The 109,629-nt window shown below is 49.4% G+C and overlaps 1 protein-coding gene across 4 annotated transcripts; it reads right to left on the bottom strand.

Moving 5' to 3' along the window:
- Positions 1-6,021: 6,021 nt before the first annotated feature.
- LOC140398578 (gasdermin-A2-like) lies at positions 6,022-97,748 on the bottom strand. Of its 4 annotated transcripts, none has more exons than XM_072487397.1 (10): positions 97,464-97,748; positions 42,673-42,884; positions 35,962-36,154; positions 33,212-33,362; positions 31,035-31,143; positions 27,990-28,052; positions 22,798-22,922; positions 16,832-17,006; positions 14,219-14,292; positions 6,022-8,032 (listed from the first exon to the last, which is right to left on the bottom strand). In XM_072487397.1, the coding sequence occupies exons 2-10, from the start codon at positions 42,881-42,883 to the stop codon at positions 7,814-7,816; spliced, it is 1,320 nt and encodes a 439-aa protein (XP_072343498.1). In that variant the 5' UTR covers position 42,884; positions 97,464-97,748; the 3' UTR covers positions 6,022-7,813. The 4 variants fall into 4 exon arrangements, with proteins under 4 accessions (XP_072343498.1, XP_072343501.1, XP_072343499.1 ...); XM_072487400.1 differs by lacking the exon at positions 97,464-97,748 and adding an exon at positions 58,070-58,141; XM_072487398.1 differs by lacking the exon at positions 97,464-97,748 and adding an exon at positions 46,479-46,562.
- Positions 97,749-109,629: the final 11,881 nt, after the last annotated feature.

Raw genomic sequence — 109,629 nt, 5'->3', positions numbered from 1 at the left:
GTGAGGCATCAGTGCTAACCACTGTACCGCCCCTGAACACAATATTTAACAAAATTGTAAACAGGTTCGGAGTTAGGGAAAGTGTTTTTGCTGTTTTTCTAAAAAGAACCAGAGGATAAATTTGCAGTGTCATTTCGGACTCCTCTTCCTCCAGGTACTATGCCCCCATGTACTATGCCCTAGTTAGTTGGCAACCATAGACTCCCATTGGATTGATCCGTGATTATCCTCAGCAAAGTACTGCAATGGTTTGTCGTTCCCTTCTGTAGTATGTCTGACCAGGAAACTCTCTTACTCTTGACACTCTTATTGGATGGATTCAAAGGTCGAGCGTAATCGCACCTTCCGTGGCCATCAAGTCCTGAAGTGGGATTCGAACCCGGAGCGTCTGGCCCAGAGGTAGGGACGCGCCACAAGGCCCACCACCACATCGCCCCTGTTTTAACTTCCATAAACTCTGCTGCTTGGGCCCTTATCGCACCAAATCCTGGACACTCAATCATCCCCTCTGCTTGCGACCTATACCGGCAGCATCCCGATTAGTTTTAAATTCCTTCCATGGTATCACCGTCTCTGCGATCTCCTCACAGCCTTCTGAGGGATCTGGAACCCTCGAATTCTGGCCTCAATTGTAATCACTCCATTATTGCCGGCTTGCTTTCGGCTGCCTGCGCCCGGAGCTTTGAAACTCCCTCCAAACTTCTCCAATGCTCTCCCTCTTGCTCTTTCAGGACACTCCTTAAAACCTCGCTCTTAATCAGATTTTTGGTCAATTGATCTCCTTATGCGGCTCTGTGTCAAATTCTATTCATAACGGTCCTATGAAACACCCTATTTACTACATTAAAGGCACTATACAAATGCAGTTGCTGTTGGCTGCTTTTCTGAACGGTGGGATGATGGCACAGGTAAGGAGTAACTTTACTCTGTATCCATCTCCCAAACTGGGGCGGGTTGACGACAACCCCTTGTGCAAATTATACCAACCCTCAAAAATAAAACAAATCCTCTCTATTGTAGTCACGAGGAGTCCTGAAAAGGTCAGGCCAAATTATTTTCAAACAAAGTAACGCCCCAAAGCGTTGGAGGGCACAACGTGTCCCAGCCGGGACCATCCGAAGATGCCGGTTCCCTTCTGGGCCGGCTTTTATTGGGTGAAATTAACGAGTCCTGCTGCTGGGCCTCGGCCCCGCAGCGAGGGAGCTTGTGTTTCATGAGCCCCACGGGGAGATCAATTGGGTCGTCCCTGTGGGTCTCGTGGAGTTACAACATTCCCCCCCCACCCTCCCTCCTGAAGTCCACAAGCCCCTTGGGGAACATCGCCTCCGTGCCGATGTCTTTGGGGGGGGGGGGGGATGCCAGCAGCCGCTTCCTGGCGAAGCTGTCACCCGACATCATGGACGCTTGTGTCTCCATGTCGGAACCAGAGCCTTCCACCTCATACATCTCAGTATCTGGGTGCCTAGGGGGTGTTACCCCTTGGGTGACGGGCAGGAGGGATGAGGGGCTGGCTCCTTGCTTCGGAGGTGGTCTAGATGCTGTCGCACCATCCACTTTCACGTTTTCACCGTGTATGATCCCGGTCCAGTCCGTTCCACCACACTCCCTACTATCCACTGGGCACCAACTCCGAAATTCTGGATGTTGTTGTTGCCTTACTGACTGACCACCCCTCCCACTGACCACGTGTCCATTCTCCCACAGGTCCTTCAGCTGATGGCATGGCACATCCCGGGTGGCCCCTTCACCTGCCTCCCAGGAGGACACCTCGGAGGAGAGCTCCAAGGATGCCATGATCGACACATCATAGCTGTCATCCCCACCCTCCACCAAGTCAGATACGCATTCCTCGGTGGGAAACGTTAGTGGACAGGCTTCTGGGGCACAGTCTGGTGAGCACCGCACAGTTTTGGATGTACATCAGGTGAAGTCAGCAGCCCTCAGGTGAGACAGCAGGCAGAGGTCTGCTGGGTGCCAGGACCCAGCTGGATCCCAGCCTGATGCTGTGCCTCTGGAACAGGTTTACCTGAAGCTGATGGAGATGTTCGGGAGTGGTTGGGACATTTAGAGGGTGATGTCAGCGACGCTCCAGCAGGTCCATAGCCGATTGGAGGAGTCCCAGAGGCTGCGGGCACAGGAGATGTCACCGGCAACGCGTGGCACCGAGGCCAACACCGCAGTGTTGAAGGCACGGCGCAGTCGGTGACGGCCATGGCTGAGGGATCCGGCAGACTATCCAACTCGCTGGGGGATGTGACCCAGTACCAGGCTGACCTTGACGATGTGCTTTGGGACATGTCCTGCTCTCAGATGGAAATAGCCGAGGAGCTGCGGAGTTGTCCCAGTCGCAGCCCAGACCCGTCCCCTTGAGTGGGGATGGTGGCCACCAGCTGCCCCGGGTTCCGCCCCTCTGATGAGGCCGCGGCCCGAAGTCAGCACAGGGGACAGGGTGGCTCGTTCTGCATGTGCCATCGACAAGTGCGCCTGGGCCCTCTGGCCCCAGAGGACAGGGGCATCGAAAGCCGAGACGTGGTAAGCAGCTGCCTGCCTCCACCTCAGATGTGCATCCTGGGGACACACCTAGACGTAACAGTAGAGCAAGGAAAGGTGAAGCACGTTGAGGATCACTGAGGGAATCAGGGGGGGGGGGATATTGGGGCGGCACCAATGGGAGAGTGGGGTATTGTGGGACACCTTTGACCCATTAAAAACCCATGACCACAAGCAGTACGATGCCTCTGCCACTTCCTTCCGCAATGCAGGCTGACCTCCGAACCCTTGGCTCATCTCTCCAGCCATCTCCCCCTCCCCATTTCACTCACCCACCTTCCGGCTGTGGACAGGTTCCCGGAGCTGTGTCCCATCTCCTGGGTGTTCGGATGTTGGTTCTGTGGTGCTGCCTCCATCATTGTTCAGGCACAGTGTCCGGGCATCAAAGTGATTGGGATGCTAGGTGACATGCTACATGACCCGCCCACCCACAGGAATCCACTTGGGTTTGTGTGAAGTGCTCACCTAACCGCGATTGCCAATTCCTGATTAGCGATAGCCTTCAGCCGCAGGCCAGAGGCCTCAGCAGTCGGTGGGGGTTATGAGTGGTTGGTGGGGCAGATGGGCAGGGCCTATGGTAGCCCCCAGAATGGATACACATGGTCTGGGCGTTGGCATGCTGGTGCCCACGTGGTTGCCCCCCCCCCCCCTAGCGCCTCCCCCTCCCTCCCCTTCGCATGGCGGCCCACCCCTGCGGAGAGTTTCCCCCCTCACCCCCCCCAGGCGAGGGTCTCCCTCCCTCGCCGAGCCACTGGGGCGGCAAGCCCAGTGCTCCTGGGCTCTTTGTCTGTGACCACTTGCTGGAGAGGACGCTAAATTATGGGAGGCCGCTGGATATGGGGACGCTCCCGTTAATTGTACGGAAATTGGGCTTAAGTGGTGATAATTGTCTTCTCGCCATACGATGGCGGGATCCCAATTTCGCCTGCAGCAGCCGGCCGGTTGCATCGCAAACTGTTTGGCGCCTGGCGCAGTTCTCATTTTCGGCCTCGCCCGCTATTCACCGGCCTCTTTGTGCTTGAGCGAGAGCGCAGCGAGGCCTGAGAATCGTTCCCGTTGTTTGTATGGATTTCAGCAAAGCCTTTGACAAGGTCCCACATGGGAGACTGATAAAGAAGCTAAAAGCACACGGGATCCAAAGAAACGTGGCAAGTTGGATCCAAAACTGGCTTAGTGGTAGAATACAGAAGCTTGGTAAAAGACTGTGGCTGGAGACTGGTGTGTCTGTGGCGCACCACAGGTGCTCGGTTCCTTATAAAAACATAGAAAATAGGAGCAGTAGGCGGCCATTCGGTCCTGTGAGCCTGCTGCACCATTCATTATGATCATGGCTGATCGTCCAACTCAACAGCCTGATCCCGCTCCCCCCCCCCCCCCCCCCCCCCCCCCCCCCGCCCCCATCCTTTGAGCCCTTTCGCCCCAAAAGCTATATTTAACTCCTTGAAAACATGCAATGTTTTGGCCCCAACCAGTTCCTATGTTAACGAATTTCATAGGCTCACCACTCTCTGGGTGAAGAAATTCCCTTTAATCTCTGTCCTAAGCGGTCTACCCCCTGTTCCTCAGACTGTGACTCCTGGACCGGGATTCTCCCCTACCCGGCGGGGCGGGGGGTCCCAGCGGGATGGAGTGGCGGGAACCACTCCGGCGTCGGGCCGCTCCAAAGGTGCAGATTTCTCCGCACCTTTAGGGGCCAAGCCCTCACCTTGAGGGGCTAGGCCCGCGCCGGTGTGGTTGGCCGTCACCAGCCGGTCAGCGGACGTCCACGCATACGCAGGAGCATCAGCGGCTGCTGACGTCATCCCCGCGCATACGCAGGTGGGGGTCACTTCCGCATTGGCCATCGCGGAGGCTGTGGCCGAGGCGGAAGGAAAAGAGTGCCCCCACGGCACAGGCCAGCCCGCGGATCGGTGGGCCCCGATCGCGGGCCAGGCCACCGTGGGGGCACCCCCCCCAGGGCCAGATCGCCCCGCGCCCCCCCCAGGACCCCGGAGCCCGCCTGCGCCGGGAAGAGAGGTGGTTTGATTCTTGCCGGCGGGACAGGCATTCCAGCAGCGGGACTTTGGCCCATCGCAGGCCGGAGAATCGCCGGGGGTGGGCCCACCGACCGGCGCAGCGCGATTCCCGCCCCCGCCGAATAGAAGGTGCTGGAGAATTCGGCAACCGGCTGGGCGGGATTCACGCCAGCCCCCGGCGATTCTCCGACCCGGCGGAAATACACTGGCCGTTCCGCGCATGCGCGAGATCACGCCGGCCGTACTCGCACGGACCGTTCCCCGCCGGCTGGAGCAGCGTGGACGACTCCGGCGGCAACCTAGCCCCCTAGAAAGGTGGGAATCCCTCACTTACGGCGGCCGTTGACACCGGAGATGTCGGCGCCGTTTTTCCTGCTGGCGTGGGGACATAGCCCCATTATTAGAGAATCCCGCCCGTGGTGTTTGGGACGCTATCCAGGATAGTGGGGGCTGAGGTCAGGCCAGACCCAATGGTGTCGATCTTTGGGGTTTCGGAGGAGCTGGAGCTGCTGGAGGGGAAAGGGGTCGATGTCATGGCCTTCGCCTCTCTGATTGCCCCCCTGAATTATCCTGTTGATTTGGAAGTTGAATACACCGCTGGGGGTGGCAGCCTGGCTGGGGGACTTGTATGACATTGTTCGGCTGGAGAAGATGAAGTTCGAGTTGAGGGAGTCAGAAGAGGATTTCGAGGAGCAGTAGAGGCTGGTCATGGCTTTATTTGAGGAGCTTTTTGGCGTGGGGGTGGAGGAGGGGTTGGGGCGGGATTAAAACAGGAAAAACTGTACAAATTGTGAACTATATTTTGATGGACTGATGATGTGTATGTTTGGGATAAAATATCTTTAAAAAAAAGATGATGAGGGGTATGGATAGGGTGGCTATGAAGCAGCTGATCTCCTTAGTTGAAGGGTCAATAATGGGGGGGCATAATTTTAAGGTGAAGAGCAAGGTCTCGCTGGGATTTGAGGAAACACATTTTCACCCAGAGGGTGGTGGGAGACTGGAATACACTTCCTGGGAGGGGAGTAGAAGCGGGAAACTTCACAAGCTTTAAAACGTATGTGGAAGAGCACACAAAATGTCATAACCTTCAAGGCTATTACTGGAAAGTGCAATTAGTGTAGATATACTGTAGTTTTGGTGGTGAAGAATCTATGGGCCGAAGAGCCTCTTCTGAACTATATGACTCTATGGCTGGTAATCCAGAGGCCTGGACTAATGATCCAGGCACGAGTTCAAATCTCACTGCAGCAGCTAAATCTGGAATAAAAAAGTTAGCACCAGTAACGGTGACCGTGTAACTACAGATCCATCTGGATCACTAATGTTCTTCGGAGCAGTAAATCCAGGAAATAACCTGGGATTAATGGCCATCATGCCATGTCTAATGCCAAGATATACAGCCATGAATACTGTGAGGAACACGAAACAACCCAGTGAGGAATCAGTTCAGTCATTGTGTAAATAATTAATAAAGAATATTTATTAAAGTAAAAGAAAAAAACACACAACAAAAGACTGTGCTATGACACTTAAGTATATGAATAAACTAAACATACCGTGTTATCTGTTGCTCTTGTTCCCAAAATATACCCACCTTCCCTGAAATGACTGAGACACCCTTTCCCAAGCAACATCCAATGTTATTAAATCTATAGGTCAAATCCAGCTAATAGTTACCACACAATATCTATCGCATAGGTGACCAAGTCTGGGAAAACGTCTCTTTCTGGTTCAGTGAAGGCACAAAACTGTGTCTGCAATCTGCTGTGGCTCTAAATGTTAGCTGGAACATGCTTCCATGGCTTGGATCTTAGATGGAACTGGCCTGGCTGACTGTTGGAGGGAGAAGTAGCCAGCTTCCCCAATAAGGGTGCTAGCAGTTATACTGTTCAATCTCTTTGATATTCCCCTTTGTGGATTCTGTCTACCTTTCTCAAATTCCTTGCCTTTAGAAGTATTCATTTGTATAGCCCCACTGATCTCTGGTAAACAATGTTTCTGATATTCACACCTCAATGTCTCTAGACTCCTGCTAATCTTGTTAAATCACATCTCATTATTCCTCTAGATGGCGACTAATGTCGCTACTTTTCTGTTATTTGTTTTTCATCTCAAACTCACTGTTAATCTCGTTAACTTCCCACATTCCTGATACATAGTTATAGATGATAACTTACAGAAGTTGTCTCAAGGTTTTACAAATCGCCATTCAAACTACACTTGTGTGCTGTATTGATAACAATGTCACAAGAAAGATACATATGAATTGGAAGGGTGATGTGCCCTTCAGCATGAGGAATTATATTTCATTCCCTATCATTTTGATAGATGTAAAATGCAATGCTTACTCAAATGGTTGAAACTAATTTAGGAAAGCTATAAAACCAGCTATATTGAAATGAAATGAATGAAAATCGCTTATTGTCACAAGTAGGCTTCAAATGAAGTTACTGTGACAAGTCCCTAGTCGCCACATTCCGTCGCCTGTTCGGGGAGGCTGGTACGGGAATTGAACCGTCTGCTGGCCTGCCTTAAAAGCCAACGATTTAGCCCAGTGTGCTAAACCAGCCCCTTATTATTACTCAATATTATAGGTTATGTTAAGTTAATGAATGCAAGTTAACTCAACTTGGTAATTCAACTCTGCCAACCAATCTGCCCCCTTTTTCTTGTGCAGTACAAATGTTGCTTTCTTTGAAATTTGGCATTCTTGTGTGTGTCCTGATGAGTGCGAGATGAAAAGATTCAACAGCATTTATCTTTTTCATACTCCAGAGAGTTGTCAGAATGTGGACCTCACTATCACATTCAGGGAATGGTTGGGGTAAATGGCATTGACATATTTAAGGGGAAGCACATGAGAGAGAAGGGGACGGAAGCTTATGGAGTTGGGTGAGGAACTATGGGTTATGGGGGGAGGCTCTAGTGTTCCATAAACTCCAGGGTGGCCTCTTTGGGCCGAATGGTCTGTTTCAGTGCTGTGTATCCTTTAGAATTCCTCGTGGATGAACTTATTTCTCTTTTGCAGATGGGTTTCCTGTTTTATACTTCTCCGAGCACTGCGGAGGGAATTTGATCATCTATAATGTCCCTGTATTGATAAAATGGTATCCATGAAAGACACACAGATTATCACTGCAAAGGTAGAATCAATGCAAATATAACAGTGCACATGGATCTTCTCTGAGCTCCACTGCAATAAAAAAGACAAATCAGTGCATTAAATATGTGAGGCATTTACTCTCTCAATGGTTGCTCAGTGCTTCCAGACAGTACAACGCGATGGTCAGTTCATGGAGGCTTGTTTTTCTCATCTTTTGAACACCTTCTCTCTTCACCTGAATTCCGATTTCATTCAGCATCTCTGCAGTTATTCCAAAAGCAGCCTCCGTCAAAACCCGGGTATCCACTTCCAGGAACTGGCCCACCTGGCTACATTCTAGATCATTGACGATGCTGGTGACCTTCAGAAAGAACAAACGGGTGAGTGAAAGGGTTGCACCTTTTCAGTTCCACAAGCAAGGTTTACAGGTTGGTCCAGCACTGAGGAGCCATTGCGGTTATAAAGGGCCCAGCCATGTGTTTACTTCCCGACTAAGCTGAGCGCTAAACCGTCGCACAGTCAGCCACTTACTGCCATTTTCATGTAGCCCTCACACCAGCACTCTCAGAAGGGTCTCCATCTGTCAGGGGCCCCCAGTACAGCTACTTGACCACGTTTATAAAACGCTCTGAGCTGCTGATTTTAGTTTACCTGTTATTACTCCTGCGTATCCATTGTTTTCAATTTAGTTCACTCCCAGATATTCATTGGTCAGAGTTGCTCATCGTGTGCGCAACCTGGGAGATTGTGAAATCATGCTCGAAGACATCAGACGTGTGTCCCATCATCATCCCGCCCTCGAGCAATATTTTGGTGGGCGGGGGGAGCACGACAGTCGGAAGCATGCAAGCCTACAATCTAGCAGGCAGTTTAGCCCATTAAGGGGCGAGTTGAACACACATTTATGCGGTGTAGCGCACAATGACTTACGAGAGACAAGAAGTGATGAAGTCGATCCAGGCTTTATTAAGCGATGCTTGTCCCCAGCAGCTCAGCAACAGAATGAAGCTGCGGGGAGAGGCTCGGGTTCTTATACTCCGCCTTCAGGGCGGAGCCAGGAGTCGGCAGCCAACCAGGACCCGGGATCTGTCAGCCAATAGCATCTCGGCTTCACAGTCCCACATGACCCCTAATACATACCACCACATGCGGCCCGTCTGCCTTCATGATTGGCGGGCAGACCAATTGGCCAGGCGCCTTTATACTTTACCCACAAGCTCGATCCAGGGTGGAATGCAACGTCAGGACTGAAATAAAATTCACAAGGTTGTCCGAGGACTGGGGGTTGTGTGTGATCGAATGCACTTTGCACAGGTTTTCCTTCACTGTTTGTTTTTCACTGGTCTGCAGCTCCCTGACACAGCTCCGCAGCAGCTGCCCCCTAGAGGGGGCACATTAGAAACGCCAGCACGCACCCTCCCTTACCTCAGCGCACACACTCTTCCCACAGAGCCATTAAGTGGCCCTGATGCGACCATCAATTCACTCGAGACATGAGTAAACCGTGGCTTTAATCAACTTAGAACAGTGCCTGCCTGCGACTGATCCAATACTGAGAACCGCCTACAGGTTGACTGCTCTTTATACCTCCCTTCAAGGGGAGGAGCCATGGGCGGAGTCCATACATGCCCCAACATGTTCCCCTATGGATAATGCCATACAATGGCTCATAGGAGAAACCCACAAGGGCAACAGCATAGCACAGATACAAATACAAGGGCAACAGCACAGATACAAATACAATGGTGGATTATTGGTATAATACATTCACCACATTCACCCCCTGTCAAAAAAATGAAGTCCGGCAGGGGTGACGGGTTCATAAGTTCAGCCGGTCCGGCGCACGGATTGTGCGCTGTGATCGCCGAAGCTCTGGCGTTGTTGCTGGCCTGGGTGTCAAACTCGTCCATCAGTAGAGAGGGCGCCGGTGCGGGTACAGACGTGGACTCCGGGAGCGTCTCTTCTGGTGCTTCATTCCTGTGGATCGGTGAAGGGGGACAGGCAGGTGGGAGGGAGCGCGGGAGCCATGTCGGGGCGGGGGCACTGGTCATCATAGGTTGGGCGGGATATGGTGGAGGGACGGTGGTGGTGGTGGTGGAACCGGCGGGCGCCCGGTCCCGGAGGGAGACCGTATCCTGTCGGCCATCGGGGTGTTCGATATAAGCGGACTGGTGGGTTGGAGTGTAGGAGCTGGACCCTCTCTACCGGACTTATGGCTCCTGACGTGCTTTCTGAGTAGGACTGGCCCCGGTGCCTTCAGCCAGGATGGAAGCGAGGCCCCTGAGGTGGATCTCCTGGGGAAAACGAATAGGTGGTCATGAGGGGGTCTCGTTTGTGGCCGTGCAAAGTAGGGACCTAATAGAGTGGAGCGCATCGGGGAGGACCTCCTGCCAGTGAGAAACTGGGAGAGCCCTGTACCGCTGGGTCAGTAGGACGGCCTTCCAGACCGCCCCGTTCTCCCTCTCCACCTGCCCGTTTCCCCTGGGGTTATAACTGGTAGTCCTGCTCGAGGCGATGCCCTTACTGAGCAGGTACTGACGCAGTTCGTCGCTCATGAACGACAAGCCCCGCTCACTGTGGACATAACTGGGGAAACCAAACAGGGTGAAGACACTGTAGGGCTTTAATGACGGTGGACGTGGTCATGCCGGGGCAAGGGATTGCAAAGGGGAAGCTGGAGAACTCAATAATATTGAGGAAATATGTATTGCGGTTATTGGAGGGGAGGGGCCCTTTGAAATCGATACTGAAGCGCTCAAAGGGCCGGGATGCCTTTACCAGGTGGGCCTTATCCGGTCGATAGAAGTGCGGTTTACACTCCGCACAGATCTGGCAGTCCCTGGTCATGGCTCTGACCTCCTCGGTGGAGTGGGGCAGGTTGCGGGCCTTGATACAGTGGATAAGCCGGGTGACCCCCGGGTGGCAGAGGTCATCGTGGATAGCCCGTAGTCGGTCATTATGCGCGCTGGCGCATGTGCCGCGGGACAGGGCATCTGGGGGCTCGTTGAGCTTCCCAGGACGATATGCTATATCGTAATTATAGGTGGAGAGTTCGATCCTCCACCTCAAGATCTTATCGTTCTTGATTTTGCCCCGCTGCGTATTGTCGAACATGAAGGCTACCGATCGTTGGTCGGTGACGAGAGTAAACCTCCTACCAGCGAGGTAGCGCCTCCAGTGCCGCACGGCTTCCATGATGGGTTGGGCCTCCTTCTCGACTGAGGAGTGCCGAATTTCGGAGGTGGTGAGGGTGCGCGGAAAAAACGCTACCGGTCTGCCTGCTTGATTGAGGGTAGCGGCGAGAGCGACCCCTGATGCGTCGCTCTCCACCTGGAAGGGGACGGAAGCTCGTCCATCACGCACATCGTGCTTTGGCGATGTCCGCCTTGATGCAGTTGAAGGCCTAGCGGGCCTCAGTTGCCAGTGGGAAGATGGTGGCCTTGATTGGTGGGCGGGCTTTGTCCGCATAGTTGGGGACCCACTGGGCATAATATGAAAAGAACCCGAGGCACCTTTTCAGGGCCTTGGGGCAGTGGGGGAGGGGAAGTTGCAGGAGGGGGCGCATACCGTCAGGGTCGGGTCCTAGAACCCCATTTTCCACGACGTAGCCGAGGATGGCTAGTCTGGTTGTGCGGAAAACGCATTTCTCCTTGTTGTAGGTGAGGTTGAGGGTTTGGGCGGTTTGGAGAAATCGGTGGAGGTTGGCGTCATGGTCCTGCTGATCATGGCCGCAGATGGTGACATTGTCCAAGAACGGAAATGTGGTCCACAGCCCGTAGTGGTCCACCATTCGGTCCATTATTCTTTGGAACACCGAAACCCCATTCGTGATGCCAAAGGGGACCCGGAGGAAGTGGAAAAGGTGGCCGTCTGCCTCAAAAGCCGTGTAGTGGCGGTCCTCCGGGTGGATTGGGAGCTGGTGGTATGCAGATTTCAGATACACCGTGGAGAACACCCGGTCGTGTGCGATCTGGTTTACCATGTCTGCAATCCGGGGAAGGGGGTACGCATCGAGTTGCGTGTACCGGTTTATGGTCTGGCTGTAATCTACAACCATCCGGTTCTTTCCCCGGTCTTGACGACCACCACCTGAGCTCTGCAGGGGCTATTGCTGGCCTCGATGACTCCCTCCTGCAAGAGTCACTGGACCTCGGACCTGATAAAAGTCCTGTCCTGCATGCTATACCACCTGCTTCTGGTAGCAACTGGTTTGCAGTCGGCGATGAGGTTTGCGAAGAGTGGGGGAGGGTCGACTTTTAGGGTCACGAGGCTGCACATGGTGAGTGGGGGTAGGGGCCCCCCGAACCTCAGGGTTAGGCTCCTGAGGTTGCATTGGACATCTAGTCCCAATAGGAGAGGAGGGCAGAGGTCTGGGAGCACATATAATTTAAAATTGGTGTACTCGGCGCCCTGTATTGCTAGGGTTGCGGTAGTGCACCCTCGGATTTTCACTGAGTGTGACCCAGAGGCGAGGGGAATGGTTTGGTGCGCTGGGAAATTTGTGAACGAGCAGCGTCTTACCATGTCTGGGTGAATGAAGCTCTCTGTGCTCCCGGAGTCGAAAAGGCAAGGCGTCTCGTGCCGTTTACCTGAACGGTTATCATGGAGCTCCGGAGGTCATTGGGTCGCGACTGGTCCAGGGTGACCGCGCTGAGTTGCGGGTAGTCGGCCTGGTCGGAGGTGCTGGGGTGGTTCCAAGATGGCTGCCCTTGTTGATCGTACGCGTCGAGTGGTGTAGCAGATACGGGGCATGATGGCGGCCCCTGTTGGTCGAGTGTGGTGGGCAGTGAGGAAGATGGCGCACAAATGGCGGCCCCCATGGATCGCACGTGGCCGGCCACATGGGGAGGGTGGCCAAGATGGCGGCCCCCGTGAGTCGCACGTGCTGTGAGGGCTGGAAGACGGCTGCCCCCACGGGTAGCACGAGGCTGAGGATGCATCTGCAGGGGGTGGAGTCGGCAGACACACTGCCACACTGCGGGGTCTGCGGGCCTGTGAGTCTGAGGATCGGGCCGGTGAGTTAGAGTTCTTTGACCTCGCCAGGCAAACTTTGGCGAAATGTCCTTTTCTCCCCCAGCTGCTGCAGTTCGCGTTGCGGGCCGGACAGTGCTGCCAGGGGTGTTGGGACTGGCCGTAGAAATAGCAGAGTAGCCCCCCATGATGGGCGGGCGGCCGCGCGGCACAGGCCTGGGGTAGTCTTTGGTCGGGGGTCCACAAGGGGTCGCGTGGTCAGCCGGGAACGCGTTAAGGCTCTGGAACGCAACTTCCAGAGCGGAGGCTAACTTTACCGTCTGATCCAGGTCCAGGGCCCCCTTTTCAAGTAGGCGCTGTCTCACATATTTGGACCAGACTCCCGCAATGTAGACGTCTCGGACGGCGAGTTCCATATGTTGAGTGGCCGTAACGGCCTGGTAGTTGCAGCTGCGTGCAAGGACTTTGAGGTCGCGTAGGTAGTCTTCTAGCGATTCCCCCGGGATGCTGGTGGCGAGTGGTGAGGATGTGTCGCGCATAGACCTCGTTCACAGGCCGTACATAGAGGCGTTCGAGCATCGCAAAGGCGTCTGCGTAGGAGGAGGCCCCGTCGAGTTGAACAGAGATTCGATGGTTCACCCGTGCGTGGAGGAGGCTCAGCTTCTGTTCGTCGGCGACGGAAGGCGTGGAGGAGGCAGCGAGATAGGCCTTGAAGCAGCGGAGCAGGTGCGAAAAAACTTATTCCGCCTGAGCAGCCTGCGGATCGGGTTCCAGTCGGTCAGGCTTGTGGGCCGATTCCATAGTTGCGTTTAAGTTGATTAAATTGATGCGACCATCAATTCACTCGAGACATGAGTAGAAGTAAACCGTGTCTTTAATCAACTTAGAACAGTGCCTGCCTGCGACTGATCCAATACTGAGAACCGCCTACAGGTCAGCTGCTCTTTATACCTCCCTTCAAGGGGAGGAGCCATGGGCGGAGCCCATACAGGCCCCAACATGTTCTCCTATGGACAATGCCATACAATGGCCCATAGGAGGAGCCCACAAGGGCAACAGCATAGCACAGATACAAATACAATGGTGGATTATTGGAATAATACATTCACCACAGGCCCGTCAGCACGAAATTGTGCACCGGGGACGACCAGGGCCAGGAACGCATTTCATGCCCACCTCCGCGCCCACTCGGTGCTCAACGAGTGAAAAATTCAGGTCACCATGCCCATCGTAATTCATTGTGCCATGCATATTGCTCTTCGAATTCATTCCCAGGTATCTAGAATATCTGTTGGAATTCATTACTTTTATTTATCTCGATTTAATTAATTATTGACTCAATACTATTCTGATTCATTGCCCTCTCAGATATCAATTATTCCTATTTTACTTTCATTCTATTATCTTGCATTCAGTCCCAGTAATCCACATTTACCCTTTTAATTCACTCTCAGGTGTTCATCATTTTCTGTTTTGTTACTTCCCAAATGTTCAATATTTCCAGTTTACTTCACTCCCAAGTATTTTTTTCATTTCGTAAATGTATTTCTTTGCCTCGTTCACAGTTTTTTCTTACCATATTGAGTTGTTGAGGTAAAATCTTCACCTTCAAACTCTGGACTAACAATTGCAGAGTTGCTGCTGGCAGATCTGGAAAAGAGAAAAGAGAACTCTGGCAAGGAACGGAGAGCAAAATGCTTCTTCTCACAGGCTTTCTGTGCGCTGGTGGTTTCTGAATGGTATGTCACCTGCTTTTAGAGGGAGTTTTGCCAGTGGTGTAAATAATAGCCATGACGACATTCTGCTGTAACATCACAGGATGATGTGCAGCAACCCACCAAGGCTCCTTCGACAACACATTTCAAACTTTACCACCCTGTAAGACAGGAGCAGCAGGCGCATTGGAACATCGCCAGCTGTCAGTCACACATCATCCTGGCTTGGAAGCACATTGGTTGTTCCTACACTGTCGCTGGGTGAAAATCCTGCAACTCCCTCTCTGACAGCACTGTGGGTGTACCTACACCACATGGATTGCTGCGGCTTAAGGAGGCGGCTCACCTCCACAACAACGGCTGTCCTAGCCAGTCCCGCTCACATCCCAGGAACTAATAAAAAGAAGCCCAGAGATGTGCGGCAAATTTCAATCCCGTGCCCGACCGTCTCCTGTCCGGGGAGAGGCTGGCTGGGGCGTTTAAAATCAAGACCTTTGTTTCCAAAAATCAAAGGGTTTTAAAACTTATACTCTGGGTATGGACGACATTGGCAATTAATTGCCAATTAATTCCTGTCCAGGATTCTTGTGAGTATGTCATGACGGAGGGCTGCTAATAGTTTCGGCGAGCTGCATGACTCACTAGAGGTATGGAATCATAGAATTCACAGTGCAGAAGGAGGCCATTCGGCCCATCGAGTCTGCACCGACCCTTGGAAAGAACACCCTACTGTGGGTGGAGCCCACAGCTCCACCCTATCCCCGTAACCCAATAGCCCCTCCTAACCTTTTTAAAAAAAAAAAAATTATTTAAGAAATTTAGAGTACCCAATTCATTTTTTCCAATTAAGGGGCAAATTAACGTGGCCAATCCACCTTACCCTGCACATCTTTGGGATGTGGGGGCGAAACCCACACAAACACGGGGAGAATGTGCAAACTCCACACGGACAGTGACCCAGGGCCGGGATAGAACCTGGGACCTCGGTGTCGTGAGGCAGCAGTGCTATCCATTGCGCCACCATGCTGCCCCCCACCTAACCTTTTTGAACACTAAAGGCAATTTAGCACGGCCAATCCACCTATCCTGCACATCTTTGGACTGTGACAGGAAACCGGACCACCTGGAGGAAACCCACGCAGACTCGGGGAGAACGTGCAGACAGTGAGCCAAGCTGGGAATCGAACTTGGGACCCTGGAGCTGTGAAGCAACCGTGCTAACCACTATGCTACCGTGCCATCCACAGTTTAAAAAAAAATTTAGAGTAGCCAATTATTTTTCTTTTCCAATTAAGGGGCAATTTAGTCTGGCCAATCCACCTAACCAGCACATCTTTGGGTTGTGGGGGTGAAACCCACGCAGACACGGGGAGAATGTGCAAACTCCACACGGACAGTGACCCAGGGCCGAGATTCGAACCCAGGTCCTCAGCGCCGCAGTCCCACTGCTAACCACTGCGCCACATGCCGCCCTTGCCGCCCACAGGTGGTTGGAGTCTGACTGGAGTCTGGCCGTACCAGGTAAAGGTGGAAAATATTCTTCGCTAAAAGGACTTTATGAACCACTTGAGGTTTTGTGCCAATTTGCCAGCTTTGAATTTTCTTTTTGAAACTCAATCTGCCAGGACAAATTTTGAACTCTGGTTTAAGGCCTTTCGTTCAGTAATACAACCATCACATTGCCGTGTGCTACAATTCTCCCTTTGTAAAAGACTGTGTCTATTTGCGCCTATTCTAGGATAGTTCGATGTGAAAAGGATGGATGTTAGTTGGTCCACACTGAAGGATAGGGGCGAAATTCTCCGGAAACGGCGCGATGACGCCGACTAGCGCCCAAAACGGCGCAAATCAGATGGGCATCGCGACGCCCCAAAGTTGCGGAATGCTCCGTGTCTTTGGGGGCCGAGCCCCAACATTGAGGGGCTAGGTTGGCGCCGGACGAATTTGCGCCCCGCCAGCTGGCGGAAAAGGCCTTTGGTGCCCCGCCAGCTGGCGTGGAAATGACATCTCCGGGCGGCGCATGCGCGGGAGCGTCAGCGGCCGCTGACGGCATTCCCGCGCATGCGCAGTGGAGGGAGTCTCTTCCGCCTCCACCATGGTGGAGACCGTGGCGGAGGCGGAAGGGAAAGAGTGCCCCCACGGCACAGGGCCGCCCGTGGATCGGTGGGCCCCGATCGCGGGCCAGGCCACCATGGGGGCACCCCCCGGGGCCAGATCGCCCCGCCCCCCCCCAGGACCCCGGAGCCCGCCCGCACCGCCTTGTCCCGCCGGTAAGAGAGGTGGTTTAATTTACGCCGGCGGGACAGGCATTTTAGCGGCGGGACTTCGGCCCATCCGGGCCAGAGAATCGAGCGGGGGGGGGCCCGCCAACCGGCGCGACGCGATACCCGCCCCCGCCGAATCTCCGGTGGTGGAGACTTCGGCAACCCCGCGGGGGGTCGGAGAATCTCGCCCCTGCAGATTTGGCTCCTTACCTTCCAAGGCTGCAATGAGAAAACAAACTGCTTTAAGGAGCCTGTTCTCAACAGCGTTCTGCAGCTGGTCCTCACTCCAGATGCTCAGCAGCTTCTCTGCACACTCTTTTCCTTTTGTATCCAACTTATTCAAATCTGAGAGCTCCAGTTTGATTCCTGCACAAGCATCACAGAGCTGGAAACAAAAGAATGTAAGTGAGAAACTTTATCAATGTTAATTGTTTATTGATAAAATCTGTCACATGCACCAATGTACTGCGATAAGACCTGACAGATCACCCCATACATACACACATAATTACAACATACAAAAAAATAACAACTGTAAAAAAAGGAAAAATGCACAGAAAGATCAATTTAAATGTATTGACGGGCCACTCAAGGGTATAGTTGCAGCAGGAAAAAGCAGTTTTTGAAGTTCTCAAGCTTTTGTATCTTCTGCCCTCTAGAAGAAGCTGGAAAGAAGAATAACCAGGATGGGATTATGCTGCCTTCTTTCCCAAAGCAGCAAGAAATATAGACAAGAATCAAGAGATGGAAGACGGGATTGAGTGACGGACTGAGCTGTGTTCGCAACTCTCTGCAATTGCTTACGATCTTGGACCGAGCAGTTGCCATACCAGGCTGTGATGCAACCAGATGGAATGCTTTCTATGGTGCATCTATAGAAATTGGTCAGAGTCAGTCTTATCTCTTTGAACAAATAAACTTGGGATTGAGATAGAAATAAAGGAAGAACTGAGAAGGAGGGTGAATTAGAGTGAGTGAATCCAATGTCAAATCAGGCATAGAGATGAAGAGGGTGCGATCCAATGTCCACGCTGTGCTAGAAAAGCAGCTTGCCACGGTGCAGTTGGCCAATAAAAGCCAGGAGACTCCACTCCCGGAATCTACTGGCTCACCACACCTCATGAGATCCTGCAATGTTAATCCTACCCATTGTGGACGAGATGACGTTTTGGATAATCTGCATATTGGAGCGAGGCAGTAAGCCTCACTCTAATGTGCAGATTCCCGAGGTACCTGAGGCTTTGGGATTCAATCCCTTTCACATCAGAGACCTCAGGCGAGCACCATTCAGCACTGGTTCCCTGACCAGACCTGTGCAGTACCCGGCAGGAAGATCTCTGATAGCCTCGCGCTACTCAGGGATACAATCGCCTACGTGCAGGACAGGAGGGTGGACACTTGCCTCATCAGCCTTGACCAGGAGAAGGCTTTTGACAGAATATCGCACACCTACATGATGGATGTGCTCTCCAAAATGGGGTTTGGGGAGGGAATTCGCAATTGGGTCAAACTGCTCTACACAAACATCTATAGCGCAGTCTCAATCAATGGGTGGGAATCAGAAAAGTTCCAGATCAAATCCGGAGTCAGGCAGGGCTGCCCTCTCTCCTCGGCCCTTTTTGTGTGCTGCATAGAACCTTTTGCCGAGTCCATCAGGAAGGATCCGGGTATAAGAGGAGTGACGATCCCAGGCAGTGGAGGCACGCAAGTCAAGGCCTCCCTGTACATGGACGACGTCGCCGTCTTCTGCTCGGATCCTGCGTCTGTGCGCAGGCTCTTGACCACCTGCGACCAGTTTGAACTGGCCTCGGGAGCCAAGGTAAACCACGGCAAGAGCGAGGCCATGTTCTTTGGGAGCTGGGCCGACCGGTCCTTTGTCCCCTTCACTGTCAGGTCAGATTACCTGAAGGTGCTGGGGATATGGTTCGGAGCTGCTGGGGCGTGCACCAAAACCTGGGAGGAGCGCTTAGCAAAGGCAAGGCAGAAACTGGGCTGGTGGGAGCAACGCTCCCTCTCCATTGCGGGCAAAACCCTGGTCATCAGGTGTGAGGTACTCTCGGTGCTACTGCACGTGGCGAAGGTCTGGCCCATAACCCGACCCTACGCCGCAGCAGTCACCCGAGCCATCTTCAAATTCATCTGGAGATCCAAGATGGACCGTGTCCGAAGGGACACCATGTACAAACCTCTGGAGAAGGGAGGGCGGAACGTACCCAACGCCTCCCTCATCCTGTTGGCCACCTTTGTGTCCAGCTGCATCAAGCTGTGCTTGGACCCCCAGTATGCAAACACCAAGTGTCACTACATACTGAGGTTCTACCTGTCCCCGGTGTTACGAAGGATGGGCCTGGCCTCATTGCCGCGGAACGCTCCAAGTAGTTGGACCGTACCGTACCACCTGTCCTTCGTGGAAAAGGTTTTGAAGAAAAACACCTTTGACCACAAGGCAATGAAGCAGTGGTCAGCACGTAATGTCCTCGAGGCCCTCAGGGAAAAGGAGACCGTGGAGGACGTTGGATGGTTCCCTGAGCAGACTGCCAGAGTCATCTGGCAGAACGCCTCATCACCAAAACTTTCAAACAAGCACCAAGACCTAGCTTGGCTGGTGGTGACAAGGGCCCTCCCTGTCAGATTCTTCATGCACACCCGAAGGCTCTGCGCCAATGCACGCTGCCCTCGGAGTGGCTGTGGGGGAAATGAGACGGTCACACACCTCCTTGTGGAATGTGCCTTTGCAAAGAAGGTCTGGAGAGAGATGCAGTGGTATGTGTCAAGGTTTATCCCGAACAGATCTGTGACACAGGACTCTGTGCTCTACGGACTGTTTCCAGGGGGACACACCGAGACAAACATCAACTGCTGCTGGAAGGTCATCAACTCGGTGAAAGACGCTCTTTGGTCTGCCCGAAACTTGCTGATCTTCCAGTGCAAAGAGCTGTCCTCGACCGGGTGTTGCAGACTGGCACATTCCAAGGTCCAGGACTACGTGCTGAGGGACGCACTCAAGCTTGGGGCAGCTGCTGCCAAGGCGCAATGGGGAAAGACCACTGTGTAAGGTCTTGCCAGCAAATGTACACCGAGGGGCGGGTAACAGTGTAAACCCCCCTTGGTCTGGGCCACCAACACTCCAATGTACAATTGATTAATGTACAAGGGCCCTCCCCGTCAGATTCTTCATGCACACCCGAAGGCTCTGCGCCAATGCACGCTGCCCTCGGAGTCGCTGTGGGGGAAATGAGACGGTCACCCACCTCCTTGTGGAATGTGCCTTTGCAAAGAAGGTCTGGAGAGAGATGCAGTGGTATTTGTCAAGGTTCATCCCGAGCAGCTCTGTGACGCAGGACTCTGTGCTCTACGGACTGTTTCCAGGGGGGGACACCGAGACAAACATCAACTGCTGCTGGAAGGTCATCAATTTGGTGAAAGATGCTCTTTGGTCTGCTCGGAACTTGCTGATCTTCCAGTGCAAACTGTTCTCAACCCACTGTTGCAGACTGGCACATTCCAAGGTCAAGGACTACGTGCTGAGGGACACACTCAAGCTTGGGGCAGCTGCCGCCAAGACGCAATGGGGAAAGACCACTGTGTAAGGTCTTACCAGCAAATGTGCACTGAGGGGCGAGTAACAGTGTAAACCCCCCTCGGTCTGGGTCATTAACACTCCAATGTATAAAAGAAACATGACAATGTAAATGTTTAAGAAGGAATTGTGACGTAAAGAGCGATGTGTGTGTAAGGTTATCAAAATTGAATGGAAGAAAGTCAAGGGAATGTGTAACTCTGATGGAAATGTACAGTCAAGACAATTCGAAATGTTTAATGTTTATTATAGATTTTATGAATAAAGTATATTTTTTGTAAAGAAAACCTGGTCCCCACAAACGGAGGCCAGAAGAATGACACTCGTGTGGATCGCCAAGGGGATCGGAGGCCCCAGCTGCATGTCCCTTGGGCAGGGTGGTGCCCTGGCACTGCTGGTGCCACCTGGGCACCCTGCACTGCCACCTGGGTGGCAGCCTGGCACTGCCAAGGTGCCCAGGTGGCACTTCCAGCTGGCATGGGCACTGCCGGGTTGTCATTGGCAAGCTGGCATTTTTTGCATGCGTGTGATCGAGCTGGGGGTGCCCAGCATGGGTGGGATTGGGTGGGGGGGGGGGGGGGCTGTCGGGGATCGTTTCAGGGGCCTCTGAGATTCCGATCACTCGCTGCACTGGGGAGCTCCGTCAAGCACAGCTCCCCACTGTCCAAAACGGGGCTATGTGAAGCCTCGACCGCACGTTCCCCGTTCAGGCCCCTATACAACACAAGTTGCGTTGTATAGCGAGCGCCGGGAAACACGGGCTAAATGTGCTCACCAGGGCTCTTTGTTACCTGTTGGGAGAATCGTTCCCAGAGAGTTTGGATTTACCGAGAGAGAAAAAGACCGAAAAGGTAAAGTAAGAAAAAATAGTTAATTCTAAATTTCCCATCTTTAAAATCTCCACCAACTACCTTTCACTAGTCTATTACATCAATGGCTATTAAATCCTAATTTTAATTGTTCACTTTCTGGGCCAGAGGAATTGATTGCCAGTCATTAGCAATTACCTTGTCATTATAAGGATAACTGTCTATTAATCAATAGACTTCACATTCTATGAGGAGATTAATGGGCGCTTATTGTAAAAATGCAGCAACTTCACAAAACTCACAAGGTGCTTAAGTGCGAGATTCAATTTGTATGAAAGTAACGGAGCAGTGTCATCAATTTTCCAGCACTTTCTGACATGTCACGATTCACAAGGTATCTTTCCCTCACCGCAAGTTACTTGCTGATTGGCACATTAACAATGATACAAGGCATGCAGACACCACCGTTTATTCAACAAGTCCTGCATCATTGTTGCAACAGCATAGATGGGGCTCACCCTATATTTAACCCCGGGGTCTAATATGGGCCCGCATCTGACCTTTCCCTGGGGAGTATTTGATGTCAACTAAGGGTACCCAAAATGGAAGCATTGGTCACCATCTACTTCTAATAAAGCTAGCAAAGTTTCGCTTTCTTCCATACAATTGACAACTCTTCCCCGTTCTAAAGGACCGTGTGAGGGTTGTCTTCAATAATGTGATTGAAAAGAGACATTATGAAAGTAATGGGCGGCCTCGTAGCACAGTGGTTAACCGAGTGCTCCGGTTTCCTCCCACAGTCCAAAGATGTGCAGGTTAGGCGGATTGGCCAGGCTAAATTGCCCTTTGTGTCCAAAAAGGGGTGGGGTTACTGGATTATGGGGATAGGGTGGAGGTGTCGTCTTGGGTAGGGTTCTCTTTCCAGGGGCCGGTGCAGACTCGATGGACCGAATGGCCTCCTTCTGCACTGTAGATTCTGTGATCTACGAGATGCTTCCTGCATATTTTAACGTCTGCCAAGTCACCTAGCTGATTTCAACAGAGACATTAGTAGGGGAATTGGAACTAGCCTCGGTGTGTGTGAGCTGGGTAAGTATCGGGGGCAACTTTAGTCAATCCTGAATCAAAACACATGTGGATTGGTGTTGGCAAAGGACAGGATTGAAAAGTCTTGGTGATGTTCACCGACTAGGTTTCTTCATGGCTATTCTGCATATGTTAGCAATATATTAGCAATTTATTGGAGGAACATTGCAACCCGACTCAATCCTGACCTCCCCCAATATCCCCACACTCATTCTTTCCACATAAGAGCTATGAGATAGTGGTCAGTAGAACTTCCTATCACTTCCCTAATCCAGAGACACTTGGGATGTTACACCACCAATTGGGACAGATCAGGGAGCAAATCTGGGATCAGTCTTTTCCATTTAATATTTCAATTGGGCGGCACGGCAGCACAGTGGCTAGCACGGTGGCTTCACAGCTCCAGGGTCCCAGGTTCGATTCCCGGCTTGGGTCACGGTCTGTGCAGAGTCTGCACGTTCCCCCCGTGTCTGCGTGGGTTTCCTCCGGGTGCTCCGGTTTCCTCCCACTCGTCCCGAAAGGCGTGCTGTTAGGTCATTTGGACATTCTGTTTCTCCCTCAGTGTACCCGAACAGGCGCCGGAATGTGGCGACTAGGGGCTTTTCACAGTAACTTCATTGCAGTGTTAATGTAAGCCTACTTGTGACAATAAGATTATTATTCTGCTTTATTGTTATATTTCAATCAAAGTCTCATCGTACCAGGTCACCGAGAACTGAATGAAGTTCAGAGTCTTCAATAATCTGACATGTGTGTTCCAGGAGTTGACGCTTCAAAACATTTTCCAGGCACTTAAATTCACGGCAGATTTCAAAACCGTCCTCTCCTTTAATTGAAAGAAATGGAATTCAATGACAAGCTATGCATTAGAAGCAGCGAAATTCTGGAGAAGCGTTGTCAAAGTTTAAAATCCTGGTATGATGGTGGTGGGGTTAACTGCACTGAACATCGGACAATCGATGGAAAGTTTTCAAAGAGTTGGACTTTTAAAAAGTGATCATTTTGGGGGGAAATCAGCAAACAAATCTTTCTTTACAGGCAGAATCAGTGGTACAATAAGACACACACAGACACACACACATACAGATACAGACAGACACATAAACACAGACAATGCCAGACGCATACACACAGACACAGGCAGACACATAAACACAGACACGAACAGACACATACACACAGACACACACACACACACATACAGACATACACATAAAACCCAGGTACAGACAGACACATACACACAGACAATGCCAGACGCATACACACAGACACAGACAGACACATAAACACAGGCACAGACAGACACACATACAGACACAGGCAGACACATAACCACAGACACATACACACACGTACAGACATACACATAAAACACAGGTACAGACAGACACATACACACAGACACAGACAGACACATAAAACACAGGCACGAACAGACACATACACAGACACACATGCAGACACAGGCACACACATAAACACAGGTACAGACAGACACAAACACATAGGCACAAACAGACAGACACACACACACAGACACACACACACAGGCAGACAAACACAAACATACGCCACACACATGTACACACACATACCGTCAGACAGAAACAGACACACAGACACAGACACACACATACGTACACACAGACACAGACAGACACACACAAAATCAGTAGCTATTCAGAAGCCAGAGCTCTAGTCAATCCTTTCCATTACCTCCATGTCTCCCAAGTGCCAGCATTCCCATCCTGCTCTTTGAGGTAAATTATTCACCGGGTTTCTGACTGGAAACAATTGCAGTTTCCATTCTAATTAAGAGGAGAATTGACAGAGATACTCAAAATTATGATGGATTCTGCTGGAGTAAATAAGGAGAAACCGGCAGGAAGCTCAGTGGTTCGAGAATATAGATTAAAGATCGTATGCAAAAAGAATCAGAGGGGAATTGAGGAGACCTATTTAATAAATACTCCGAGTTGTAATGAGCTGGAATGTACTGCCTGAAGCAGAATCAATTGTAATGTTCGAAAGGGGATTGGATGTATACTTTAAAGTAAATATTTGCAAGGCTGTGGGAAAAGTGTTTTAGGGGAATGGGGGGGTGGATATGTGGAAGAGTGTGGGTAGGGTAGAGTTGAACAAATTGGATCGTTCTTTCAAAGAGCCAGCATTGTCATGATGGATAGAATGGCCTCCTCCTGTGCCATAAAATGCTGTGACACAAATACGTGTAAACATCACTGATGATTGGGAGCAACGACTGTGGGCGAATACGCAATGGTGTAATATCTCGAGTCAGCTCCACACCTAATCAGGTAACAGAGCCCTGAAGGTGACTGTACATCTGAATTAACTAGCAAACTCCAACCTTTACAGCTAATGTAGACGTTTCTACGCAGAGCATGTGTGGTAGTCTCAGCAAGACGCCACATTTTTAATGTGGTTAGGCCCGCTTCACGTTACATTCACTCATCTTCTGTGTGGACTGCAAAGGAGGGATTGGAGACAAAGGACAGAATTTCATGGGCCTGTTGCGGTGTGGCGGAGGGGGTGGGTGGGTGGGGAGTGGACCATGCGGCGAGCCGTTCATACCTCCATTGACTTTGGTGGGATGGGATCATCCTGTCCGCGGGAGGCCCTGCAAGGTTCTGCCCAATGCTTCGAATGGCCATTGTATTGGAGGACAGTGGAGGTTCAAAAGATGAGCAGGCAGGAAACTTTGCGAGCTTAACGTCCACCAGGTTCATAGAATCATAGAACCCCTACATTGCAGAAGGAAACCATTCGGCCCATCGAGTCTGCACCGCCCCTCTGAAAGAGCATCCTACCTCGGCTCAAACCCTTGCCCTATCCCCCTAACCCCAACTAACCTTTGGACACTAAAGGGAAATTTAGCATGGCCAATCCATCTAACCTGCAGGGGAAACCGGAGCACACAGAGGAAACCCACGCAGACACGGGGAGTGTCATAACATACACCAGTATATCATGGTGCAGCCACACACTGATGGACACACAGTGGGACCAATCAACACACACAACACCGCAGCCAATCACCAGTTAGAGCACACTCACTAGAAAGACGGGGCATCAGAGTTCCCGCTCATTCGAGTTGCAGCTAGCTCGGAGGACAGAGCTCACAGCCTGCAACACAGACATTCACCATGTGCTGAGTGCATCGACTGGTTAGGACAAGGCAAAGGTCTTTAGTTAAAGCTAGTATCGTGTAAACCCACAGTCTGAGTATGTTAAACAGTTAATGATTCAATAACATAATGTTGCACTATTTCAAGTGTTGGTGACCTGTATGTGTTCCATGGATCCAAAGCGACAAACACAACAGGGAGAACATACAAACTTCACACAGGCAGTTAACCGAGATCAGAATCAAACCCGGGCCCCTGGCGCTGTGAGGCGGCAATGAATATTGGTCCAGACCCCTGGGAGATTTTCTAAAATAGGGAACTCAGTTGAGACCTGAGAGAAAGTTCTGAATGAGTTGGGCTGCGAGGGTAGATATGAAGAAAGTTATGGAGAATCCAAAACCAGGTGCCAGAAATAGTTACTAATAAATCCAATAGAGGAATAAGGAGAAATATTCATACCCAGAGTGAGTAGAATGTGGAACTCATTACCTCAGTTGGTGGTTTAGGCGAATGGTTTAGATGTTTCCATGAAAGCCAAATAGAAAGAAATGTTGAAAGGCTGAGATGAGGTAGATTGAATGGGATGAGATGTGTGTGAAGGGTAAACATCAGGTAGACATCAATTGGGACAGATGCTCTGCATCTTCAATTCTCTGAAATAATGCTTACAGGATCTTTGAAATCCATCTAAGAAGGCAGGTGGGGACTCACTTAAATGTCTCATTTGAGTGATAATGCTTCTGACAGTGCAGCACTCTCCCATTGCTACACTGGAGTGTCAGCCTATAGTACAGCTCAAGTCCCTGGAGAGGCCGTGGCTATGACTGGTGACATCATAAATGACTGGGAGGTGCCACAGAGGAATGTAAAACCGGGTATGGCAATGTCAACGGTGCTTTTCGGGAATGAGATACTCATGCAGGATAATGCCGTGAGAAACCAAATTTGGAGAGGATTCGTGAAGGGTGAAGGTGAAAAACGAGGTGAGAGCATTGGAGAAGCTGATTCTCAAGTCAATGACGGTACGGACAAGAGTTTTAGCAGTTAATTGTACAACATTCTGGAGGGAGATGAAGATGGCTTTCGGCGACAGACCTGAAGGAAGGCAATGAAATCCAGCTCACGGACAGAGACCAGCAAGTTTGCCCACCATCAGGCGAACCGAGGAGCCTTCTGGAATCAGCATCGCAGCACATAATTACTGGGATGAGCCGCAGGAGGTGGCTTCATTGCTGTCAATGTTCAGCTGCAGGTCTTGTTGTCAGATGCACTGAAGCTCTGGAGCCAATGGTAGTGTTGGTGAGGCAGAATTCAGAGTCATCATTACAAATGGAAGCTGACATTGTGTTTCCAAACTTTTTTGGGGGAAAAGGGAAGGCCAGCACTTAGGTAGCGCCCTTCATGGCTCAGAACATTCCAAAATGCTTTAAAACCAACTAAACCAACGTGGGGCAGCACGGTAGCATTGTGGATAGCACAATTTCTTCACAGCTCCAGGGTCCCAGGTTCGATTCCCGGCTTGGGTCACTGTCTGTGCGGAGTCTGCACATCCTCCCCGTGTGTGCGTGGGTTTCCTCCGGGTGCTCCGGTTTCCTCCCACAGTCCAACGATGTGCAGGTTAGGTGGATTGGACATGATAAAATTGCCCTTAGTGTCCAAAATTGCCCTTAGTGTTGTGTGGGGTTACTGGGTTATGGGGATAGGGTGGAGGTGTTGACCTTGGGTAGGGTGCTCTTTCCAAGAGCCGGTGCAAACTCGATGGGCCAAATGGCCTCCTTCTGCACTGTAAATTCTATGATAATCTATGAAATATTTGTGACGTTTGGTCCCTGTTGTAATGCAGTAAACCCGGCAGTTAATTTGTGCTCAACACATCCCCACAAACAGCAATGTAATAATGACCAGTTTTTTTCATTATGTGATGTTAATTGAAGAGTAAATATTGGCCAGGACATTGGGGATAACTCCCCTGGTAGACTTAGAAATAGTGGTTCAGGATCTGTTATGTCCACTGGACAGGGCCTTGGTTTAACATGCCAAGATGTCCAAGATGGCATCCCCGATAGTGCAGCACTCCCTCAATAGGTGCGGCACAGTGGTTAGCACCACTGCCTCACAGCGCCAGGGACCAAGGTTCGATTCTGACCTCGGGTGACCGGCTGTGTGGAGTTTGCACTTTCTTCCCGTGTTTGTGTGGGTTTTCTCCGGGTGCTCCGGTTTCCTCCCACAGTCCCCAAAGATGTGCAGGTTAGGTGGATTGGCCATGCTAAATTGGCCCTAGGTGGGGTTACGGGGATAGTGTGGGTTACAGGGCCTAGGTAGGGTGCCCTTTCAGAGGGTCAGTGTAGACCCGATGGGCCAATTGGCCTCCTTCTGCACTGTCGGGATTCTATGATTCTGTGAATACTGCATTAAGGTGTCAACCTAGGTTTTTGTGCTCTTGTCCTGGAGTGGGCTATGAACCGGCAATCTTCTGACTCAGAAGCGAGAATGCTATCGACTAAGTCACAACTAAGTCACAACTTAGTCACAACTAAATATGCTTTTATGAAGGAGGAATTGAAGCTACATTGAAATTATATTCTTCCATTCTCTGACTTTAAGTTTTGTTATTCTGTCATTCTATTCTTCATTAACAAACGACAATTCCATCCATAACTTCACCTTTCCATTATTCTCCTACTTCTTCCAGAAATGCGGTCTGGCTTCTTATGCATCTCCAAATGGCTACACCAGTAACTTACCGTTTATATTGTCAAAACACAACAAAGGCTTTGATGATTTCTTCTTTTTTGGCTTTGAGATACCTGAAAATGAAAAGGAAAAGAGCCATTGAGTTAAAAAGGAACATTGGAAGCCAATGAGTTTTGCTAGTCACAAACTTAGAATATTTTACTATCTGGTGTAAGAGTCATGGTGTCCATTGAAAGGGTTAAATGTGCAATTAGATGACTGAACTACATGCAAACGTACGAATTAGGAGCAGTAGAAGGCCACTCGGCCCATCAAACCCGCTCCACCATTCAATAGCATTTTGGCTGATCTGATTGTAACCTCAATCCTACGTTCCCGCTGACCCCCGCTGATTAACAAGGGGGGGTGAAAATTAAGAATCTATATATTCAATGATTTTGATTCCACTGATTCAATGAGTTTGATTTCATGATTCACAGAGAGATAAATTCTCCTCATTTCCGTATTAAATGAGTGGTCCCTTATTTTTAAAGTGACCCCAGTTCTAGATTTTTTTGATAAGAAGGACCATCCTCGTCACATCTGGCCTGTCGATACCCCTCAGGATCTTAAAGGTTTCGATCAAGTCACCTCTTACTCTTCTAAACTCAAGTGGATACAAACCTAACCTCTCTAATCTTTCCTCACAAGAAAACCCGCCCATTCCTGGTATTAGTCTAAAAACCTTTTCTGAACTGCTTCTAATAAATTTACATATTTTCTTAAATCAGGAGACCAATTCTGTACAGCGCACTCCAGATGTAGTCTCAGCAATGCCCTGTACAACTGAGGCATAACCTCCTTACTTTTGTATTCAATTCCCCTCACATTAAATGACAACGTTTTATGACCTTTATTTGCTGTACCTGTATACTAATCTTTTGTAATTAATCACTAGGGCAGCCAGATACTTCTGCACCTCTGATTTTTGCAATCTCTCACCATTTCGCTAATTCTTCCTGCCAAAACGAACAATTTCGCATTTGCCCCAATGATGCTCTTATTTGCTAGATTTTTGCCCATTCACCTAACCTATCTATGTCCCTTTGTAGCCTACTTACATCTTCTTCACAATTTACTTTCCTATCTATCTTTGTGTTGGCAGTAAATCTAGTAACCATGGGCGAAATTCTCTCCCAACGGCGCGATGTCCGCCGACTGGCGCCAGAAACGGCGCCAATCAGATGGGCATCGCGCCGGCCCAAAGGTGCGGAATGCTCCGCATCTTTGGGGGCCGAGACCCAACATTGAGGGGCTAGGCCGGCGCCGGAGGGATTTCCACCCTGCCAGCTGGTGGAAATGGCATTTGTTGCCCCGCCAGCTGGCACGGAAATGCGGCGCATGCGCGGGAGCGTCAGCGGCCGCATGACAGTTTCCCGCGCATGCGCAGTGGGGAGAGTCTCTTCCGCCTCCGCCATGGTGGAGGCCGTGGCGGAGGCGGAAGGGAAAGAGTGCCCCCACGGCACAGGCCCGCCCGCGGATCGGTGGGCCCCGATCGCGGGCCAGGCCACCGTGGGGGCACCCCCCCGGGGTCAGATCGCCCCGCGCCCCCCCCCCAGGACCCCGGAGCCCGCCCACGCCGCCTGGCCCCGCCGGTAAATACCAGGTTTGATTTACGTCGGCGGGACAGGCAATTTCTGCGCGGGACTTCGGCCCATCCGGGCCGGAGAATTGAGCGGGGGGTCCCGCCAACCGGCGCAGCCCGATTCCCGCCCCCGCCCAATCTCCGGTACCGGAGACTTCGGCGGGGGCGGGGGCGGGATTCACGGCGGCCAACGGCCATTCTCCGACCCGGCGGGGGGTCGGAGAATGACGCCCCATATTTTCAGTCCTTTCATCTAAGTCATTTATATAAATTGTAAAAGTTGCAGCCCCAGCACTGATCGCTGTGGCACACCACTTGTCACATCCTGCCAACCAGGAAATGACCCATTTATGCCAACTCTCTGTTGTTTCCTGTTAGCTTGCCAATCTTCTACCCCTGCAAACACATTAACTCCTTGGGTCGGTTAGCTCAGTTGGCTGGTTTGTGATGCAAAGTGATGCCAGCGCCACGGGTTCGACCTGTACCGGCTGAGGTCATCCATGAAGCCTTCTCAACCTTGCCCCTTGCCAGAGGTGTGATGACCCTCAAGTTAAATCACCACCAGTCAGCTCTCTCTCTCAAAAAGGGGAAAGCAGCCTATGGTCCTTGGGGACCATGGTGACTTTTATATACAATGAGCTTTTATTTTCTGTAATAACCTTTGATGTGGCACCTTATAGAACATAGAACATACAGTGAAGAAGGAGGCCATTCGGCCCATCGAATCTGCACCGACCCACTCAAGCCCTCACTTCCACCCTATCCCCGTAACCCAATAACCCTTCCGAACCTTTTTCGGTCGCTAAGGGCAATTTATCATGGCCAATCCATCTAACCTGCACGTCTTTGGACTGTGGGAGGAAACCGGAGCACCTGGAGGAAACCCACGCAGACACGGGGAGAACGTGCAGACTCCGCACAGACAGTGACCCAAGCCGGAATCGAACCTGGGACCCTGGAGCTGTGAAGCCACAGTGCTACCCACTGTGCTACCGTGCTGCCTTCTGGAAATCTAAGTACAGTATATCAACTGGTTCCCCTTTATCCACAGCACAATTATGGCATAGTGGTAATGTCACAGAACTAGTAATCCAGAAGCCATGCTAATGCTCTCGGACATGGGTTTGAATCCTGGCATGGCAGGTGGTGACATTTAAATTCAATTAATAAAATCTGGAATATAAAACTAGTCTGGGTAATTGTGATTGTTGTAAAAACCCATGTGGTTCACAGATTGCCTTTAAGGAAGGAAATCTGCCATCCTTACCCGGCCTGGCCTACATCTGATTCCAGATCCGCAGCAATGTGGTTGACTCTTTACTGACCTTTGAAAAAGGCCAAAAAATTAGGGTGGGGGGGATAACAAATGCTGATTTGCCTGCTACTCCCACATCCCATGGAATAATTTAAAACAATCTATCTCCAACTCTAATGAAGCTTGAGAAAGCACTTAAATTGCACAATCACTTACAGAGTGTGCCATCTTCTGAGATAGTCAGGTCCCACACTTTGTAGGCAAGGACCGCTCCTTTAGGAATATCCAGCGTCCTCTCTGTTAAAAGACTGCACTCTGTACCTGCCTAAAAATGGCATACACATTAGAAGTGAAATTGGTGTGAGGCACGGAGCTGTGGAGGTTAACATTCGTCATAAGAGAGCACAAATCAATGGCTTAAGTTGCTCTGCGAATTCTGTAACTGCCTTGAACTCTCATGTGTTTTTCACCAGGGTTTCTTATCCTAGATTCCTCTCGGTAACGTGATAATATTAATCAGAACCAGGATGGGTCTCCCTTAGAACATAGAACAGTACAGCACAGAACAGGCCCTTCGGCCCTCGATGTTGTGCCGAGCATTGTCCGAAACCAAGATCAAGCTAGCTCACTCCCTGTCATTCTGGTGTGCTCCATGTGCCTATCCAATAACCGCTTGAAAGTTCCTAAAGTGTCGACTCCACTTGTTTGTTTTGATTGTCTATGTGGATCAGAGCAGAATGTTCTGGATCTTCTTCCGGCTAATTGGCTTCAGTTTTTATTCTCATTTGCAAATGCCTCTCCTGGGACATTATCATGGCTTCAGGTAAGGTGGGTAGTGACTGTATTGTTCTCAAATCCCTCCATGGCCTCATCCCACCCTGTCTCTGTAACCTCCAACAACCCTACAATTGCTCCGAGATCTCTGCTTCCCTCTAATTCTGGCCTCTTACATGTCTGGGAATTTCACCGCTCCAGCAATAGAAGCAATTGTCTTCAATCACCTGGGACCTGAGCCCCAGAATGATCTCCCTGAACCTCTTCCCTCTCTCCCCGCCTCGAAGAAACTCTTAATCATTTTTGACTGAACATTTGGTCACTTGCCCTCATATCTCATGATGTGACTTGGTGACAATTTTTATCTAGGATATCATGGGACTTCGGGCACAGAAACAGGCCATTCAGCCCTACAAGTCTATGCTGGTGTCTGTCCTCCATTTGAGCCCTTTCCTTCTTTCCTCAACTAAATCCTTACATATACCCTCACATTTCAGGCATCATTGTTAACCTCTGATGTCTATTGCACCTCCATAGTTTTTTTGTATATGGGGATCAGAACTGTCCGCAGTACACTAAGTGCAGTCTAACTAAATAATACTAATAATCTTTATTATTGACACAAGTAGGCTTACATTAACACTGCAATGAAGTTACTGTGAAAATCCCCTAGTCGCCACACTCCGGCACCTGTTCGGGTACACAGAGAGAGAATTCAGAATGTCCAATTCACCTAACAGCACGTCTTTCAGGACTTGTGGGAGGAAACCGGAGCACCCGGAGGAAACCCACGCAGACACGGGGAGAATGTGCAGACTCTGCACAGACAGTGGCCCAAGCCGGGAATCGAACCTGGGACCCTGGCGCTGTGAAGCAACAGTGCTAACCACTGTGTGACCGTGCCGCCCAAATGTGTTTGATAATGTCGCGTTTCACCAGTTATTTGATTATTATGTATATTATTGTATATTATTCCCATACCAGCCTCCCCGAACTAGCGGCGGAATGTGGCGACTAGGGGCTTTTCACAGTAACTTCATTGAAGCCTACTTGTGACAATAAGCGATTATTATTATTAGTGTCTGTCTTGTTTTCAAGTCCCTCCATGGCCCCACCCCACCCTGTCTCTGTAACCTCCAACAGCCCTACAATGTTCCGAGACCTCTGCTTCCCTCCAATTCTGGCTTCTTACATGTCTGGGAATTTCACCGCTCCAGTATATCTTCAATTACCTGGGACCTGAGCCCTAGAATTATATTATGATTATTATATATTGTATTTGTAAATATTATATATCTTACAGCAGTGCAGAGATAACACTAGTTTCCAAGTATTCAGCAGGTTCTATTTGTGAGAGCTTTAAATTAAAATATCTCTGCAATCACAAGTGTCTGCATTTCTGTTTACAATTCAACTTCCAGCGATAACTCTGTTTACTCAAGCTCTGAGTCAGTCCCCAGGCTTAACCAATTAAGCACAGTGAGCATAGATTAGTTGCCGGACTCACATAATCAAACACGGAACAATTAAACCATTGACCACTACAAATAACAGCCAGAAAGGATTACTGGCTCGGTAATATCGGGCATCTCAAACCCAAGAGTTGCAGCCCTTCCTACCTTGGAGTAGGGTAATGAGATGGAAAATGCTGATGCTCCTTTGTTAACTTTCTTCAGCGTGATGGGCTCTACAGACATTAATGTTTCGGTTACTATGCAGAGATCTCCTGTGTAACTATTTTTAATCAGCTCCCAAGAACGTCCAATTTTTCTGGAGGAGAAAAAGAGGTGTTAATGAATGCGATTTCAGAATGTCTAGGGGGCGAGTCTCTGATATTGAGGCCAACTGTTCGCGCCGTCTTGAACACTGTCGCGTTTCACAATGCCACGAGCAGGGCCCAGGCACGACCTATTCTGGCCCCCACAGGGGGCCAGCACGGCGCTGGAGTGGTTCATGGTGCAAAATGGGTGCCGCGCCTACCCGCGCATGCGCAGTTGGGCCGCGCATCCTGCGCATGCGCGGGGAACTTCTTGCGCGCGCCGGCCCTGACCCAACATGGGGTCGGTGTTCAGGGGCCGGGCCACGCTGGAAAGTAGGCCCGGGGGGGGGGGGGGGGGGGAGAGGCCGGCCTGCCGATCGGTGGGCCCCGAGTGCGGGCCAGACCCCATCGGAGGCCGCCCCCCGCTGAAGGAGCCCCCTTCCCCCACACAGGCCGCCCCCCCCGAGCGTTCCCACAGAGTTCCCGCCGGCAGCGACCAGGGGTGAACGGCGTCGGCGGGACTTTGTCATATCGGGACGGCCGCTCGGCCCATCCGGGCTGGAGAATCGTCGGCCCTGCCGAATCCAGCAGCCCGCGGCCGGCGCCCCGCCACACACGCCGGTGCAAATGGCGCCGATTCCCCGCACCTCGGAGAATCGTGCGCCGGCGTCGGGGCGTCATGGCGCGGTTGCGGCGATTCTCCAGCCCGGCGCGGGGCTCGGAGAATCGCGCCCCCTAATCTGCAAAAATCATGGCATGCAAACTGAGGTGACATTTCTAGGTTGAGAGGACACCACTTAACTAACATCACCGGGGAGGAAATGCAAGTCAGGAACCTTTGCATTCTGGAGCCTGCGCCATGAAGTGATTTTTAAGGAGGTCGATAATTAAAAGGTTGCATCCAGGACCCCTATCCGAGCAAGGACGGTGGGCAGCGCCTGAGGCTAGAGGGCCACTATGATACCCTCCAATACTGACACGTTGGCAGCCCCGCTGGGTGAGGTGTGTGTCGCCGAGATGTTAGAATACCGGACCAGACTCCAATGTACATTCGGACACTAGACGAGAAACCCCAACAATGTTTCAATTTGTAAACTCTGAGGAAAGGGTACTTCACCCGGAGGAGTAATTACACGGACAAAATGGGGATCGTTTATATTGAAACAAACTTTATGCTTAATACAGGACTAACTACATTAACAACGCAGAAAGTAGCTTACAATTAAGAGTTGAACAATTAAAGAGTTAATTAAGAATTAAAAAGAGGGGTGACCTGTTGGAGGTCTGCAAGATTATGAGGGGCATGAATCGAGTGGATGAGTGAGCACTCTTTGCCAGGGTGGAGTGGTCAGTCACCGGGGGGCGTAGGTTTAAGGCCCGTAGTTCAAAATTTAGAGGAGATGTGCGAGGCAGGTTTTTTTTACACAGAGGGTGGTGAGTGCCTGGAACGTGTTACCAGGGGGAGGTTGTGGAAGCAGATACATTAACGGCATTCAAGAGGCATCTCGAAAAATACATGGAGAGGATGGGTATAGAGGGATACCGCACCAGGAAGTGAGGAGGATTTGGCCAAGGGTGGTATCATGACCGGTACAGGCTTGGAGGGCCTGTTCTTTAAACAATTCTTAACAGTAAAAGAAAACATTTTAACTCCTAACTTATACCTTCTCTATCTCTAATTAAGCAAAGTCCATTACTGGTCAAAAGCCACTTGGAAATAAAAGTTAGCAAACTCAAGGATACTTGCTGTCCTCTCTGTGTAGCCTTCTTGGAATGACTGCTTGGAGAGAGTTGCTTTCAGCTAAGGAGAAAGAGCCTTTCAGACAGAAGCTGCAAGTCCTTCTACCTTTGGCAGACTAAAAGCTAAACCGCTTGCAACATTCCAGGAGCCTCCCATTACTTACATCATCTCTATCCCACTAACTCTCTTATGACCATCTTATTAAGGCTAAACACAACCCCTCAGTTATCTAAACCCCAGGGAACAATCTTTCGATAAACAAAAGTCCATTAGCCCTATATAGGTAAACAATTAATATGGTCATAATCAATTATTATCCCACTTTTATGACATTTTAGTTATATCTTTTGCAGACACACTGCCTGCCTGTATGTTAAATCAAGATTTATAAAAATGTTACTGCTACAAATATATAATTCAATATACATAGCAATTTACTTGATTCATCACAGAGGTCAGAAGGTTAGAAGACCTTGTAAAGACTTTGTAAAACGACTTTAAAAATAAAAAAAACAGCCACAGCCGCCAGCTGGCCCTCATTACACGCAGCTCTGGCCATTTTGAAGTCACCGCCGAGGAAGGATATAAATTATACATGGGGCAGTAGTGCGCCACCGAGAAGTCGTCTCCATTCATCAGCTGGAGTTATTACGTTAATGAAGCGTTGTAACTGCTGACTGGAAAAACCCAGCGTCCGCTCACTGCACTTAACAGGCTAACAAGTGTACTTCACCCATAACGAGCAAGCCTCATCTGGTCTTTCCCTGCCTGTCAATTTTATATTCATGTTACAGTAACAACTGATCATTTCCAAAGCAACGTGACCAAAAATGACCACAATATGCCATGTTCTCATGATTGTGCTTTACCGTTTTTTCAGACTTTCGATTAGCTCTGAGATACTGACGGAAAGCTGTTTTGTTCCTTGCAGTTGAATGGTGTCGCAGTTGGCTTTCGAACATTCAACTTTTCCTGTTACTGGATCAAGCTTCACCTTTGCCTTTCCTTTGATCAACCCGTCCACTGTCTCCAGGAATGTGAAGGACATCTCCTTCTGCCGAACTGCATGAAATTAGACAAAGTGCTTATTAAAATGTAACACAAGCTGACATCTGGCTTTGCAACCCTCTCTAAGTTCCAAGTCAAAGATTGGGGTGGGGACACAAAATGGCGCAGGGGTCGCTTTATGGCTGGGCAATTTTCTTTATTACTGCCGACAATACATTGTCATCTTTATTCAGTTGATAGAAACAATAACTACACCCCTTATGATGGAGCAATAAGAGGGACTAGTTACTGTCTGACTTAAGAAGATAGGCTTGTGCCACCAGCCTGATTTTAACCCAGATCAAAGCTCATTCACTCACATAAAGTCATAGAATTTACAGTGCAGAAGGAGGCCATTTGGCCCATCGAGTCTGCACCGGCCCTTGGAAACAGCATCCCATTTAAGCCCTCACTTCCAACCTATCCCCGTAACCCAGTAACCCCGCCCAACCTTTTTGGACACTAAGGGCAATTGATCATGGCCAATCGACCTAACCTGCACATCTTTGGACTGTGGGAGGAAACCGGAGCACCCGGAGGAAACCCACGCAGACACGGGGAGAACGTGCAGACTCCGCTCAGACAGTGACCCAAGCTGGGAATTGAACCTGGGACCCTGGAGCTGTGAAACAACAGTGCTAACCACTGTGCTACCATGCTGCCCTTACATAGAGTTAAAATCTGCCACCGTGCCCCCACACCCCTCTGACATGTGGTAGTTGGTTCATAATTTATAGTTATCTAAATCTAAATGAAACTGGCATCAGTGCCGCCTTGTGGCCTATTTGATGCCCCACCACCCGTCACTTCCACTGATGCCTACTTTAGCTTTGGCCTCAGGAAGGTGCAGAGCAATCAGCAATCATTTTGAGCTCGAGCCGTATTCCCCCCATCCATCCTCGTGGATATTAAAATAGGCCCAGATTTTCTGAATTGGTGCTGTTGTACGTACTTTGCTGCCCAGTTTTAGGTCAGCTCCCAGCTTATTCGCAAGTAAATGGGAGAGGCCCGGACTGGGTCTCCTTTTGACCTCTTTCCGCCACATCCTTCCTATTTGACTTTATGATATTTAAATTAGTAATGAAGTTTGTTTTAATATACCATATCACTATTTGTGTGTGAAATTGCTCCTGGAGCGAAGTATCCTTTCCTGACAGTTTTACAAATGAAATAAAATATTGGGGTTCTGGCCAGTATCCTAGCAACTGTTGGGAATCTGGGGTGAAATTCTCCGGAAACGGCGCGATGTCCGCCGACTGGCGCCCAAAACGGCGCAAATCAGTCGGGCATCGCGCCGCCCCAAAGGTGCGGAATGCTCCACATCTTTGGGGGCCGAGCCCCAATCTTAAGGGGCTAGGTCGGTGCCGGACGAAGTTCCGCCCCGCCAGCTGGCGGAAAAGGCCTTTGGTGCCCCGCTAGCTGGCGCAGAAATGACTTTGCCGGGCGGCGCATGCGCGGGAGCGTTAGCAGCCGCTGACGGCATTCCCGCGCATGCGCGGTGGAGGGAGACTCTTCTGCCTCACCATGGTGGAGACCGTGGCGGAGGCGGAAGGGAAAGAGTGCCCTCACAGCACAGGCCCGCCTGCGAATTGGTGGGCCCCGATCGCGGACCAGGCCACCATGGGGGCACCCCCCGGGGCCAGATCGCCCGTGCCGCCTTGCCCCGCCGGTAAGGTAGGTGGTTTCATCTACGCCGGCGGGACAGGCATTTTAGCGGCGGGACTTCGGCCCATCCGGGCCGGAGAATCGCGCGGGGGGGGCCCGCCAACCAGCGCGGCGCAATTCCCGCCCCCGCTGAATATCCGGTGCCGGAGACTTCGGCAAGCGGCGGGGGCGGGATTCACGCCAGCCCACAGCGATTCTCCGACCCGGCGGGGGGTCGGAGAATCTCGTCCCTGGTCTGGGATTGTAATATGCCTTCTGGCCCAAGTCTCTCCCACAAAGTGAAACAACCTCTCAGTATCTATCCGATCAAGCCCGCTGAGAATCCTATTTGTCTCAATTTGTCTCTGGCCCAACCTACTCCACCTCTTCTCATAGGAAAATCCCTCTCTACCTGGGATCAACCAAGTGAACCTTCTCTGGATTGCCTCCAATGCCAGTTTATCTTTCCTTAGATAAGGGGATCGAAAACTGCCCTGTTCCTCCCCTAGATTCTTCTCACTCATCTCCCTGTGAGTGACATCATTATGACATAGCTCCCTAAGTACATGCTCAGTAGCTATTGTGAGAGCAGTATTGTGGTTAACCCTTTCCATTTTTCAATGGCACAGATATGAATGTCAGATAAGGGAAGATCAGGTACAACTGTGATGTTTAATTAAAAAAATAATTTGTCCGTGCGTAATGCACGCCACAACCTCAGAATGTCCCAAAGTCCTGAATGTGGACACTAAGATTCTGGCCAAGGTAATGGCAACGAGGAGAGAGGATTGTGTCCCGGGGGTGGTTCATGAGGACCAAACTGGGTTTGTGAAGGGGAGACAGCTGAATACAAATATACGGAGGCTGCTAGGGGTAATGATGATGCCCCCACCAGAGGGGGAAGCGGAGATAGTGGTGGCGATGGATGCTGAGAAAGCATTTGATAGAGTGGAGTGGGATTATTTGTGGGAGGTGCTAAGGAGATTTGGCTTTGGAGATGGGTATATCAGATGGGTACAGTTGCTGTATAGGGCCCCGATGGAGAGTGTGGTCACGAATGGACGGGGGTCTGATTATTTTCGGCTCCATAGAGGGACGAGGCAGGGATGTCCTCTGTCCCCGTTATTGTTTGCACTGGCAATTGAGCCCCTGGCCATAGCATTGAGGGGTTCCAGGAAGTGGAGGGGAGTACTCAGGGGAGGAGAAGAACACCGGGTATCTCTGTATGCAGATGATCTGTTGCTTTATGTGGCGGACCTGGCGGAGGGGATGCCAGAGATAATGTGGATACTTGGGGAGTTTGGGGATTTTTCAGGGTATAAACTGAACATGGGGAAAAGTGAGTTGTTTGTGGTGCATCCAGGGGAGCAGAGCAGAGAAATAGAGGATTTACCATTGAGGAAGGTAACAAGGGACTTTCGGTACTTGGGGATCCAGATAGCCAAGAATTGGGGTACATTACATAGGCTTAATTTAACGCGGTTGGTGGAACAGATGGAGGAGGACTTTAAGAGATGGGACATGGTGTCCCTGTCACTGGCAGGTAGGGTGCAGGCGGTTAAAATGGTGGTCCTCCCGAGATTCCTTTTTGTGTTTCAGTGCCTCCCGGTGGTGGTCACGAAGGCTTTTTTCAAAAGAATCGAGAAGAGTATTATGAGTTTTGTGTGGGCCGGGAAGACCCCGAGAGTGAGGAGGGAATTTTTGCAGCGTAGTAGGGACAGGGGGGGGCTTGCACTACCGAGCCTAAGTGAGTACTACTGGGCCGCCAATATTTCAATGGTGTGTAAGTGGATGGGAGAAGAGGAGGGAGCGGCATGGAAGAGATTGGAGAGGGCGTCCTGCAGGGGGACTAGCCTACAAGCTATGGTGACAGCGCCGTTGCCGTTCTCACCTAAGAAATACACCACAAGCCCGGTGGTGGTGGCTACATTGAAAATTTGGGGGCAGTGGAGACGGCATAGGGGAAAGACGGGAGCCTCGGTGCGGTCCCCGATAAGAAATAACCATAGGTTTGTTCCGGGGAGAATGGATGGGGGATTTGGAGCATGGCAAAGAGCAGGGGTAGCACAATTGAGAGATCTGTTCGTAGATGGGACGTTTGCGAGTCTGGGAGCGCTGACGGGAAAATATGGGTTGCCCCAAGGGAATGCATTTCGGTATATGCAACTGAGGGCTTTTGCGAGGCAACAGGTGAGGGAATTCCCGCAGCTCCCGACGCAGGAGGTGCAGGATAGAGTGATCTCAGAGACATGGTGGGGGATGGTAAGGTGTCGGACATATATAGGGAAATGTGGGACGAGGGGGAGATCATGGTAGATGAGCTGAAAGGGAAATGGGAAGAAGAGCTGGGGGAGGAGATTGAGGAGGGGCTGTGGGCTGATGCCCTACGTAGGGTAAACTCATCGTCCTCGTGTGCCAGGCTAAGCCTGATACAATTTAAGGTGTTACACAGGGCGCATATGACTGGAGCACGGCTCAGTAAATTTTTTGGGGTAGAGGATAGGTGTGCGAGATGCTCGAGAAGCCCAGCGAATCACACCCACATGTTCTGGTCATGCCCGGCACTACAGGGGTTTTGGGTGGGGGTGGCAAAGGTGCTTTCGAAGGTGGTGGGGGTCCGGGTTGAACCAAGCTGGGGGTTGGCTATATTTGGGGTTGCAGAAGAGCCGGGAGTGCAGGAGGCGAGAGAGGCTGATGTTTTGGCCTTTGCGTCCCTAGTAGCCCGACACAGGATATTGTTAATGTGGAAGGAAGCCAAACCCCCGGGTGTGGAGACCTGGATAAACGACATGGCAGGGTTTATAAAGTTAGAACGGATTAAGTTCGTACTAAGGGGTTTGGCTCAAGGGTTCACCAGGCGGTGGCAACCGTTCGTCGACTACCTCACAGAAAGATAGAGGGAATGGAAAAGAAGAAGACAACAGCAGCAACCCAGGGGGGAGGGGGTGGTGGGGAGGGGGGGGGGGGGAGGAATTGGACGGACTCTCAGGGATGTTATTGTATATGTATAGGCACTTGTTTTAGGTAATGTATATTGGACTGTTGGATTGTATCTTTGGAGAGTATTTATTTTTGATCAGGCAGTTGCCATTTAGTTTGGTTTTTGTTTCTGTTCATATATTATTTATTTATTTGTTTAAAACTGGCCACTGTTATTTATATTGCTTTATTGTTGTTTAAAAGAAACACTACGTACTGTTATGTTTGGCCAAAAAATATTGAATAAAATATATTTTAAAAAAAAAGAATGTCCCAAAGTTTTCTATATACAATGAGATACTTTTGACATGTAGTCACTGTTGTAATTGTCCCGTACCAGCCTCCCCGAACAGGCGCCGGAATGTGGCGACTAGGGGCTTTTCACATTAACTTCATTGAAGCCTACTTCAAGTTAAGGTTTTCCTCGCCTTTAAGAACGGTTATTTCTTTGATGTTAATGTGGTTAATTCTGTTTAAGTGATTATTATTATTATAATTGTGATGAATGAGAAATTGTTATATATTGCATTTTATATTCTGTTGCAGTAATGTTATTCAAATCTGGCTTAAAATACATACAAGAAGTGTGTCTACTTAAACTGTAATTAAAGAGTTGTAAAAATAACCATTAATTCCAACCACTTACTTGGCTACAGATAAAGAGCTAACGGAATATTGTGTATATTTTGGATGGTTCCATGGGGATGTAGATAATTTGAGGGATTGTATTTAGTCCTAGCTAAGCAGGTCACGTAACATCTTCGTGGGATACAAATAATGTAATCAATGGGAAGAGCCAGGACTGTCTCTGGTTGTTCAGTCTGCTAGAATATTTTAAGTTGAACAGCAGTTAGCCATAGGGTTTAAGTCTGACAAGACCGTACTGTATTCACCTGTTCCTGAAAGGATCTCTCTCTAAAAGTATCTGCACAGATAAACAAGTAACCTATTTTGTTAACTTCATTTATAAGTGGCAGTTGAACTGTATAGGGTTGCTTAATTGGAATTAGTTTAGATAGTTAAGCTTTTCCTTGCCTTTAAGAACTGTTATTTATTTGATGTTAATGTGGTTAATTCTGTTTAAATTAAAGTTTGTTTTAACATAAAAGATAACTATTGGATTGGATTTGTTTATTGTCACGTGTACCGAGGTACAGTGAAAAGTATTTTTCTGCGAGCAGCTCAACAGATCATTAAATACATGGGAAGAAAAGGGAATAAAAGAAAATACATAATAGGGCAACACAACATATACAATGTAACTACATAAACACCGGCATCGGATGAAGCATACAGGGTATAGTGTTAATGAGGTCAGTCCATGAGAGGGTCATTTAGGAGACAGTGGGGAAGCTGCTGTTTTTGAGTCTGTTCGTGCTTGTTCTGAGTATTGGTGAGAGTAATCCTCCCCGGGGTGAAGTATCCTTTCCTCACAGTTTTGTAAATAGAAAAAATGTTGGGGGTTCGTATCCAATATCCAAACAAAAGCTGGGGTGTGGTCCGGTACCCTAACAAAATGTAATAATGTATGTGCACAGCAAAGTCCCCAAAACAGTATTGTGATAATGACCAGATAATCTGTTTCTAACTGATGTTGGCCATCATACCTGGAGAGATCTCCCCTGTCTTTCTTTGAAATAGTACCATAGGACCTTGAGAGATGTCTGATTTATTATCTGGCCTCACTTGGGCAAGACACCAGAGGTTACTGGAAATACAGTAAACTGATCAGAGTCAACATGTTCAGGAAAAGAGATAACAGTGTCTGGGAGATGGAGGTGGGGGGGGGGGGGGTAAAAGGACTCAGGAGAATGGGCAAAACACTCCATTCAGCCCTCTGCCTTCCAGCATTGCTGAAGACACTCACAACATTTCTCACTGAGTGCACACATCGACAGGAGGTAACTCACCTGGCACCAAAGTGTCTTCATCAACCAGTACATGCTTCAATTCAAATTCAGTGGGGCGATATGTTGGTTTTCTCCAGAATGGGCCGTTTGTTCTCCTGTGGACCAGATGTAGAGGCTTAAATTTCTCCGCATCATACGCACTGGTGGCTGGGATCAGCCCCCCTCCAGAATCGATTTGCTCGATTAGGTGCTGGACTGCTTTCTTAAACATCCTAAAATGAGACAAGATACATGTTCAGTTAGATACCATCAGACAATAATCCAATGGTGTGGTAGAACCTCTATCCTAATGGTTGGCTTGGTGTGGCTTCTCGCTCCACATTGGCATGTTCCCAAATCAGCGGATGGGAGACTGGGAATTAAGTGGCATGGGAAATTGGTGAAGCAAGACCAAGTCCAGTCAACAACTTGCAACATCTTTAACACAGGCATTTCACAGGAATCAGACCAAAAACTGACACCAAGCCCAAGGCTGAGACTTTAGAGAAAACGACCAAGAAGCAATGTTAAAGAAGGTTTTTACAGGAGGAGAAAGATGGCGGGACGAAGAGTTTTAGGGAGGAACGTTCGCAGCTCGTGGCCTGGACGTTTCAAGGCACAGGAAGTAGGAGATGGGGAATTGGCCTGGTTTGGAGGGTCACTGAGTTCTCAGGGGGTTGTGGAGTTGGAGGGATGAGATCATGGATGGATTTGTGCACGAGGATTAGAGTCTTAAAATCGAGATGTTTGTTGAACTGGTTGCTTACAGAGGTCAGAATGTACATTCTCCATTGCACTGGGACTAAAAACAGGAGAGAAAAGCAGAAAAGTGAGGGACAGACAGAGACAGAGAAAGAAAGTGATGAAGGTGTACAGAAAGTACAAGCTTCCAGCCATCCGCCGGAACGTCTCTTTACATCGTTTGGTGTCATATTTTGTCTGGAAGTACTCCTGTGAAGTGCTTGGGTCATTTTACTAGGTGCTAAATAAATAAAAGTTGTTGTTATGAAGTATACTGCAGCTGCTTTGAACAAAGTTTTTAAACAAGCACAGAGCTGGGGAAAGGAGGCAGAGAAAGAACAGAAGGACAAGTCAGATAGGTTGGAAAACAGGAGTGATTAAATGACAAAAGCGATGATGGCGCAACTGAAAATGAAGTTCAAAGTAGAACAAGAAAACAGAAAAGAGAGAATAACAGAGATAGAGAGAGAGAGAGGGTGGGACAGAGACAGAGAATGTGAGAGAGGGAATGATGACGACTTACAATAGAATCCCAGGGAAATTATAGTCAAGCAACAGATGAGGAAAGCTGGAAAATCGGACCGTGTTTCCAGCTTTCAGTGAAAGCCTGTTTGTGTCAAGGGGCAAGAATTTCCTTCAGAAAAATGTACAATTAGAACATTTTTAAAAATCGCTGTTGCAGAATTCCTGAATACAGCATGGCTCACTAATATGCCATAAACCCCCCCCCCCACCACCACCACCACCACCCAGGCCAGTGTCCTGTGTTAATGAAGCATTGTTATTATTCAGTAAAATGAGAAGATGATGTTTACTGCAATGTTTTCAAATAACAACAATCATCACAATGTCCAGCTTATTCAATAACACAGAAAAGCGCCTCAGGGGGTATTTTTCTGACATGACTACAGGGTCCCTTCAAACACTCGGAGCTAGATGTTAAGTTTAAATTGGCACAGTCTGAGACCCCGAGTGTTGGAATTGCCAGGCCCAGTTTGTCATGTTGGATGAAGGTCCATCTGGCAAATGGGCAGGAAGCGAATTCCAAGCTGTCACGGGGCTGTCATCGTTGGCTCTCCTGGGGTCGACCCTCAGCATTGGGATAAGCAGTCAGTGAGCTGGTCCAGTGAGGATTACGAGTAGGGACGAGATAGAGAATTCTAAGGGGCGACAGGCCCAGGTATTCTTTGTGGGGTCCAAAAAACATCCCTGTTTTACTCTGCTGAAATAAAAAATTAAATATAATCACGTTTGGAATTGTTTCACTCCACTGCCTATCGGACTAGCAATAATCAGGGCGTGTGAGATCAACAGTTACAATCGTGTTGGTGTCCTAATAGGACCTTGATGTTTACAAATTAATTAGGTTAACACCAGCCTAAAGCACAGCAACTGGAAACCCAGCAGATAAACCGGTGATGGACAGGGAGCACCATTTTATTCGCTCACCCAGCTCCTTCCCATTGGGTGGGTTAAAATGATACATCTACGGTTTAAAATGCAGCTCCCCCTCTCTCTCTCTCCAGCTATTGATTGAAGCCATACCCAGCACAAAGAAAGATGTTTGTGGTTATTGGAGACCAGTCATCTCAGCCCTAGACATTACTGCAGGAGGTCCTCAGTACAGTGTCCGAGGTTCAACAATTTCCAGCTGCTTCATCAATGACCTTCCCCCCCCCCCATCATAAGGTCAGAAGTGGGGAGGTTCACTGATGACAACACAATGTTCGGCACCATTCGCGACTCCTCAGATGCCTAAGCCGTCCCTGTCCAAATGCAGGAAGACCTGGACAACATTCAAACTTGGATGAGTGACAAGTAACACTCGTGCCAAACAAGTGTCACACAATGACCATCTCCAACAAGAGAGAATACAACCATCTCCCCTTGGCATCAACAGCATTCTGATCACAGAATCCCATCAGCAAAATTCTGGCCATTACCATTGAGCAGGAACTGAAAGGAACCAGCCGCATAAATATATGGCTATAAGAGCAGACCTTTGTGTCAAGTAACTCACCTCCTGGCTCCCCAAGCCTTTCCCCATCTACAGAGCAGAAGTCAGGAGTGTGATGGAATATTCTCCACTTAGCTGGTTGAATGCAGCTCCAACAACACTCAAGAAACTCAACATCATCCAAAACAAATCAATCTGCTTGACTGGCACTCCCCCCACCACCTTAAACACTTCCCTCCACCAACGGTGCACACTGACTGACTGCAGTGTGTGCCATCTCCAAGAAGCCCTGCAGCAACTAGCCAAGGTTCGTTTAACAGCACCTTCCAAACCCACAACCTCAACCACCTAGAAGAACAAGGAAGCAGGCGTGTGGGAACACATTATCTCCAAGTCAAACATCATTCTGACTTTGAAATCTATTGTCACTCGGCCAATATTCCAGAAATCCCTAACAGCACTGTGGGTGCACCTACACCACATGGACTGCAGTGGTTCAAGATGGCACCGCCTTGGCAAGAGTAATTAGGAGTGGGTGGTAAACACTAGCCTGGCCAATGGTGCCCACATCTCCCTCTCTCCTCCCTTTAATTTTCACCTCTCTCCCACTGCCTTACACTCTCTACCCAGCTCCTCTCCCTTTTGTTCTCCCTGCTTGTCTCTCCATCCCCTCCTCTCTCTTCCCTGGCTACCCCACAACGCTCACTATATTTCCCATTTCTTTCCTCTCTCCGACCCCAGTCCCACGCCTCCCTCCCTTCCCCCTCTTCCCTCCGACTTGCTCCCTTACCTTCCCTGACTGTCCCTTTCTCTCTCTCTCGCTCTCTCTCTCTCCCATTGTCTGTTCTCTGCCTCCCCTCTATTCCTTCTCTCTCTCTCTCACCTCTACTCTTTCCAATTCTCTTCCCCTGTGCTCTCCCCCTCTCTTTCCCAAACTACACTTTCCCTCCCACTCTATTCCCCACTCTTTCCACTCAGACACACGAACTACAAAATCACTTGCAGTCAATGGGTCAAAGCTAGCAGAGCTTTTCAGGCAATGGTGTCATTCCCCCCCCCCAGTAACACCATTGGTACTCTGTCCTTCCCAGACCCTTGCAATAATATCCAACAGACTCACACTTCTTACTTCGTTCAGTTCTTCCCCTCTGTGTCTTCAGCCCAGGCTTGTGTTAGCATTAGGCTGAATGATTCTCAGACTTTTAAATCTACCTTCACAGACGCTGAGGAAATTCCAATTGCATTATAGGGAACGCCCTTTGTGAAAATTATTTCACAATTTCTTTTTGCGGGGGGGGAAGGAAAGCACGAGAGAGTTTAGAGGAAGAAAGTAATTGTGTAATTTCCAATTGCTTTGGAAATAGCCCAGGCATAAACACAATATGAACACAGTTGACATTGTGCATGTGTCTGCATGTAGGAAGTATTGAACACATTTTTCAAAAGAGCCTTTGGGTAAACCAAATCATTTTAAGTGAGAAACGGAATAACTTCCTCAAACAGAACGATCTGGGTCAATTATTTCAATCTCTGCATCACAAAGTGAGAGCAATTAGAATTGCTCCCCCATAAGAGTCACCTGGCCTAGCCTGGGTGAGGGGCTGGATTCTCCATCCCGCTGCACCAGACTTCTGGGGCGGGATTCTGCCGTAATCGGCGGGGCGGGCAATTCGGGCGGGAAGGAGTGGCGTGAACCATCGCGGAGGACCACAGCAGCCGGCGCGGAGGGATAGAATGCTCCCACGGCACAGGCCCACCCGCGGATCGGTGGGCCCCGATCGCGGGCCAGGCAATCGTGGGGACACCTCTCGGGGCCAGATCCCCCCACGCCCCCCCCCCCTCCCCCCCCCAAGGACCCCGGAGGCCGCAAGCGCAGCCAGGTCCCGCCGGTAAGTACCTGTTGGAATTTACGCCGGGAGGACCGGCCTAAAACGGGCGGTCACTCGGCCCATCGCGGGCCGGAGAATTGCCGGGGGGGGGGGGGCGCTGCCAACGGTCCCCGACTGGTGCAGCGCGATTCCCGCCCCCGCCAAATCCCCGGCGCCGGAGAATTCAGCAGCCGGCAGGGGCGGGATTCACGCCACCCCCCGGCGATTCTCCTACCCGGCCGGGGGGGGGGGGTCGGAGAATCCCGCCTCTGGTTCGGCACGCCGGTGGGATGCTCTGTTTCGCCAGCTGGTCAATGGGGTTTCCCATTGTGGGGCAGCCCAACGCTGTCGGGAGGTCTGCTGGCGAAACGGAGTGTCCCGACGGCGGAGGGTCCAGCCCCAGGACTCAGTCTGGGGAACCACCCCAGGTGAATGAGTTATCTTAGGCAGGAAGCATCCCAGAACTAGCCCAGACATGCTGCTGCTCTTGTAGATCCTTGTAAATAAATCCTTTGTGGTCCACTAATGAAGTCTCTGACAGAGCATCATGACAAATACGTTAACTCTGCTTCTGCAAGCAGTGCGTACCTTTCTTCAAGGCCAAAGCCATCAATGCACAGGCTCTTAATTCAAATCGAAAGGCATTTGAAACACTTAGAGGTTCCATCAATCCCTTCTCATGTTAGTTGGATTGAGAGCTAGCTTGCATAATTATTTTATTGACATGCCAATTAAAAGTGTTTGTCGATAAAATTAAGTGGGAAAAGTAAGGCTAAGCTTAAAAACAAGGCAGCAACATTAACCCAATAAAATTGTGTGGTGGGGAGGGTGCAGGGCAGGTATGGGTTGGGCTCATTAACACATTGTAGCCCCACTCCTACCCAACACCCTCCAACCCCCCGACCCCTGGTTGCCATGCACCGTTCACCGAGTGGCCAAGCCTGCCATCCCACTAAGTCTTTGACATCTGCTTGACATTGGTCCGGTTATGATCGGACCGATGTGAACTCGGGCTGGCAAGGCTAAGGATGGGCCAGACAGACTAAGGGGAGGAGAATCCCATCGGGGGCTCATTTCAATCCCCTTAATAATATGCTAAACACTTCCCGACAGCTTTTGGTGGGAATAACAGTGCTCCATTATCCCGCCATTACAGTCTGCACCGCAAATTCCCACCATCATTTCCTGCAAATGAGAAACCAATTTTATTACTAAGATCATATTCTCTGCCCTCACCTGCTACGACCCCTGTTGTGGGAGGGGTGGAGAATCCCCAATTCAGTTTCTTCTGAAGAAGCAATCGACTTGGGCATGTGTCCAACTGTGTAACACTGCTCCAACTTCACAATTCCTCAATAAATGAACCTACATGCTTTTGTGTTAACCAATCCCTTCATAAAAGCACAGAATTTACAGTGTAGGAGGGGACCATTCAGCCCATCGAGCCTGCACCAGCTCTTGGAAAAAGCACCCCACTTAAGCCCTCGCCTCCACCCCATCCCCGTAACCCAGTAACCTCTCCTAACCTTTTTGGACACTAAGGGCAATTTAGCACGGCCAATCCACCTAACCTGCACATCTTTGGACTGTGGGAGGAAACCGGAGCATCCAGAGGAAACCCACGCAGACACGGGGAGAACGTGCACAGACAGTGACTCAAGCCGGGAATAAAACCTGGGACCCTGGAGCTGTGAAAAAACTGTGCTACCCACTCTGCTACCGTGCTGCCCTTATACGTTGTTTGTGGCTTGATTTTTATCTACTCCATAAGCACAAGGAGGCTGGAGTTGGGTTGTCCAAACCTGATATTTTGATACTTGCCAACATCCTTGAAGGGTGATATAGTTAAAATCAAGGCCGTTGAGACTGTATTAGCCTGACATTTAAATCAGTTTTGGTCCTATTTGGCATTTTTTGGATTGGCTAAGTGATATGAAGTATAATGTTGTCCCTCTCCTAAAATGAATCCAGAGATTCAACCACATGATTCAACCACAGCACAATATTCCACAGTTTGATACAACTACAACCCTCTGTGCAGGGAGTGATTTCAGCACCAAGTCCAAATGGAAAGGCCTTGCCAGTTCCTGAGTGCCAGGAAAACACTGCTTGATACATCTGCTCCTTGAAAAAGGTGAGGGACAACCTGAAGTGTGATTTTAGATGTGAGTCTCAGACCATGGAGCAGATCACAACATTCCCCCTATGTCCTGGGACGAATGTTCATATTTTAGAGCTAATGTTCGGTTCTGGGAAGATTGTTGTCATGGAGTCAGACAGCACAGAAACAGGCTCTTTGGCCCATTATGTCTGTACCGACCGTCAGATATCAATCTATACTAATCCCATTTACCAGCACTTGGTCTATTGCCTCCTATGCCTTGGCGATTTAAGTGCTCGTCCAGATGCTTCTTAACTGTTGCGAGAGTACTGCCTCCACCACTCTCTCAGGTTCAAAGTTTCCACCACCCGCTGGTGAAAAAAGCATTTCCTCAGGTCCCTTCTAAACCACTTACTCCTCACATTAAAACTCTTCCCTCATGTCTTGGATACCTCTGCCATGGGGAAAAGATTCTTACAGTCTTCTCTATCTGTGCCTCTCATAACTCTGTATACCTCCCTTAGCCTCCTCTGCTCAAGGGAAAACAAGCCTATCCTGTCTCTCCTCACAGCTGAAACACTCCATCCCAGGTAACATCCTGGTGAATCTCCTCTGCGGCCTCTCCAGCGGAATCATGTCCTTCCGATGGAGCGGCGACCAGAACTGTCCACCATATTTCATCTGTGGCCTAACCTATATTTTATAAAGTTGTACCAAGGCCTCCCTGCTCCTATATACTATTGCCCGGCTAATGAAGGCAAGCATTCCGTATGCCTTCTTCAACACCCTATCTGCCTGTGCTGCCACCTTCAGGATTTCATGGGCTTGATCCCGTTGTTCCTCAATACTCCTTGAGGACCTACGGTTCACTGTGTATCTCCTACCCTTATTTCTCCTCCCAAAATGCATCACCTCACACTTATCAAGATTAAATTCCATCTGCCATTGCTCTGATCAACTTACCAGCTGATCAATGTCAGTCTGTAGCCTAAGACTATCCCCACTATCAATAACACCACCAATTTTCATGTAATTTGCAAACTTACTAATTATGCCGCCTACATTCACATCCAAGTCGTTAATGTATATAACAAACAGTAAGGGTCCCTGCACCGATCCGTGTGGTTCACCGCTGGTCACAGGCTTCCAATCACAAAAGCAGCCCTCCGCCATCACCCTTTGTCTCCTATTAAGAAGCCAATTTTGGATCCACTTTGCTAACTTGCCTTGGATCACATGGGCTTTAAGATATTGGCCCAGGGTTCCATGTGAGACCTTGCCATAGGTCTTACTGAAGTCCATGTAAACATCATCAACTGCATTACCCTCATTAATATATTTAGTTAACTTCTCAAAGAACTCAATTAAATTAGGACCATACGTAACCCACGCCGACGGGACTCGGCTGAACTCAGCGGGCACTCGGCCCGTCGAGGCGCGGACAATCACCGGGGGGGGGGGGGTGGGGGTTGCTTTCAACGACCCCGGCCGGCACGGCAGCGACCCCACGGGCGCGATTGGCGCCGATTCTCAAGCGACTGGAGAATCAGCGGCCCGGCATCGGAGCAGCGTGGCGCGATTCCCGAGCCCCCCAGAGATTCTCCGACCCGGCGCGGAATTAGAGAATCCCGGCCAGGATGTCCACAGTACTTGCAAATAAATCCAGCCCAGAGAGATGTTTTGTTTTTAAGTTTGAGTTAAATTAGTTTAAAAGCATTAAGTGAATCCTGTAAGGATATATTTTCATGCAGATGGATGGAGCTTAAGAAGGTTTTCTGGATTCAGTTCATCTGTGTGTTTGCTGGAAGAGAGGGTTGGTTGCAATTTGGATCTCGTCTGGTTTGCATCTCACAGAGAAGGTCAAGGAGCTATTAGCAGTCTCCAGGCAGTGAGGGCTTAGAGAGTCCTGGGTACCATTTATAATTTGGTGCAGCTAGGAGACTGGAGTTCTTAATGAAGTTAGCGGTCTGAGAAAGAGTTGAAAGTGTGCTGGTAATTAGAGAAGAGGTGCAACTTAGGGAATCCCATAGAATACAGTCTCAGGTGAAGGGATTTAACCATTGGGAGGTGAGCAATCATTCAGACAGTCTGCAGTGGAGCTGTATTAAGGGTATTAAGGGGCTAGATTTTCAAAAGTGAAGAGTCGTAATCCCATGTGAGGGAGAAAGAGTTGGAATGAGAAACTGTGACTGACAGTGGTCACAGACATCTGGGTAGCTTTGCCCAGAAATCCATGGAATCTGTCTTGGTCGCATCTGCCATTTATATTCAGTGTGGCGTGTTTGAAAACAGTTTGCCTCTTAATTCATATTGACTACCTGATAACTCTGAATGTTAGAGAATAAGATAGATATTGTAAATTGTCTTATTTTTCTGACTTTGTATTGTCAAATTTATTTTGTTTGTTTAAAACCCATGGAATCCCGTGGCTTTATTCACTTGCAGGGTAACTGGGATTTCACACAGCAATTTCCTGGAGAGGTCCCTTCCCTCACATCAAATTTTGCTTTCAATTTGTGGTTTATTTTGAACAAATCGTTACTGGTTCCAAAACAGGGCATAATGGATCCTTTGGCGAAGACAATTTCATCCCTCAGCATCTCAAGAGCTCATCAGGTGGTAGCAAAACAAAATAGCCCATTAAAAGCTTTCCCCAGCATATGAAAGTAGCAATAAAATTATTGCCTCTATCAACAAATCATTTCCTGCCTCAAAAAACCCCAGCAGATATTTTAAAAAGTCTGCTTTTAAAACAGACTTCAATGCAAAGATTTCTGCAGCGCAGGTTGGCACAGAGCCAGACAGACTAGGAATTACAGTTTGAAGTAACTAAGCACCAATTAACTGCTTTGCGTCTTCTGCAATAATTATGATGTTTTATTTATTGAATTATAAACTTATCGTAGCAACATGGTGTAGCCATGCACCTGTGAAGCATGGCAACAACCTTGTGCACATATTGTTACGTCACCCTGGGCAAGTGTGTGGTCAATTCCCCCGCTCATCCTGGAGTCACCACATCATAATAGTAATAGTCTTTATTGCCACAAGTAAGCTTACATTAACACTGCAATGAAGTTATTGTGAAAAGCCCCGAGTCGCATTTCATGATAGTTCCTGGTATAGACAGTAATTGTGTTTCAACTTACAAAACTGGTGGCTGTAATTATTGGGCAGCCAAGTGCCAAAGGCTCCGGGTATTTTTATAAGAATTATTGGTTAATTCACTTAAATGGGTGGCACGGTGGTTAGCACTGTTGCTTCACAGCGCCAGGGTCCCAGGTTCAATTCCCGGCTTGGGTCACTGACTGCGCGGAGTCTGCACGTTCTCCCCGTGTCTGCGTGGGTTTCCTCCGGATGCTCCGGTTTCCTCTCACAAATCCTGAAAGACCTGGGCGGGATTCTCCGACCCCCCCGCCGGGTCGGAGAATCGAAGGGGGCTGGCGTGAATCCCGCCCCCGCCGGTTGCCGAATTCTCCGGCACCGGATATTCAGCGAGGGTGGGAATCGCGCCACGCCGGTTGGCGGGCCCCCCCCCCGGCGATTCTCCGGCCCGCGATGGGCCGAAGTCCCGCTGCTGGAATGCCTGTCCTGCCGGCGAGAATCAAACCACCTCTCTTACCGGCGGGACAAGGTGGCGCGGACAGGCTCCGGGGTCCTGGGGGGGGGCGCGGGGCGATCTGGCCCCGGGGGGTGCCCCCACGGTGGCCTGGCCCGCGATCGGGGCCCACCGATCCGCGGGCGGGCCTGTGCCGTGGGGGCTCTCTTTCCCTTCCGCCTTCGCCACGGTCTCCACCATGGCGGAGGTGGACGAGACCCCCTCCACTGCGCATGCGCGGGGATGCCTTGAGCGGCCGTTGACGCTCCCGCACATGCGCCGCCCGGCAAAGTCATTTCCGCGCCAGCTGGCGGGGCACCAAAGGCCTTTCCCGCCAACTGGCGGGGCGGAAATCAGTCCGGCGCGGGCCTAGCCCCTCATGGTTAGGGCTCGGCCGCTCAAGATGCGGAGGATTCCGCACCTTTGGGGCAGCGCGATGCCGGACTGATTTGCGCCGTTTTTGGCGCTGGTCGGTGGACATCGCGCCGATTACGGAGAATTTCGCCCAGGTGTTAGATAATTTGGACATTCGGAATTCTCCCTCCGTGTACCCGAAGAGGCGGCTGAATGACATCATTGCAGTGTTAATGTAAGCCTACTTATGACAATAAAGATTATTATAATTATAACTGACCTCAACAAATCATCGAGTCTGCACCGGCTCTTGGAAAGAGCACCCTACCCAAGGTCAACACCTCCATCCTATCCCAACACAATAGCCCCACCCAACACTAAGGGCAATTTTGGACACTAAGGGCAATTTATCATGGCCAATCCACTTAACCTGCACATCTTTGGACTGTGGGAGGAAACTGGAGCACCCGGAGGAAACCCACGCAGACACGGGGAAAACGTGCAGACTCCGCACAGACAGTGACCCAAGCCGGGAATCAAACCTGGGACCCTGGAGCTGTGAAGCAATTGTGCTAACCACATTGCTACCGTGCTGCCCATCTCAGCTATGTTGCGGCAGGTAACACTGTGAAAGATCTGTCATTCATTTAAATCCACTCGTCCTGACCTCAATCAGAATCTCAATTTTCACACAAAATGTGTTATTGTTGCTGAAACCAATTTGCTCAAAGATAAAGTAATGGGTTAAAAATCACTTTCAAAGCCAGGGCCAAAACTAGATGCAGAATCAGGGGATAAAATCACATAAAGATCGTCTAGAGGCGAGAGTACAGGTCCTGATACACCAAGCCTGCAATGATGGAGTCAAAACGAGAATTCTAAGTTTGACTGCCACTGTACCTCCTTCCAGAGCATAGGTTTCCTCGATGAAGCCAGATCATAGCCGCTGTAAAGACAGTCAGAAGGCAGCGATCTTTAAACGAGGGAAATGCATCACATTTCTAATCAGACCCGATGTGGGCACCAGTCCAGGGGAGTTTATCCTAAATCTGCGCCTCTTTTGAGAGTGTTTTTATTCACATTGATGATGAGCCATGGGGAATGCCAATTAAAGAATACATCGGACCAATTTTCGAAACTGGGCAAATGTTTATCCAACCTGATCCAGCAGCAGGAATGACTCGACAAGAAAGCGAACTGCACATCTTTCCATTCATTAGATCTGAAAAATGGATGTGATTTATCACATCACCTCCTGCTTGGCACAGAAGCCAGTAAAATACTGCAGCCACTGCCCATCTGAAGAAAAGGCAAAAATGCTGAAACACTCAGTCGCCCTGGCAGCATCTTGCAGAGAGAGGGAAACAGAGTTAACAGGTTATAATCCTGGACCAGATCCCAACAGGGGCTAGGATACTGGACGGAAACCCCAATATTTACAATAGATTTTGGCAGACTGAGGATTTCATGCAAAATAGGGTTGTGGTATGTTGAAACAAACTTTATAACTCATAGTATTACAATCACTCAAGGAAATAGCTTACAATTAACCATTAAACAATTTTAATCAATAACTTTTAACTGCTATCTTTACTTCCACTCAAACAACAAAAACATCTCAGATCTCAATCCACTTTTAAATACAGTTAGCACTCAGGAATACTTGCTGAATACAGATGTCTTGAATATGCCACTTTGAGAATAGAGATTTTTTGAGACTGCTTGAAAGAAAGAGACCTGGCGCCCTGTCAGAATAATGCAGAATCTCTGGCTGTGTTTCTTCAGAAACTTTCTCAGCTCACCAAAAACTAAAACCCTGAAAACCTCCACCTGACTGCTTCAACCCCTGGCTCCTCCCATTTTACAAAACTGAACACAATGTCTCTAATTAACTACTCTGCAATGAGCCCTCTTAATTTAAATACAAGCTTTTGTGAGGGCCACGAAGAATCCAGCACGAGTTTTAAGGATACAAAGTAATAACATTTATTTACAATAACATATATATATATATATATATATATAACAGCAGCAGCAACTTTCCTTGTTGCACACTCCTTCCCGCTGGTTCCAAACTGGCTTTATTTATACATGGAGTTTACTAATGGTTTCTCCACCCCCTCATTGGGGAAGCTGATACTCCCACAGGATTGTGGGATTGTCATTAGTCCCCAGCCAATGGTAAGCAGGCAGGTTATAACACTGAGGCAAAGATTCCCCTTGACAAGGCGATCAATATGGCCCAAGCAACCGAATGAGTTGAGAAGAGTGCGTCAGAGCGTCAATGCGAGCAGGAGGGCGAGGTAAACCAACTGTGGGGCGATACGGCTACAAATCTCGCACCCACATCGACAGGCACAGAGGGAGTTCAGCCACCATCGCAGGAGCAGGGTCATTGTCGGAGGCTAGGGCAAAGAAACGGGGCATCAACCCAGGAGTTATGATGAGTGCGATAGATGCGGGGGAGATCTCCCGCCAAGAAACATGTCACTGCAGAGAATTCATCTGTTTTTGGTTCAACAGGAAGGGGCACATTCAGACGTGTTGCATGCCCAGCGGGAAGTGGCAAGATTAAAAAAACCACACCAAATAGCCACTCCAGTGAATAGACTGGAGACGAACTCCGATGAAGAATCAGGAATTTATAGGCTGAATATTGTGAAAGCAAGCAAAACAGCCCCAATAAAAATAGTCCTCATGGTCAACGGGTGTCAAGCTTTCAAATACCTTCGAGGAGGAGTTCAGGCTTTGAGCTTAAGCAGTACAACCGTCAAGTTGGCGACATATATAGGGGAGACCCTGAAGATTTGGGGGACAACTACAGGATTGCCAGGTACCCATGATCATCGTAGAAGGACAATGGCTGAATCTCATGGGACAAGGTTGGCAGCAGCAAATCAAGCTAAACTGGTTGGAGATTTTCAAACTATCAGATGGCTTTTTCCAGAAAGTCTTATACAATTATAAAGGTGTGTTTCGGAACGGAATAGGCCAAATTCAAGGGGTAAAAACTATGACCCACACCAACTGTGAATCCACGCCAAAGCTCTTCAGGGCAAGGCCTATCCACTTCCGCCTTGCACCAAAAAGCTAAGACCGAGTGAAAACGCTTAGAAGAATTGGGGATTGTAAAATCCATGCAATTTCCAGAGTCGGCAACCCCCAACGTCCCTGTTTTAAAATCAGACCGCTCAAGTCAGAATCTACAGTGACTACGAGCTTACGATTAATCAATCCCATAAGTCCCGAGAGACGTGCTTGTTAGGTGAATTGGACATTCTGAATTCTCCCTCTGTGTACCCGAACAGGCGCCGGAATGTGGCGACTAGGGGCTTTTCGCAGTAACTTCATTGCAGTGTTAATGTAAGCCTACTTGCGACAATAAAGATTATTATTATTATTACATGGCCCAACTTGACAAATATCCAGTTCCCGGAATAGAACACTTTTATGGAAAGTTGGCAAGGGGGCCTTACATACACGAAACTGGTCTTAAGCCACGCTTATTTGCAATTGGAACTGGACAAGAATTCCAGAAGTATTAATACGCACAAAGGCTTTTTACGACATACCAGGTTACCTTTTGGTATCTCTTCCGCCTGGGCAATATTTCTACGCACAATGGAAAATCTACTCCAGGGCATCCTGAAGGTTGCTAGTTACCGAGATGACATTTTAGTGACGGGAACATCATACGTTCCTCGCCAGCTTAGTAGAAGTTCCAAGAAGCTTCAGAGAAGCTGGCATCAGGTTGACGTGAGAGAAATTAGCATTCCAGGCTAACATGGTCACAAAGTGGGCCCAAAAGGCCTGAACCCACTCGAGGACAAGGTGGGGGCCATAAAAGATGGCTCTGTGCCAAGGAATGTCACTGAGCTTAAATCATTTTTAGGGATGGTCAACTACGATGGTAGATTCATCCTCAGTGTAGCAACTACTTTGGCGCCACTCACCTTTTAAAGAAATACCAGAGCCGACATTGGAAAAAACCACAAGAACAGGCTTTCCACCTCGTTCAACAAGCCTGATGAGCGTCCAGGGTGTTGGTCCATTTCGATCCAAGCAAACAAATCATCTTGACCTGCGGCGTTTTGCCTTACTGTATAAGAACATAAGAACTAGGAGCAGGAGTAGGCCATCTGGCCCCTCGAGCCTGCTCCACCATTCAATGAGATCGTGGCTGATCTTTTGTGGACTCAGCTCCACTTTCCGGCCCGAATACCATAACCCTTAATCCCTTTATTCTTCAAACAACTATCTTTATCTTAAAAACATTTAATGAAGGAGCCTCTACTGCTTCACTGGGCAAGGAATTCCATAGATTCACAACCCTTTGGGTGAAGAAGTTCCTCCTAAACTCAGTCCTAAATCTACTTCCTCTTATTTTGAGGCTATGCCCCCTAGTTCTGCTTTCACCCGCCAGTGGAAACAACCTGCCCGCATCTATCCTATCTATTCCCTTCATAATCTTACATGTTTCTATAAGATCCCCCCACACCTTTCTAAATTCCAACGAGTACGGTCCCAGTCTACTCAACCTCTCCTCGTAATCCAACCCCTTCAGCTCTGGGATTAACCTAGTGAATCTCCTCTGCATACCCTCCAGTGCCAGGACGTCCTTTCTCAGGTAAGGAGACCAAACAATACTCCAGGTGTGGCCTCACTAACACCTTACACAATTGCAGCCCTGTCCCTAGGATGAAGGACAGCTCCGCGAGGCCCATTGCCTTCGCCTCCCGAACTCTCACGGACGCAGAACAGAAGTGTGCACACATTGAAAAAGAAGGGACGGGACTTACCGACTGTTCACGCCAGTGGGAAATTCCGGTCCCAGGCCGGCGCACGTGTTTCCCAGCGGCGAAGGCTGCAGCCCGTGGGAAATCCCGTTGACTATGGCAGGACCGATAGATCCCGCTGGTGGGCGGCCTCCGCCACTGAAAAACACACGGCGGGGTGGTTGGTAAATCTTGCCTGAGGCCTCGATGTAATTAATGGTGTCAAGTAATTCCACCAGTATGTGTACGGCCGCCATTTCACCATTAGAACAGAGCACAAGCCACTGCTGGGACTCCTCTGTGAGGACAAGCCAATTCCTCCAATCGCTTCTGCCAGGGTCCAGCAGTGGGCTGTGTTATCAGCAGCCTATAATTACATCTTCCAGCTTCGGTCGGGGACGCTGATCTCAAATGCCAAAGTCCTCAGTTAGCTCCCGCTTCCCCCAAATCTGACCCCGCCACCTGTCCCCCCAAGAGAGTGTCCTGGCGTTAAGCTTTCTTAACACTCAGCCGGTCTCGTCGGCCCACATCAAGAACTGGACTCAACGCAGTCCAGTCCTTTCCAAGGTGAAACTAATGGTCCTGACTGGCTGGTCCTCTGTCGACAACCCCTCTGGAAATGGGGACACCCCCAAAGTATTTGCATTAGCTATGAGAAGCGGTTGAATAAACTCAGTTTGTTCTCATTGGAACGATGGAGGTTGAGGGGCGACCTGATAGAGGTCTACAAAATTATGAGGAGCATTAGACAGAGTGGATAGTCAGATGCTTTTTCCCAGGGTAGAGGGGTCAATTACTAGTGGGCACAGGTTTAAGGTGCGAGGGGCAAGGTTTAGAGTAGATGTACGAGGCAAGTTTTTTTACACAGAGGGTAGTGGGTGCCTGGAACACGCTGTCGGAGGAGGTGGTGGAAGCAGGGACGATAGTGGTGTTTAAGGGGGATCTTGACAAATACATGAATAGGATGGGAATAGAGGGATACGGATCCCGGAAGTGTAGAAGATTTTGGTTCAGACGGACAGCATGGTCAATGCAGGCTTGGAGGGCCGAAGGGCCTGTTCCTGTGCTGTACTTTTCTTTGTTCTTTGTTCTTTATTGGTTGAATTCCCGAGGCAGACTCCTGCCGTAGATAACGACAATACCTCATTGGTGGAGGACAGCCCACCAGGCCTAAGAATTCTCCTTTGAAGGAATGTTATGGACTCCCTCTTTTTATTGTCTCAATTTTTCCTTGCACAGAGTTGATTGCCATGTTATACATATGTTACTGAGGGATTTAAAGGATGAGGGATATGGTAGGGCGGCCCCTTTAAGGGGTGATCCCTTGGATTGGCTCGGGGTCCATCGTGCATGAGCGTGCAAACCCCACCCAATGGGGAAAAAGCCTGGGTCCCTGGGAGCACGTGCCGGGGCAATGTGGACCCAGGAGTCGTAGAGTAAAGACCTGTTTCAGAGACCGCTGCGCCTGTATATAGTTAAAACGTTTTCTTGTTCTCAATAAACCCCTTTTGGTTAGACAAGAAGCCTCTGCAACATTGACTCAAGCCACCACAAAATGTGGGACAAGGTCACGGTAAGAGTTTGATCGCGTGATGTATTGATGAAATACCTAAACATTCGGCCAGGATGATCAATATGCTCCCTTTGTAAATTGCGAATCACAGAGGAACAAGAAATTGAGGTGCATCTCGAAACGCCTGTCCAAAAAGAAACTCTCGAGTTGATCGGAAAGAACACTCATTTTGGGAAAAGAGCTGCTGATTCCTGTGGTGATATGCATCACTGTAAATACACAAGGGGTTAATGTAAATACACTGGGACTGAGTAAACACTAGAGGGAGCACCAGAGATGTCATGACATGCAGACATACAGCTAATGAACACATAGAATAGGGCATGACCAATGGGCAGTCAAGACACCCAGAGGTGACACTACCACAAGGGGGCAACCCATATAAAAGGACAGGGCACACATGCTCTTTCTCTTTCCACAGGCGACACTCCGAGAGAAGGACAGGGGCAAATCGGAAGCATCACACCCACCACATGGCTTAGAGCAGACTGGTTAGTTAGACTGAGTTACTATAGCAAGATTAGCAGGAGAGTTGAACTCAAGTAGGAGAACTGTTAACTGTTCAATTAATGTGTTACACCTATCTCCAAGTCTGAACCTTCCTCTGTCAGAGCATACATCAAGGAAGCAGTTTATGCTACATGAAGAAGCATAATAGGACAATCATGTATCAAAACTCAACAAGAATGAAAAGATTGTGGTTCGTAAACCAGAACAGAAGCAAAAGGGGCCAGCACAGAAACTCGGGAAAGATGTTTGGATGGGAGTTGCTCCAGGTGACCAAATTAAAAGAGTTGGAGCTGCTCAGAGTGCAGTCAGAACACCGATATCCGTTTCTTATTTCACTCTGTACAGCAGAGTAAACTCACCAACAACAGGAAAAATTACCATAACCCGACTTTGCCCAACAAGTCAACCCTAAAGGCTAAATGTGACACCTTCCTAAAGGGCAACAATCCTCAGGAGTAACAGTTTTAACCGGAGAGGTTAGACGAGGCATTCCAGAAACCAGACCTAAAACGTATTGGTGAATGCAGCGAGAATGAAAGCTCGAGGGGAGAGGTGCAGTGTCTGACGGAAGCACTCCACAATCTGGAGATGGCACCGCAGAGGCGGGTCCACAAGATCCTGGTAAAGGAGGCCCTGGTTTGCAGGCTGGAGGGGCAAGAACTAAAGAGGCTGGGAACGGAGCTTGAGTGAAGTCAGGAAACTCCAACACCCGCAGAACGCCAGCCCCACCTTCCTCCAGCGAAGGTTTATCCTGGGTGAACCATGCTCAGCAGTCCGAATGAAGGTTCGTAGCCTCTGAAGTGAAAGCTCTGAAAAAGCAGCCAAATCAGGTTTTGTGATGTGAGAACAGGGTTAAATGTCATGTTTTTCATAAAGGTCAGGAACTATTGGCAAGGGACTATACGACCAGTGAGAAGTGGATACCTGTAGTCGTCTTAGCACAGACAGGACCGGTCTCCTACACCATTCAAAACTCTGGAAGGTGGAGAAGACATGCTGACCAACTTTTAACAGCAAGAACATTGCCAGAGACAGAATCAACCGAGTGTCCACAATAAACTGAGCCAAGTGAAGACCTAGACATACCCGAGAACCTTACAATACTGGAATCAACTGTGGAAGACAGTGCCCCAGTTGAGGACATTTCAACACTGAGTCAATCTCCGAACACTGTGTCGACTCTGGTTGCGACAACTAGGGACGACATCCAAACTACACCAGAAACACCAGAGGTTGCAGTCAATATAAAAAAGCAAATGCCTGAGGTTTGCCGACAACCACACAGAAATCAACGTCATCCGAAATGTCCAACTTATTGACTATTTGTTAACTGTTATATTGTAAATTTTGATTATTAATGTTATAGTGTGTTTCATTGTAGGAACCTCTGATATAAAGGGGGAGGAAAGTGCTGTGTATTCACATTTATTCTTAGTTGGAACAAGGTCACTGTAAGAGTTTGATCACGTGATGGAGTGATGACGTCATCGGCAGTTTGGACGGGCTCACAGTCAGTCTATTCAAGCCGCCTGTGAGAATACACCTTTCCAATAAAGCTCTTGTTTGTTTTGTACCTTTGTGGTCTGCAAGGTTCTCTTTTAAACATACCACAGATGTAGGGAGGAGACATGGTGTGAATGAACCCCAGAGCAGGTGACCCAGACAACCGAGGGCAAATGAACACAGAATGATATCTTGTCACTCAAATAGCTAAGCAGGTCTTGTGGTGGCAATGGTACTGCCCCTACTGCTGGACTAGCAGCTCCAGGTTCACGTCCCACACCAGGGCTCGTTGGTTACAGAAGGTGCATTCATAATGGCTAGAGGGAATCCTTCCGCCCCCACCCTCCATTATACCCCAAATGGAGAAAAGTGTGTGAATATGCACCTTAAAAAAAATAAGGCAAATAGCTGAAACCTTTATTTGATATCCCCATTTGTAATTATGCACTGTGTTATAATAATAATCTTTATTGTCACAAGGAGGCTTACATTAACACTGCAATGAAGTTACTATGAAAAGGCCCTAGTCGCCACACTCCGGCGCCTGTTCGGGTACACAGAAGGAGAATTCAGAATGTCCACAGTCTTTTGGGACTCGTGGGAGGAAACCGGAGCACTCGGAGGAAACCCTCACAGACACAGGGAGAATGTGCCGACTCCGCACAGACAGTGACCCAAGACGGGAATCAAACCTGGGACATTGCCGCTGTGAAGCAACAGTGCTAACCACTGTGCTATTCTGTAATATTAATATCACAGAACTATTTGCAAAGGCAGGCCACTGCTGATGATGTGGGATCTATTTTAATTTACATTGCAGGCTGTCAAAACACGAATGCTGTTCCGTCCATAGCAACACAAAAATTCTTTGATGGATTATTTTGTGCCTAGCTGATATTTAGTGCCCCGTTGGTTTGGATTCTCTGCACAAATTTGAAATGTCTGCTCTCTGTCTACCCTATCAATCCCCGTCACAATTGCAAAGCCCTTTATGAAGTCATCCTCAGTCTTCACTTCTTTAGATTCACTTTGTGACACAATTTAATCGCAGTCCGTCGTAACTTTAAAGTTGGAACATATTTGTGTTATTGCCGAAAAAAGACACATGTTGTCGAAGATTTTCATCTCACACTCAACATAGCAACTTGCAAGAAAGCCAAATGTAATGGGAACAACAGTTGATACTGCATGAGAAACGATTGCTAGTTGGTTGGCAAATGGACTTTGATTTGTGAAGACTTTGCCATGGAGGATACACCAGTTAACTGATGACTGATAGCTAACTGTACACCTTTGTTCAAATTCAAACCAGATAGGTTTATTTTGATCAAGGAATTACCGTGGGGAGTGAATGAACCAAAGAATGGCTGTCCGCTATTTTGTTTAGTTAAAACATGGTGCAACGCGTGTTCTTTCAGTCTGCAAAGGACAGGGCCTTGTGTATTCACATATGTCACTTCTTTGTATTCTACATTTGTGTTAGATATTAAATAGGCAATCAATAGAAAATAGTATGGATAAGGTAAGCCTGTATCCTTTAAAGTAAGGCATATTATTGAAGACATACGCAGATTTTACATAACTCAAATAATGGTAAAGATTTGGAATAATCTGTATACAAAGAGGACCTTTATGATGTAATTGGCTGTTACACCAAGGGACGCTGTTTTTTTTTACAGAACTGGGGCTATGTCACTGGATTGAATGTTATATTGGGAGAGTTGTGATATTGGAGGGATATTATACTAGGATAGTTACAATACTGAAAGGAGTATTACACTGGGATAGTTACAGAACGGGAGGGGGTGTTATACAAGGAGACTAACAGTACTGGAGGAGGGTGTTATACTGGGATTGTTACAGTACAGGAGGGGTGTTATACTAGGAGAATTACAGTACTGGAGGGGTTGTTATACTGGGATAATTACAGTACAGGAGGGGGTGTTATACTGGGATAGTTACAGTACAGGAGGGGTGTTATACTAGGAGAATTACAGTACTGGAGGGGTTGTTATACTGGGATAGTTACAGTACAGGAGGGGGTGTTATACTAGGAGAGTTACAGTACTGGAGAGGGTGTTATACTGGGATAGTTACAGTACAGGAGGGGGTGTTATACTAGGAGTGTTACAGTACTGGAGGGGGTGTTGTACTAGGAGAGTTACAGTACTGGAGGGGGCATTGTAATAGGAGAGTTACAGTATTGGAGAGGGTGTTATTCTAGGAGAGTTACAGTATTGGAGGGTGTGTTATACTAGGAGAGTTACAGTACTGGAGAGGGTGTTATACTAGGAGAGTTACAGTATTGGAGAGGGTGTTATACTAGGAGAGTTACAGTATTGGAGGGGGTGTTATACTAGGAGAGTTACAGTACACGAAGGTGTTGTTATACTAGGATAGTTACAATACCGGAGGATGGGCTTATATTAGGAGAGTTACAGAACTGGAGGGGGTTTTAAACTAGGAGAGTTACAGCACAGGATGGGGGTGTTATATTAGTCGAGTTACAGTACAGTACAGGGTGTTATGACAGTTACAGTACTGGAGGGGGCTTTATACTAGGAGAGTTATAGTGCTGGAGGCGGTATTATACTAGGAGAGTTACAGTACTGGAGGCGTTATTATACTGGGAGAGTTACAGTACTGGAGGCGGTATTATACTGGGAGACTTACAGTACTGGAGGCGTTATTATACTGGGAGAGTTACAGTACTGAAGGCATTATTATATTGGGAGAGTTACAGTACTGGAGGCGTTATTATACTGGGATACTTACAGTACTGGAGGCGTTATTATACTGGGAGAGTTACAGTACTGGAGGCGGTATTATACTGGGAGAGTTACAGTACTGGAGGCGTTATTATACTGGGAGAGTTACAGTACTGGAGGCATTATTATATTGGGAGAGTTACAGTACTGGAGGCGGTATTATACTGGGAGACTTACAGTACTGGGGGCGTTATTATACTGGGAGACTTACAGTACTGGAGGCGGTATTATACTGGGAGACTTACAGTACTGGAGGCGTTATTATACTGGGAGACTTACAGTACTGGAGGCGTTATTATACTGGGAGACTTACAGTACTGGAGGCGGTATTATACTGGGAGACTTACAGTACTGGAGGCGGTATTATACTGGGAGAGTTACAGTACTGGAGGCATTATTATATTGGGAGAGTTACAGTACTGGAGGCATTATTATATTGGGAGACTTACAGTACTGGAGGCGTTATTATACTGGGAGAACTACAGTACTGGAGGCGGTATTATACTGGGAGAGTTACAGTACTGGAGGCGGTATTATACTGGGAGAGTTACAGTACTGGAGGCGGTATTATACTGGGAGAGTTACAGTACTGGAGGCATTATTATATTGGGAGAGTTACAGTACTGGAGGCGCTATTATACTGGGATACTTACAGTACTGGAGGCGGTATTATACTGGGAGAGTTACAGTACTGGAGGCGTTATTATACTGGGAGAGTTACAGTACTGGAGGCATTATTATACTGGGAGAGTTACAGTACTGGAGGCGGTATTATACTGGGAGAGTTACAGTACTGGAGGCGTTATTATACTGGGAGACGTACAGTACTGGAGGTGGTATTATACCAGGAGAGTTACAGTACTGGAGGCGGTATTATACTGGGAGAGTTACAGTACTGGAGGCGTTATTATACTGGGATAGTTACAGTACTGGAGGCATTATTATATTGGGAGAGTTACAGTACTCGAGGCGGTATTATACTGGGAGAGTTACAGTACTGGAGGCGTTATTATACTGGGATACTTACAGTACTGGAGGCGTTATTATACTGGGAGAGTTACAGTACTGGAGGCGGTATTATACTGGGAGAGTTGCAGTACTGGAGGCGTTATTATACTGGGAGAGTTACAGTACTGGAGGCATTATTGTATTGGGAGAGTTACAGTACTGGAGGCGGTATTATACTGGGAGAGTTACAGTACTGGAGGCATTATTATACTGGGAGACTTACAGTACTGGAGGCGTTATTATACTGGGATACTTACAGTACTGGAGGCGTTATTATACTGGGAGAGTTACAGTACTGGAGGCGTATTATACTGGGAGAGTTACAGTACTGGAGGCATTATTATACTGGGAGAGTTACAGTACTGGAGGCGTTATTATACTGGGATACTTACAGTACTGGAGGCGTTATTATAATGGGAGAGTTACAGTACTGGAGGCGGTATAATACTGGGAGACTTACAGTACTGGAGGCGTTATTATACCGGGAGAGTTACAGTACTGGAGGCGGTATTATACTGGGATACTTACAGTACTGGAGGCGTTATTATACTGGGAGAGTTACAGTACTGGAGGCATTATTATACTGGGAGACGTACAGTACTGGAGGTAGTATTATACCGGGAGAGTTACAGTACTGGAGGCGGTATTATACTGGGAGAGTTACAGTACTGGAGGTGTTATTATACTGGGAGACGTACAGTACTGGAGGTAGTATTATACCGGGAGAGTTACAGTACTGGAGGCGGTATTATACTGGGAGAGTTACAGTACTGGAGGCGTTATTATACTGGGAGACTTACAGTACTGGAGGCGGTATTATACTGGGAGAGTTACAGTACTGGAGGCGTTATTATACTGGGAGAGTTACAGTACTGGAGGCGTTATTATACTGGGAGACTTACAGTACTGGAGGCGTTATTATACTGGGAGACTTACAGTACTGGAGGCGTTATTATACTGGGAGACTTACAGTACTGGAGGCATTATTATACTGGGAGGCTTACAGTACTGGAGGCGTTATTATACTGGGAGAGTTACAGTACTGGAGGCGTTATTATACTGGGAGAGTTACAGTACTGGAGGCGGTATTATACTGGGAGAGTTACAGTACTGGAGGCGGTATTATACTGGGAGAGTTACAGTACTGGAGGCGTTATTATACTGGGATACTTACAGTACTGGAGGCGGTATTATACTGGGAGAGTTACAGTACTGGAGGCGTTATTATACTGGGATACTTACAGTACTGGAGGCGTTATTATATTGGGAGAGTTACAGTACTGGAGGCGTTATTATACTGGGAGAGTTACAGTGCTGGAGGCGGTATTATACTAGGAGAGTTACAGTGCTGGAGGCGGTATTATACTGGGAGAGTTACAGTACTGGAGGCGTATTATACTGGGAGAGTTACAGTACTGGAGGCGTTATTATACTGGGAGAGTTACAGTACTGGAGGCGGTATTATGCTGGGAGAGTTACAGTACTGGAGGCGTATTATACTGGGAGAGTTACAGTACTGGAGGTGGTATTATACTGGGAGAGTTACAGTACTGGAGGCGGTATTATACTGGGAGAGTTACAGTACTAGAGGCGTATTATACTGGGAGAGTTACAGTACTGGAGGTCGTATTATACCGGGAGAGTTACAGTACTGGAGGCGGTATTATACTGGGAGAGTTACAGTACTGGAGGCGTTATTATACTGGGAGAGTTACAGTACTGGAGGCAGTATTATACTGGGAGAGCTACAGTACTGATGGGAGTGTTTTCCAAGGACAGTTACAGTACTGGGAGTATTATACCTGGATAGTTACAATACAGGAGGGGGTATTATACTAGGAGAGTTACAGTACTGAAGGGGACGTTATAGTAGGAGAGTTACAGTATTGGAGGGTGTGTTATACTCAGAGAGTTACAGTATTCGAGGGTGTGTTATGCTCGGAGAGTTACAGTGTTGGGGGGGGGGGTGTTATACCAGGAGATTTACCGTACTGGAGGGGGTGTTATACTGGGAGAGTTACAGTACTGGAGGCATTATTATACTGGGAGAGTTACAGTACTGGAGGCGTTATTATACTGGGAGAGTTACAGTACTGGAGGTGTTATTATACTGGGAGAGTTACAGTACTGGAGGCATTTTTATACTGGGAGAGTTACAGTACTGGAGGCGGTATTATACTGGGAGAGTTACAGTACTGGAGGCATTATTATATTGGGAGAGTTACAGTACTGGAGGCGTTATTATACTGGGTGACTTACAGTACTGGAGGCGTTATTATACTGGGAGAGTTACAGTACTGGAGGCGTTATTATACTGGGAGAGTTACAGTACTGGAGGCAGTATTATACTGGGAGAGCTACAGTGCTGGAGGGGGTGTTTTCCAAGGACAGTTACAGTACTGGAGGGAGTATTATGCTAGGATAGTTACAATACAGGAGGGGGTATTATACTAGGAGAGTTACAGTACTGAAGGGGATGTTATAGTAGGAGAGTTACAGTATTGGAGGATGTGTTATACTCGGAGAGTTACAGTATTGGAGGGTGTGTTATGCTAGGAGAGTTACAGTGTTGGAGGGGGTGTTATACCAGGAGAGTTACTGTACTGGAAGGGGTTTTATACTAGGAGAGTTACAGCACAGGATGGGGTGTTATATTAGTCGAGTTACAGTACAGTACAGGGTGTTATGACAGTTACTGTACTGAAGGGGGCTTTATACTAGGATAGTTACAGTGCTGAAGGGGAGAATTATACTAGGAGAGTTACAATACTGGAGGCGGTATTATACTGGGAGGGTTACAGTACTGGAGGCGGTATTATACTGGGAGAGTTACAGTACTGGAGGCGGTATTTTACTGGGAGAGTTACAGTACTGGAGGCGTTATTATACTGGGATACTTACAGTACTGGAGGCGGTATTATACTAGGAGAGTTACAGTACTGGAGGCGTTATTATACTGGGAGAGTTACAGTACTGGAGGTGGTATTATACTGGGAGAGTTACAGTACTGGAGGCGGTATTATACTGGGATACTTACAGTACTGGAGGCGTTATTATTTTGGGAGAGTTACAGTACTGGAGGCAGTATTATACTGGGAGAGTTACAGTACTGGAGGTGGTATTATACTGGGAGAGTTACAGTACTGGAGGCGGTATTATACTGGGAGAGTTACAGTACTGGAGGCGTATTATACTGGGAGAGTTACAGTACTGGAGGTGGTATTATACCGGGAGAGTTACAGTGCTGGAGGTGGTATTATACTGGGAGAGTTACAGTACTGGAGGCGTTATTATACTGGGAGAGTTACAGTACTGGAGGTGTATTATACTGGGAGAGTTACAGTACTGGAGGTGGTATTATACTGGGAGAGTTACAGTACTGGAGGCGTATTATACTGGGAGAGTTACAGTACTGGAGCTGGTATTATACCGGGAGAGTTACAGTGCTGGAGGTGGTATTATACTGGGAGAGTTACAGTACTGGAGGCGTTATTATACTGGGAGAGTTACAGTACTGGAGGCAGTATTATACTGGGAGAGCTACAGTACTGGAGGTGGTATTATACCGGGAGAGTTACAGTGCTGGAGGTGGTATTATACTGGGAGAGTTACAGTACTGGAGGCGTTATTATACTGGGAGAGTTACAGTACTGGAGGCAGTATTATACTGGGAGAGCTACAGTACTGATGGGAGTGTTTTCCAAGGACAGTTACAGTACTGGGAGTATTATACTAGGATAGTTACAATACAGGAGGGGGTATTATACTAGGAGAGTTACAGTACTGAAGGGGACGTTATAGTAGGAGAGTTACAGTATTGGAGGGTGTGTTATACTCAGAGAGTTACAGTATTCGAGGGTGTGTTATGCTCGGAGAGTTACAGTGTTGGGGGGGGGGGGGGTGTTATACCAGGAGAGTTACCGTACTGGAGGGGGTGTTATACTAGGAGAGTTACAATACTGGAGGGGGATTTATACTAGGAGAGTTACAGTATTGGAGGGTGTGTTATATTAGGAGAGTTAGAGTATTGGAGTGGGTGTTATAATAGGAGAGTTACAGTACTCGAAGGGGTGTTATACTAGGAGAGTTACAGCACTGGAGGGGGTGTTGTACGAGGAGAGTTACAGTATTGGAGAGGATGTTACACTAGGAGAGTTACAGTACTGGAGAGGGTGTTATACTAGGAGAGTTACAGTACTGGAGAGGGTGTTATACTAGGAGAGTTACAGTACTGGAGAGGGTGTTACACTGGGATAGTTACAGTACAGGAGGGGGTGTTATACTAGGAGTGTTACAGTACTGGAGAGGGTGTTATACTAGGAGAGTTACAGTACTGGAGAGGGTGTTATACTAGGAGAGTTACAGTACTGGAGAAGGTGTTGTACTAGGAGAGTTACAGTATTGGAGAGGGTGTTATACTAGGAGAATTACTGTACTGGAGAAGGTGTTGTACTAGGAGAGTTACAGTATTGGAGAGGGTGTTATACTAGGAGAGTTACAGTACAGGAGGGGGTGTTATACTAGGAGAGTTACAGTACTGGAGAGGGTGTTATACTAGGAGAGTTACAGAACTGGAGAAGGTGTTGTACTAGGAGAGTTACAGTATTGGAGAGAGTGTTATACTAGGAGAGTTACAGTACTGGAGGGGGTGTTATACTAGGAGAGTTACAGTACTGGAGAGGGTGTTATACTAGGAGAGTTACAGTACTGGAGAGGGTGTTATACTAGGAGAGTTACAGTACTGGAGAGGGTGTTATACTGGGATAGTTACAGTACAGGAGGGGGTGTTATACTCGGAGAGTTACAGTACTGGAGAGGGTGTTATACTAGAAGAGTTACAGTACTGGAGGCGTTATTATACTGGGAGACTTACAGTACTGGAGGCGTTATTATACTGGGAGACTTACAGTACTGGAGGCGTTATTATACTGGGAGACTTACAGTACTGGAGGCATTATTATACTGGGAGACTTACAGTACTGGAGGTGTTATTATACTGGGCGAGTTACAGTACTGGAGGCGTTATTATACTGGGAGAGTTACAGTACTGGAGGCGGTATTATACTGGGAGAGTTACAGTACTGGAGGCGGTATTATACTGGGAGAGTTACAGTACTGGAGGCGTTATTATACTGGGATACTTACAGTACTGGAGGCGGTATTATACTGGGAGAGTTACAGTACTGGAGGCGTTATTATACTGGGATACTTACAGTACTGGAGGCGTTATTATAATTGGGAGAGTTACAGTACTGGAGGCGTTATTATACTGGGAGAGTTACAGTGCTGGAGGCGGTATTATACTAGGAGAGTTACAGTGCTGGAGGCGGTATTATACTGGGAGAGTTACAGTACTGGAGGCGTATTATACTGGGAGAGTTACAGTACTGGAGGCGTTATTATACTGGGAGAGTTACAGTACTGGAGGCGGTATTATGCTGGGAGAGTTACAGTACTGGAGGCGTATTATACTGGGAGAGTTACAGTACTGGAGGTGGTATTATACTGGGAGAGTTACAGTACTGGAGGCGGTATTATACTGGGAGAGTTACAGTACTAGAGGCGTATTATACTGGGAGAGTTACAGTACTGGAGGTCGTATTATACCGGGAGAGTTACAGTACTGGAGGCGGTATTATACTGGGAGAGTTACAGTACTGGAGGCGTTATTATACTGGGAGAGTTACAGTACTGGAGGCAGTATTATACTGGGAGAGCTACAGTACTGATGGGAGTGTTTTCCAAGGACAGTTACAGTACTGGGAGTATTATACCTGGATAGTTACAATACAGGAGGGGGTATTATATTAGGAGAGTTACAGTACTGAAGGGGACGTTATAGTAGGAGAGTTACAGTATTGGAGGGTGTGTTATACTCAGAGAGTTACAGTATTCGAGGGTGTGTTATGCTCGGAGAGTTACAGTGTTGGGGGGGGGGGTGTTATACCAGGAGATTTACCGTACTGGAGGGGGTGTTATACTGGGAGAGTTACAGTACTGGAGGCATTATTATACTGGGAGAGTTACAGTACTGGAGGCGTTATTATACTGGGAGAGTTACAGTACTGGAGGTGTTATTATACTGGGAGAGTTACAGTACTGGAGGCATTTTTATACTGGGAGAGTTACAGTACTGGAGGCGGTATTATACTGGGAGAGTTACAGTACTGGAGGCATTATTATATTGGGAGAGTTACAGTACTGGAGGCGTTATTATACTGGGTGACTTACAGTACTGGAGGCGTTATTATACTGGGAGAGTTACAGTACTGGAGGCGTTATTATACTGGGAGAGTTACAGTACTGTAGGCAGTATTATACTGGGAGAGCTACAGTGCTGGAGGGGGTGTTTTCCAAGGACAGTTACAGTACTGGAGGGAGTATTATGCTAGGATAGTTACAATACAGGAGGGGGTATTATACTAGGAGAGTTACAGTACTGAAGGGGATGTTATAGTAGGAGAGTTACAGTATTGGAGGATGTGTTATACTCGGAGAGTTACAGTATTGGAGGGTGTGTTATGCTAGGAGAGTTACAGTGTTGGAGGGGGTGTTATACCAGGAGAGTTACTGTACTGGAAGGGGTTTTATACTAGGAGAGTTACAGCACAGGATGGGGTGTTATATTAGTCGAGTTACAGTACAGTACAGGGTGTTATGACAGTTACTGTACTGAAGGGGGCTTTATACTAGGATAGTTACAGTGCTGAAGGGGAGAATTATACTAGGAGAGTTACAATACTGGAGGCGGTATTATACTGGGAGGGTTACAGTACTGGAGGCGGTATTATACTGGGAGAGTTACAGTACTGGAGGCGGTATTTTACTGGGAGAGTTACAGTACTGGAGGCGTTATTATACTGGGATACTTACAGTACTGGAGGCGGTATTATACTAGGAGAGTTACAGTACTGGAGGCGTTATTATACTGGGAGAGTTACAGTACTGGAGGTGGTATTATACTGGGAGAGTTACAGTACTGGAGGCGGTATTATACTGGGATACTTACAGTACTGGAGGCGTTATTATTTTGGGAGAGTTACAGTACTGGAGGCAGTATTATACTGGGAGAGTTACAGTACTGGAGGTGGTATTATACTGGGAGAGTTACAGTACTGGAGGCGGTATTATACTGGGAGAGTTACAGTACTGGAGGCGTATTATACTGGGAGAGTTACAGTACTGGAGGTGGTATTATACCGGGAGAGTTACAGTGCTGGAGGTGGTATTATACTGGGAGAGTTACAGTACTGGAGGCGTTATTATACTGGGAGAGTTACAGTACTGGAGGCGTATTATACTGGGAGAGTTACAGTACTGGAGGTGGTATTATACTGGGAGAGTTACAGTACTGGAGGAGTATTATACTGGGAGAGTTACAGTACTGGAGGTGGTATTATACCGGGAGAGTTACAGTGCTGGAGGTGGTATTATACTGGGAGAGTTACAGTACTGGAGGCGTTATTATACTGGGAGAGTTACAGTACTGGAGGCAGTATTATACTGGGAGAGCTACAGTACTGGAGGTGGTATTATACCGGGAGAGTTACAGTGCTGGAGGTGGTATTATACTGGGAGAGTTACAGTACTGGAGGCGTTATTATACTGGGAGAGTTACAGTACTGGAGGCAGTATTATACTGGGAGAGCTACAGTACTGATGGGAGTGTTTTCCAAGGACAGTTACAGTACTGGGAGTATTATACTAGGATAGTTACAATACAGGAGGGGGTATTATACTAGGAGAGTTACAGTACTGAAGGGGACGTTATAGTAGGAGAGTTACAGTATTGGAGGGTGTGTTATACTCAGAGAGTTACAGTATTCGAGGGTGTGTTATGCTCGGAGAGTTACAGTGTTGGGGGGGGGGGTGTTATACCAGGAGAGTTACCGTACTGGAGGGGGTGTTATACTAGGAGAGTTACAATACTGGAGGGGGATTTATACTAGGAGAGTTACAGTATTGGAGGGTGTGTTATATTAGGAGAGTTAGAGTATTGGAGTGGGTGTTATAATAGGAGAGTTACAGTACTCGAAGGGGTGTTATACTAGGAGAGTTACAGCACTGGAGGGGGTGTTGTACGAGGAGAGTTACAGTATTGGAGAGGATGTTACACTCGGAGAGTTACAGTACTGGAGAGGGTGTTATACTAGGAGAGTTACAGTACTGGAGAGGGTGTTATACTAGGAGAGTTACAGTACTGGAGAGGGTGTTATACTGGGATAGTTACAGTACAGGAGGGGGTGTTATACTAGGAGTGTTACAGTACTGGAGAGGGTGTTATACTAGGAGAGTTACAGTACTGGAGAGGGTGTTATACTAGGAGAGTTACAGTACTGGAGAAGGTGTTGTACTAGGAGAGTTACAGTATTGGAGAGGGTGTTATACTAGGAGAGTTACTGTACTGGAGAAGGTGTTGTACTAGGAGAGTTACAGTATTGGAGAGGGTGTTATACTAGGAGAGTTACAGTACAGGAGGGGGTGTTATACTAGAAGAGTTACAGTACTGGAGAGGGTGTTATACTAGGAGAGTTACAGTACTGGAGAAGGTGTTGTACTAGGAGAGTTACAGTATTGGAGAGGGTGTTATACTAGGAGAGTTACAGTACTGGAGGGGGTGTTATACTAGGAGAGTTACAGTACTGGAGAGGGTGTTATACTAGGAGAGTTACAGTACTGGAGAGGGTGTTATACTAGGAGAGTTACAGTACTGGAGAGGGTGTTATACTGGGATAGTTACAGTACAGGAGGGGGTGTTATACTCGGAGAGTTACAGTACTGGAGAGGGTGTTATACTAGAAGAGTTACAGTACTGGAGAAGGTGTTATACTGGGAGAGTTACAGTACTGGAGGGGGTGTTATACTAGGAGAGTTACAGTACTGGAGGGGGTGTTATACTAGAAGAGTTACAGTACTGGAGAAGGTGTTATACTAGAAGAGTTACAGTACTGGATTGGGTGTTCTACTAGGAGAGTAACCGTCTGGCAACACAATGGCAGCTTTTCTGGGGAACCCCTAAGGGAATGTCCACTGACAGTTGTTTTTAAAACTTCTGTGACAAGTCGGTAAACCTCTTGGCAGCTCTCTGCTGGAATCACCAATGGCTAATGTTTCTTAATAGGAATGATCATAAGAGGAATAATAATCGGTTAATACTTCCCTTGTCCGTCAGAGAGCGAGAGAGAGAGACACTCAGTGCAGGCCAAATATTTCAGCATTTCCCACTAGTACCAGGATCAAAAAATATCCTTCTGTCTATAATCTGAATTATTTTAGTTAAAGCGAATGTGCACAGGACTGTAAATTGCTCTGGAATTAATCATTGTACTGTCACGAATCCCATGGTAAAATTGTGCAAAGACTTTAACATTTGAAAATTACAATATATCTGTCCTTATTATATACAGCACAGAAACAGGCCAGCCAATTAGTCCATGCCATTGTTTATGCTCCACACACCTCACCCCGTCAACATATTTTTCTATTGCTTCTCCCTCAAGCCCTTGTCCAGTTTCTCCTTTGGGTCTCACATCTTCCACATGCCAAGACTTCAGGATTGTTCAGTGTGACAGTAGGTTGATGGGAGAGAAACGGTTAAAAGACAGCAGATTCTGCTGTACGCTGGATGCTCCTTCAAAAGACTCTTAGCCATGCATCATCCACACATTCAGCAGAGTGCGGAGGCCTGTTTGACAGGGCATAAGTAGAAAAGTTAAGGGTGATGAGCTCCACATGACTGAAAAGCAGATTTATGGACAGAAAAATAAAACCCACATCATAGTTTTAGATTTAAAAGTAATTGGATTCTTCTTGGCGGCTCGCCGTCCCTCCTGTGATTTTTGAAGGAAGACCCACTAAACATTTTTTAATTGAGGATCATTCTGCTGCATTCAGCAATTAAATCTTGATCCCTAAACTGCTCTGCATCATAGAGTGACATAGCACAAAATGAGGCCATTTGACCCATCAAGCCTGTGCTAGCTCTTTGATACAACTGTGCAATTAGTCCCACTTCCTTGCTCTTTCCCAAAGCCCTGTATTTATTTTTCTTCTGGCACCCTGTCCTATTAACTTTTGAAAGTTATGATTGAATCAGTTGCCCATGTATTCCGGATCATAACTCATTGTGTAAAATAATTGTTTCCCTATATTGTCTCTGGTAATTTTGCCTTAAATGTACATCCTCTGGTCACAACCCTGCTACCTCTGAAAACAGATTCTTTATTTACTCGACTGAAATCCTTCATAATTTTCAACTTCTCGATCAAGTCTCCTCCTGAATATATTGCCTCTGAGGAGAGTAACCACAGCTTATCTAGATTAACCATATCACTAAAGACTCTGGTATTGCGTACCATTGCTGCTCTCATTCTAGAAAATGTTGTCTGCAACCCAACTAAAAAGTGTTGACATTCTTCCTAGGCCCTATCTAAAGCCCAGAAGACAAAAATCTGTAAATAAAACCAGGTTCCAAAGATATGTGTACCACTGAAGTTGAAATCAATGCTGCCTGGTTCCTTCACACTGTAATAAACAGGGTGCAATGCTTGGGGGTTTGAGTTGGAACCCTGACACCACGTCAAATGGTGTCCCTACTCTCCTTTTATTTTATTATTTCATGGGATGTGGTGGGCTTCGCCGGCTAGGCCAGCATTTGTTGCCCATCCCTAATTGCCCTTGAGAAGGTGGTGACGAGCCACCTTCTTGAACCGCGGCAGTCCATGTGGTGTAGGTACACCCACAGTGCTGTTAGGAAGGGAGTTCTAGGATTGTGACCGGACGAAAGCGAAGGAGCGGCCAATATAGTTCCGAGTCAGGATAGTGTGAGGCATGTGTTCCCATATGCCTGACGCCCTTGTGCTTCGAGGAGGAAGACGTCACAGGTTTGGCAGGTGCTGTCAAAGGAGGCTTTCCGAGTTTCTGTGTGGGCAAAGAAAGAGGGGATGACTTAATCCTGAGGCGGCCTATCAGTAACTACATAAACTTTTAAATTAAAGGCAACAGGGTGGCGCAGTGGTGCAGTCTCGCGGCACCGAGGTCCCAGGTTCGATCCCGGCTCTGGGACACTGTCCGCGTGGAGTTTGCACATTCTCCCCGTGTTTGCGTGGGATTCACACCCACAACCCAAAGATGTGCAGGGTAGGTGGATTGAACACGCTAAATTGCCCCTTAATTGGAAAAAATTAATTGGGTACTCTGAATTTTTAAAAAAACTTTTAAATTAAGATGGCCACAGCCGCCAGCCACTATTGTGATGTGGGGGACTATCGTGAGCCACGTATGGCTGCGTAAGGCTGTTGTATATATGTTCACTATTGTTCTACTGTTCTAGTACTATCATTATCTCCACTGTTGTATATACTTACTGTTATTGCTGTTCTGTTATTGGTTGTTGCTGTTGTACTGTTGGAATGTTGTTATTGGTGCTGCTGTTGGCTCCGCCCCTCTGAGGAGGTATAAAGCCCGTCGATCTGGGGCAGTCTTGCAGCACAGGAGGAGCTACAGGTTGGCACACTATTAAAGCATCGGTTCACTACTACTCAGCTTCTCGACTGGATTGATGTCCATCAATTTAATAGACTACTACAAGTTTGTGATAAAGGATGCTGCCCTCAAACGACTGAAGCGTCGACTATCTTTGAGCATTGGCTCAGTTGCTTCGAGGCCTACCTCGACTCCTCGACTGCTGTGGTTTCCCCGGCACTCAAATGGCGTCTCCTCAATGCCCGGGTGAGCCACAGGATCTTCCAGTTAATCAGGGACGCGGCCTCGTATACGGAGGCTGTAGACATACTCAAGGGACAGTTTGTGAGGCCGGTCAACAAAGTCCTCGCTCGACACCTCCTGACCACACGGCGTCAGTGCCAGGGTGAGTCGCTCGCAGAATATCTTCGTGAGTTGAGGGTACTCGTCCGCAGTTGTAACTGCCGGGCAGTCTCTGCATCAGAGCATTCGGAGCTAATGATTCGGGACACTTATGTGGCTGGAGTCCGGTCCAGCTATATCCGGCAGCGCCGCCTCGAAAAAGGGGCTCTTGACCTCGAGGCGACAGTGAAGCTGGCTACCTCATTAGAAATGGCTTTCCAGAGCCTCGAGGGCTTCCCGTCCGACCACGCGGCGTCCTCGGGGACGTCAGAGGCGAAACCATCCCCCGACCCAGGCGTACCTCACTCCTGCGCCGCGCGGCTGCCGGCCAGCTCCGGAGGACCTTGCTGTTATTTCTGCGGGCAGGGCCAGCATCCCCGGCAGCGCTGCCCAGCACGCAGCGCTGTGTGTAATGAGTGCGGCAAGAAAGGTCATTTTGCGAAGGTATGTCTGAGCCACTCTAAAGGCCCAAAATCAAAAGCCTGTCAGGGCCGGCCTGAGGCTCACAGACCTCGCAACGTGGCATCGTGCCTGCCGGGACCACCCCCTTCCGACGCGTCATCTGCCACGTGCGACCCGTGGGGGCCGCCATCTTGGCCACCGTCGTCGACATGGCCCGCCACGTGCGACCCGTGGGGGCCGCCATCTTGGCCACCGTCGTCGACGTGGCCCGCCATGTGTGACCCGTGGGGGCCGACATCTTGGCCGCTGTCATCGACGTGGCCCGCCACGTGCGACCTGTTGGGGCCGCCATCTTGGCCACCGTCATCGACGTGGCCCGCCACGTGTGACCCGTGGGGCCCGACACCTTGGCCGACATCGTCGACGCCGCAATGTTGTGATCACGCTGCTGCCATAGACAGTCTTCCGCATTACCTCAGCTCGGTCCAGCTCGACCAGTCCCAGCCGAAATTCTATGATGGCCGTCAAACTCAACGGGCAGGAGGCGTCCTGTCTCTTCGACTCCGGGAGCACAGATAGTTTCGTCCACCCGGATATGGTAAGATGCTGCACCCTCCAGGTCCTCCCCGTCTCGCAGACTATATCCTCGCGACCGGTTCGCACTCCGTACAGATCCGGGGGTATTGCGTCGCAAACCTGTCAATACAAAGCCCAGAGTACACTAACTTTAAGCTCTACGTCCTCCCTCATCTCTGCGCTCCCCTCCTGCTCGGGTTAGATTTCCAGTGCAACCTCAGAAGCCTAACTCTAAAAATCGGAGGACCCCTGCCCCCTCTCACGATCTGTAGCCTCGCGACCCTGACGGTCGCCCCTCCCTCGCTCTTCACGAACCTCACCCTAGACTGTAAGCCCGTCGCCACCGGGAGCAGACGGTACAGTGCTCAGGACAGGGCCTTCATCAGGTCAGAGGTTCAGTGGCTCCTGGAGGAAGGGATCATCGAGGCTAGTAACAGCAGGATGGTAGTCGACCACAGTCAGACGATCAACCGGTACACGCAGCTCGATGCGTACCCCCTCCCGCGCATATCTGGCATGGTCAATCAGATTGCGCAGTTTCGAGTCTTCTCTATGGTAGACTTGAAGTCCGCGTACCACCAGCTCCCTATCCGGCCGGAAGACCGCCAGTACACTGCCTTCGAGGCAGATGGCTGCCTCTTCCATTTCCTCTGGGTCCCCTTTGGCGTCATCAGTGAGGTTTTGGTCTTCCAACGAACAATGGACCGAATGGTGGACCAGTACGGGCTGCAGGCCATGTTCCCGTACTTGGATAATGTCACCATCTGCGGCCATGACCTGCAGGACCATGACGCGAACCTAGACAAATTCCTCCGCACCGCCCGACTCCTTAATTTAACCTACAATAAAGGAGAAATGCGTTTTCCGTACAACCCGGCTAGCCACCCTCGGCTATGTCGTGGAAAACGGTTTCCGACACTGACCGCATGCGCCCTCTTCTCCAGCTCCCCCTTCCCCACTGCCCCAAGGCCCTGAAACGCTGCCTGGTTTTTCTCGTATTATGCCCAGTGGGTCCCCAACTACGCGGACAAGGCCCGCCCACTCATTATGTCCACCATTTTTCCCCTGATGGCTGAGGCCCGCTTGGCTTTCAACCGCGTCAGAGCCGACATTGCCAAGGCCACGATGCACGCTGTGGATGAATCCCTTCCGTTCCAGGTGGAGAGCGAGGCGTCTGACTTTGCCCTGGCCGCTACCCTCAACCAGGCAGGGAGGCCAGTCGCCTTTTTTTCCCGTACTCCATGCCTCCGAGATTTGTCACTCCTCCGTCAAGAAGGAGGCACAAGCCATTGTGGAAACTGTGCAACACTGGAGGCATTACCTGGCCGGCAGGAGATTCACTCTCCTCACAGACCAACGGTCAGTTGCCTTCATGTTTAATAACACGCAGCAGGGCAAGATTAAGAAGGACAAGATTTTGCAGTGGAGAATCGAGCTCTCCACCTATAACTACGACATCTTGTATCGCCCTGGGAAGCTCAATGAGCCCCCAGATGCCCTGTCCCGCGGTATATGCGCCAGCGCACAAACAGACTGGTTACGGGCTATCCACAACGACCTCTGTCACCTGGGGGTCACCCGGCTTCTTCACTTCGTCAAGGCCCACAACCTGCCCTACTCCACTGACGATGTCAGGGCTGTGACCAGGGATTGCTAAATCTGTGCAGAGTGCAAGCCGCACTTCTATCGGACGGACAAGGCTCACCTGGTGAATAAGTTCAGTCTCACTGGAGGATGAATTGTTCGCTGCGAATGCCTCAGCTCCGGCTGCGGCGTGGACACTGGCGTCGAGGCCTTCGGCTCCGGGAGCACATAGTCCGCACAACAGGGTCCCGGATAGGGTGACGATGCAGAGGCAGGGCTAAAGGACCCTGTGGGAGATGTTGGTGAAGGTGGGGAGGTGGGTGGGGAGGTGGCTGGGAGGGGCGCGGTGATAATGGGTGTGGGGGTACCCGCGGGAGCCAGGTCCCGGAGGGAGGCTGTGTCCTGTCGTCCATCGCGGTGTGCCACACACGCGTACTGAGCTGAACCCGCTCGACCAGGGGATCGGCCTTATGGCTCCTTGCGTGTTTCTGTAGGAGGACTTGCCCTGGTTTCGTTAATCAGGCCGGGAGCGAGACCCCAGAGATCGACGTCCTGGGAAAGACAAATAGACGGTTGTGAGGGGTCTCGTTTGTGGCAGTACACAGAAGCGACCGGATGGAGTGGAGCGTGTCAGGGAGCATCTCGACTGAATTGATGTCCATCAGGGACCTATACAGGAAACCTCTAAATGCAACTGTAGCCAAGCAGGTGGGAAGGCTTCGCAGTATTCCTGACTGAGACTCAGCTATAGACGTTTGCGCTGATGGTGCATTGTGAATGGGAGATTACTGCACCTGATATGTCCTGATACACGAACGAGGGTCCGCATTAGTAGTGAGAACCTGAAAATAAACCCCTTGCCACCAATCCAAACTGGCACAGGATAGAGATGTACGCAACAGAGGAAGAAAGGGATTGACAAACTGGATATTTAGCAGCTACCTGTAATGACAATACAACCACTCACAAAGTAATTATCACTGAGTGGCACTGGAAGCTGCTCTAATGAGCAGATTAAGAGACGATATTAGGACATCCTCTTCATTAATCTTAGAGCACATTTATATTCAGCACCTTGCATTTTAATTTACGTGTCAAGCAGATTCTTGGCAATTCAGCAGCAATCAATTGAGCCGAGCAGCATAAAGGCCTCAGTATTAACCCAAAATTTCAGGTTACTTAAGTGGATGTTCTTTAGAAAGAGGGCTAATATTGCCCTGAAATCCTCTTCATGGACTGGAAATGTTGGTGAGGTCCCCTCAATAATGATGCTTAGAGATTAAACTGTAAAGAAGGCTTTATTAGACTAATAACTATACTACAGCTAGAGACGAGAGCTGACTGTTACACAGACCATGAGGCAGGCCTTTATGTATGGCTCCCAGATGGGCGGAGCCAGAGGCGGAGTCCCCAGGGTTCCAAGCCCGGTCTTAAAGGGGACATCACCTTACATGATGATTAGGCAGTAACCGTTCATCACAGTTGGATTCCTGTATTCTTGCTGCAAGCTGGTTAGTGTGGCATTGTCGGAGATGCTGGGCGCAATCTTTCCCCTGGGGCGAGGACATGGGATTGACTCCAGGTGCCAAACCCAGTCCCGGGACAGACAGTCACCCATTGGGATTTTAACAGGAGTGCTCCTTTAATTAGAATGGAGACCGTTTGATGCCCAATTAAAGACAACAGGCCGACCGAGCCTGGTCAATCAGAAGGCTGCCAGATTGAAAGGAGCAGCCAGCCGCAATGGAAGGTAATTAACCGAGAGGACACTTTAAGATGGTGACATTCTCCCTCCAACTTCTTTCAAATTTTAAATTGAAAAATGTGTTTTGCAGTGAGGCCGCCAACGGGGAGTGGGTTGGGGGGGCCGGGGGGGGGGGGGGGGGGGGGGGGTGTCAGAGGAGGGGGGGGGGGTGAATGGGGAGAGAAACCTCTCCACAGGATAACCTATGCCTGCTCCAGCACCCAGGCAGGCAGGGAGAGCCTTGAGGCCAATCCGGAGGGCTGGTCCAACTATGGCCCTTGTCCCCGCTCCCTTCAATCTGCCACTGGGTGGTCGCCTCCAGGCAGCTAAACGGCTCCTCAGCAGGCCATCTACTTTAAATTGTCTCTTAAATGACTATTAACTGTCAAGAGCGGACAGGTAACCCTGCAGCCCTCGTACTCTTCTGCCACATCCCACCTCTGTGCTAAATGGGTCGGAAGTAGGATGGAGTCGGAGAGTTGGCACAACATGGGCCTGCCTCCGACTCTGACCCTGAGATGCCTGCTGTGTGAAGACTCTCATGGAATGACCAAGCTCTCATGCTGCTCAGTGCACATCGTTCCATCATTCAGTTATCAGCACTCAATCAGGATAGTCTCACGATCATGAGCATTATGTCTTCTGAACTACGTCTTATTAAATAATTACTCCTTCACAATGAGCGCGATTTAGTGAAAATAAAACAGAGTCCCGTGTCGGGCGTGTGTAGCGGAGTGTTTCCCAGCTCTAACAGCGCCGAGAACGGTCCTGCTATTAAATAGGACTCTGCTCGAATTCTGGGCCTCAGGCCCCACCAAGGCTGCACTTATCCCATTTCCTGTATGTAGCGCACAAAGACTCACGAGAGACGAATAGAGATGAAGTCGATGAGGCTTTATTAAGCGTGACTTGTTCCCCGCAGTTCAGTAGCAGACTGGCCTGCGGGGGAGAACTCCTGGTTCTTATACTCTGCCTTCAGGGCGGAGCTAGGGGTCAACAGCCAACCAGGACCCGGGATCTGTCAGCCAATGACATCACGGCTTCACAGTCCCACATGACCCCTAATGCATACTACCACACTGTACTTATGAGCTCTTTTTAAAATGCCTCCCGAACTCTAGACACCCCCACCACAGACTCTGGAACCCCAATGCCCCACCTCACCAATTAGAGGCTAATTGAACCCTTCGCACCCCAGCTCATAAGGGCAGGGCACCCCTGTTGAGGTGGTTATCAATGTTATCAAAGCAGCCAGTCCTATGGATCAAATTACCTTCACCCTTTCACATGTTTGTGTTGGGCATGCTGTGTATTTTCTAAACTAAGCCTGTTGGAGTTTAGTTTTCTCTGGTAGCACAGTGTTTAAAGTGATGTTAATGAGTGCGGTACCAAAGCAAGTGAAACCTCCTGGCATCTCTAGGAGGAAATATAAAATCATTAGCCTTGCTTTCCAATACTGATCACTATCAAGGTTGTAGGGATGTCTGCCAAGTGAGTGATGCTCTTCTTTTAAACTCTTTTCAGAGCCTTTTTTAAATCAAACGTTGAAGAGAAATTGAATGGCTTCATCAAGCTTCAGCACCATGGTGCAGACAGCAGCTGTCACGGATGGAGAGTGTTGCACAGAGGAATCCATCTAATAGGTTGTCAGGCTATTTTGCAGACTCCCAGGCCACCTGTATTTTTCTGCAACCTGGTCTAGACAGTGATCTTTGTGTATTGGGAAGTGTGGTTCTTCCTCTGACTCCTCTTCAGACCCACACTCCCCATCTTTGCCCACCAACTCTATAAACCCAAGGTGCCGAAATGAACTTTAATTGATGATTAATCACGGCTGCGTGCTTTGCGGTTTCACCGAGTTGCCACCCACTGTGGGTTGGAGGCAAGAAATGGGGGCAAAATTTGAAAAGAATGCGATGTCGAGTCAACTCCCTGACACATTCCCACCTTCGAGCGATCCTGCCGGAGTTGGGCTCCATGTGGCAGCAGTTACCCACGGGGCACCGCCAGGTGGCTAATATGGCCCATTAAGGCAGGGCTTCTCAAACTCAGGGTTGCGACCCACGGGTGCGTTGGGAGGGTCGCGGAGTGATCAGTCGCGGCATTCCCGATCGCGGGAGAAGCGTCCAATGGCCGCGACCGGCTTTTAAGAATGTTGGCGGCAACTTGCCTTTAAATACAAACGATGGGGTCTTCCTGCCAGAAGCAGCAGCATAGGGCAAGTCACGAGCGCGGCACGTACACTGGCGCCGCCCGCCCTGTATGTCCTTGATTTGGGCTCAAAATCATGAAGGAGGGATTCCCATTTGTAGCTGCCAGCAAGCATGCAACAGGACTGTGTGAAGAAGATGGGTCATTTTGGAATAAGGAAGAGAGGGCCAGAGTCACAAACAGGCCGGGATCTCACAACTGAATCTGCTGGAGAGAGCTTCTCAGCGAGCACAGGGAAGGACAAAGCAGTGCTGGTGTGAGCTGTATTCAGAGCTCGAGGGCTTCTGGTAAATACCCAACAAAGAAAAAACTCAAGTCAGGTACAAAGCAGTCTAAAAATAATTTATTGAGGTGGGACTTTCTTCATTGGGGCATTAATGGTGGACAACAGACTTGGAGTGGCAGGCAGCAAAGAAAATCAGGATGCAAAGCCCATGTGTGTTATATGCAGGGAGGTACAGGTAATTAAAAGTTAAAAACCCTCAAAACATCAAAGGCCTGGCGAGTTCGAGGACAAACCTCCTGATTCTATTCTATTCAAAGAATGCAGCAAGAACGTAAATTGTCAGCTGAAGTCCCTAGTTAGCCAATTGGTAAAAGTGGGTCCTGGGAAAAAAAGTTTGAAAAACACTGCATGATGGGACCAAATTGGGGGACATTCCTGCCACCCCCGGGATCTTCCCAACATCAGGCAGTTGAGGCCAGAGCCCAAAAAGTACCTGAAGACTGTGGATTGGGAGCACGGGGGGGGGGGGGGGGGGTGTATGCTGCTGCACCTCTTCTCGATCCACCGCTTCCTCTCCGCAATGATGTCTTCGCAGCTGTGCCCATTATTTATTTTAATATTTTCTGAAAACTTCAGAGGACCCCCTCCATTTTGGGATGCCCTCTTGGTCTCTTACCTGGCTCAGCAGTGCCCGCCTCTCCTGGTTGGGCTGCCAGCTACCTAGCACTTTGGAGCCTCTGATTGGGTCTCCAGCCTCGGGAACACACTGGCCATCCTGTATTGAATGATGAGGGACGTGGAAGCCTCTTAATTAGCCTCTTCCCATAGGAATGCTTCACCGAGAGGCTAACCATACTGTTGTGTTCTGTACTCTGGGATAACACAGGCTGCAACTCGATGCAGCTTTGACCAAAAGATACTCCAGACGTTGAAGTAAGTTCAATGTGATTTATTGAACCATTAGCACAGTTCTCTATGAGTTCGACTCTCCTGCTAATCTTGCTGTAGTAACTCAGTCTAACTAACCAGTCTGCTCTAAGCCACGTGGTGGGTATGATGCTTCTGATCTGCCCCTGTCCTACTCTAAGTGTTGCCTGTGGAAAGAGACAGAGCATATGTGCCCTGTCCTTATATATGAGTTGTGTGATGCCCCCTTGTGGTAGTGTCACCTCTGGGTGTCTAGGTTGCCCATTGGTCGTGTCCTAGTCTATGTGTTCATTAGCTGTATGCCTGCATGTCATGACGTCTCTGGTGCTCCCTCGAGTGTTTACTTAGTCATAGTGTGTTTACATAAACCCCTTGTATATTTACAGTGATGCATATCACCACACGTGCCAGTGGGGTTTTGCCCCTTAAGCTCCCAAATGCAGAAACATTTCAAAGTTGATGAGATTCTATCATCTATCACCCAGATCAGCATTGAAAAATACACGAGAAATTATTTGGGGCTTTTAACCTGGAACAAGCTGAAATCTTAGCAAAGACTAAACGTAGTTTTTTAAATTTAGAGTACCCAATTCTTTTTTTTTCCAAGGCTAACCACCGCACCACCAGGCCGCCCCTAGCAAAAAATAAATTTAACATTACAATGTGCCTCTTCAGTGGGGCATTAATGGTGGGCAACAGGGGAATCTGGCGGGAGCTAAAGAGCTGGAAAACCGCTATCATAAAATTACGTTGCATTTCTCCCAATGGCGGTTCGGTATTCCCAATGGTGGTTCAGTATTCCCAATGGCAGGTGGCGTGAATGTCATTTGCATGTATTTGCATCTCATGAATGCTCATTAAAACGGTTGTCTGCCGGTGTCCCGTCAAGTTTTCCAATCTTGTGTCACTTCAATGGGAAATCACATTGGTGTAAAACCCAATTGACAAAGGCTGTGTGCGCAAGATGGTCCTCAGTTCACCAGAGACTTTGAGGTGAATGCAACACCGGCATGGTGCTGCGCCGCTCCTGATGCGCTGTTCACCACTCTGCCAGGGCAGACCAGTCCCTGCCTCGATCTCCATGCCGAGCTAGACTTTAAAGACTGCACCTTCCTACTGGACCCATGGACTCTCCTGTGTCACAGGTTCGGTCCAGTTCTGTGCCTGGAATTGGCCAGCACAAGGGTCTCCTTCCCCCGCCCTCCCGCCAGTGCCACACAGAGCAGTGTTTCTGAACAGCGCTGTGCTGTGGGACCCATGTAGTCACCACATCAAAGGTCCGAGGTTTGACCAGGGGCGGAGTGAGAGGAGAGGAGGGCTGGGGAAGGGAGTTGGTTCTGGTGGCCTGAAAAAGACAAGGGCTGCAGAGGTGGCGTGAGGGCAAGGGCTCACAACGGCAGGTGGGGTGGGGGGTGGGGTGGACAAGGAGATGGATGAAGAAGATGAACAAAGGAAGGCAGAGGGAAGACTGAGGGGAGAGAACCTGGATCCTGACAAGGTTGCATGACAAGCTCACAAACAAGGGGGCCAAATGGATACAAAATCGTTTGCTGGAACTGTAGCCACCTAAAATGGCTGATTCCCTATTAATTTGGCCAAAACCCGATTTAAAATGGCTAACCGAAAAGGCTGATGGGAAAAGCAGCCAACAGGACACAAACGGACAGCTGCAGACAGAATAGCGTATTCGGATCTGGGGAAGTCGGCCCAGATCGATACCTAAGACTATTAGCAGCACATCAACCCAGACATCTGCAGTTTAATCGGCTATCCCCAGGAACAATTGCAACATATTAACAATTGAATGCCGGGCCAGACCTCTTGGCGCCTGCAGTGGCCGAAACAAAGACAGGTGAACGACCACCCCCCGATCGAGGAATCGCCCCATTATTGGAGCATATCGAACCCAGTGATTGGGAACAAGTCCAATCACTTGGGACTCAGGGTCAAGGGCCGCCCCGAGAGGCGGGAAGCCCCTGGGCCCTATAAAGTGAGGGGCCAAGTTCAGATCTCTCTCTCTCTCCCTTCTTCTCCTGCTCGCAACCTTCGCAAGAACATTGACCAGAAACAGTAAGTTTGACTCCAGCGATCGCTACCCGATAGAGACTCCTAGCCATCAACCCGTATCAGCCTTTTGAATCCCGCAGGCCAGATCCAATTCGATAAACCATTTGTTTCCCTGACCTGGTGGGCCATCCCCAAAAGTTAAGTATTGGCCAGTAGTGGTAGGTTTTGATATAGATAGTAGGATTATTGTGTAAGTATTTGTTGCTGTACATAATAAATGACCGTTGATTTCAGTCTTACTAAGCGGTGTGCTGACTTATTAATCATAACTCGAGCTTGAACCACGTGGCGGTATCAGAGAGATACCTGGCGACTCGTGAGCAAAGGTGACATAATCAGAGCTAATAAAACTAAGGCTAAAAAGAGTAACATAATTGGCGACTCCGTCGGGACCCGACATAGAAGTGGAAAACCGCTCCGGGAGGACCCCAGAAATTTGAATAGAATCCAATTGGAAGCAAAATCAAAAAAACCCACAAGTGTTCAAGCGGGTCTGGTTAATAATTCGCAATTCGGAAGTGTGTGTATGCATGCGTAACTAACAGGGTTATAAGGTAAAACTGCTAGATTTTTGTTGCGTCAAAACTGTTGGAAGTCTGTATTTTCGGAAATTAGCGCAAGCCGTACCCGCATCTACGACACCACCTTAGCCCCCTGTTCCAAATTTGAACGTAGCAAGCAGATAAGAGAGATGGCCATGCAGGCAATGCAACGCCTCATGAACTTCGAAGAATTTGCGGTCGCACCGATCAGCAGCATTAAAGTGGGACAGTGTCCCCTTTGGGAAGCAGAAATTCAAAAATTTCTACAGGGCAAAGGATGGCCCGTGTGGAGCGGTTTCCGTAATAATGACGACTCAGGTCCCGGAGGTATAGCGCATACTTGGTGGGAGAACATGAGTGAAATTCATAAGAAAAGCTTAGCGAAAGCGTGCAAGCCGAATGCAATCATGTCCTGCATGGCACAATTGCGAGGCACAGAGGAGGTCGTCAGGACGCTCCGAAAAGAAATAGAAGGCATACATCGACTGAGTAAAGTCGATGTATGCGAGATGGAAAAAGAGAACTTGGAATTGAAAAGGCAGTTAGAAGCCAAGGACGAAGAGGTGGCTGACGCCAAACGGGGTCACCAGTCTTGTCTGGCGCATTTAAGCAGTTTTCAATCCCAATATGAGAAGGCTTATCAGGACACGCAGCGTGCAGTCCTGGTTAAGAAAGAAACAGAGAAGCAGGTGGAGACGCTACAGAAGCAATGTAGTGATCTCAAGGCAGCCTTGAGAGCGCTCCACGCTGCAACCATGGAACAAAGGCAGAGTACCTTAGACCATGCGAAGTGCCGAAAACAAATTGCAGACCTGCAAGCAATGCTTTCTGTCCAAAAGGGATTCCAAGACACCTTTGGGGAAAGTTTAGAACAGGAAGACGGATCTGATTGGGCAGAACTGCAAGAGACAGCGCAGAGATATGTTCAGGGAACATGTGCGCGGGGAAAGCCCCAAAGGAGGAAAGCACCCCCACCCCCCACACAGCAGGTAATACAGGCTCCCATGAACCCTGTAACAACCCACCGGTCTGCCACAGCAGACGAGGCGGAAATCTTATATTCCACCCCCCTCACAGAGACCCAATTACAGGACGCGTGTGCTAAAATCACACCGTTCCTCCCCGCTTCAGACCCACACCATTTCTTTGCCACCGTCAAACACCAGGCGACCTTGTACGGCCTGGATGAGAAAGAACAGGTAAAGCTCATGGTCCTCAGCTTAGACCCATCGGTCGCAGCAGCCCTTCCCGACCCACAGAACGTAGGAGGAGGCACCCTTGCAGAAATGCATACCGCGATCCTGGATGCGATCGGGTATAACCGGGGCGACCCTGTAGATGGCCGAAATAAGTGCAGACAGAAAAAGTCTGAACACCCCACAGCGTTCGCAGGACGCTTGTGGATTCACTTTGAAGCCGTTTTCGGAAACGTAGACCGTGCCCATTTGTCCGCAGACAATATGGCCAAATGGACCCGCACCCTTATCTCCCATGCCACGGAAGCATGCCTGTAGTAATTATGACCCCTCGGAGGAGGCTCATAATGAGAAGTGGGTGGTCAAAAGATTGTCCCGCGTTTGGGAACAAGCGACTCACAGTAAACCCGCAGCTAGAACCCCCGAGGAAAAACAAGCCGCCGCAGACGTGCAGGCAGTAAGAACCACTCTCCACCACCCCGCCTGGGTAAACAAGGGAAAGAGCAGCCCCCCAGCAAAACCGCAAGAATGCTACAATTGCGGACAATTGGGACATTTTGCCAAAGAATGCAAGGCCCCTATAAAGCCACAGAGAGACCAACAGACAGGCACTCTCAATAAGAAAAAAGCAGAGCCCATACATAGCGTTAGCGCCCAGTCCGATCAGACAGACTTGACCGGATCGGACTGACGGTGTACAGGCTCCCCCAGTTGGGTCTGCGATACACTTTGGGATAGGTCGGGACGACCCGTAGTCGGAGCAAAGGTTAGGGGACAGCCGATCGAGCTTCTCTGGGACACAGGAGGGTCCCGCACAACCTTAAATTCCTCCACCCTTGGTAAGGACACGTGGTCCACTACAGCCACTATCACCCTCAGCGGCTTCACAGGCCACTCACAGCAGGGACACATCACAACCCCTGTACCCATCCAAATCGGAACCATTAATACAAAACACCCCGTAGTGTTAGTCGACCTGCCCCCAACAGCAGAGCACATTTTGGGGATCGACTTCATGAATTCTCACCACGTCTCTTTCGATCCAGTCAACCAGTGTGTCTGGAAGATGGCGAAATCCGCTAGAGCCCCCGCAACGCTTAATATAGGGGATTATATGAACAAAATTAGCGCAGTAGGCGAGTTTTGGTTCAACCCCACCACACTCAGCACGGACCAACAGGTTAGAGCAGTCCTGCAAAAAAACAGGGCAGCATTCGCAACCCACAAACACGACTGTGGACGGATGACTGGTTCCGTCCAAATAACAGGACCGGACCCTAGACGTCAAAAGCAGTACAGATTTCCCCTAGAAGCAGAGGGAGAAATCCTCAAGGTTATAGAAAGCTTATTAGAGCAGGGCGTCCTAAGATCGGTAGCCTCAACTAATAATGCCCCGATTTGGCCAGTAAGGAAGCCCGACGGATCATGGCGCTTGACCATAGATTATCGGGAGCTCAATAAAGTCACCCCCGTAGCAGCCCCCGCTGTTGCAACAAGTCCCGAGACCATGCTCAAACAGGGACACCATGCCCGATATTTCACGGTTTTGGACGTCAGTAATGGATTCTGGTCCATTCCATTGGCAAAGGTGTGCCAGTATAAATTTGCCTTCACTTTCAGAGCACAGCAGTACACGGGGACATGCCTGCCACAAGGCTTCCACAACTCCCCCTCCATTTTCCACCGACAGCTGGCAAATGGACTAGCAAAATTTTCTCGCCCCGAATGTCTGGTACAGTATGTAGATGACCTACTACTGCAGACAGACACAAAGGAAGAGCACATTGAGCTTCTATCCGAACTCCTGGAATTACTACATTCCATTGGCTGTAAAGTCAACCCCAAAAAGGCCCAGATATTGGAAGAAAAGGTGATATATTTGGGTACTATCATCACACACGGCAAACGCGAGATCGAGCACAAAAGAATTGACTCGATCGCTAAATTGCCCCTTCCCCAAAACGTTTCAGCCCTCCGGTCGTTTTTAGGACTGGTTGGCTACTGCCGGAACCACATCGACGGTTTCGCCAGCAAGGCAGCGCCCCTCTCAGACCTCCTAAAGAAAGGAGCCCCCTGGGAATGGCTTCCGCAGCATACGGATGCTGTGGAATCATTAAAACAGGCGCTCATAGCCGCCCCCGCACTCCAAGTTCCCGATCCGCTTTCCCCTTATGCAATAGAGGTAGCGACCACAGACCACACCCTTTCAGCCGTGCTCCTGCAGGAACGGCACGACCATCTAAGACCCGTGTCTTATGCCTTCTGAATTTTAGATGCTGTGGAGCAGGGATTCTCAGCCTGTGAGAGGCACCTACTCGCAGTTTTCTGGGCAGGCCAGTACTTTTCATACATTACCGGTCTGAACCCCACCACCATTTTGACCGAGCACCCCCCCCACCCAACTTTTACTAGACGGATGACTTAAAGACGGTACCGTCAGACAAATCCGCGCTGTTAGGTGGATCCTTCTCTTACAAAGACGGGACATCACAGTCAAACGGACCAAAACACATACATACTTAGCGGACAATCTACAGTATCCCGGAACCCCCCATGAGTGTGAAATCATCTCGCCCCACCATAATACAGGTCCCTTTATCGCGAAAACACCCCCCAGAAAACTAGCCACTCCATCTCAAAAGCCCCCTCACCCGGACACGTGTGATCCCATTAGGATTTATGTGGATGGATCTTCCACAGTCCTGGATGGGCAACGCATAACAGGTTGTGGGATTTATGTGGAGGACATGCAGGGACGCGCCCTCGAGGAAATCGCATTAAAATTACCCGGACACTTAGGCGCGCAGGCAGCAGAGCTTGCGGCCATCGCTTACATTATAGAGCACCCAGATTCCTCCCCCAGCCCAGCAGACATATATTCAGACAGTCTATACGTTTGCAACAGCCTCACCGAATTTCTACCCCTCTGGGAAACAAGAGGATTTGTTTCCGCGGATGGGAAACCCCTCCCCTCAGCCCCATTACTCCGCCATATTCTGGAAAAAGCCAAGAACCGGACCTTTGGCAGTATAAAAGTCCGCAGCCACCATCGTTCCTCCCCCCCTGGAAATGTAAAAGCCGACGCACTGGCTAAGGCAGGATCCAGGCATGGGTACTTTTGGAAGCCCCCCGAAAGCGCCCCAGTGAGTGCGCCAGTGAGTGCAGTTCAGGTCACGCAGACTAGGATCGAAGATCTAGTAGAGGCCCAGAAGCAGGATAGCGCTCTCACTGAGATCGTGAAAGGGACGTTTCCAGCCTCATAGGAGAGGTACAGAAATATGATACCCACACATGACGGTGTGGTGTTGAAAGACACCCTTTATGTAGTTCCGAAGCAGGATCGGAACCAACTAATCTGTTTATTCCATGATGGTCATGGACACCAGGGAGTCGATCTCACCGCAGCCCACCTCAAACAGCTTTGCTGGTGGCCAAACCTCAAAGAGGATGTATCCCATTACATTGAGAATTGCCTCATCTGCGCTCAGAACAACCCAGATAGATATGCCAAAAAGGCACACCTCAGCCACACCCGACCCGTTAACGGCCCCTGGACTAACCTCCAGATCGATTTTATAGGTCAATTACCCCCTTGCAGGATTGGCTATAAATATGTTCTGGTGGTCATAGACACTTTCACAAAGTGGGTGGAAGCATTTCCAGCCCGCACCAACTCAGCGAAAACCACAGCCAAAATCCGAACCCACCACATCTTTACAAGATGGGGACTCCCCCGCAGTATTGAATCGGACCAAGGGTCTCACTTTACGGGACGGGTCATGCAGAACGTCCTCACGATATTTGGCATAACCCAAAAATTTCACATTGCGTACCACCCACAGTCGAGTGGTATAGTGGAGCGCATGAATCGGACCCTAAAAACCACCCTTAGAAAAATGGTCCAGCAGAACAACACACCACTTAGGATTCTGTCCTCCCCTTTGCGCTGATGTTTTTGCGTAACACTGTTTCCACCTCCACAGGCTACACCCCACACACCCTCATAACCGGACGCCCCATGAAAGGGACAGAGTACTTGTTGGGTTTAGACCTGACCAGCCCTGAAGTTACGGCCCTCACCCATGAGAAAGCCGTTGAACAATTACTTGTAAATGTAAAAACGGCTCAGTTAGCAGCCGCTGTTAAATTGGGCATTAAAAAGAAACAGAGCAAGGCCTGTTTTGATAAGGCAGTACATGCAACGGAGTATGATATAGGACAACAAGTGATGTTGTCTGTGTATAACCCCAGCACATTTCTGTCTCCGAAATACTCGGGTCCGTACTCCATTACGGATAAAGTAAGCCCATCGGTATACAAAATCAAATACCAAAATGGTAAGACTGCGTGGTTTCACAAAAACCAGCTAAAGGCTTATGGAGCACAGTCAAACCACGCCCACCACGTCATGCTTGACGCAGCAGACCAAACCCCGCCCACAGCTCAACATGACCACACCAACCCCCTCCACGTCCAGCCCAGGCATGGACTCGCCCCCGACTCCACCCACAAACTTTACACTCCGCCCCGGAACGCCCACAGACTGCAGCAGCAGAGACAGTGACTGTGACTCTGACGACAGCCACAGCACGCCTCCCTACTATCCTGGTCCCACACCCAGCGACTCCGAGTTCGATCCCTTCCTGGTCACTTTCTTAAACAGACCACACCACCGCCCACCGACTCATATGGACGACCCCGACTTTGTCCCCACGCAACTTGACGAACGCCATTGGCACCGCAACAACTCCTACAGACTCGTCCGCAACGACGAAAGTAACCCTAACTCACACCACGCAGCCCTCTCAACATTAATTCACTCCAGAATTTGGCACTTGGGAGAAGGGGACGACCCCGAGTCAAACCCCCAATCCGCCAACCCCTTTGCGACCCTGTTCGCAACAGAGAACTGAGGTGTCCACATGATAATTTCATGGAGACACTTGGTGAAAAGTGTTGTCCTTCCTGATGGAACCTGCAGGATGTTTTGCGTTGTTTGTAGGTTTGTTTAAATGCTGTTCGTCCGACAGGAGAATTTTCTCACTGCCGCACATCCATTCACCTGAAACTTTTTAGCTCTTTCCAAAACCCCCACCACGGCCAGACGCTTGTTCAGCGGTACCAACTTGTCCACAGATACCACAATGGTACCAACTTGTCCACAGATACCTGGTCAGCAGACCACACGCTCGTTCAGAGGAACTAGCTTTTCAGCTGGCACTGGTCCAAGTGCCAGACGCCCGATCTGATTTGATGGGAGAATCACAGCAGCAACCCCACCATGATGACTACATTTTGCCCGTTCTTGTCGGTTGCTCAGGCAGTGGAGAAACGGCGTGAGACCCTCCCTGCCTGGGAACACCCCGCTGGTCAAAAACGCTCGGGTAGGGGACATGCGGCATTGGTAGCTGTCCTACTCGGGGACTCCATCCAAATCTTACCCGTCGCGGCCCATACGCACCTCTTTCGAACTTTTCCTTTCAAAACAGTTTTATTTATTTAGGCGACCCTTGGGTTGCTGCCTCATGCTATTTACATCCAGGAACATTTGGATGATAAACTTAGCACTGGTCCACCATTGGGAAGTGTGCCGTGTCCTAACATTTGTTTTGAAAAAAAAATGGGGGGGGGGAGTCACATATAGTGACCAATTATAAGGATTTAATTGGCCCCAAAAAGGACAGACACACTAACACACCGGATATTATACCAAGGTAGTTACAGATACTATGCTTGTTTTACAGAACTCCAGAAGCTCCAGGACCGGAGGAAAACAGAACACAAAGAAAGACAAAGAATGAGGACAGCCATGAGGACTTCTTTCATCGTGCTCAACACTCTTTTGATGAACATTTGGTTGGGCGGGAATGCGGACCCCATTACTCCAAACCCCCCCTGCCGTTAATGTTTCACTGCCCCGCAGTACCGAGGGCCCAGTCACCAGACACACTGCATTATCCTGGTGTGCCAAGTTCATAACTTGGTACTCCCTGTCGTACGTTATTGAAGCACTATTAGCATTGGCAATACTCCGCTGTGCAGTGCAGACTATGCGCCTCCGCAAATGGAGAAGGAGAGCGTACCGCTCTCGAACCCCGGTATATCGGATACAATCCCCTATATTCGGTTATGACCAGACCCCAGTCCCCCGCGACCTATAATACAAAAAAAAAATAAAGAACAAGCACTTGCGTTTTTCTGTAAATAAAAGATGTACAAATCTGCCAGTAACAAAAAAAATGTATGATCCTGAGCTTGACTGCCAAGCCAGGAAAGAATATATGGAATGTTATGATTGTTGTTGTATGTTTTAGAGAGATAGGATGATGCAATGCTTGATGAGTGTATTTAGGGAAAATTAGAGGTTCCAGGTTTTATTTTTAGAGACATGCCCCTGCCTGACATAGCGCCCTCAAGAATTGTTGAGGTAAATTTTTGTGCATAGCTAGGGTCAGAGTAGTGGCCATATAGGAGGTGTCCCCCCCCGGTTATGGAACGGAAAGGACAAAATTTATGTGATCCTTCATGCTTCGCGTTAGGATCACAAGGAGGAACTGTAGCCACCTAAAATGGCTGATTCCCTATTAATTTGGCCAAAACCCGATTTAAAATGGCTAACCGAAAAGGCTGATGGGAAAAGCAGCCAACAGGACACAAACGGACAGCTGCAGACAGAATAGCGTATTCGGATCTGGGGAAGTCGGCCCAGATCGATACCTAAGACTATTAGCAGCACATCAACCCAGACATCTGCAGTTTAATCGGCTATCCCCAGGAACAATTGCAACATATTAGCAATTGAATGCCGGGCCAGACCTCTCGGCGCCTGCAGTGGCCGAAACAAAGATAGGTGAACGACCACCCACCGATCGAGGAATCGCCCCATCATTGGAGCATATCGAACCCAGTGACTGGGAACAAGTCCAATCACTTGGGACTCAGGGTCAAGGGCCGCCCCGAGAGGCGGGAAGCCCCTGGGCCCTATAAAGTGAGGGGCCAAGTTCAGATCTCTCTCTCTCCCTTCTTCTCCTGCTCGCAACCTTCGCAAGAACATCGATCAGAAACAGTAAGTTTGACTCCAGCGATCGCTACCCGATAGAGACTCCTAGCCATCGACCCGTATCAGCCTTTTGAATCCCGCAGGCCAGATCCAATTCGATAAACCATTCGTTTCCCTGACCTGGTGGGCCATCCCCAAAAGTTAAGTAATGGCCAGTAGTGGTAGGTTTTGCTATAGATAGTAGGATTATTGTGTAAGTATTTGTTGCTGTACATAATAAGTGACCGTTGATTTCAATCTTACTAAGCAGTGTGCTGACTTATTAATCATAACTCGAGCTTGAACCACGTGGCGGTATCAGAGAGATACCTGGCGACTCGTGAGCAAAGGTGACATAATCAGAGCTAATAAAACTAAGGCTAAAAAGAGCAACAGAAGGGAATGCACAAAGACCCCAGATGCAGGAAGTAGAAGTTCAAGTAGGGCATGGCTGCCTCACAGGTGATGGGCTCAGGGGGTAAGGTCGTTGAATTGAAGAATAAATCATCTTTATTATTGTCACAAGTAGGCTTACACCAACACTGCAATGAAGTTACTGTGAAAAGCTCCTAGTTGCCACACTCCGGCGCCAGTTCGGGTACACAGAGGGAGCATTCCGAATGCCCAATTCACCTAAAAGCACGTCTTTCGGGACTTGCGGGAGGAAACCGGGGCACCCGGAGGAAACCCAGACAGACATGGGGAGCACGTGCAGACTCCGCACAGACAGTGACCCAAGCCGGGAATCAAACCTGGGACCCTGGCGCTGTGCAGCAACAGCACTAACCGCGCCACCAAATAGACATCGTCCTGATGCTGCTGCCCTTTCCCTCTGGGTTGCTGACACCCTGTACGGTCCGGTGAAGAGAGGTATGCTGGAGAGAGTGATATGAGTCTGCTGGACGTGTTTTTAAATATGATGCCAGGACCTCCGAACCAGTCAGCTGAGGGTGGGTGGGGGGGGGATGAATCAGCTGTTGGCCAGCCACGAGAATCGGAGGGGAACTCGCCTGTGCGTAATGAATGAGGTGGCAAGCGCTGCATCTGGCATGGGCACCCAACCTTCTGGCCAGTGGGATAGGCGCTGCCAGGGTGCGCAGTTTGGCACAGTCTTAAAACGGCAGAATTCCATCCATACTTTGTGCTCATTCACTTATCAAGTATTGACTATTGATTGTGCCCTCACTCCATTGCTAACTGTACTCACTCCATTGGTATTTGCTGTTATACTGCAATCACTTAAACAGTAACTTCAAAGATTCTGGCTTGATCAGCTAGATTCACACTTCACGCTTACAGGGATTTAGAGCTGTCCCCCACTTCTTCCTGTGCAAAACAGGAAAGCGATTGACAAACCGACTGCTTTCAGCAGAAGCTTTTGCTTCCCTTCCTGTAGAGCTGTGCCTGGCCTCGGTTTTAACACTGGCCCCGGATTTAAATCAGTGAGCACGCAGCACGCTGAAACCCACAGACTCTGTGCCCGCTTCCCCTGCGCGGCAGCACACTGCGTTATATCATCAGCAGAGATCTCACGCCATGAGATTGGGAAATAGCTGACAACTTTCGTTGGCTTAAGAGGATAAAAAATGAAATTATCGAGGCAAAACCTGTTTGAAGAAAGGCAGAGGACAATGCAAGGGGCAAAGTGAGCTTAATTAAAAAGAGTAGAAGGCTTACCTGGATGGGCGGAGATGAACTGCGCTCCCTTCGTTAATGGCTGGTTTAGCGTTGGATGCGTACACTGTGACTATAAGTAATTCCACAGGATGTGGTTAACTATGATTCTGCAATGGCAGTTTCGTCAGGAGGCTCCAGCACTTTGGGGGATAGTTCCAGACTTTAACCTGTTTTAAAACAGCCAGCTGGGGTCTGTTATACTTACTAATGATTGAGAATTATTGAATGATCGAGCCGAGAAGGAGGTAATTTCACCGACTGTGTCAGTGAAAGCTCTTTGAAGGAACTATTCAGCTAGTTCCAACCCCCCCCACCCCGTACTTTCCCCATAGCCCTGCAGTTTTCCCTTTTCAAGTATGTATCTAATTGAGAGCATGCTCATCAGAGGTCAGCTTGGTTGGGTTGCTCATGTGCTTTGCATGGATTCCTGCCCACACATTACAGCCAGCAGAGCACAGGAACCCACACCACACATCCACACCCAGAAATAAAGGCTATCTGAAAGCCAACCTCAGAGCTTGCAAACTGGATCGTGATATGTGGGGGGGGGGGGGGGGGGGGGGGAGAAATAGCAGCCCCAGAGAAGTCTCTGTCATCAAGCCACAGCAACATTTGAAGAAATCCGAATCAAGGGCCTTTAGGACAAGGGAACATGGCTCAAAGCCAAGGCCTTCATCTATCCATCCCAAATCCGGCAGGATTTGTAATCAGCAAATCAAGACTCGGGCCTAAACTTTGCCCCCAGGTTGTGAAACCCACTCCCACCCGAGATTGCATAGTTAACGCGATATTACGCTGGGTGGACACTAAGGCTCGCCCAGCATGTAACATTCTGCCGGTTGGACTCACACTGAGCAGGGACAGGAATGGATCGGGCACGAGGACCTGGCTGGGGGCTGGAGGACGCAGCTGCCTGAAGGCTGCCGGGAATTGTGGGAGAGGCTGAGGGAGGTTCATTCAACAATTGCAAAGAGTCTCATGAACAGTAATGGCAGCAACACCAGAGGGTCAGGGAAAGGGGGTGGGCAAGTAAGGTGGGCTAAGTGCCCCCAGTTTCACTGATGAGTGCCTAGGGTGTCCTAGTTCAGGAGGTCAGTGCCTGGTGGCCCATTCTGATGCCAAGGGATGGCAAGAGAAGGCTGCCCCAGCTGACAAAAGAAGGCCTGGTCGGAGGTCGCTGCCCAGGTCAGTGGGCGCGACGTTGTGCGCCACACCTGGCTTCAGTGATGCAAAAGGTTCAATGATCTTCTATGGGAGGCAAAGGTAAGCACTGAGGTGGCATGGACCTGTGCAGAGACGTGTAGTTGGGTGTCCGTTCCCCGTGACCTCAGGGGTCTGGGTGTGTATACCCCCTTGCACTGTCCTGCCAAAACTGGATTGTCAGCACAATAGGCCTCATTGCATTGGCGGGGCGGTGTGCCATTGTTAAATGGCCCGTTTAATGCCCGTGTGGGCCGAGGTGGCATTTAGAATGGACCTTAAAGAAGATGCAACACTCATGAGGCTTCCTATTTTTCCCTGTTTGGAGAAGACATGTGAGAATGCAGCTGAGGGGGAATCCAAACTCTTCTTTTGCTCACAGAGAATGAAAGTGATGCTCTAGAGTTGGAGGGCCGCCGGTCAGCTCGCTCCTCTGACCTTGGTGAGACAGGGCCCTGGGATGACGATAAGAGTGCAGACCCCAGGTGCATGTGCCATGGGTACGGGAATTATCACTGACGCGGCTCGTCAGAAAGTGAGCTGTTGCAGCCAGAGTGACCATTGAAGATGGGACTGTGCAGCAGGCGTCCATTGTCTCAGCAGGTCACCTAGCATCCAAAGTGATGATGGTGATTAAATTTGCTGACGTTGTGCCATCCTTCCGCCGATGCCCCATCCCCAGGAGCTACAGGTGACGTCGATGTCCCCCCCATTCAGCAGCCAGGAAGACATCGCTCCTGGACCTGTATCACACTGGGTCTTGTGGCCGGACACCAACGCAGATACTCACACATCAGTGGGAATTAGGTCATTGTGTTCGTGGGTAGTGCACAGCGGTGAGGACACGCGGTGAGGAGGTGGCAGAGGCAGAGAGGACCGGCAGTGGGAGCGCTGCTGTAGACCAGGGCCATGCTGAGTCCCAGGCTAGCCTCTGGCTGCGTCCATCAGATGGTAGATGCTGTACGGCCAGTGGGAGATCTGGCGAAGACCCATGAAGGTCTGTGTGCCATGGCTTCCATCCTGGAGGAGTCGATCAAGAACAGGACCACTGTGTTGATCCTGGGCACCAAGCGCACAGCCTCCTCCATTGAGAGAGTGGTCCTGGAGAGGCATTCCCATGGAGAGGCAGCTCCAGGAACAGAACCAGGGGTTCTATGGCATCGGGCTCGGACCTGCAGTCCAACAAAACAGCTGTGATCTCAGGAGGTCACTGCCAGTGTGAGAGATGGATGAGGTACCTCGCCTCGCTGCTAGGTGCCCATCCATCAATGGTGAGTGGAGAAGCACCTCACACTGGTGGAGGAGCTGCCGGTTATCATGGTCACCATGACAGCAGAGTCAGCAGGCTGCCTTCAATGCTGCCGCCAGCGAGGGGCTGACCATGACGCAACACCCGCAGACATTAAATGTAAAGCACCTTGGGAACGGCAGGGTGTGTCATCGGTGACATTATTTGCATTATTATTTTGAAGTTTCTGCAATCAATAGAAATCTTGTATGTTCTTTTTCTCTTAAAATGTAGTAAGATAGATGGGTTGCATGTTTTGAATAGTGCCCAGATGCTGCCCTGGCTTATAGGGCATTGTGCGATACTGGCGTCCCCATTTAATGATATTTTGCAAAGGAGATGGTGCCATTGGATTGAGTAACCATCGATGCCTCGGACGCCTAGCTGAAGGTTCACTGGATCAAAGCATCCCTCCTGTCCCTGCCCCCCTGAATGTTCCTGGCGTCTGATTCAATGTCCTCACCCTGTGCCTCCCCAGGCTCTGCTTCTGACCCCTCACTGGGGTCATCCTCCCAAGTGAGTGGCAGGAAACATTGTGAGTGCTACAAGATGTAAGCACTGTGCGAGCCCCCAGGGCAACGGGCACAAACTTGGAGAATCTGTGTCCAGTGGCACAATTTGAACGTTCGTTGTGTGGAACCCCTTTCGGTAAACGCAAGCTCCCAGCCCGCCTGCTGGTGTCTTGATGGCCACATCAGTGAAATCGATCACACCCTGGGTGTGGGGGAACCCAGCCATTGGCGTGAAGCCTTGTGCTCTCTTCACCTGGCTGGCCTTCTCTGCCCGGAAGAGGATGAATGTGCGGACGTGTCTAAAGATGGCATCAGTCACTAGCTTGACACAACTGTGTGCGGCTGATTGAGAAACGCTGCATAGATTCCCCCACTGAACCCTGACAAGAATGAGGAATAGAAAAGGCAGCACGGCGGCACAGTGGTTAGCACTGCGGCCTCACGGCGCCGAGGTCCCAGGTTCGATCCCGGCTCTGGGTCACTGTCCGTGTGGAGTTTGCACATTCTCCCCGTGTTTGCGTGGGTTTCGCCCCCACAACCCAAAGATGTGCAGGGTAGGTGGAGTTGGCCAAGCTAAATTGCCCCTTTATCGGAAAAAAATAATTCATAGAATCATAGAATTTACAGTGCAGAAGGAGGCCATTCAGCCCATTGGGTCTGCACCGGCCCTTGGAAAGAGCACCCCATTTAAGCCCACACCTCCACCCTATCCCTGTAACCCAGTAACCCCACCTAACCTTATTGGACACCAAGGGCAATTTAGAATGGCCAATCCACCTAACCTGCACATCTTTGGACTGTGGGAGGAAACCGGAGCACCCGGAGGAAACCCACGCAGACACGGGGAGGACGTGCAGACTCCGCACAGACAGCGACCCAAGCCGGGACTCGAACCTGGGACCCTGGAGATGTGAAGCAACTGTGCTAACCACTGTGCTACCGTGCCGCCCATTGGGTACACTAAATTTATTTTTTAAAAGAATGAAGAATAGACGCTGAGTGACCTCCGAAGCCAGTGGGATGTCTGCCCATGCAGCTGAGGTGATTTTGAGGTCTAACATGTTGCCTATTCCTGTCACCTGTGTCCCCAGAGAGTATTCTCCTGCGGCACTGAATCACAGACGTCTGGGAGTAGTTGGAGCATCTTTAGCGTTCCCTCCTGCCTTGGTCTCCCTATCGGTTGGTATTAGCGGGGACTCAAAGGCAAATAATGAAGGGTGCTGGGACCTGGAACTTGCTCACATTCCCTCAGTGCTTCCCAGGCCTTCCCCAATCCCTGATGTGGAGATGCCGGCTTTGGACTGGGGTGAGCACAGTAAGAAGTCTCCCCCAATCCCAGGAGACACCAAGGGATGGTAACCTTGAGAGATAATTCTGCTCAGCAAATTGTAAAGGGTAGGGCCCAGCAGTGAGCTTCTCTTGCTGCTTTGACCAATTTAAACACCACATATTCATGTGGCACTTCCAATGTAACGGAAACCCCAATGCACTTCACAGGGGCATTACGAAACAAAGTATGACACTGAGTCATATAAGGAGATACTAGATCAGATGCCAAAAGTCTTGGTCAAAGGGGTAGGCTTTAGAGAATGCTGTCAAGGAGGAAAGAGAGGTAGAGACGACGAGGTTTAGTCAGGGTTTAGAACTTGGGATTCAGGCAGCTAATGACTCGGCCACCAATGTTGAAACCAGGTTGTGGTAGTCACCACTGTTGTATTATATTTTATATATTGCACTGCATGCGAGGGTATTACTGTAAGGCCCCTGTACACAGGTACGGGGTAGATCCCTGCCTGCTGGCTCCGCCCAGTAGGCGGAGTGTAAATGTGTGTGCTCGCCGAACTGCAGCCATTTCGGCAGCAGCTGCAGGAGGCCACACATCTCTGTGTAATAAAGCCTCGATTACTCTCTACCTTCGTCTCGTTGTAATTGATAGTGCATCACAGGTGTGTGCAGGGGCCCAAGATGGAGCACAGATATCTCAAAGAGTTTGTGAGTCTGGGGTGGAGCGGGTTACGGAGATAGGGAGAGGCCATGCCAGGAAAAATTTGAGAACAAGGATGTAAACTTTAAAATCAGGACATTGTTCAACTGGGAGCCAATGTGAGCAGTGGGGGTGATGGGGAACAGGACTCAGGCATCAATGATTCTGGCACAAGTGCATTGGAATACTCAAGGCTGGAGGAAGAAAGACAAGAATGAGGGTTTCAGTAGCAGGTGAACTGAGACAGGAGCAAAGCCAAACGGTGTTACTGTGGTGGACATGCGTGATTTTCTGCACTGTTATAATTTACAGTGCAGAAGGAGGCCATTTGGCCCATCGAGTCTGCACCAGCTCTTGGAAAGAGCGCCCTACTTAAGCCCACAACTCCACCCTATCCCCGTAACCCCAGCTAACCTAAGGGCAATTTACCATGGCCAATCCACCTAACCTACACATCTTTGGACTGTGGGATAAAACCGGAGCACCCGGAGGAAACCCACACAGACACGGGGAGAATGTGCAGACTCCGCACAGACAGTGACCCAAGCCGGAATCGAACCTGGGACCCTGGAGCTGTGAAGCAACTATGCTAACCACTGTGCTGCCGTGCTGCCTTTTAGTGCAGGAATCAACATAAGCATGAAAACAAAATAAAAACTTTGGGTAGGGTGTCTCTTTTAACATATCCCACTGAACATGCACCCTTTAACTTCCCCCTCCCCTTTAAGATATATTCCTTTGATATACCGTTTCCTCTTCTGGTGCTGTAAGAATCAGGATTTGGGATTTGGAGCAGTGGATAGAGGTCCACTTCCAGGAAGGACTTTATCCGCAGGGAAAGCTGGCCCACATCATTGACACTGGTGACAGTGACCGTTTAAATCGAACATTACCAAATGAAATAAAAACCTGCTTAAAAAAAATGGCCGTTGCAGATTTCCCACAGTTTCTGCATTATCCTTGCAGCACTTGCACCTGTCGTGATATGTGTGGTAAACCACTGTTACACCTGTATTAGGTGATGTACGGTAGGACCTGTACTACAGGTTCGCCGGTAGTCCCTGCCTGCTGGCCCCGCCCAGGAGGCGGGGTATAAATATGCGTGTCTTCCAGCCAGCAGCCATTTCGCCAGCTGCTGTGGGAGGCCACACATCTGATAGCAATAAACCTCAGTTGGATTCAACTATCATCTTTGTCCAATTGATTGTGCCTCAATTTATTGCTATCAGTTTCTAAGGATGGACCTCCGTATCAAACCGGATCGCCTGCAGCTGGATCCGCATTCAAGCGACGCCAGAAAGGACTTCCAGCACTGGCTAGCTTGCTTCGAAGCGTATATCAACGCGGCACCAACCCCTGTTCCGGAGGTTCAGAAGATTCAGATTTTATATTCCAGGTTGAGCTCCAAAGTCTTTCCGTTAATCCAGGACGCGCCGAAGCCAGGACTCGACTCAAGGACAACTACGCACAGAAAACGAACACGCTCTTCGCCAGGCACGCACTCGCCACGCGCTCTCAACTCCCTGGTGAGTCCATAGAAGACTTCTGGCGGGCCCTAATTCCACTAGTCCGGGACTGTGACTGTCAGGCCGTTACGGCCACGGAACACTCAGACCTCCTTATGCGGGATGCTTTTGTGACTGGAATTGGGTCAGATCTCATACACCTGCGGCTCCTAGAAGGGGCCACGCGTGACCTCGCAGAGACTAAAACGCTAGCGCTGTCTATGACGGTCGCCCTGCGCAACGTCCAGTCCTACACCCCAGCCACGCGGCCCACCCCTTCCATGCTTCGTGGACCCCACAGACAGCCGCCCCACCGGGTTGCTGCCCACCCGATGCGCCTGCACTGCACGCCAGCCAGCGAACCCCGGGGGCCTCCGATGCAATTTTTGCAGCCAACAGAATCACCCCTGCCAATGCTGCCTGGCCCGCGCTGCCTTTTGTAAAGCCTGCGGGAAGAAGGGCCACATCGCCGCGGTGTGCCAGGCCCGCTCAGTAGCCTCTATCGCCCCCACCCCACTCGGTCACGGACAATGGGCACCGCCATCCCCCCCCCCCTCAGACCACGTGCGGCCAGTGGGCGCCACCATCTTCCCCTCCGCGCAACACGTGCGTTCCATGGGCACCACCATCTTGTTCCACCCCCGCAACGTGCGTTTCATGAGCGCCGCCATTTTGTAACCCTCAAGCTCTTTGGGCGCCGCCATCTTGTCTACCCCTCAGCACATGGGCACTACCAGCGTTCCAGGACCCGGGTTCACCAGCCGCCCCATTATCCGACACCAGCGACGACCAACCAAGACTCGCCTCCATGTCAATCGACCAGTCTCGTCCGCATAACCTGATCAACGCATCCACCAGCGTGAAAGTCGACAGACACGTAACCTCCTGCCTGCTGGACTCCGGGAGCACCGAAAGCTTCATACACCCGGATACGGTAAGGCGCTGCTCCCTCACAATACACCCCGCCAACCAAAAAATCTCCCTGGCCTCCGGATCCCATCGCGTAGTGATTCAGGGATACTGTACGGTCACGCTCACGGTCCAGGGCGTAGAATTCAGCGGCTTCCGCCTCTAAGTCCTCCCTAACCTCTGCGCTACACTTATCCTCGGCCTGGACTTCCAGTGCAAGCTCCAGAGCCTAACTCTGAAATTCGACGTGCCCTTATCACCCCTTACTGTGTGCGGCCTCACAACCCTAAAGATCGACCCACCTTCCCTCTTTGCCAATCTAACTCCAGATTGCAAACCCGTTGCCATCAGAAGCAGTCGGTACAGCACCCAGGACAAGACCTTCATCAGGTCCGAAGTCCAACGGCTGCTTTGGGAAGGCATCATCGAGGCCAGCAACAGCCCCTGGAGAGCTCAAGTGGTCGTAGTTAAAACTGGGGAGAAACACCGAATGGTCGTGGACTACAGCCAGACCATCGATCGGTACACGCAGCTCGACGCGTACCCCCTCCCACGCATATCTGACATGGTTAACCAGATTGCGCAGTACCGGTCTTCTCAACGGTAGACCTGAAATCCGCCAACACCAGCTCCCCATCCGTAAATCGGACCGTCCATACACGGCCTTCGAGGCAGACGACCGCCTATACCACTTCCTTAGGGTCCCCTTCGGTGTCCCAAACGGGGTCTCGGTCTTCCAAAGGGAGATGGACCGAATGGTCGACCGGTACGGGTTGCGGGCCACCTTTCCGTACCTAGACAACGTCACCATCTTCGGCCATGATCAGCAGGACCACGACGCCAACCTTGCTAAGTTTCTCCACACCGCTACTCTCCTAAACCTCACTTACAACAAGGAGAAGTGCGTGTTCCGCATGAACCGCTTAGCCATCCCCGGTTATGTGGTCCAGAACAGAGTTCTGGGGCCCGATCCCGACTGCATGCGCCCCCTCATGGAGCTCCCCCTCCCCCACTGCCCCAAGGCCCTCAAACGATGCCTGGGGTTCTTTTCGTACTACGCTCAGTGGGTCCCAAACTATGCGGACAAGGCCCGCCCACTCATACAGTCCACCCAGTTTCCCCTGACGGCTGAGGCCCAACAGGCCTTCGCCCGGATCAGAGCTGATATTGCCAAGGCCACAATGCACGCTGTAGATCAGACACTGCCCTTCCAAGTAGAAAGCGACGCATCAGACGTCACCCTTGCCGCCACCCTCAATCAGGCAGGCAGGTCCGTGGCATTCTTTTCCCGCACCCTTCATGCCTCAGAAATTCGGCACTCATCCGTCGAAAAGGAGGCCCAAGCTATCGTTGAAGCTGTGCGGCATTGGAGGCATTACCTGGCCGGCAGGAGATTCACTCTCCTCACTGACCAACGGTCGGTAGCCTTCATGTTCAACAACACACAGCAGGGCAAGATCAAGAACGATAAAATCTTGAGGTGGAGAATCGAGCTCTCCATCTACAATTACGAGATTATGTATCGCCCGGCAAACTCAACGGGTCCCCAGACGCCCTATCACGAGGTACATGTGCCAGCGCACAGGTAGACCGACTCCGGACCCTGCACGACTGCCTTTGTCACCCAGGAGTCATACGATTGTACCACTTCATTAAGGCACAAAATCTGCCCTACTGCGTCGAGGAAGTAAGGACAATCACCAGGGACTGCCAAGTCTGTGCGGAGTGCAAGCCGCACTTCTACAGGCCAGACCGCGCGTGCCTGGTGAAGGCCTCCCGCCCCTTTGAACGCCTCAGCGTGGACTTCAAAGGCCCCCTCCACTCCACCGACTGTCACACTAATTTGCTCAGTATGGTCGACGAATACTCCAGATTCCCCTTTGCCATCCCATGCCCCGTCATGACGTCTGCCACCGTCATTAAAGCACTCAACACAATCTTCGCTCTGTTTGGTTTCCCTGCCTACATCCACAGTGACAGGGGATCCTCATTCATGAGTGATGAGCTGCGTCAGTTCCTGCTCAGCAGGGGTATCGCCTCCAGCAGGTCGACCAGCTACAACCCCCGGGGAAACAGACAGGTAGAAAGGGAGAATGGGACAGTATGGAGGGCCGTCCAGCTGGTCCTATGGTCCAGGAACCTCCCAGCCTCTCGCTGGCAGGTGGTCCTCCCTGATGCACTCCACTCCATTCGCCCATTACTATGCACTGCCACTAACAATACACCGCATGAACGTCTTTTTGCCTTCCCCAGGAAGTCCACATCCAGGGTGTCGCTCCCAACTTGGCTCGCAACTCTGGGAACCGTGCTTCTCCGTAAACACGTCCGACTCCACAAGGCAGATCCATTGGTGGAGAGGGTGCACTTGCTGCACGCAAACCCCCAGTACGCCTACGTGGCGTTCCCCGACGGCCGCCAGGACACTGTCTCCCTCAGGGACCTGGCACCAGCAGGTTCCACCCCCACACCCCCTCCGCCCCCGGCGCCACCCTCCCCTCTCCCATCGCTCCCAACAGCACCCCCACCAGGACCATCCGTCACCCCCATGCCCAAGCCCGACGATGAAGAGGATTTCGGCACGCTCCCGGAGTCACCATCGACCAGATCAGCACCAACATCGCCGACACCACTGCGTCGCTCCCAGAGGAACATCAAAGCCCCGGATCGGCTAAACCTCTGAACGGTCCACCGGACATCAAAGGACATTTGTTTGCTCAAATCTTGTAAATATTAACTCATTGTTGTATATAGTTATCCACCACCCCCGCCGGACTCGATGTTTAACAGGGGGTGAATGTGGTAAACCACTGTTGCACCTGTATTAGGTGATGTATGGTAGGACCTGTACTACAGGTTCACTGGTAGTCCCTGCCTGCTGGCTCCGCCCAGGCGGCGGGGTATAAATATGCGTGTCCTCCAACCATTTCGCCAGCTGCTGTGGGAGGCCACACATCTGATAGCAATAAAGCCTCAGTTGGATTCAACTATCGTCTTTGTCCTATTGATCGTGCCTCAATATGCAGACATGCAGATAATGATATACACACAGGCAGCTAATGAACACAGAGAACAGGACATGACCAATGAGCAGGCAGGACACTCAGGGGTGGTATCTCACTATAAAAGGCATGAGGCACTCACACTCCGCCTCTTTCCACTGATGAACATCTACAGAGTGAGTCAGGGTGTACGTACAGTATCACACCTCCAGCACGTGGCTAAGAGCTAGTCTGGCTCAGTCAGACAGAGTAACTACACTGAGGTTAGCAGAGAGTCGAACACATAGAGAACTGTGCTAACTGTGCTACTGGTTCAATAAATCAGATTGAACTAACTTCAAGGTCTGGAGTTTTTTTTGGTTAAAGCTGCATCCAGTTGCAGCCTGTGTTATCCCAGAGTACATAACACGACAGCACTCTCCCGCTGATTACAATGCAACATGAAGACGTGTTCCCTGCTGCTTTTCAAATGACTTCTTCCCAAATGGGATTTTTATGGAGCAAACCAAGCCTGCGATTGATTACTTACTCAGACTGCTGCTGCCCCGTGAGGCAAGGCAGCTGGACCAACTACAGATGATGAGTTCTGTATCCGTTTGAGTTCCCTGCATTTGTTACTGAGGTTTGTTCATTTTTGAAGCTATCTGCTTCAAGGTGTTTTACTGTGTGCAGCACAGTAAGGGCAGCGAGTGATGGGCACTATAGTCCTTGTCCATTCTGCAGCCAATGTTCTTGCTAATCCTTCCGACAGGCCAAGCATAGTAAGGTTGTGTTGAATTTAAAATTCTCATCCATTCAAATCCCCTCCCCCTGATCTCTGTAAACCCCCCCAAGCTCTGGGATCTCTATCCTTCTCCAAATCTGGCCTCTAGAGCATCCCCCATTTTAATTGCTCCCCCATTGGCTGCCATGCCTTCAGCTGCCTTAAGCTCTGGGATTCCTGCCACAAATCTCCCTGTCTCTCGTTCTCCTTCCTTAAGATGCTCCTTAAGACCAATCTCTTTAATCAAATTTTGGGTTACCTGTCCTAATAGCTCCTTAAATGGCTGGGTGTCAAATATTGTTCGATAACGTTGCAGTGAAATGATTTGGGATGTTTTACAACACTGAAGTTGCCACTGATGTGTTAGGCAGGTAGGTTCGATGTGGACTGCACTCGATGCAGGGAAGCTAGAAACAGACGTCTATCACTGGAGAAGATCCAACACTGTTTTATTCAACGATAGAACTGATATACATATTCAGCTGTGGGTCGGTGCTATACTGAACTGACTGGAGACCTTGTAGTAGCCTGACCAGACTTACTAGCTACCACATGGTGTTTGTGCTTGCTAGCTCGTGGACTCTGACTGTCTCAGTGGCTGAGTCCCGAGAGAGCGGGAAACCTAGTGCCCACTGGCTTTATAATGGTAGTGTCCTGTCTGGTGATTGGCTGCACTGTGTTGTGTGCTTACTGGTCATTCTGTGTGCCAATCACTGCCTGTCTGCACTCCATTATGTACATGAGTGGATATTACGACAGCCACCTAAGTGTATGTTGCTGTTGTCCTTTACCTCCAGCCTCCCCTCAATAATTAATTAAAAGAAAAAGACTGCGGGTGCTGAAAATCTGAAATAAAAACAGAAAATGCTGGATAAACTTGGCAGGAGCGGCAGCATCGGTGGAGGGAGAAGCGGCATTAAAGTTCTGAAGACGAGTCATAAGGACTTGAAACACTGGGTGCGATTTGGTAACTTACATTTCTACTTGGGATGGCTGGAGCTGAGGG

The sequence above is a fragment of the Scyliorhinus torazame genome, chromosome 21 (assembly GCF_047496885.1).
Source record: "Scyliorhinus torazame isolate Kashiwa2021f chromosome 21, sScyTor2.1, whole genome shotgun sequence".
NCBI lineage: Eukaryota > Metazoa > Chordata > Chondrichthyes > Carcharhiniformes > Scyliorhinidae > Scyliorhinus > Scyliorhinus torazame.
This window is presented reverse-complemented; position numbering and strand designations above follow the sequence as displayed.

What these genes read in the sequence shown, in the direction of transcription:
- LOC140398578 (XM_072487397.1), bottom strand. Translation starts at nt 42,883, where the DNA reads ATGTTTAAGAAAGCAGTCCAGCACCTAATCGAGCAAATCGATTCTGGA. An exon ending in TGAAGACACTTTGGTGCCAG is followed by an intron (nt 36,155 to 42,672) that starts GTGAGTTACCTC and finishes AATTTCATGCAG; the next exon opens with TTCGGCAGAAGGAGATGTCC. An exon ending in GTGTTTTGACAATATAAACG is followed by an intron (nt 22,923 to 27,989) that starts GTAAGTTACTGG and finishes TTTCAATTAAAG; the next exon opens with GAGAGGACGGTTTTGAAATC.